The following is a 115,698-nucleotide window of genomic DNA, read 5'->3' on the forward strand; positions in this document are numbered from 1 at the left end:
GAGAATAAAACAACCGTCCCAACTTTACAAATTCAGGTTCTCCCTCCATGGGGATCATCCATTTCGAAAAGTAAAGCAGATACGGGCCCTCGGCCCACCGTCTAAATGTGTCATAGCTGTCTGAATGTGATCCTCCGTGGATGTTGGTAAAAACTAACATTTAGAGTGACAGAAAAAACACCTCACTAGCATTTCACGTGGTAAAAGGGTACTGTAGACTCACACCATCAACTCTTGCTGAAAAATACTTCCTGTGCTCCCACACTTAATCCATTTTGATCGACTCTTCTCATTAGCAAACAGGAAGTTGGATGACAAAATTCAAAAGTGCGGAGCGCTGAAAAGGGGCGGGCTGAATAAGGAGCAAGTGTGAACTTGAGAGGAACTGGCGTCATATTTCCACTTAAAATGGCAACAACAACAACAATAAATGCTAAGTCTATGCAATTAGTTCTGAAAAGGTTTAGCATCATTTGATTGCATAAGTCAAAGTCTGATATTTAGCTTTCTAATGCTATAACATTCATATATATTTTATGTGTTTCAAGAGTCTAAATTCATTTTGGGGATTCATCTTTTAAAACAGTAACTGGATGAAATCGCGGTGAATACGGACCTTTCAGGAAGGCGCGACATGCTACCATGGTAACGCTGTGTAAACAAACATGGCGGTCACACAAAACCGTGTAAAGTGAACTTCTAAGGGAACTTCATTTAATTAATAATGTCCGTATATTCTTATATGCCTTCTAGTTTTTACAGGTTTATTTGTAAATAATAGCCTCTATTGGATAACTCCATACATCATACTTCCTTCACTAAGCACTTCGTGAGCCAGGACATGCTGAAATATTAAACTGAGTTTTGTTTTTTGTCCAAGACCAAATAATGACTGAGGAAACTGAACCAGGAGCACTAAAGAGCTCTGAGCCTTCAATGAATCGACATAAACCGGCATCAGAGACAACTCAGGTAAGAAAATTCGACTGCTAGTTATACTGATAGTGTAAGTACTTGGTACTTATTTTAAATGAACGTAAATAATCAGTTTCTGGATGAAAACTGTACAAGCTAATAATCAAACATGAATGATGGTTAATTTCAGTTAGCTTTTATTCTTTTTTCTTTAACTCTGTCCCATTAATTTTTTGACAATGAAATCTCACAAACAAACAAGTATGGTCCTTATATTGAGTTTTTAGTTTTCTGTGTTCAGGACATATCTCATCTTCTGGCAAGCATATTCAAAGACCTTTACACCATAGAGGTAATTGGGAAAGATATTGTTTCTAATCTCAGTAAATCACGAAGGGGAGGCAACAACTACCATGAAAAATATGTAGAGAAGCTGCAACAGGTACAGTATCTCTTCTTTTACCAGCTTAATGTCTTCTAATACAATTTGGAATTGGCTACTTAATTCTTGCTTCATCATAGAATTCAGATTTTATAATTTCATTCACTGTGTCATCCAGGTAACTTCTGAATACAACAGACAAATTCAAAATGCTGATATGCTGGAGACGCATATAATTCAGGCCCGTCTACAAGCTGCTGCAAAAGAGGAGCATGACCACAATAAAATGATGGAGGAAGTGGGTGAGGCCTACCATCAGCTGGGCCTGCCACCAGGTACAGTTAATGTTACCAGCACTCTAGTTCTGTTTATAAAACAATCTATTTATTTTTACTAATAACAGTCCATCAGTCTAGTAATTAGAAGTACACTACAATAATGCTTTTCTTTATCAGTATTGTTTTATTTTTTTTAGGAGGAAATATTTAAACATCATTCAAATAAGATGTATTTACTTGAGAACTAAAATTGTGTTAGATAATCAGAATTGTTTTCAAAGAGTGTATCTAATATTCATTATATCAGAGGATTTTGTTCTTGTAAAGCTACATTTTCCAGCTTTTGGATGCATCCATTGATTGTCAGTGTGATAATGCACAGTGAATATAGGATATTTTAAGGAAAAATGAGCATACAGTTCACGTATGTAGTCATTGTGTTTAACAGCATGCCGTTTTGACATAAATCAATAAAAATACAAATAAATCTCAAATCGAATGAAACAAGAGACTGTACTCTTTTGACAAGTTTTAATGTAAAAACGTAATGAAGTTTCAATACCAAATGTAGTTTTGTTGTTGTTTCTCCCAAAAGCAGGGACGTGCACAGTCATTTTGGGGGGCAGGAGCTCAAGTGGAAAAAGGGCACTTCTCAAAGTTATTTATGTAAAAAAAAAATGTTTTAAACAAAACGTTAAATATATTAACGCAACTCTGACTTCCTTACCAATTTATTTTAGTTCCCTCACACTAATGCAATTGTTTCATACTCAACAGATTAAAAAAAATATTGAGATTTTGGTCTATTTTGCTTCTATGTCTTCTTTTACTCTAATGGAATGAAAACTTCCAAAATAAACTTTTAGATGGTGTTTGTTTTAAGCCTACTACCCTCTGTCTGTTTGCATCTGTAGATTTCTTCTAAATTAACCAAAACAAGCTAATCTGCATATTTAAACATAACATTTCAGGGGAAAAGATTCTTGATGTAAGTCATTAACTGGGGAAGTTCTGTGGTGATATGCTTTAGTTATTTTGTTTATCCTATTCACCTACAGTGCCTTGTCAAATGTATGCAAATTAGTGCATTTTAATTAGTTAACGCCTAATTTGCATATCATTGTGATGATGTTATTAGACACAAATTTTACTGTATTCACCTGTAGTGCCTCCATTAAGGACAGTACATTAGCCTGTATGGCCATGATATATTGCCTTAGATAAACTTTAGCTAGCTTATTACATTAGCTAGTAGCTCATGAGTCGTGCATGTTAGTAAGACACAAGTTAACAATATTTGTCTTTTGGCTAATTAGCTGTAAAGTCGAGGCTCTGGTAGCTTAGTCTTTTGTTCATCACCACTCACCTCCACACAAGCCAAGAAAAACACAAGTGGGATAGGAGCTGGGAGGGACTGCTGCCTGCCTGTCTGTGTGTCTGATGTGCCTATGTGTGCTGCACTGCTGCATGGAGAAGCGGAGAGAGAGAGAGAGAGAGGGAGAGGGAGGGAGAGAGAGGGTGGGAGGGCATCGGAACTCGACAAAGTCTCATCTCCCGACCTGCTATTTAGATTTTTTATTCAATAAATATATTTGTTTGACAGGGAAGCTGTGCGCAAACAGGAATATATATATATATATATATGTTAATTTATATACAAAATGTAAAAAAAAGCACCCTAGAAAGGGAGGGGGGGGGGGGCAGGTGCTCAAGCCCCCTTTGATGTCTATGTGTGCATGTGCCTGTCCCAAAGGCAAACTCAGCTGAGATTGGCACCATGTTGTTTTTTCACATGACTCAGTGTGTCGAAACTTTAATGACAACCTAAAGTCTCCTGAACTGAGATCAGTTGGTTTAAATGAAATGAAATAATGCAAAACAGTTTGGAAGTAGGGTAAGAAAAGTAAACTTAATTGAAGCTATGTCTCTGAAAACAAGTCTTTATATATTATGCTTATTTTGCTTAAGATATTCAAAGTAGTCACATACATACCGATGGTGTGTGTGAGAACCCAGGGAAAAAAAGAGTAATCTTTTATTGATGTCTACAAAGTTAAATCAGCCTTCAAGTGGTGTGTGGACAGTGAGCTCCTAAAGAGTAACAACTTGATCTGCCCCCTGGACTATACAACAGAGCACATCCCAGCTATTAAAAGACCAAAAGGTACAGTACTGCAATGTCCTACAAAACCAAACATATTGTACCAAATCATAGTATGTTTCATAATACTTTCATTTTAAAAGAGACAATTGGCCCACAATGAAAATTCTGTCATCATTTACTCACTCTCATGTCGTTCCAATCCCATATAACATTCTTTCTTCCATCGAACACTAGACGTTAGGCAGAATGTTAGGAAATGACAATATCAGTCACCATTCACTTTCAGTGTATGAAAAAATATATAATGAAAGTAAATGACTGATGTTGTCAGTCACTAACTTTCTGCTAAAAAAATTCAATTTGTCTTTCCCAGAGAAAGGGTTTGGAACCACACAATGGGGAGTAATGTCAAAATTATTATTATTGTTTTTTGGTGAACTATCCCTTTGAAACTCTTGTTCTTTACAGGCAAGTTCACCCCTGGTTTTGCCCAGCCAACTGTCTCCTATAGCATGCACATCCACACTGAACCACAGGATGACAATTACACACTGATGCCCCCACCTGCACATACAGCCCAAAGCCTGATGGAACAATCGGAGGAGTCACTCACTCTTCCTTCCTCTCCGGAGTCTAGGTCCATCAAGGATGCTTCAGCTGAGGTTTGCTCCTAAACTTCTCATAACAGATGGTTGAATTAAGCGATATTACAGAAGCAAGAGTTTCTTATCACAGCTGTGCTAATATTAAGTACAACAGCATGATTGGAAATACAATTTAGCTTTTATACAACTGTTCCATATATGAGTTCATAATAGTGAATTACATACGTTTCAGACAAAAGTTGGTCATTTAATTTGATTTTTGCTAATGAAAAGTGCTAAAGCATCAAGCTTTGCATGTCACCAAACAACACACAGACTGACAGCCTGTTTGAAGCATTGCAAACAGAGAGTGGATTGATACAAACAGTGAAACTTTCCAGTGATGTCCTATGAAATAGCAGCACTCTTTACTCAGTGCTTGTTCAAAACAAATTAGAGACCCGAAATTGACTGTTGTATTATAATCTTTATACCTTTGATAACAAAGATTTATATCTTTGACATTGTTTTCATTGAAATTAACACTTTAGATCAAGAATGGTCCCCAAATCACAATGGCAAACAATGTCTATGCAAAAATTTGGCATGTTCCCCATGTATTTTATATTATTTTTAGAGCTGTCAGAATTAAAAAAGTTTAAGACATACATTTTTCTTAAACGCATTTAACGCATTTACATTAATACAGCATAAACCAGCATAAACACTTGTTGGAAGGGTGGAACCTTTGCGATGTGTCTTTCCAGAGTCATTACTGTACACTGATGCTAACACCATAACACACACACACAACAGCGCTTCTGTGTCAATGAAAGTGATGGAGAAAGGACCTCTTAATGCTTTTTGATGTACAAAACAAGCCCAGATGGAAATCATGTATTTTTCAGTGTAAGGTGCATTTTAATTACCACAGAAGCATGTCAAGTCTTAACTATCACAAAAATTCAGAATGAGATGTTGTTTGAAAGCGCTTTTCATGTGGAGTTCAAAGCTGGCACTGATGCCCTGACATGAATTGTAAATGCAGCTTCATGATTGATTTAGCAAAGTGGATAGCCACAGTCTGCCAGCTCTTTAATTTTGTGGAGTATAAGAATTTAAGAGGTTTAATGTCCATTGCAATGAAAATGCAACCTATGTGGGGACTATTTCTTTCAAATAGTCAACCTTGCCTTTAGACTTTGCAAAACGTTTAATGTTATTTGAATTGGTGATATTTTAGTGCATTTCTATCTTTAGACTGGAAGGCTTTGTTTGGAAAATGTTAATAAAGCATATATTGTTATATATTGTTACATATTTATTTAAATCTTTCCTAAGATTTTGACAGGAAAAGAAGGATATATATAGTATAAATTTTAGCACTTTCAAAATCTGCAATTAATCGTGATTAACAAAAAACATTACAATTAATCTCGATTTCTTTTTTTTAAAATAACGACTGACAGCACTAATGATTTCATATGATTCGTTTTTCTAAATTTTCATCTTAGAAGTTAGGCCAGGTGCATAAGGTGCTTTGGATGGAGCCCAGTGCTCAGAGTCGGACAGAAGAGTTGGCTGCCCTTCAGAAGCACAAAGAGCGACACAAATTCTTGCGCAACCCTCGCTTCCTGCTCCCAAATGCTCAGCGTGGGGGAAAATCCCTCATCGTGCCAGGGAAGAAGCCGGAAAATGGGGCAAATGGCATGTACACTGGCGCAGAAAGGTGGGACCACTGATTGTTCATTTTAAAGGGATAGTTAACAAAAAATGAAAATTCAGTCATCCTTATCTTACCCATATGTTGTTTCAAAGCTGTATTTTTTACACAAAAATAAATGTTAGGCTGAATGACAGCCTCAGTAGCTATTCACTTTCATTGTATGGAAAAAATATGCATTGAAAGTGAATGTTGACTAAGGCCTAACATCTCCTTTTGTGTTCCTTGAAAGAAAGCAAGTCATATGGGTTTTGAACAACATAAGGGTGAGTAAACAATGACTTTGGGTGAACTATCCCTTTAATTAGTGTTTGCTTTGGGAAAACACTTGATTTAGATAGATTACCTGTAATTGGTTATTTGATTTTTATAAACCCTTATTTAGCCTAATAAGCAGTCTAATGAAGAAACTGCCACATGTTCAATGATTCAGTGTATTCTAATTTATTTGGTACACTACTTTGGAATCATTACTGACATCCTTGACAGCAGGTGAAAGGTGAGTTTCTTTTTTAATCCCTTAATTCATATAAAATGTAAAAAATAAATAGGGTCTTTTTCATGTTGTCCTCAGGCTTCACTTTTAATCCCTAAAAGCCTTGTCCTTGTTAGTACGTTGGTTACATTTTGGGCAGCTGTATTCAGCCAATAATTCCACAATATTTGTGCAGCTTTGGTACGGGAAATATGATACACATGAACACTCAAGATACTGATCACACCCTTTTTTGTGTCATGTATTATAAATGCTATATGTTATGAAATTCCCTCCCCACAATGGCTTGTGTAAAAGTTTGAAAAGGACAACATTGTTGTCATGACATTGCAAACTAGTAAAATGGGGTTTTCTACAATGTGTGCTACCAGCCATGCAGTTTATATAATGTATTGTATTATTGTATCCTAGAACATAACAGCATAAGATTCCAGTATTTTTTATTTATTTATTTGTATAGGGACAGTACAAAAGCATGATTTCAGAAAACAAAAAAAGAGAAATGCATAGAGATTATACCACATGCTATATTGCATCTCAGGTCCCTAGATAGGCTTTTCCCCCTAAAACAACATTTGTAAAACTATACAAATTAAACAAGCATAGCAGTTATGAGAGAGAACACTGAGAACCGGATTTCATGATTGAATAATTTGAATCATACATCCTCTGTTTCACTTTCTGGCAAACTAGATTTTAAGCAAGTGTTTTTCAACTCACAGAGACCAAAAGAGTGATATGACTATAAAATAGATCAGCTGACTTTTTTTTTTTCTCGCATTTTGAGAATATATTAACTCCATGCAGTTCCTGTTTTTAAAAGTGAACAACTGAACAAGAATAAGATCCTTTATAAAGTAAAGCTATATTATGTTCTAATATAACCATAAAAAAGGGACTGATTATTGCTTATATATCCTCAACTGATGGATATTCAGGGGGCAAAACTGATGAATACTGATTTTATTTTTCCAGGATTGATTAAAAATCAGGGCAGATATCACTTTTTTGATACAACAACATGCTTGGATAGAATAAGTATTCACCTTTAAAAGGGTATAAATAGTCCTGACTCCTGATCAGACATGTACTTGGAAGATGATTGACTGGGCATTGTGGTAACAAATATTCATGTACTATCCTTTAACCCCAGTCCTGAGGCTCCTGCTCCCATCTTTCTTGTGAGTCCACCTGTGATCTTCTTCACAGACTACAGAGTAGGACGAGTCTATGAGGTATAGATTTACTGATTGCATCTAACTTTTAATTCATTTTTGTCTATTTAAATGGATAATTCATTTGATATCACTTCTTATGAAGTTTCAAGCATGCTTATAATTTATACTGCATGCTTTTGGTTACTTAATCAATAATTAGAGGTTTTATACTAAATAACTCTTGATGTAAACGTTCCTAAAAAAATGGCCATATCTCTCTGAGTGGTGTCTTTCCAGTTCTGTATGTTTTTTTTAGTTCTGAATGGTGCCTCCTGTTTCCTGTAGACTGCAGTGGAGCTAAAAAACATGACTGCAACCAGCCGTCACGTGCGCCTGATTCCTCCAACCTCTCCACACTTCTCTGTTGGTTTGGGTGAGTCTCAACTAATTAAAGACTGATTTAAAGGATTAGTTCACCCAAAATGAAATTTAAGTCATGGTTTACTCAACCCTGTGTTGTTATAACCCTATATAACTTTCATTCTTTTACTTAACAAAAAGGGTGAAATTGTGAAAAAAAATTGTGCTCAGTGATGTCATACACTGGCTGTTTATGGTGACCAACTCTTCAAGCTTCAAAAGAGTGCAAAAGTATAATTCAGAAGTCTAATAATTATTCCATGTGACTCACGATTGTTATTAATGCATATGATAAGGCTTGGTGAGAAACAAACCGAAATCTAATGTGTTATTTAGTGAAAATGTTCACTGACTGTTGATCTCCCATGCGTGTTCACAATAGGGCATGAAAACAACAGTTTAAGCATCACTCTCTTGGTTTTTAGGCGCTCAAGTGAAAACTCATCTAAAAACAGGTCAGTGATGCATTTCTATGCCCAGCCTTATTTTTTTGAATGTAGTACTCAGAAAACAAACAGAAACATAGAGGAGGCTACAGGCAGCCACAGTCACACCGTGTTCTAACCTGATGGTAAACGGCACATGATAAAACAACTGTACATACTATCTATCACTTGTTTTCTACATTTGGCATTGCACAGGTAACTCTGGCCACTGTGAACTGGCACCGGTCCAAAAAAACATTTTTTTTTTTATGTTGTAGGCATAGCTCTTAGTGACAATATGATAGAATAACAGAGGTACTGTATATGTTCAATAGGCAAGTTTCCTGGTGAGGGGGGAATTGTAGCACCTGGTATGAGCTGCCAGTATATGGTGCGGTTTGCTCCAGACTCTCTGGCTGATTATGAGGACATCCTAATCGTGGAGACACAGTCGCCAGATCCACTCATTATACCAGTGGAGGCTCGCAGGCCACCTCCAATACTGACTTGTGAGTCAACATAAACATAATCTTCCAGCATATATCTCTACATATTGACAAACTTAATATTTCCAAAACATTTTTCCCTGACTCTCATCTTGTTGCATAATTCCAAAAAGGTTTCCTGATATAACTGCCTAAAAACATTTGACAAGCTTAAATCAGTTGGATAATGTTCAGAGGAAGCATTCATACATAACCTAACAATTGTCTGTTTAACTATTGTGTCTTCTCTATTTGTGTTCCAGTGCCTGCTGTCATAGACTGTGGTTACTGTCTGGCAGGAGGGGTGAAGTTTATTGAGGTTTTATGTCGAAATGAAGGGCTAAGTGCTGGAACATTCTGTGTAATGCCTAAAAAACAGTGGCCTGCCTCGAGCCTCAGGGTAGGAAAGCTCAAATGGCAGAAAAGCTCATTGAATTTATTTTTATGATTCCTTACTTTGACGCTTTTGGTATATTTACGGGTTTCAGGAATAATAGGTATCTTATCTGATCTTTATTATTAGCCTGTATCCTACTGTTTTTAAATACTTTTTCCCCAATTATATCCAGCTTTAGCATTCAAATTGTACACGAACAGTAGCTTGATAACATTTGCTTTGATCTATCTTGGCATCTTGTTAATTATTATGAGTGTGAACCATAAATCTGCTCTTAGTCTACAGTGAAGGCCACTTTTGCAGAACAGCCTCCATTTGCCATCAGTCCCTCTCTTTTTGGTCTTCAGCCTGGACAAGCCACTGTCATAGAGGTGAGATCTTACTGACTAAAAAAACACAGACTGGTGTGACTGGCACAAATTAAGCTTAACTACTTTTCCACCATTGGGTCAAATTTTGGTGTTCTGATCCAAGCTCGTTGGAACGGTTACGATTAATTTTCTACTGTGGTGCTGCAAAATCAGGATTAGAATAAACTGACTAGGCAAGTAGCCAATCATAAGTCGCTATATCACTACAGCACAGCTCTCTGAGCATGGCTTCTCCATGCTCAAATGGAAATGCTACTGGAACCATTTGGCCTGATGGTGGAAAAACCTTTTTGACTGGCACAGACTGAAGTGATTTACCACAGTTAACTGTGTAATTAAGGTGAATACTAATCTGGCTTTAAACTGAGGCTGCACATCCTCATTGCTTTATGACAATTTTTTACCTAAAGGATGGAATGTAAATTCAATGATTGACTTATTAGACAATAGAGTGATGTAGCTCAGGTTTAAGTGATATTCAAGCAGGTCTGTTGTGCTGTAGTTGAGAATTTTGGGATTTGTCTCAATGTTTAGGTTTTCTTTTTCCCCACGATGGCTGAGAGCTGTGCACAGGAATTTACCATTGTCTGTGACAACTGCCAAGTAAAAAATGTCACCCTTCAAGGTCAGGAATTAATTTAGCAGAGCTTAAAGGGACAGTTCACCCAAAAATGAAAATTCTCTCATCATTTACTCAACATGAAGCCATCCAAGATGTGTATGACTTTCTTCTGTAGAACACAAACAAATATTTTTAAAAGAATAATAATCCAAGTGAATGGGTAACAACATTTTAAAGCTCCAAAATGCACTTAAATACAGCATAATAGTAATCCATAAGACCCTCGGGGTTAAATCCAAATTTTCAGAAGCAATATGATAGGTGTGGGTGTGAAACAGATAAATATTTAAGTCCTTTTTACTATAAATTCTTCTCCTTGCCCAGTAGGTGGCGATATGCACAAAGAATATGAATTGCCAAAAACAAAAGAATGTACAAGTGAAAGTGTAGATTGATAGTAAAAAATTACTTAAATATTGATCATACCGCTTCTAAAGATATAGATTTAACCACTAAAGTCATATGGATTACTTTTATGCTGCCTTTACGTGGTTTTTGGACCTTCAAAGTTTTAGAACCCATTCACTTGCATTGTATGGACCAACAGAGCTTAGATAATCTCTAATCTTCAGAACAAGAAAGAAGGTCACACACATCTGGGATGGCATGAGGGTGAGTAAATGATGAGAGAATTTTCATTTTGGGGTTTTTCATCTCTTGAAGTACATACTGTAAATATGTAAGTATCTCATATGAAATGTAATTTAACTAAGTAAAGACTCAGAATATACAACAAAACATCATGAATAAAAACATACATATGTTTCAATATTTTCAGGTACAGGTCAGCTGATCACAGTTGAGCTGGTTTCAGTAGCAGTTGGAGAGGATCAGCCTGAATTTGGTGAATTGTTTGATCTCACGGCTGACCATTTTGTACGATTTGACTCAACCAATCCACACTCAACCTTACAGAAGAGTGTGTTCATAAAAAACCATGTGTGAGCTACCATTACACTTTTAAACAAACACAAAACAAGTATATGAAGGTAAATGCTTATATGCTAGTTTTGTATGTTTTTATGTAAATACTTTAAATATTAAATTCCTTTGTAGACACTTGGAGCTGCCATTCCAGTGGCAGATCATGAAACCCGACATCCAATCTCATTTTCCTGGAGAGACTCCAGACCCCTCCAGCATTCAGTATTATGTTGATACAGACTGTGTGTTCAGCATCAGCCCTGCCATGGGCACCCTGGCCCCTGCAGAAGAACATGAGTTCCTGTTCACATACTGTCCCCAGGAGGTATGTGCACTTGCTGACATGTACAGGCTCAGGAGGAAAGTAGTACAATACAGTTCTTTTTGCATTTGTTTTTTGTTTCTCTTAGCTGAAAGAGTACCAAAGTGTCTGCCACTTGGTAATCATGGATGTTCCAGATCCACCCAGAATCACTGAAGATGGGTAAAATGAAAGATTCCTTGATTTTGTGAAATATTATACTGTACAATTAACTAGATAAATTATTGTTTGATATTTGAATTTAAGATTGGTGGTGGTAGATGTTGCAATCAATAAACTCAAACTGGCACAGAGAATGTTGAATATGTATTTACTTGCAGGATGTGTCAGAGTCTTGACACAGCACTCCATGTAAACGATGTGACATGTTTAGTGATTGAGCTGAAAGGTTCCACTGAGCCATATAAGATCCTTCTTGAGCCATATGCTGTTTTAATACCAGGGGAGACCTACATACACACCATAATCCGCAAGAGCTTCAAGGTAAAGCAGTGAACATTTTTTCAAACTGACTCCCTTTCACTCATTCAAACACCTTACTTAATTCTAAATGTACAGTTACATTTTCATCATAAAAGATTTTCAAGCTTTCTTATGTGTCAGTGTTTGTGTGTTGTTAGATGTGGAATCACAGCAGGTCTGTCATTCACTTTAAATGGGAGCAGATTATTGACTGTCACATAATTCAAGTGGAGCCATCTACAGGAGAAATAGGTCAGAGCATTGGCATATATCTATCAATTAACAAATAAGCAAATAAATTAATAAACAAACAAACTAATAAACAAATACATTCCAGCAAAACATATTACAGTATGTAGAACTTAAATAATGGTAATAGAAATCCAATTTTTTTTTTTTGCTAGATGTATCTACCTACTGTACCAATAAAGCAGACACTGTATGTTGAAAATTAGAACCTTAAAGGATTAGTTAACTCAACTGATCATTCTCTCATTATTTACTCACCCGTATGCCATCCCAGATGTGTATGACGTTCTGTCTTCTGCTGAACACAAATTCAAATTTTTAATTATTTTCTTAAATGTTTAAAATTAAATTTTAATTTTAAAGTCAACAGTTTTTTTTGTATTTACTTTGTTTCCTTAGTCCACAAGAGTGTGCAGTGCATACATAAACTATACAGCACTGTGTTATATTATTACAAAGAACATTCCTGGCTGTTAAAAAAAGAACAATCCATTCCATTTTCAACTAATGTACATAAAACTTATTTAAAAAAAAGTTTTAGTCGGTCCATATTCTCAAATGTTATGTCAAAAGTAAAATGAGGTTGGGTAACTCTTCAACCGACAGTTTACATGGTGTTACACTTTCACTGAACAGTGAAATACTATATTGTTTTGATACATTATACAGTAGTTGTATGTAGGGTAGCAATATTCACAGATTGCAGTGATATTGGCTGAAGTCGGTGGTGAAGTGGCTCAGACTATGAGCACAGTCCAGGGGCTGTTCAAACAGATGGAACACAACAAAATGGAACCGAACGCGAAGATCTCAGAGACAAACATTTCCAAGTTGAACTTTTTTCTTGACAAAGTGTTTAAAAAACGAATTGCTTAATCTGAGATATTTTCACAATTCCTTTTAGTGATGCCAAAAAAATGATACACTTCATCTTAAATTAGTGTATTCTTGTACTGTTTAATATCATTCCAGTGTTTGAATTGTGGCTAATTCATCCTCTGCGGTGTACTTGCCTTCAGAAATGAATGAGTGTTTCGACCTGGAGCTGGTTCTGACTGGAGGGAAACCAGGTCATTTTACCTCCACACTGCAGTGTCACATTCAGCACCATCACAAGCCTGTAGGGCTGACCATTGAGGCCACATTTAAGGTCAGATGTGTTTGAATCTCTTTCGCATTTATTTAAACAGCATACTATGTGGAGAACATTGTGAGTTTTCCCTTTGGAAATTAAGTCTTTATTACAGTTTTCAGTCCTATTTTGTAAGTATGATGTGGTGTGTTTCAGGGGCCACACTGTGTAGTGAATATACCCAGTCTAAATTTTGGTTTGCTGCAAATGGGAGATGAGAGCATCTCTACCATTGATATCACCAACAGCAGTCTGCTAGATGCCCACTGGTGCCTAGATGAACTGCCCAACATCCATTCCTCAAATCCCATTGAGGGACTGGTAAAGATGTTGTCTGGGGTTTTACTTAAGCTAGCTAAAAGAAGAGCATATAATTTCTCACTGAATAAGTCATAATAATAATAATAATATTAATGAAGTAATGCTTTTAATTTGGTTTGTGTTGTATACTGTAGAGTATATAAAACACTTAAAAACGTTATTTGTTTTGTAGAAAGCTGATACCTGATATGTATATCTGCATGTGTGTGTTTAGTTGGATATAAAGCCGAGTAAAGGTGTTCTGCCTCCCCTGGCATCCTGTAGTGTGGATGTAGTCTTCAGAGGCCTTTACTGCCAGTGCTTTGAGTCTGTCCTGCAGCTTACGGTGCTGAACGGCACTGGCTGGTGAGGAAATGGGTCACATCAATTTTTCTTTTTTTGCAGTGGTCAGAAAAACCTAGAGGAACAATATATTATGGAAATGTTACAACACATAATGAAAAACAGTCATGAGTGTTCTGTAACATATGCATTTGTACTAAATGTCCTTTTTGTAGGTATCTTGTTCAAATGGATATTAAAGCAATATTACACTCACAAGAGTGTTGAATGGCCCTAAATCAGCACTGCTGTGATTACCTGCGGCACTCGATTTTCGGCCTCGTACCTGCTGCCGAATCACAGCTGTGCTGATATAGGGCCATACAGCACAATTGCAAGTGTGATATTGCTATAGCTATATTTTGGGGAAAAATGCCGCTATATGTTAGCTAAATCTGACAAAACTTACTTTGGGGGACATTCAGTGATGTTTTCAACTGGAAAATCAATTCTTAAATAAAGCATATACTGTTTTTCCCCTACATTCTAAAAATGCAAAAGGTTTTCTTATAGTGGTAGTAATTATAATTAGCTTTATATAAAAACAATAGCAGTTTATGGTATGTCTTTAATTAGAATGCTGCAGCAAGTAAACGTGTGTTTTTGTCTTCAGTCACCTCTCTGTGCGGGCAGATGTTCAGTCCCCTCAGGCATGCTTTCTGAGCTGTGAGCTGGTGTTGGATGATCTGTATTTAGGAGTTCCAGAAAAGGGCTGCGTTACTCTTTTTAACCAAACACTACTGCCAGCTTTCTTCACCTGGAGCAAGGTGAGACCATGGCCATAGACCCATGAGGAGTTCACACTGTCACATTATATTATATATATAAAATCAGAGAATTTTGTTTTTTTACTTTCCAGCATTGCACAGTATACTACAGTGATATTGTGTGCATTGGAGTGAATGATAAAGATATAATAGCTATCCTTAGTGATTCGCAGGTTCTTCTCTCCCTTTCAGCTCCAAGGTGCACAAGCTTATCTCTGCTCTGCTACCTTCAGTCCCTCTACAGGCACTCTGGAGCCTAATGCCAAAGCAGAAGTCTCTGTATCATTCACGGCTCACACTGTTGTACGCATCTCTATTGTAATACTGCAAACAACCCCAGCTTATTTCAGCTATGCCATTTAGTACCATTTAAGCACTTTGTTTTAATACATTATATTATTTTTTTTTTATGTTTTTATGGTTCCAGGATGAGCTGACTGAAGTGGCTGCAGTTTGTGAAGTAAAGGGAATGAAGAGTCCATTAGTGCTGGGCTTTTTCTGTAAAGCCAAACCTCTTAGTGTGTCATACTCACTGCCTCATACTGACTGGTAAAGAAACATTTGCCTTTTAATCATATATACCCAGAATTTCTTTAGTGATTATTATTTACTTTTATTTATTTTTTATCATCATATCACCCTCTTCACTGTATTTAGTGTTAATTCAAGCAATGCAGATGGCCGGCCAATCAAACTGGACTTCACTGAGCATGATCCAGTCCTCATCGGCAAATCAGTGAAACGGCAGCTGTTGATAACTAATCACACTGCTATTACTGCTCCTTTTACTCTGGAGGCAGAGTACTTTACTGGACACTGTCCTTCACAATCAGCTGTAAAATCTCAAAGGTACATCATTTAGCTTGATTCTGCTTAATTTTTATAGTTATAGATTATTATTTAAACATATTTTGAGAGTTATAGTAACATAACGTCTTAAACGTTTTGCTCTCCTGTCCTGCAAAAAGAGAAAAACTGTGTGACAAGGCTTGACCTTTGACCTTTCATGATTTTTAGGAGCTCCGTCCCTCTCCATTCCGTCCAAGGCAAAAATATTGAGCAGAAAGCACATAAGGGTATGCACAACCTATTCTTTTGTCTACTTCATTATCAGTTAACTAAAAACTGCATTTAAAAAATTATGCAATTTCTTTTTTTACAGATTTTGTGAACTGTCTGCTTGCCCATGGAAGAGGTGCAACATTTTTTGCAGAACCAACCAGTGGAATGCTTGGCCCATTTGAGAGTAAAGCCATCAACATCACAGCTTTCACCAATATGTGGGGTGATTACCAGGACAATCTCATATGTAAAGTATGTCATGCATCGATCACAATCTATTTACTTTGATTCTTAATCATTTACATTGCATAAATCTAACAGGTCTACAACCAGATGAGGTAACATGTTTTCTGGGACAGTTGAAAAGAGAAATTTAATTTTGACTTTTCTTTTAGGTTGGAGATCTAAATCCGACTCTCATTCAGATCCAGATGTCTGTGAGGGGCTGCCCCATTTACTTTCAGATGATTGGACCACAGCCTGACAATCAAAACCATGGTCCAATTATACGGTTAGTTTTCATGGAGGATACACCTCCTGTAAATAATCAGATACTTAAGAGCCTATGATTGGATCATTATTGCAGTGATTAATATGTTTCAGCTGGCAAAACAATATATTAACCCTAACTGATGCTGTGTGTGTGTAGCTTCTCATTTCTTAAACAACCATGTCGGAAGATGTATCCCGTGGTCATGGGAAAAGATGTTACTGTGTTACAGAAGGGGCAAATTATTGGCCTGCATCAAGCAAACAAAACAACTAAGCAGATTGCTGAAAGCACTGGAATTGTGTTAAGAACTGTCCAACGCATTATTACAACCATAAGGATAGTGGTGAACCATCAGCTTTGCGGAAGAAATTAGGTCAGAATTTGAATGATCATGAGCAGCGATCACTAAAATGCTTTGTGAAGTCACCTGGTAAAAATCGACAGAACTCACGGCTATGTTTAGGTGAAAGTAAGAGCATTTCCACATGTACAATGCGATGAGCACTTAAAGGATTAGGACTAAACAGCTGTGTGGCCACAAGAAAGCCACTTGTTAATGAGGCTATTTGGAAAAAACTACTTCAATTTGCTAGGGAGCATAATGATTGAAATGTGGAGCAATAGAAAAAGGTCAGGGTAAAAAGAGAAGTGCATGAAGCGATGCACCCATCATGTATTGTGCCCACAGTACAAGCCTCTGGAGGCAGTGTTATGATCTGGAGTTGCTTCAATTGGTCAAGTCTAAGCTCAGCAACATTATACAGCAATAAAATTAAGTCAGTTGACCACCTGAATGTACTGAACGACCAGGTTATCCCAACAATGTATTTTTTCTTACGTGATGCATGGGCATATTCCAGGACAACAATGCCAATATTTATCATGCTCAAATTGTGAAAGAGAGGTTCAGGGAGCTTGAGGAATAATTTTCACTCATGAATAGGCCACCACAGAGTCCTGACCTTAACCCCATTTAAAATCTTTGGGATTTGCTGGAGAAGACTTTACAGAGTGGTTCGACTCTCCCGTCATCAATACAAGATCTTAGCCAAAAGTTAATGCAACTCTGGATGGAAATAAATGTTGTGACATTGCATAAGGTTGTCGAAACAATGCCATGATGAATGCATGCCATAATCAATACTAAAGGCAGTCCAAGGAAATATTACAGTATGCAACTCAGTGTCAAGCCAGGCAGTATTTACTTGCCATAAAGCTTAGACTGGTCCCACTTTATATTAGGTGTCTTTAACTACTATATACTAACATTAAAATACATACAATACAATGTACTTATTCTTTAACTACACAATGTTCTGCAAAATTCTCACAAAATGTCACATTTGCTGCTGTTGAAATTGATGTACGGGTAGGGTTAGGGTAAGGTTTGGGGTAGAGTTAGGTTTAGGATTAAGGGTAAAGTTAACAGTGTAACTACAGATGTAATTAAATGGAGGTACTTTAAATGAAAGTACAATGCAACAACACGTATGTACATAATTAGTACATTGTATCAAATACTTAAGTACATAGTAGTTAAAGACACCTAATATAAAGTGGGTACCTTAGAATCGCCTAGAACTTTTCTGGTCTGGAAGACTAGAAGATCTGCACTCAGTGTGTTATGAGCGCTCTATGGTATTTTATGATTGGCCTTCACAGATTTGGAAGCCATGTTTCTGGAGGAGACACTGTGTCACGCTCTTTACGCCTCATTAACACCAGTCCTTATGGTGAGCATTGCACCACATTTAGCTCAAAATTTACTTTTTAAACCTGTTATGTGCAAAAGTGCATAAGGTATAAGTTGTACTTTACTTTGTAAACCCTTGCAGATATACGTATGGACTGGGTGACCTACAACCTGGAGGTTGGAGACAGTAAGTTAATAGACCTGTTGGTTGCATGTGGTGAACCCTTTCCTCTGAAGGATGCTGATGGCAATGAGGTTGTCGGAGGGATGGACTCATGCGTCATGTTCCCATCCACATGGGACATGAGTCACACCCCCAGCAGAGAAGACACAAGCTCGTCCTTCATGACCAAGTCTGTGAGTCTAAACTAAAATTATACCTCACTGTTTGACTATACGTCAGTTTATTAAAACTGATTAATTTAGATGGGCATTTCAATATAAGCTGCTCTCTTGTTTTGTAGGATGATTTTACAGAGAATGTGGAAGAATGTAATGGAGAGGAGAACAATGGAGATCCGATATCTCTGGCTCCAGTAAAGAAGCTGCTCTCTGTGTTCCTAAATCCTCATGAAGGGAATGTCTCTGACTACCCATACTGCATCACTCCACAGCAAACAGTAGGTTTACATTCAACACTCCTTTTTCAGGATCTGTATTTGTGTGATCCATGTTTTATTTGCATATCTAATCAATGATAAGAATGTCAGGAAAAAACATTTATAATGTGAATTTTGTACATTAATTCAGGTGGTTCCAGCAGGGGGCAGTAGCACCATACATGTGTCTTTTACTCCTCTGATCCTGTCATGCCCAACCAATCAAAGTTGTTTGGGTTATGCTCTGGGTTTCATGTCTCTAGACTCAAAGGTACATTCATTTCCACCACCATATACACCTTATACAGATTATATTTTAAACAAATTCATATTGGTTTAATGGGGTCCCCACAAATATTCCAAATAGTGGTTAATCAATAAGGGTTTTTCCACTTTTCATTTGGTTACCCCATGGTTATATCTTTGACTTGATTATTTACCTTGAATAGGTGGCATCATTGACTCCAGGCAAAGTGGAGAGAGTCCAGGGCTATGAACTAGAGCCTTTGAGACTAGACATGCAGGCTTTTGTTAAACATGCCATGTGAGTTACAGATGTGTTCAAAGCTTATACTCAGCGTTATGACAAGACTTTGTATTAAATGGATTTAATTATAATCATAAAGCATATTATGTGCTTCTACATTTCATGCAGTCAATGTAATAATTCATACAGTCTATTTAATCTACCTTTATTTTGTTACTTAGAGTCTGTGTGTGTGTGTGTGTGTGTGTGAGCATGTTTTTATCACTTTGTGGGGACCAAATGTCCCCATAAGGATAGTAAAACCAGATATTTTTGAACTTGTGGGGACATTTTGTCGGTCCCCATGAGGAAAACAGCTTATAAATCATACTAAATTATGTTTTTTGAAAATGTAAAAATGCAGAAAGTTTTCTGTGAGGGTTAGGTTTAGGGGTAGGGTTAGGTTTAGGGGATAGAATATATAGTTTGTACAGTATACAAATCATTATGTCTATGGAAAGTCCCCATAAAACATGGAAACACAACGGTGTGTGTGTGTGTGTGTGTGTGTGTGTGTGTGTGTGTGTGTGTGTGCGTGTGTGTAGTTTGTCAGTGCAGATGGAAGAGGATATGGAGGTACTGCAATTTTCTGCTGCTGCGAGTGATACACTAGACAGAGAATCACACAAACAGGTGCCAATAAAGCAGGAAGTTATTCTATCAAAATGAAAGAAATTCAAATATATTAAGTATTAAAGTAATATTCCAGGTTCAATACAAGTTATCTCAATCGACTGCATTTGTGGCATAATATTGATTATCACAAAAATAAATTTTGACTTGTCGCTGTTTTTCTTTAAAAAAAAAACTTTGTTGCCATGATGATGTAATGTCAACAAACCCTAAAATGATTGTAAAAATGTCCATTTAAACAACTTTACAGCTCAAATAATACAGAAGTTTTAACAGAAGAATTAATGTAAGTACTTTTATAAGCTTCACATTTCTGCCTTTAAACCCTCCTCGTCGTGGCATGGTTACCTCAATCCAGGTGGCTGAGGACAAGTCTCAGTTGCCGCCGCTTCAATCTGCAGATCTTATCACGTGATTCGTTGTGCATGTCACCGCAGAGACTCAAAGCATGTGTAGGCTCCGCGATCCATGCACAACTTACTATGCGCCCCATTGAGAGCGAGAACCACTAATCACGACCAAGAGCAGGTTACCCCATGTGACTCTACCCTCCCTAGCAACCAGGCCAATTTGGTTGCTTAGGAGACCTGGCTGGAGTCACTCAGCACACCCTGGATTCGATGTCGCGACTCCAGGGGTGGTAGTCAGAGTCAATACTCGTTGATCTACCCAGACCTGTAACCTCCATTTTTGCTTTTTTTTAAGAAAAGGTGGAACGAGCCAAATAATTTTTTTGTGGTCATCAACATCATGCCATCAATGCTGTCGATTGACCTTAACTTGTATTGAACCCGGAATATTCCTTTAAATCCCATCTCTGTCCATTCACTGTAAAAGTGTCTTTCAGTGATGTAAGGGTTGAGGTGGACAGTCTTTGACTTTGCTTTTTTGTGACTGTAGAAGGAATCCAGGATAACTCGGACATTCCAGTTGAAGAACAATACTGATATGCCCTTGAGTTTCAGACTAAGTACAAACCCTCCGTTCTCAGTGCTGCTGCCCCGTCAGATGGTTAAACTTAGTACCAGCTCGCCCTCTCACAGACACACACAAGGATTCTCAGCACCAGGAGATGAACAATCATCACTTCTGCTGCAGCCCAAAAACATCATACTGGTCTACTCACATAATATACACATACAAACATGATAGAATACATATCCACACATGCACATGAATACATTGCATAGATCATGAGCTAATTAATCATATTGTTTCCAATTTCCATGCTCAGTCTTGGACTTCATTCACTTTTTGACTTGGACCATTTATTTCTAAGAGCTAAAACTCTAACTACTGTAGTTGTCAATCAGGCACTTACATTATATTGATTTCAATCAACAGGTTAAAGTGGCTTTCCACAATTCACCTTCACTCCTGACCAGCCCGAGTCAACCATGTGAGGAATCAGATGCCCAGCTCTCTGCTACCCTCTTGTGCAATGATGTTGGAGAAAGGACACTACAATTTCAGCAGAGTCTGACCATTCAATACAGCAATAACAGTGTGCAGGTCTGAATGTCCTCAGTTTTAATTGTAAACAGTTATAATTTACTTTCTATACTTATTTTTCCACTAAGATTGTTGTTATGACAGGGCTGCCATTTGATAACTAATACAGTACTGTTGTCCTGTCAAAGGCTAACACATGAATCCACTATGGTGTGTTATAACACCCCCAGTCTTGTGGAAGTCATTACACCTTTGTCACATGGAAAAGTAGCCTTGTTAAAACATCGTAGTGTAGATAGCCTAACACACCAAGGTAGATTGTAGGTAAAAATGAGTGTCACAGTTTTGTAGTGTCTGAGCATATGTGGCTAACTATCAACTGTAACTCCTCCACACAAATATCCAACAATTGCCTGTTTACTCTGTTTTTTAGACTGTGTCCCTTTGTGCCCACGTGGCATTACCCACTTTGCACCTTTCTAGTAACACTGTGGATTTTGGCACCTGCCATGTTGGACAGACATGTGTTAAAGAAGTCTACCTCTACAATAGAGGTGGCTCAAGTAGCTACTGGACTGCACTCGCAGGTATGACAAAGGCTTTGAAGCAAGCATTCTGCAACTGAAGGTCTCCTTTTCTAAATAATAATAATATATTAAGACTCTTGCTGTCACAGAGACCAGTGAGATATCTCACACAACTTATTTCATTAATATCTTTCAGGGAATAGGAACACTTTTTGCATACCTTTCCATGAAAAAATATATTTTTAATCGCTGTAATCATCGAAAGCGATTATGCAAACAAGGCCCATGTATACTTTGTTTTTGCACGTTCAGACTCGCCTCATGCCCAGTCACGTTGCTTTTGTGAGTATACGTTTCATACGGTCAATGGCCAACGCATGCGCAGATGACGTGCACAGACGAGGACCATATCTCAGTCTCAGTAAAGCTCATTTGGTATCTTTGAACTGTGGGGTTTTGGAAAGAGGGAATCTTAGGATCTAGGTCTGTTTAAAGAAGATATAGGCAGAACCACCATGCAATTGCAGTGGCATTGAAATATTGTTGCAGCAATAGCTTGCATTCTTATCCTGTCTTTAACTATTTGACTAAATTACTATTTGGTTGCAATTACTTTGTATCTAGTGAAATTGTTTGGTTTTGTGTGTTTAGAACCTGAGGGTGGGATTGAAGTGTTCAGACTGTGTCCAGACTCTGGTGTGCTGAAACCTCTTGGGGTTCCACCATACTGTAGACAGCTGTTGCAGATCAATTTCACTGCCAGGTACTGTCAACTTACCTGCTTTGAAATTAAATCTTCTCACGGTCACTTAATTACCTTGTAAAAAGGTTTTACTTCAAGCAATGGGTAATATAATTACCTAACTTTAAACAGATGTAGTAATATGTCAGACAGATGCTGTTTAGATTTAGGTCAATTTCAATGTTCAGTTCCCTATAATGTAACTGTATTTGTCCAACTAGTTCCTTGTACACTCACTGAGCACTTTATTAGAAACCTGTACACCTACTTATTAATGCTATTATCTAATCAGCCAAACGTGTGGCAATTGTACAATTGTAGTGAGAAGAATAGCATCTCAGAATGCAAAACACATCAAACTTTGATGCGGATGGACTACAACAGCAGAAGACCATGTTGGACATGTAGGTCCATAGTGTTCCCAATAAAGTACTCAGTGAGTGTGTATTGTTCAGAAGTGAGTTTACCAACCAATTAGTCTTCTTTATAGTCTGTATTTCCACAATACAGTAAGGCAGACCCATTGTTGTAACATATATACTCTAGACTGAATTGATTAACAGTATTTTACCCATAGTGATCAGAAAGAGTTCCAGACAACCATCACAGTGCATGGGATTCTTGGAGAGACCCCACTTCTTCTTAAGGTCCATGGAAGAGGAGCACTTGATGAGAGTTTTGAATCTCCAATATCCAACACCTGACAAAAAGACTCGAGTGTCCAGTTTTTCTTCTGAAAATACTAGACACACAACTTATAAAAACATAACATTCTTTGGTTTGATGACACACTGATCTTAGTTGTCTTAAAAAGCTCTATTTGTGAAACAGTTTTCTGTTTTTAATTGTAAAGTATTCTAAAGAATCTTTAGGTAAACAAACCGCATGATTTCAGATTACCCAGAGAGTTTTTTGTGAAACAAAGATTAAAGATTGAGTTGTATTTAAACAGGGATTTCACATATACCTAGCCTTTGAAACATATATTCCAAGCATTTTGTTTTATTGTAATGAATAGTTTCCTGAAATACATTACAAATCATAGTAAATTACACTAGTCTTCAATACTAAAAATACCACTATTGTTTTTATAATTCTGAATACTTAGAAATACTTCTGTCAGTATCCATATGGAAAGATCATCAGATTAATGTGTCACAGACAAAGTACGGAGATCAAATATACCTTAGAATACGTTTCAGGTATGATTGCTATCACAGATACAGTAATATCTAATTCCATTATTTTTTATTAGTTGAAGTACAAGGCACTTTAAAGAGAGATCTGAAATGTTATCATTACCATCCTCAAAAGTAAGACAAACATCCAGCAGTAAACTGTATGCTTTTTCTGCTTGTGTTCTACAGTTAGTGTTTTAGCAGCCTGAATAAAAAATTATAATTTGCAATTGTCACTCTGTGTCTCATCAGGAGATTTGCAGATTTGAGAGGGCTTTCACAGCTGTCCAGGGTACTCAAAAACTGCAGCCCCTCCCATTCCATTCCCAATGCACATAGACACCACGCCATACCCTCTGCAACAAAATAAATAAATAAATAAATAAAACCCAATAAAATTGTAAAATGAGATCATATTTTTTTTTGACTGCTACTGTATAAAAGTTTCTATTACTATATAAAGTTAGCGAATAGCTACATGAGTGCACCCCAATATTAGATTTACCCTTGGGAAAAAAGTGTGCTCACCTTTTGCGTCTGTTTTAGCTCATGGAGCCCCATTGCAGCCCAGTGGATGACCAAGAGCAATGGCACCTCTGTTAGGATTTACTTTCTCCATGGGAATGCCCAGCTTTTCCTCACAATACACAGCCTAGGAAAAAACAACATTATTTCAGGAAACCTACACAGAATACTTTGAAAGTGCAGTGAGAGGTGTGTAATGTTATGAGAAACAGGCAAACAGCCTAAAGCTTGATGAAATCACTCACCTGACTGGCAAATGCTTTGTTGATCTCAAACACATCGATATCATCAATAGTCAGCCCTGTAAATGCAAATGCAATAACAAGGTTCATTTACAAGAATTATTTTAGTATAAAACTATTTTGATTTACTGTATCATTATTATTATTATTAGAATATAAAATAGTTGATATTGAAATAGAGGTTAGAGCAGCTGCCTACTTTACTAACCTGCCTGGTTGACAGCTTCTGGGATGGCATAGGCTGGTCCAACGCCCATTATGTCTGGTGGTACGCCCACCACAGCGCTCACCCTCAGCACCCCAAAGATAGGCAGTCCCAGTTTCTCCACTGTAGATCTCCGCCCAATTAGCACTGCTGCAGTACCATCACTTTCCTGACTGGCATTACATACAGAGCGATACAAAAAACTGAGTTATCCAAAAGCACTTCAAGACTCAATAAGTGATAGTCAAATGATGATCAAAAAGTCTCATTTAGACTTTTGTTTCCAACCTATTTATCCATTTCTAAATTCTTATTTCAAAGATTCAGAGTGCACGCCGGCTGTGGTGCTGCAGATTTCCTTGAATGCAGGATGTAATTTGGCAAGGCCCTCTAGTGTAGACCCAGACCAGATCCCATCATCCTTGGTGACAGTAATGGTGCACTTAGTGCCATTTTCATCTACAATTTGTGTAGTGACTGGTGTAATCTCTTGATCAAATAAACCCTGTTTCTAGGCCATGGCTGCCCTAGTGATGTTAACAACAGTCAAACATTAGTATTTGGTTCATTATATGCAATGGAGTTGCTTTGAGTGCATCTTTACAAACTACTAAGAACTTGTAAGTATAAACAACCCATAAATGTCTAGGGAGCATATACTTTTGTTGGGAACTGAGAGCAAAGCGATCCTGTTTTTCCCTGGTGACACCAAATCGCTCTGCAACGTTCTTTGAGGTTATTCTGAAGAACAACAGAACACAAACAGTTTATGTTATAACAAAAGTATAACACAGTATTAGGCATTAAATTATCCATACCCCTTGGGAACTATGCAGTCTCTGGCCTTCTCATTGTACCATCAGTCGGGGGCTGATGTCCCCTGGGTTTCCCACTGAGCGAAGGGACATGCTCTCTGCACTGCCAAAAAGATGTGCAAGGAAAGGTACATAAGCTTCAGAAGAAACTGTACAACACTTCGTCTTATTATTTTAGGGGAGCCTATTAAAATACTTTATTAACTTGCTATAACTAAAATGTTAAAATGATCAGTATAAATGTGCCATACTAACCCACGTGCAAGGCCTATGTCATATGAACCATTTCTGATTCCACCTTAAAAAAACAGAAAACTTTCAGTTCTAATTATAACCTTGTATACTCTAATGCTGCAGCCAAAAAGGGGGCCAGTTTTCTATTTAGAAATAAATTCTTACCCGCAACATTAAAAAGTGCTTGTAGTCCAGAGGAACACTGCCTGTTCACTGTGTAGACCGGTACAGACTCAGAAAAGCTACTTAAAAATGTCTTGTTGATTAAATTACAGCCAATGCATGTGCTTAATAATGTTCTGATTTATAATAAATTTAACCATCTCACCTAAGAAATTGTGCAATATGAGCCATCAAAGCACCTGCCCCAGGCTGTAGCACATTACCTGCAAAACAGCTAAATAAGTTTACTAAATATTATCACTCATCATATGTGATTTTAATTAATATACAGTAGGTGTGCTGTACTATCTATCATACTATCTGTATGTTTTGATTGTTAGACTGTTTAGTGACTCACCAACACACATCCCCTAGGGAAGCAGATGGCAGTCCCACATCCTTAAGAACTGCACTTATCACAGCACTGAGCAGCTCATCTGGGGTGGTATCCTAAAATATACAAGAGATAAAGGATGGTGGGTAAAGTCATTTCGCATTGCAATTTAGAACAATCAGATGTTTGTTTCTTTCTTTCATTTTTTACAACAATCAGATGTTTGTTTCTTTCTTTCATTTTTAACACCATGCCAGCTTCTATGGCTATATTCATGGCGGGAGCAATGTTTAGTTATTTAAAAATAGAGTTAAATAATGTGTTAAAGATTCATTTTTTCCTAAAAACCTTAAAACTAAATTTGGATTCACTTGATTAAAAACCTTTCCAAAAGTATCAACTGAATAATACAGGTTCCTCAGATGTGTAGAGGTATGACAGTCCAGTAAAATATGTTTAATGGATTGTGGGTTCTGACAAGATGAGCACTTTGGTGAATTTTCTCCTGATAGTAAAAATTGGTGTGTGAGTCTTGTATGTCCTATCATTATGTGTAAATGACTTGATCCCAGCGATTAATATCTTGTTCCAACAACAAGATTTATTTCCTGTAATTGTTGTTTCAACACTGATCCCACTCTGACTGCCATTTGTTTTTATAGATACATTCAGAGTTGGTTTCAGATCTGTGGAAGGTATAGGGCATTTTACTGGTTCAGTAGATAGTACTTCTCTGGCAGCTGTCTGCTTGTTCATTACGGAGATTCCTGAGTGTCCAGGCACCCAGCAGAAAATAATATTTAAACCCTTTGCTTCAAGAGATGACAGGTTGGTTAAAGTCTTCACGATAGTTGGGTGATCATTTTTTGGAGCTTCCAATGCTTCAAGACATGATTTTGAATCAGTTGTTTTTTAAAAAGGGTTTTGTGGAGCAGTAAAATAAACTTCAGTGCCAGTAGTAGAGCGTTTGCCTCTGCAGAGAAAACTGAACTTTGGTCAGGGATGCGGATACCCTGACACAGTTGGTTTGTTACAAAAACGGCTGCCACTTTATTTCCAGATTTAGATTAATCTGTGTATATTGGGATATGTTGTGGTATACTGGTGTTATATCCAGAAATTGTTGATGGAAATCTTTTGGATGCATTTTTGGTTCCTTGTTAAATCCAGAAATTTTGCAGAAATGTGTCTGTTCCAAGCTGTTTAGATCCAATTTCAGATTCTCCAGATGGGTTTTTATACGTAGACCAAATGGACGAATGAAACATGTTTTTTGTTTTCATATATTGTTGAATGCTGAAGTAGGAAAACGGCTGAATAGGCTGAGTTTTCGTTATTTGTTTTAAGTTTGGTTGCATATTGTAAGGCCAACTTTAGGCATCTGATTTCCAAGGAAGGTTCATTGGCTTCCGCATAGAGACTTTGGATTGCTGATGTTCAGTAGGCTTCCAAAGCTAATCGTTTACCTTGGTGGTGTACAGTGTCCAAAAGTCGATGTATGACTTCCTAGCTGATCCATAAATTATACTTCCATAGCCCAACTTTGAGCATACCATGGTTCTGTACAAGTTCATGAGAGTTGAGCTGTCTGCTCCCCATTTGGTTTTGGATAAACCCTTTAAAACATTCATAGCTTTAAAACATTTTTTTTTTTTTTTTTTTTTGTGATTTAATGTGAGGAATAAAACAGAGATTGTTGTAAAAAAAGTGATACCAAGAATCCTGTTCTCTTTAACAACTTTAATTGTGACTCCATCCATAAACAGCTCTGGTTCATTGTGTAGTGAGCTGACAGATGGTTTTTGTTTGTGAGAACTTGAAACAGTTCTGTGTTGACTAGGAGTGCATTTTGTTTATCTTCAATTAGATTTTTTGCTCGATAGTATTCATGTACTTGCTCTAGTAGCAAATGCAGATATCATCTACATATAAACTACAGAGGACATCAGAACCAATCACTTTTGCAATGCTATTTATTTTAATACTGAAAAGAGTACTGATACTTCCTTGAGGTAATCCAAGCCCTTGTTTAGGTTAGACAAGGTGTACTTTCAATAAAGATTGGCAGTCGACCTCTAAAATTCATTTGGCAAAGATCCTGCAAAATGCCATGTTTCCATGTCGTGTCATATGCTTTCTCTAAATCAAAGAAGACAGCTATGTGATTCTTTTCTGGTAATGGCGTCACGAATACAGCTTTCAAGACAAATAAGGTGATCTGTAGTGCTTCGACCTTTCCTTAAACCACACTGGGCGTTGTTTATGCGGTCATAAGCAATTGACCATCCTCTACATTGTTTTGCATAAAAAAGTGGTTTAAGCTGTAGGGCGGTAGTTTATGGGGTCGTTATGGTCTTTTCCTGGCTTTGGTTCTGCTTCATGCCAGGCGGACATCGTTTGCTGTGAACGTCTACTTAGGTCCGCATTTGGTCCGGTTCATAACGTTAGCTGGGGGACATTCCGAGGACGTCCGCATTTGGTCCGGTTTATAACGTTCGCTGGGGGACGTTCCGAGGACGTCCGCATTTGGTCCGGTTTATAACGTTCGCTGGGGGACATTCCGAGGACGTCCGCATTTGGTCCGGTTTATAACGTTCGCTGGAGGGCATTCCAAGGACGCCCAATTACGTAGTAATGTTTTTTTTTTTTTTTGCATTTTTACATTACTATGGTTTTAATGCATTAAACCATAGTAATATAAGGAAAAACATGTCTATTTGTGGAAATGGTTTTACCAATAAAAAAAAATAATTTATATGTAACAAATCATGTTTCTTAAGAATGGTTTAGATACTACTCAATATTCTGTAAAACATGGCCTTAATATTGATCCTTTACTGATTGTATTACAATGATCCAACTAAACCTGATTTCACTATTTAAAATGAATAAAAAGATATGATACAATGCAATTGTTTTCATTAAATAATTTCCACCACCATTACTATATGACTTAATTAGGGTCAATTTAATGTGTTGCATAATCTAAATCACAATGCACACAAAATCAGGCAATAGTGGAAGTATCCACCATTGTGCAGTTATAGATTAACTGATTAAAACAATGACAATAAAAATTAAGAACAATGTTAATGTGTTTTTTTTAATTCAGAATCTTTGCAAATTTCCATCAATGAAGTACTATAAAATAATAATTGTTGCATATCCACACAAACACATTCAATCAAGAAAAAACAAACTTGAATGTACAACTATAGCCCAAATAGAAAACGTTTATTATTGCTAAGGGTTCAAAATGTAAGCAAAGCGAATGAAAACAGAAATGCAGAATGACAGGTCCTGAATCAGATGCAAGCAATGACTTCCAAACAGCAAGTGCAGGAGAGGCGACCAAAAAAGATGGGAACAAGTCCAATGCTGAAATTGCTGGAGAAGAAAAATGAAAAAGATACAGGTAAGACATGCATCATCATGTAAACTTCGGCAATTTCACATTCTACACCCATCATTTCAATTGACAAACTGTTGGTCAGGCTGCAAAGTAATAATGGATGGGTGGAAATACATGATTCTCATTTTAAAAAAAAAATCTGAATAATCTGAGAGCCCAAATATATATATAAAAAAAAAAAAACAGGAATACAAGCTTGATAAAAAATAAATAAATGTGACTGTTCATTTGAAACATTTTGTAAAAGGTAGGCCTATAAACTACAAAAAGAATATTGTCACTACAGACAAAAATTGTTCTGCGTACTTCAAAAAATATTTCAACACTTTTCTGTGATGTCCAACACCAAAAATACTGCTGTAAAAGTGTCCTTAAAGAACAGTTGACCAAATAATGAATTATTGCTCATTGTAGGTGAAAAAGACGTACAGTAAAATTTATTAAAAATGCATTAAAGTATATTTGTATTGTACTAAAAACATACTCAAGTACATTTTAATAGTACGTCTTTTTCACCTGGCCACATTGGTCTGACCTGCATTGTGTGAATACAAATAATTTCAGAATAGTATCTCAGATCTGTATAGGTCCAAAGTGAACAGATTTTACAATGGAACAATCTATATTTATGTATGATTTAGCGCCATATCCGCAGCAATGGGTATATATATACCCATTATACTGGGACGGGCTGGGACGATACGCCTATCTCCCTATTTGATACTATTACGATGCCGATACAATATGTATTGCGTTTTTTTTTTTAAGAATTGCGATTCTACAAGACTGTATAAGATAAGTAACATTTACAAAAATAATTCATCACAACTTTCTGACTTATTTCAGAAGCATCATACAGTACTACATTCTCTTGAATAAATATTTCAATAACAAAAACATTTTTTAACAGTCACTTGTCACCACGTAGTAACGAAACAATGTAATTGATAATTGTTATTTTTTTTTACATTATTTTAAGCGCCAAGTTTCTATCAAGAGCTGATTGATGATTTCTATGATAATTTGAACTATTGGATCATCACAGAAATAATGATACTATGAGATTGAAAATACTGAAGCCGTTTCATGACAACTCTCTCCGGGGCAGATTTGAATGTTGCGATATGATTTTGTCAAAGGTTTAATAGACAGACGAAATGGAAAAAGATTGCGTGGGTGTTTGAATCGAGATCACAATACGAGATGAAAAGTGTTCAAAAACAACTTATGCCCACACTGAAAACATTTTTAAAAGTTTTACATTTAATAAATCTACAAACAACAAATAAAACAAGCAGCTCTATGCACTTTTTAAAGCAAGATTCATTTCCTTCCTTATAATGACCGTCGTCAATAGCAACACATTACCAGCACATCCATGTATCACGCACTCTCATTTCATTCAAATACAACTTGCCGTCTTGACTCTTGCGTCTCCGTTTTTGATTGTATTGAAAATGAAATCAAAGATGATTTATTATTTACAGAGTTTGATAATATTGTTGTGATCATCTTGTCTGGATGAGTTTTGTACGCTGAACAAAGTGGATTTAACAGGTAACGTTAAGATTTAAAACATTAATCTCAATTCAATATGTCCCTGTAACTTAATTATGTGGTAAAAAAAAATAGATATAATAAGTGTACAATAAATATATAAAGTTGCATTATTATCTCTTAAATGTCACTCTTAATTGAACGTGTTCGTTCATCTTTGGCTGAAAGTCACTTCATGTTTATTTCAAGTGAGTGAGATAAAATATTTCATAGTAACAATTTGTGCCCAATTTTTTCCCAGATGTAGTTTTGGTATTGGGGTCAAAGTTAACTTGCCTTGTGTTCGCTATAAGTTACAACAGAGGGTGATGGTCACACAAGACGTTCGGCAGATTTGAAGTGTTTCCCCCTATCACAGCGACTTTTTTGTGCATGTTCTGCAGACAGGGTGACCATCCTCGATTAAGTTTCCCTCAGGACTTTTGTAAAAGCCAAAATATGACCACACCTCAAGATTTGGTCCTCTTAAAAGGCTGAAAAATCTCCCGATCACGCTCACTGCCTTCCGCCATTCCTTCTCGAATAAAAAAATAAACAACTGCGTCAGACTGTGGACATGATTTATAGCGAGTTATTATAATCGCGATAATCAAACACGGTTTTAACGATAATTAAATTTTAAACGATAATACTAACCATCAGTACATTTTATCGTGGTTTATAGTGAAACCGGTAATCGTCCCATCCCTAGCCCCATATGTGTTAAACAGGGTTTGACATTAACTTTTTTGCTCACCAGCCACTGTGGCTAGTGGTTTTCCAAAATTACTAGCCACTCAGCATTTTCACTGGCCACAATTTATACCATGGGGGAATAACTACCATATAGATATTTTTAATAGCATCTCATAATTTGTCTGCCGGTATATTAGGCTACTGTCACTTTAAGACCTGATGCACAGATTCATTATACTGTGTTGTATAGCCAATATACTTTGTGCACTTTGGGTGTGAGCACAAAATCTGCAGGAATGAGTAAAATTTTGCTTAATACGCGCAATCCCTCGCCAGAATTCAAGCCCTGTACCACCAACAATATTAATCCGAAGCAAATTAAATGAGTGAGTAAAGGGTTGGGGTGTCAACTCGCAGTCGGAGAGATTAAAGAGCGAGAACACGCAGCTGGTATCGTTTGTATCTATTCTGCGAGAGAGTTTCAGATATTTCAGTATCAATATGTATCGAAAAATCAATATTACTGCCAACACTAGATTGCACTTAGTTTTATTATTACAGATGCCTTTTTAAAACACTACAATTGAAAAATGTAAGGTATATAAAATTCAACCCGCCAAAGCGGGTGTTAATGTCAAGCCCTGGTGTTAAAACAAATGCTAAGATTTTTAATAAATTCATGTTTCGTATTGAACACCCCATTTCCATTTGTTTCACACAGATACATAATACCCTTGCTAGTGTTGGGCGATGTCCCCTAAATTGGCAGTTGACGATGTTGACAGTAAAACATCGCGATGGACGATGATATCGTCGGTGGGGTGGGGCGGGGCGTGGCGGGATTATATAATTTCATATCATTTTCAAAAAACATATTTAAAATTATTATTTCGTTCTTTTACTAACCCAACTAATGACTCGTCGGCGCTTTATCAGTAGGTTGCACGACACGTGAAGCATTTTTTTTTTAGCTTTCACTTAAGAGTTGTGCACTTTTTATTTTAATCTCTTTACATAAATACTATTTTCCACTTAAAAACTATATACTCAATGATGAGCAAAAGGTCGAGGCAGAAATGACCATGTACCTGCAGGAAATGGCCATTGATGGGGAAGAGGACCCGCTGATTTGGTGGAAAACGAACGACAAAAGGTTTCCGCTCATGGCAAGATTAGCACGGAAATATCTGTGCATATGTGCTACCAGTACTCCATCAGAGCTGGTCTTCAGCACAGCGGTAGTGTAGTTACTCTAACCGCAGCTTATTAAAACCAGATAAAGTGAATATGTTGGTATTTCTGGCCAGAAACATCGAAATTTAAACATGGTCTATGGTGAAAGATATTAGACTTCTTTACGCATTTTTCGCCATCCGCTATGGAGCTATTCGATTTTGCATATTATTTTTTAAACGTTCATTTGTGTAGTTCATATGACCACTTTCAGACAAAAGTTATTTGACGTTCGCTGGTCTGGGTTTATCTTAAACTGCCGCTTCAGTGTATAAAAGAGTACATAGCTCTATGTGACAATGAGCAAGATTTTCTGAGACACTACAACTACTAATAATTAATTAATAAAGGCTATTTTCTTGTAGCCTACAACATAAAATATTTTAATCTAAATGTACAGTGTAAGGCATGTAAAAAAAGACAAGAAGCTAACAATGTCAAGATCAATATTTGTGTAGCCTGCCTGACACGGTATTTTCACAGACTACACGCCACGCCTCTGGCATATACTACAGTATTTAAAATAGCATATATGCATTAGTTATATTCTCAATTTAATTTACAGAGCAATCCCTGCAAAGTTTTTAGGTTAACTATAGAAGAGACTAGGATTAGTGAGTCACACTAGCAAGACTCGCAAAAGGGGGCGTGGAATCACGATGGTGGCTCTACATCGTGATGTTGGTCAGCCATCACGATGGACGATGATATCGTCCATCGGCACAACCCTAACCCATGCAGCCCTAATATGTTATTAAAATAGTAAGAAAGCAAACGTTTCAGGTAGTGGTGTCATTTGAATTTGCTTACCTAAAGCATCCTCCTCCAGGAAGTAAACTATGACACCAGGGACTGGAACACAGAAACAAATTAGATTAATAGGCATTAATTGTTAGGTTAAGTGTAAATGCTCTCTTGTACCACAATCCTCCATTATTATTACAATAGTCATCTGTGGGTTTACAAAAAGGTTGAGTCTGGAATAAAAAGCAACAAACTTCCCTTTAATAGGGAAAGAAGAAGAAGAAAAAAAAAAAAAAAACACTAGCACTGATGAATTGTCACAATTAAAATTCAGCCAAACCAAAAGCTATGTCCTGACCTATAGCTTTGACTAAGAGAGGGGATAAAATACATTTGAATACACAAATTTGAATGCACCTCGCGAGAGATACTTATAACTGACATAACGGAATTAACGTTTGTTGGTGAAAGACAGTGGTGGATATAGACGAGCTCCTATTGATTTTCGTATTTTTTTCATAAATTGCGTGTATTTTGTAGTTAATTGTTAGATAAGTTAGTTGATTCATTTAGATTTCATCATAGGTTAAGTTATAGTTATCATATATAGTATTTATATTAGTTATAGTGTACAGTTTGATAATTAGATAGGTAGTTTTCGTAGCTTAATTGACGTTAGTTAAGTTGTGTGTATATATATGCTGTTCATACGTGTTTGTGAATAGGATTAGTTAGTTTATACGAGGTTTATAGCTATAAGTTACTTATTTGTTTGATTTTTCATATCGTATTCGCGTTCATATCATAGGTAACGTTACATTAGTTATCATATTTTAGTGGATTTTAGCTTTCATAGTACGTCGCAGGTCCATTACACCACTTTCTTCGCGAAACCAGTGGAAATAAAGTTAAATTTGAGGTAAGTAACTTACGTGTATTAATATATATTAACCGTACATACATATAAGATACGCTGCGTGAAGTGCGCGAGATACAGTTACAGCTAGCGCGAGCGAAGTGCGCGAGATACAGTTACAGCTAGCGCGAGCGATGTGCACAAGATCATGCATCCTTAGCTAGTGACGAATAACTTTAATCTGTCAAAAGATTAACGTTATTGTATAGAAGAAAAACAAAGTTACTGTAGTCACGATTAAACACATTTTAACGTTCAAATTAGGCAAAATATTTTACCCGCAGTCTTCCAGCGACTCGTCTGCCTGCCGTGATGTGTGCATATCATAGGCGGATATGGCCCTACAACTTCCTGTTCATCACATGGGTTTACTGGCGGGCAGCACACTAAATGCATGCCGCCACCTATTGTACTGGAGTTTAATTAAAATTAGAGTTATTTCTATCTTATAAACTGTTTTACAGTCTATGGTGCAAACACACTGGAAAGTAATGATTCAAGTGGACCTTAAAAACAATAACCACTGCAAGTAGCTTTTGGGCCAAATCAGAATAATAATTCACCTCCCGTGTTTGTAGAAAGACGTGGATTCATGAACTTATTCCTAAGGTCACAGCTGTAGACTGAGCAGACCATTGATTTAGTCTGAATTTATGTATAAATAATGCATATCTTTTTGGAATTATCTTTAAATCTGTATAGCTTACATTATACATTCAAATTAATTAAATTTAAATGTATATTTAAATATAACTTTTAAACATTGAAAAATCAAACTATGAACAATTTACAAATTGTTTACCTGAGAACAAAACCATGTGTTATGTATGACTAAGTTTTTATGCCATACATCACAAAAAATAACAATTAAATTTGATATAAACAATATTAAGTATTATGATGTTAAAAACAGCCAACAGTGTGGCTACATCTTTTAATTGATCTTGTTTGAAATAGTTATGTATGTATATATATATATATATATATATATATATATGTATATATATATATATGTGTGTGTATATGTATTGTGTGTGTGTGTGTGTATTTATTTAATTGTTTATTTCTGTTTTCTCAGCCTTTGTACTTCTGGCCAGTATGTCCTCCAAAAGGTAAGTTCAGTACCAATCAAGTTATATGGCTGATAGTTTAAGGGAAAAACAGATTAAATCTGGAAATGTACTGATAAACGTAATTTATTGAATTATTGGCAGAGACACCAGTACAGTAGATGGATGACATCAATAGAGCGTAAGAGGCAGTACAATAAAATCTGGGCTAGAGTGTCAAGGGCACAAAAGGCAGCAGCCAACAAGGAAACGATCAGTGCAATTGAGACGGCCAGCACTGCTGATAGTGACAGTCACAACCAGCTCTTTGAGGAGGAAAATTTTAGCATGTTTATAGATCCAGCCCTGTCAAGTTCTGATAGCGAACAAGATACAACTACTCTCAAGGAAGAACTTTCAAAATGGGCATGCAAGTTTCAAGTTAAACATAATGCTGTGGATGCTCTCTTAAACATCCTCAAAATACATGGGCATGCAGAACTCCCCTATACTGCAAGGACACTCTTTGCAAATGAGAAGCATTATGAACTTACTACCAAAGATGCTGTTGAGAGTGTACAGTTCAATGTGGCAGATCAGCTCTCAAAGCATCTGAGCAGATATCCTGCAGCTGTGACAGACCATCTGCAGTCACTGGACCTCTCCTTAAATGTTGATGGGCTACCATTATTTAAAAGCTCAGACTTGTCCCTCTGGCCAGTTCTTTGTTCTATTAATTTGTCACCAGCATGTATTTTCCCCCTCTGCCTCACCACTGCTGCATCCAAACCTAAAACACAAGACTTTATTAGTGACACAGTTCAGGAATTGGCAGAACTAATGCAGAATGGTCTGACCTGGGAAGGCAAACATTTAAACATCCAACTGAGATGCATTACCTGCGATGCTCCTGCCAAAGCCATGGTCAAGTGGTCAAGTGTGTCAAGCAGTTCTCGGGCTACACTTGAGTGTAAGTAGAAAATTAATGTCACTTAAAATATATATATATGAAGAGAAGTCAATATTGCCTACATGATTGCTGTCACTGTTTTTTTTTTTCAGCTGTTGAGACTGATGAAGGTAAGACCACTGTTATTTAGTTTTTATAGGTTTAAACAATGTTATGTCTTTTTCACTCAGTTCTTTTTTTTTTTTTTTACCTTAGATGAGGAGCTGCAGCCAAAAAGAAAAAAACAAAAACAATCTCATTTGATGTTGCCCAATGCTCCTTCCTGTGAGTACATTTTGAGTTTTAATTTTTCAGTAACTGAGTAATTATAGAAAGAAGTTTAAGGTTGGGACTTTTTTAAAACTAAATGAAATAAAACAGCAACACAACTCTTTACAACATTCATAATAATAAATGCTTCTTGAGCAGCAAATCAGCATATTAATGATTTCTGAAGGATCATGAAGACTATACTAATTCAGCTTTGCCGTCACATAAATGTATTTAGTAATTAAACTGCATTTAGTAATTTACATTTACAGTACAAAAAATGTAGTAATAATTCACATTATAACGGTTTCGACTTTCACATTGATCAAATAAATGAAGCCTAGGTGAGCAGGATAACAGAAAACTTCTGCATTGTAACATTGAAACTTTTTGATTGACTTTTTGATTGATGTGGTTACAGTTCAATCTGCTTCAACACTCCAACCACAGTCCAGTTCTACAAGCCAGCAGATTCAAGGTACGAAGAAAGACTTTATACACATATATACAGATGACCTGGATAGATATGTACAAGCATTGTGATTCTAACAGTCATACTTTCTTTAATATGAATCAGCTCTGTTTAATCTGTCTTTTTGACATTTGCTATAATATATATATATATATATATAATATATAATATTTTGAAGGGCATAGGCCTTTTTTGTTGCATTGATTACAATAGTGTTATTTGAAGCATTTATTAAATAAATGTTAAAATTGATAGATTTTAATTATACTGTAATGCTGAATGGCTATAATTACTAAAATTGAGATAAAAAATCAGAGAGAGAGAGAGACAATGTTTTCACAATATTTTCACAGATATCTCTCAGCTATTTGATGGCTTGGAGAGGAGAATACTGCTGAAACTTGACCAAATCCATGCCGATATTAAAACAGCTATTGGACTGCAGTCTGTAAACCAGCAGAGGGTAAACCAGCAAAGCACCTCTGCCTTGGACCTATTCGAGGTGCTAGAGGAGCCTTGCAAGTCAGTGGAGGAATTGGAAGAGCTGTGCGAAAAGCTGAAAGCTGTTGAGTTTCGCAAGAAGATTGTATGTGCTGAAACAAATGCTGTTTTATGTTATGCTGCAATTTCTTGGCACTGTTCTTTGATAACTGATTGTTGTTGTTTGTATGTAGATTCGATATCTTTGTCTTCAGAGTGCAGGCAGTTTGGGGGATGGCATTAGAAGAATGCTAAAAAAATCGGAGAGAATTCCCTTTGGGCTGAATACAGCTACAAAGGGAGAAAAGGAAAACGGGCATTTCAGCAACTGCTGATCAATGATGCGATCATACGTAAGTTCAAAACATTACTCAAGAGATCCTGTCTCCAAGATTGCAAAAAGCGCAAGTTGAATGTGATAGATTAATTCTCTTTGATTGAAATATTCATTCAAACTTAGCATATAAATATATAAGTGGAAAATGATCTGTTATGAGAACATGATGGATTTTTAGTACTATCGAGAATAATACTTTCTACATGTGTCTGTGATCTAGTTATACTTACTGTGAACTATAACTTGAAGGTGCCTGCAGTAAGGTGTATCCACACCACAAGATCCAGAGTGTGGAAGACATGATAGCCGTGACCCTTAAGCATGCTCCACATCGTGAGAAAGCAAAGAAAAATGTTCAGGTAAGAGGATTTTGTCCAAAAACTCACAATATAAGTAGGCTTACTTTTAAAAGATTATTAACACTGGAGAGCACGTAGATGTGAATTTGAGAACTTGTACAATAAATATTCATACTTGTACGTGAACATTTACACTCACAGCTCCAATGTGAAAACCTGTCAAATTAAAATCTGAAGTTGAATGTTGAAATTTGCACTCGCAGACAAAAGACAAAAAAAAACAACTATATTCTGAATTTGAAGCTGCAGACTAGTCACAAATGTGAAAAATGCCATTCACAGAAATACAATGACAGTCACAAACTTGTAATATATATATTTGCCTTTAATCGCAGTACAACCTCAATTAGGCACTTCTCAAATCTGTCACTACAATTTCAAGACGCTCTGAGACGCTAACATGGCTTAATGCATTAGACTGATATATAAAGAAATAAATGATATTATCAAACTCAGTAAACACCATACTAATAATGCATTCTACAGAAAAGCAGATGAGCACAGAATATGACGAAAGAAAGCAAATTTGTGTTCAGTGCAAATAAACCTGGTGCCTTTGTTTTATTAATAATGTATAACGAATTGTGTGTTTTTTTTTAATAACTGTTGGTCTATTAAGCGTTTTCAGTGGGAGGGAGATGCTTAACGTACAATTAAACACATTGCTTTGAACACCCTGCCACCCCTTCTCTCTCACCGTCCCTGAGTTGCAAGTGTAAATGTTCACGTAATATGATTATTTCTTGTACAAGTTCTCAAATTCACATCTACGTGCTCTAGGGTGTTGATACTTTTTTACCTTCATAGAGTAGTGAGTAATGAATGCGAGAGTGGTGATTAGGTAAAGTGAAAGGCATCTATATATAATACTTACGAGCCATAATGGCCATGGTTGGTTATGATGTTTTTGGTATCTCTTCAACCAATGGAGGACAGCATTCCCACCTGTGGAAACAAAAGTCTAAATTAGTGAGAAGTAAAAGATTGATAAATGATAGAGAGGTATGGGCAACATATTCATAGACAGTATATTCTGATTTACAGGATAACAAAAGCAGATATCCATAAATCCCTCTGTAATTATTTCTCCATCTAATATGTGAACACAGTGAAAAAACAAGGTTAAACGTCGTCTAATTTTGCAGTGTGAATTATTTAATGTAATGGGTAACAGCCCTCTTATTATTATAACTGAATTTATTGATCAAATGTAACAATTTGACATGAAAGATGATACATACATTTAATAACGTAAAGTTGTCTTAATAAAAATAAATAACACACTGGGGTAAATATCACAAATATGAAGATTTAAGCGTGTCAAATCTGAAAATATTGCTTCAGAATAAATATATTTACACCACCAAATCCCCCCACTCCCGTACATGGTACAGTACAGTAGGCTGCAGTACATACAATTATTTATTTTTATTGGTAGCCTACAATCCGTGCCGCGAGATGTTTTAAAAGGTGGTGGGGACAATATCAACCCTGGCAAAAAGTTTATTTTACTAAAAACATACTAAAGTACATTTTTAATACATTTAGTATATGTCTACGTCTTTTTCACCTGCATGGGTGCTCCAAAAGTGTTTGAGCAAGATGATTCGGTGAATTGCCATGTGTCTAATCAAATATAATGTTTGCATATTTAAGCATGTCTTGCTACTTGGCAAATATAGACCTGTTGTCATTGTTAATATGATATATGAAATAAGTTAAAATTGTATGATCTTTAAGCATTTTTGAAGATGACTTATTTTGCAAACTAAATTATTGAGTGTGTAGCCTATCCTAGCCTAAAAAAGCGCGTAGGCTTTATACTAAAAAAGGTGTGTATCGGCAAGTAAAAGGTCATTTATGTGTATAAAGAGCACGCAGAATGAATGCATGAATTTGTACTCAGTACCAGGAGACTTCCCGAATTCATACATCTCTATGACGCTGTGCTTGTGTCGTGTGTGTATGCAAAAAGACAGTGGGTACGATGCGGTAACACTTTATTTTACAGTGTCCTTGTTACATGTAGCCTACTTACAATAGCATAATTATGCATAATTACATGCAACTAACCCTCAACCAAACCCTAATCCTATCCTAACTCTATAGTAAGTAGCCTACATGTATAATATTACTTAAATATATAATTACACTGTCAATGACACCGTAAAACAAAGTATAACCGCACAATGTGTTCTTGAATAAAATCACTTCTAGCCTAGGGCACAATGATCCTCTGTAGCCCATTTAAAAATATTTAAATTATAGAAAACTAGCTGTATTTAAGATAAAACCTAAAGGTTTAAATTTTGTTACTTTGTTTTAGGTTCCAAGCTTACGGGTGGAATCAGATGTGGAGGAGTAACGCGTTTCAACATGGAAACTTGGCAACTGGACACGCAAACACACACACACACACGCTCTTTTTTATTTATGGAAATAAAAGTATTTTTGTGTCCTGATATTCGGAATTTGTGTGTTTTTCCTTGTTGTGTGTTTGTTCCTTGGTTGTTCAATTTTGTGTTATCAGACTAATGCTACACTATAAAAGGATGTTAAGATGTTAAAAGGACTTCTAGTGAACGTTCCGTAAAGGTCCCCGAAAGTTTTCTAACGTCCCGTGAAGGTCCCCCGCGAAGTCCTGCGAACGTCCCGCGAACGTCCCCCACGACGTCCTGCGAATGTTTAAAGAACCCTACACGAAGACGTTCAGGGAACGTTCTGGGGACGTTTTTTGTTAGCTGGGTGGGATTTTTGAACAGTCAGATGAGATCAGACTTATTATGTAATGCTGTGATTTTCTGCAAGGCAGAAGAAATCAAGCTGAACGACATCCCACTTTAAAAGATCCTCTTTTCGCCCGGCCGATTGCTGTTCGTAATTCATGAACGATATCACTCGGATCAGCAACATGGCAATGTGAGGATAGATGTCCAGACAACACTTGCACTCTGTGCATCGTTAGTGTCAAAATGAGAACACGAAAGAATAAAATGAAAAATGGGAATTGATATAGACATAGACGGATCAGAAGTATGAACTATGCTCTACATTACTGATGATACTTCCTGGTGAACACTGCTACTTCGAAGTTATGACGTCACTTTGTAGGACAATTCTGAAGTTAGCGGCGCATGGGTTCCCTCGATCGAAAAGCTATGCATTTTCCCCATAGACTTTTGGAAAATCGCAAAAAATAAGATCTGTGTTCAACAAAGAGTTGTGACCCTTACACGTTTTGTCTATCAAGATAATATTTACAAGTTAATCCAAAATGTATACATTTTGAAGCCTAAATAAAGCCGTCAGATATAAAATGCTAACGGTAGGCTATAAACGGACTACAGCACACCATGGTCGCGGATCAACGTCATCATCAAGCTTCCTCAAACTTTATTTAAAAAACACGCTCGCTCATTATGATCTGCCATGTGTATGAACACTTATCCACTTTTTCATGAGAAATATTGCCCATTCGTTTTTTCCAAAAATGTTAGAAACTACTTTTGTTTATGCGTGTCTCTCTGAGATTTTTTTTTAAATCTTTTGTTAATGGTTTTATTTATTCGTTTATTATTTTGTTAGTTTATATAAACCTTAATATTATTTTCTTTGTGATTAAGATTATTATGCCTGATCATTGTGCCCCAAATAAACTTTAACGATTATCTTTCACTTATGTTTGATTGTATGTTTGCATACCATTTGCTAATTCGCCAGAAAAAAATCCCCGCGATTTTACCATCTCATAAGCACTAACGTTAGCTATGGCCGTATCAATTTCCAATCTTATGTCCTTTTTCTTAGACGATAGAAAAACCATAGATCGAGGAGAGAACCACTATAAATCTGGACATGTAGAACAGTGCAGATTAGCTGCTGGTTTACTTGCCGGTATTGTAAGGGCCAGCATGAGGGACAAGGTTTATCGAGTCTCGATAATAAAACTAGGGAGAGATGAAAATAGGCTTGTTTGAGATGCGCCTTGCCTCGCCTGAAATGTAGGTGAGAGTAGGCGGCTGCAGTGAGGGGAGGAGTGAAAAAAGTGCAGGCAAGCCGGACACTTCCTGAATCTCGCCGTGTTGTGGACTGCAAACGTCAGCAATGGAAGAGATCGCAGACGAAGTGGATGCAATTGAAATACCACTGTTTTTACACGAAGATGGTTATGATGAGGAGAATCACCGAAAGTGAACAGTGCTCATTACTTAAAATGCCTTACCTTGTTTCTGTTCTGCATTTCTCACTTGTTGCATTATATATGCTGCATATTTTTTTATCTGTAAAAAGGAATTTAAATCAATAAAATTAAATTAATTCCATCATCAAGCATCCAAATTGTTGTTTTTTTTCCTCACCATTCTTTATTGTCTCAGCAATTTCTTTGCTTACTGTTAATGTTATTGCTCCCTGGGAGTCTGATAGTGTTAATAACACATTCTCCATCTTGCTACAATTGTTAACTTTGTGGGTGCCTCTTATAATCAAAGCCATAATGAGAAATGTTGAGCATACAGATGCTGTTTACATTGTTATCCCTAATTATGGGTTAAACATTTCAGAGTGGGATATGGCACAGCTGATTAACCTAATGATGTGTATCCTACTTAAGGGATAGTTTACCCAAAGAAAAAAAAATATTTGGGTGAACTATCCCTTTTTACATGAAAAATATTCTATATAAATATATTACACAATTGTTTGTCACCTTAATGTAAGTTTGAATTTCATGTTTAATGATTAGGAAAAGTGTGTACAGCAAATTATTATTCAAAAATAATATGAAACAAAAACACATTCTAAATTAAGAAATTAGCATGCATGTGTGGGTTTACTGCACTCCAGGAATAAGACATACCCAGATAAAGATATCAGATAAAAACACACAAACATGAGGCCTAATTGTAAAACCGTCACATTAGATGTATGTATGCATGTATTGATGGATTGACTAATTTATTTAATGGAATAATGTGGTACAAAAATGTCAATGTACAAAATTAACACAAGCATACAATACAATAAAGAGAAAATTACAACAAACAGGACTTAAAACCAAGAAAATAAAAATAAAAGGATAAATAAAGCACATGTACTAATTACTAATAAAGTACTATAGAAAAAGTAAATAGTATTAGGCTATAGGTAATGGACTTCTTAGAATTAAGGGAAAAAAATATCAGCTGACAATCGCAGCCAATGAGCATTAAGTTGTGTCGTCAGCAAGTCGTTTCCCATCATGCTTTTGATCAGCGCAGTCGGTGGAGAGCAACTGCGCGCATTGTTGCCAACTTAGCGACTTTGTCGCTATTTTTAGCGACTTTTCAGACCCCTTTAGCGACATTTTTTCAAAAAAGCAACTAGCGACAAATCTAGCAACTTTTTGGACAAACCTTAGCAACTTTCCAAATTCCAAATATCGCCAGTACTGCAAGCGTGAGGTCTTACTTCCCCGCTGCGTCTGCTCTGTTCAGTGAGCGGCTGAGAGGAGCAGCACATTCCGTTGACTGCACGCCAACGGACATAGACATGAATGAGCTGCGCATGTGCACGCTGTGTTAGCAGGACCCAATCAGTGATCACATAGCAGCTGCCTTCTCCTTTGTTTTAATTCAAAACATTTAATTTGACCGTTTTTTCTTGGCATGCGCTTATATTCACTACTAATCAGAGTTTTAGTTCATTCCGGTTCGGTTTCTGAACTCTCCGACTTCAGATCGTATATTTACAGACTCTATACATTTTACTTATCCAAACACAACAATAAACCTTCTTCAAACTCATAAACACGTAACGTTAGCTGTTCCATTCCGTTCCGTTGTCTAACAGAAAATATGTAATTGAGAACCGTTTTACTGGACATTCGGCTATATACTTATATAAAAACAGTATGAGCAGGGTTTAGGGGAGATAACCGTTATTATAAACTGAAGTAGGCTACAGTACCGACAAATTAGGCAGAATGCAAATACGACGCGATGACGTCATTAATATGCTAATGACGTATGACGTCATCTGGCGACATTTAGCTACTTTTCGAGCAGGCTTTAGCTACTTTCCATTGAAAATAGTTGGCAACACTGACTGCGCGCGACTGCAGAATCCGACACGTGCGCCTTGCGCTCGCGAGTGTTTTTTGACATACGTCAGCATGACATCAGAGCAAGGCGGACTGCTCTCGGACACATTTCTAACCGGCATGCATTACGCGCTGATCACCGGTGATCGGTTCTGCGCAGATTTTGCTCATCTCAAACAAGCCTAAGGTAAACTTCTAAGAACGTGAGGCTGAAACGCGGGCTAGTGAGAGATTTCCTATTTGTCATGATGACGTCTAAAGTCCCCGCCAAAGGATGTAGTCCCTTTTAGCAACTTGTTAGCAATCACCGTTTTTAAGACACAATAAAGTTTAAAAAACCACAAGCAGGTTATAACTGGTGTGTTTTATTTCATAGATCAAAACGTGAAAATATTTAGAGGCTTTGTTAACCACAGACCTCATTTCAGGCGATTTAGCAAAAACCCATAGACTTTAGGGCGAGGGAACCGGATGTGCTAAATGCTAACTCACGTCCGCGTTTTGGCCTACAAAGTGACGTCATAACTTCGGCACTCTATACTGGATATTATTGGATGAGGTGTTCTGACGTCATCTCAGGGAATTCTGGGAAATGAAGTACTTATATGAATACCCACCAAAAGTAAACTTAATAAGTTTAAAATTGATACAGAGACACATTTTTGGGACTGTCCTTTTCGTTGTTTTGGGTAGACTTTTGTAATATTATTACAGAACGTTTTTTGATTTTTTTAAGGATGTACTATTTTTATAGCATTAGCAAAACAAGGTTTTTTTCTCCCAAATTTTGGCACGCCCAATTCCCAATGCGCTCTAACGCCCATTTCACACATACTCCGTGTGCAGTGCGTATACGGTACAGGAGCAGCACGCGCTACAGTGCTTTCACATATGTTGCGCTTGCAGTGCGCTACTGATTCGCAGTTTCTGTGTGCCACAAAATCAAAAATGTGTAAGGAACGTTAAATTTGAGATTGTTTAAGGCATTGAAACAGTATAAAAATTCATTTTAATCATTGTGAATCTTTGTTTTACATGTAGTTCGAGTTGAAGAAAAGCTATCGCGCTATATCTGTTGCTAAGAAGGAGAAGAATGAGACGCATTTGGGTTCACTCTGTCTTTTTTTTAGGGTAAGAAATCATATAGGATGGCATTTTGCAACTTTTGGGACTATAATCATTCTTTTTTGTTTTTCTTGACCCTGTAATTTAGTAACTGTAGAACACATTAACTGAAATTATGCGTAGGCCTATATGATGAAATGATGACAGTTTCTTGTCAATCCATGTCTATTTTAATGTGAACAATGCGCTGCCACTTTAATTCAGTGCCGTGCAGCACAGCAAAAATAGACTCGGTGCGGAAACGATCGCTGCACTGCTGTATACGCACCGCAACTGGAACGGATCGACGGACTGCATCCGCGTGCAGTGTAAAAGCTCTAACCTGTTAACATGGGTACGGAAAAAAAATACGCACTGCAAACGGAGTATGTGTGAAACGGGCGTAGTCCTCCTCATGGTGACTCGACTCAATCCGGGTGGCGGAGGACGGATCTTAGTTGCCTCCGCATCTGAGGCAGTCAAACGTGCATTGCATTTGGCTTGTGGTTACTGCAGAGGCCTGTGTATGGAGGCTTCACACTATTCTCCGCGGTAACCATGTACAACTCACCACGTTCCCCACCGAGAGCGAGAACCACATTAAAGCGACCACGACGAGGTTAACCCATCGTTACTCTGCCCTATAGCAACCGGGCCAATTGGTTGCTTAGGAAGCCTGATTGGAGTCACTCAGCACGTCCTGGAAGCTTCATTGCTATTTTCCCAATTTCACATTCATTCACAAAAACACACTAACATTTTTTTTTTTATAAATCAAGCAAAACTACAATCAAACCATATCTTTAAAGAACACAAAATATTAAGAATATTTTTACACCATTTATTAATCTTAGTTAATGTTAATTTCAACATATACAAATATACAAAATGTTTGTTAACAATAGTTAATGCACTATGATTAAATGAACAATTGTATTTTATTAACTGTGAACATTATATTGTTAATTGTTTGTTCATTATAACTAATGTTAAACAATTAACCTTATTGTAAAGAGTTACCAAAATTGTACTTTCCATTTTTTTCTTTCTTTCCTAATACATGTTAATTATTGTAAGTTTGTTTACTTGTATATTTTCTGTTATACTATTTGAACAGATTAAAATGTGATCTTTTAGTTTGAAAAGATTTGAAAATGATTGGCTGATTAGATAATCGTATGGATGATGTTTGGTGCAAGATGGGCTTGTTTGAGATTTCTGTAACTGCTGATCTCCTGTGATTTTTACACACAACAGTCTTTAGAATTTACTCCGAATGGTGCCAAAAACAAGGAAAAAAATATGGAAATGCCTTGTTGATGAGAGAGGTCAACAGAGAATGGCCAGACTGGTTTGAAGAGCTGACAAAGTCTACAGTAACTCAGATAACCGCTCTGTACAAATGTGGTGAGAAGAATATAATCTCTCAATACTATTCTGAGATGCGGGTTGGTGCTGTTTTGGCCGCACGAGGGGGGCCTACACAATATTAGGCCGGTGCCATGTGGTTTTAATGTTGTGGCTGATCGGTGAGTGTGTATGTGTGCGTGCGTGTGTGTCGGTCTATAATATGGCAATTAAAATAATCTATAATATGGTCAATGTACTTTCTGATTTCACTCATTAACACCACAAAGCTGGGGGATTTAGAAGTAAATTTACATTTATGTTCATGAAAGTTAGCAAAAAAGCAAGATACATTGGCTGATGGTCATGATTATTGAAATAAAATCGTTCGTCATGCTATTTAAGATAATTAGGGAAATCAAAAGGACATTTCCCAAAACATTAAATAGGTCTAGTACACTGAATATTTGTCGGGAGATGTGCATCACAGTCAGCCGAGGGCGCCAGACTTCAATGGAGCCCGACAGTCTCCAGCACGCGCGTCATAGCTTCCTGACGCTGAGGCTCCTTAGAAAAACTCAGCGAGCGTCAGTCAATGTTTTAGGAGAGGAAACTTTCTTCTTTAGACGGCGCACAGTCGACGAGAATTTGCAGTTTTCTTAATCACACAACGCTCTATCTGTTTGGATTACTGACATCGGCGACTCCAGAGAATATAAACAAAGCTTTTTCGGAAGGTGGATTTGTGCGATTCCTCCAATTTTGCGCGTGACAACTGTATTGCAAGAGCGCGCGGCTTCCGGATATATTACTGTTTCTCTCGCGCAAGAGCGCACATTGCAAAATTTTCTCTTTCGCGGCTTTCTAACCACATAAACTCGCTTTGAATCTCACATTGGTTTTGTTTTTCTTTTTTAAAGTGAAAGCTCCAGCATGAAGACTCGTACGTAAGGTGGGTTGGAATAGAATAATAATGAGAGCGGTCATATGTTTACCATAATGTGCAGAGATATGCTATAAGATATAATAAACAATTTGCCGTTGTGTTTGCTAACACATAATGCATTAAAGTCTAGTCCAAAGACCACCGATACTCAGTTCATTAGGCATGAGGCAGAACTTGACACTGGAATCAAATTGACTGGTGTAAATATTGAATATTCAAACGCTAGTAAATAATGTCTTTGTGTAGCAGTTAAATCATATGCTAAAATGATCTTTCCGCATGATATTTGCAAAGGTGACACTGCCTGGACGTACAAATGGATATTTCTACTCTATTAAGCTCTGGCTTAATACATATGCTGATATCTATCTACCCTGTAAACTTGCAGTTGTTATCTTAAGGAGCTTTTATATTCTAACCATATAGATATAGGTAAATATAAAGCCAGAGACTGTGTGATACTGACAATGATATACTAATATAGACGTATAGCCATTGTAATATAGCCTAGAAATGCAGTGCCAAGCTTCATTGGTTAAAACTTTATTAAAGTGTCCTAAATTCTCAACACTTTAGCAGTTGAGGATGTTTATAACAAGGGCAGTGATTTATCATCTTTTTCATTTTTGTTTTTATATGGTTTCTTTTCTCGAGTCTCAGCTTTAATAGTTTGAATAGCAAAGTTGTTTTGTTTGTTAAAGTTAAATGTGTCAGCTATTATAATGTTACTAATGTTACCATTAACTCAATGTCATTCACTTTTTTTTGTGTGTTGTAATTTCATCTTCTGCTTTTCTAAATCACTTTTTGTTATGATCAGTAATACTGTCCATGTTTCAAAGTTAATTTAGAGATCTTTATGCCAGACATTTATAATACATCCTTAAGTGTGTGTATGATGCCATTAGTCATTATTTGTTACATGTATTCTTTATGTTTAGCTGCAGAGTGTACAGGTCTGCCTCAGCCAAGCTCAAGTTCCAAGAGTATGTTTTGTCAGGGCCAGAGAAAGGAAAGTTCTAGTTGAACTGTGTACCTCCATTGAGATTATTGCTGGGTTGCAATGAAACTAAAGGCACCAATCATTAAACTCACCTTAGAGACCGGTGATGTGATGTGCACACATTTTACACGCCTTTTGAGGCTATTGATGTTACTCTTTTGGGCAGAAGTATGTTGGCAGCTCACTGGCCAAGCATGTCAAACCATCGAGGAGATCCCAAAATTCTGATAGCAATGCTGGAGATGGCCATAAAATGCTAGCACAAGATGGAAATATTGCAAGGGTCTTCAGGGGTTAGTTAGTCAACTATTGTCACAAGTTGCATCATTACCAACGTAGTTAAACTATTTGGTGTTTTCGGAAACCGTAGTTCCAATGAACATTCGCAAATAGCATTGTAAAGATGTGTTGTTGGTACAACAGCTCTCCACTTGTGGTTAGAGGCATACTGTCTTGTTAGTTTGCTGTGTGGACATCATTTCACTTTGCTGAGGCTTCTGTATCTTTTATTCCATATATATTGTTCATTCTTTCAAACCATGACCAAGTTTACACGCACTTAAGGCTTATTCTGGGGCTTTGCAGGAAGCTGCATTAAGAAACGTATTAAAATTAAAAGACTGTTGACAAAAAGTGCTTTAACGCATGGCTTATGTGTCCATGTTAACGCATTAGTGAAGTTTTTATATATTTCTGAAGAGTGTGCATGTGCGCATTTGCTCAAGTGCATTGGGGAACCCTGAAGTTTGATGTAGAGGGAAACCCCACTATTGCAGCGCAATGCATCTCTCATATCTACACAGTGCAAGCAGCTTTCGTGTCTTCAGCAGCTTTCGCGCCTTAAACAGCTTTCTGGAGTACGTTAAAATGAGCTATTATAGTTTAAAATTCGCAGAAGTTATTACTACACCCCCTGCGTAACTTCATTAACAACAGCTCTATGTTTTTTAACCAATGTGGTTTGAATGATGGATGTTTGCGACATAGATACTATGGTTTTGGGAAACAGTTGTCACTAGGTAATTTCTTCAGTGATGCATCATACGATAGTGGTTAAGCAGTGAGTTACATAGTTTGCATAGGGACAGGCCTCTCAAAACAAACAGAGGGATTGTTATAGCGCCACAGTCACACAATGTTTGCCGTTTTCGATAAAATTAAACTATGAATAGTTTACTTGTAATTGTCTTTGCATATTAGGCTGGGATGGGAGAACATATGAACACAGAAAAAGTTACACACATCAGCTTTAAACCAAAGCTTCAAGCAAATCTAAATTTAAGAAGATAAAGTTCAGCTTAATGTTTCATAGTCCCTCCCACATTAAATTAAGTAAAATAAAAATTAAATGTACAACTGTCAATATCAACATCACATTAATATATCTTTGAAATTATGGATTTTGGATTGGATGGGATCTAGTGAGTCATCTGACCTTAAAGTTTATCATCTTCACACAGGCCTGCTGTACTCTTGTGGAGCCAAAATCACTGTAGGTCAGTGTTTATGTACGCTCTGGTTGGGAGCACAAGGACTTTGAAATCCTTTGGCCTCCCTAGTAATGGAGGGAAAAGATATTAAGGAAGAAAATTATTAGTCTGTCAGTTGGGTCATTAGACCCCTAAAGATCTGCGTATTCACTATATTTGATCACGTGCCATTAGACACAAAGTCCACTGCCCTCTTTATGTTGAATGGAACACCTGTCCGGAACAGACAGGAACATTTTCCGCTTAATTCACTCTGACTGACTCGTATTTTCAAGAATCCCTATAAAGGAACATTTTGGGAGAGTCTGTGATAAATAACCATCTCAGATTTTGGAGAAATGTGGTATTTTATCCTGTTCCCTAAGACAATATGTGTAAGTCAAAGCGTTGTCTGGTCAGTCATTCATTTTAGGCCTAATCCCAGCGCTAGCTGTCTCAGACACAGAGGAAATCACAGTGGTCTTATCACTTGCTTGAGTGATTGGACAATCCTGTTTTAATGAGACAAGAGGAAGCCCTTTAATTGGGTCCTGTGTATCTGACAAACCGAAGGTGTATTTGGACTTATTAGAATACAGTATAGTGCCAACAGCAGTTGAAAATGTCACAGATCTTCTGAATAAAAGAGAAACAAATGACTAAGGATTCATAAAGGGTCATTAAAATGCTTGTGATATTTGATATTGTTGTCAATGTGGTATATAATCATGTGGTACCGTCTTAATTAACTGCTATTATTCAAGAAATAAATACAATTGGGCATGTCTGAATCGACCTAAATACATTTTACACCAACGAAACTCATTTTATGGGTTGAATGAACATAAAATGAATCCTCCTTAAAGGAATAGTTCACCCAAAAATAAAAATTCTCTCATCATTTACTCATCCTTATGCCATCCCAGATTAATCATGTCTTCAGAAGTATATCAATCTCCACTTTCACATTCTTCTGCTTTTGTTTTTTGTGATTCACATTCTTTATGCATATCACCACTACTAGGCAGGGAGGGGAATTTATAGTTAACAAGCACTTTAAGGGATAGTTCACCCCAAAATAAAAATTCTCTGATCATTTACTCACCCTTGTGCCATCTGAGATGTGTATGAATTTGTTCTGCAAAATATTTTTGAAGATTTGTAGAAAAAGATCCAGGCTCAGCAGGTCCTCGCTGGGATGGGATGGTGATTAGATATTTGTAGGTCCAAAAAGCACAGATTGTCAGCATCAAAGTAATCCATTCTATCTCCAGCAGTGACATTAATGTCTTCAAAAGTGAATCTATCACTGTTTGTGAAAAAGAACGATATTTAAGCTCTTTTTAACTTTAAAAAATACTTGTTATTTATTTTAAATAAAAAATCAAATGAAACTGGAAAAAATTTAAGTGAAATTAAAATGTGTGTTGTTCTTTTGAACTATTTGAAAGATGTGTTTAAAACAGTTTATAACAGTCAAAATATTTCTGACAAAGAACCTACTTCATCTGGGATCGGTGAATATTCTTGCTTATATATGTATATATATATATATATATATACATACTGTATATATAGTAACTAACCTTCCATTTCTGTCAGGCAAGTATCCATCTAAACATACAGGTGGAAAATGACTTACACAAATGAAGCCATGAAAACAATTATAAATGTAAACATAATAATTATAATGAGGATAATAATTACTGAAATATAAATTATGGTTTGAGGTGAATGTGTTTTTGTATTAATTTATGATTTAATCACAGATATTTAGGCTGCAGAGTTGTGTTCACAATTAAGTGCTCTGCGAACTGAACTCAAAGCACCTCCTGCGCTGAGATGTCTGAGGTAATTTACAGCACTCACTGACGATACTATTCTTGAAAAAAAAGGACAAAAATATCAGAAGACAGAAACAAAGAAAGAGTGAGAACCTTTTACATACGTGTGTTCCACAATACTGAACGCCTCCATATCAGCGTGTCATACATGCGCATAGACAGCTTTTCTGTCATCTGTTCTTAGAAATATAATAAAGAGTGTTTCTTCAAGTGTGTGTCCGTGTGTCTACATGCAAATTATTATATTAATTTGATAATAATAATAGCCTAATAATAATAATAATAATAATTGCATAATATTCTCTTGACATCGTAAAAAGCATCAGCTATTGGCGATCACTCTGACAATCGTTGATCCCTGAGATCATTGACAACCCTAATGTGCATTTCTCTCTATAAATTACAAAATGTTCAGACAGTCTCTTTGCTGTTTTTTTGACACATTCAGAATCATTACCGCTTTTGTCGGTGTCGCTGGAACTTGCTTCATGTGTGTGCTTGTAAAAATGATATTTTAATGGCTCATTATTTTATTTTATTATTATTACGGTTTAGTTTTTCTCTGTAATGTAGAACAGTGTAAGCTTTGTTAACTTAATATCATAAACATGCTACTAGTCGACTAATGGCTTAAATTAACACTTACTAGTCGACTAGGAAAATCTTTGGCCTGGGGCAGCCCTAATGGACCTATAGATATATACTTTTATAAATCTTTTTGTTCAGCAGAAGAAATAAAGTCATACACCTCTGGGATGGCATGAGTAAATGATGAGAGACTTCTCATATTTGGGGTGAACTATGCTCTTAAGGTAACAATTGCAGGACAACACTTTTTACAGTGTAGTTTGCTGTTGGGTGATTTTTGTTTAAAACTAGATTTTTAGAGTACATTTTTCTAAAGAATGAGTAATAGTAAAAGTTACTTCTATGTCTGGGAGAGGTCTATGTAATCGCTCTGAATGTTGCTGCTTATACGAGTTTATCAGAGGTTTTTATTTACTGAGTGTCAGGTGTTACAAGGGCAGTTTTATTTAATCTAAAAACTGTTACCTGTGTGAAACCTGGACATAATCTGTGGCATGTTGAATTGATATTGACATGCAGTGGTTGCAGCTGAAGCATCAATTGCCTAAAATCAGCAGTGAAATACATCCCCTTTTTAACCTGTCATGAACTGTGATGGAAATCAAAAACCTAGTGGTTTAACTGCAGGCACAGTCAAGGGCAATAATTGAAATTCCAGTGACATTCAAAGCTGATTTTTGCTGTTGTAATGGTTTCAGCTGCCCTGGAGACATCTGCTATCATATATTAAGACAAATAAGCAGAAAAAGACATTGTATGTATGTGTTTGTGGGTGGGTGATGGTATATATATAAAAAAAATGGCATATTATTGTGCAGATGCTGCTTGTTTTCCACATTCAAAATTGACACTCTTCCCATGAAAATAATCAAACCATAAGACATGTGAGAAATAGGTGTAATTTAAAAGCTTGGAATTTGGACTTGCTGCTATTTAAGGTTTGGCTAATGTAACATGAACCAGAAATGTGTCTATATTACAGATGAATGCTGATTTGAATGAGAAATAAATAATAATACACTTCCATAAATTGTGTAGTGCCCATTTATATGAGTGTTTACAGTAATCCTGATGACTTGCTAACAGAGAGAGAATAATGAATTTCAAACAGCTGTGATAATGCATTAAATGACTCCAGGGTTGGAAGTCAATACTCCCAGTCCCCTATCAGTGCAATAATACTATTTTGATTTCCCGGTTATCTGCCAATAATATATTGCCCTGCATTCCTACTCTTCAGTGGTCCCACTGAGGAATTGGCTTTAGCATAGTAGATGTTGTGTCACTTCCCAGAAAAGCTGGTACAACCTGTGAGTCATTGAGTTGCTAACAAAAGAAAAGGGTTGTCCTTATCTTTGAGAGCTGACCTAATGGGTTTATGATCGCAGGGACAAAAGTGCTGAACAAACTCGAAGGGAAAAATGAATAAAGGGAAATTATTTTAGTCAGCTTTTGTCATTTAGATCATGTGCTTGGGTGTTTAGATAGTCAGTTGGGAAAGGGACCCATCTTATAATGTGGTTGCGATCTTAAAGGTTAAATTAAATTTAGAAAAGGTGTTTAATGAACGACATGGTGAGTCACACCAATGTCACAAATTTATTGTTGCTGTTTGGCCCACACAGTTTGCTTTAGACTTACTGTCAGACTGTTTATGGTCAATGACATTTTATATGGTCATTGATTTTTGTTTACTCCGAGCCACCCAGTTAAATTACATAATTCTTTGACATTAAAGAGCTAATGTCAGGAGACCTTAGAGATAACTATCTATGGTTTGCATTGAATAGCATGCAACTATGCTGACTGTAGGCTATGCCATCCCTATTTCTGTGGCATTGCAAATTGATGCAGTTTCATGATGTGTTCAAATACAATGAACACGTTTTTGTAAAGGGAGAAGCTTTTCGTGAGTCATTAGGAAATGCAGCTGGTGAGTTGTCCTCACAATTCATGAAAGTGGGAAAAACCCTCCAATACAGCTCACCTTGATTTCACTTTATTTGGAGGGGTGATGTAATATACTAGAAAGAATGAGCCATGAAGGCTGGCTTATTTCCTGCCAAATGTCCACCCTTGAAGGTGAAGCAGTGAATGTCAGACATCCTGAATATTTCCTCGGGTCTAATACAGCAGTGGTTCTAAACTGGTTTTAATTCAGGACCCTGATTTGATCTTGGACATCAAGGGGTGACCCAACACACCACCACAATGTAACCTGTAATGTTGTCTCATATTATTATTTACAGTGCAAAGATTTGTTTGTGGTTTTCGTTGAGGATAAGGTCATGTCACGCAACCTATCCATGTTGGTATTAGCTTTATGTTGTTACCTTCTTGTAATTCAGTACGCTTACATGCACAGTTATAATTGATCTACAGCAGGGTTTTGCATAGTAGAGTTACAGTCTTAGTCTGTCTTTACAAGTATACATGACACAATATGTAATGGAATATTTGAGGGAAGTGTTAAATAGGGCTGGGTATTGATACAGATTTCCCGATTTGATACAATTCCGGTTCACAAGCTCTTGATTAAATTTGATTAGTTTCCGATATCGATTCGATTCAATATCGATTCATATGGGTATATTACTGTTACAATGTTCATTTTGCTTACGTATAAAATCTCTCTAAGCTAATGCTCTTAATTATAAAGGAACCTTCTAGGCAACCCTTCTAGGTACAAATTGAAAATATAAATGTTTAATTAATTGTAAGTAATACTTTTTAATTAATTTGACATTTTATCATATGTTTTTGATCAAATTGATTATTCAGTATATTCCATCAATTCATATCTTGAAATGCATAGATTATGTTGCATATATTGTATATTTTTGTTTACTTTGTGCTATTTAAAAGTATTTACATTAAAATGTAGAACAAATTCTTAATCTGTACTGTCTCTTTAAGACTTGGGGCTTTAGCCTGTGAGCGCATAAAACGAAGGAAGATGTGTGTAATTTCTTTAGCGCATCCATGTGTGATTAGAATAACATTTTCTTTTTTTGTTGTTGTTTTAATCAAAAACTGACTGTAAAAAAACATGTATTAAGGGTATGTATTAAAAGAGACATTATTCAATGACATATAGATCCATGGATCTCGTCTTTGGACACATGGGACGAGTCAAACCAAACTTTTACTCTCAATACGCTGTGAAAGGACCTCACTGCTAATAATTTATTTTTCACTATACTACTCAATCACTGGTGAGTAAAAACTGAAAATTTACTAGTCAGTGGCTAATCATAGACATTTTTAGTTGCATAGGGTGAGATTTGGTCGCACATGCGAGTGATTTACTTGCATTATATAGGGTTGCCACATAGAGTGAAAGATCGATCTGGGATTTAAGAATCTATAACTCGAGATTGTACAAATGAAGATTGCGATGCATCTGGAAAAACATTATTTTTACCCACCCCTACTGTTAAATTTGCATAATTTCTGTCTTTTTATTGTGTGCACAACATCAAGGCCACTTGCAGTCCGAATAAAATGTATAGCCTATTTGCTGGGCGAAGCCGAAAATGCATTATACTGCATTCATGTCTCATAATGCACCTTATAATAAGTTATAACTTCTCATAAATAAATATAACTACAGTTATAATACATTATAAGACTTCCCCTATTCATAGTTAAACCTTAGAATATAATGCATTATAACACCAAATAAATCCAATTTTAGCACAGCAGAAGTTAATAAAATTAATCGTATGCTGTCACGCAAAAGCAGCATAGTGTAAACAGTCAAAAGGCTTTTTGACGTGATCATAAGTGGACCTAGTTACAAAAGCTTATAAACAGCCATAGCATAAATGTGTAACATACTGTAAATTTACAACACCCAAGAAGATTGGCTACATGTGTGATCATCATTACATATTTAGAGTTTCTGATATATTTTAACCTTGTAGCTTTACATGGGTTTTTCGTAATATCGAATTGATATTACGAAAATGAATTTGACATATTAATATAGTGGTAACATATTATAAGGTGTATTATGAGAAATTACTATAGCATTGTAATGCCTTTACAGTGCATTTTAAATTAGGGCTTCAATGAAAGTGTTATCAAACTTTTAAAGTGTACATAAAAGTGCTGAGTGACCGATGAACGGCCTTTGTTTCTGACTGGATGTATGGCCTTTAATGGCAATAAAATAAGATAAGTATATAGCATACAGTAATTTGCCTGCCAGCTTATCAAAAGAGACCTGGAACCCTTTTTGAGTCGGTACCCTCCATTTAAGAACAACTATATTACTCATGATAGTGTAGCTAAACTGAACAAATTGAACTGTTTTTAATCAAATGTTTGGTTTCCTGCTGTGCTCGTTCAGCCAAATCCCCTATGCTGTTACTTTAAAAGAAATCTTAGATCATTGTCGAATCAAGCCAAGCTGCACTCGCTGCACTCGAAGAGTAAACAGCATTTTGACAGAATGTTAGACACTGTCTCTTTCTGCTGGCATAAAGCATGTGTAGTATTATTGGCAGGTTTTGTGGTGGGCACCTGGGTAAGCAGGCCTCTAGCATGCTGTGTGGAGTGACCGAGCAGATGGGCTGGAGAGCTGGCGGTTGGTGCCAGACGCAGTGAAGGCAAAGGGGTTTAGCGAGTTGCTCTACGCAATGTTGGAGAGCCACCTGTTTTTTGGCAGCAAGTCAGTCCCTCGGCTCTCAAATGTGTTAATGGCAGCCGCAAGGTCAATGTGTACGTGTGCGTTACGTTTAAATAGAGTTTGAGATGGTATGCCTACAATGCAGTGCTCTTACATTGAAAAGAAGTGACAGTAAATGCTTTTAGATGTTGACAGATTGATAACTTATCCTTCTTAATGGACTATTTGGACAACTGCTTCCGCATTCTAGTGCAGCTCAGGCATTTCTGGTTACAGCATTCAGCGCACCTACATGCAGAGATTTATTGATGGGAATACAGATTGTTTCTTTTTATGGCTGTCAGATGATTAAAACAATAAATCATGCTTTTGGCATTAAAATGAATGATCTCAAATTTATAATTTTATAAATAATTTTTTTTTCATTTTTTCAAATGTAGCTTAACTCAGATCTTAATAATACAATCAAACATATATAACCTGCAACAGTCTTGCTATTTTATTAACACATGTTTCCTTCATTGATGATATTTTATACCTGTTGAATTTCAACGATTACAGTCAGGTCCATAAATATTGGGACATTGACACAATTCTAATCTTTTTCTATACACCACCACAATGGATTTGAAATGAAACGAACATGATGTGCTTTAACTGCAGACTTTTGGCTTTAATTTGAGGGTATTTACATCCAAATCAGGTGAACGGTGTAGGAATTACAACAGTTTGAATATGTGCCTCACACTTTTTAAGGGACCAAAAGTAATTGGACAATTGGCTGCTCAGCTGTTCCATGGCCAGGTGTGTGTTATTCCCTCATTATCCCATTTACAAGGAGCAGATAAAAGGTCCAGAGTTTATTTCAAGTGTGCTATTTGCATTTGGAATCTGTTGCTGTCAACTCTCAATATGAGATCCAAAGAGCTGTCACTATCAGTGAAGCAAGCCATCATTAGGCTGAAAAATCAAAACAAACCCATCAGAGAGATAGCAAAAACATTAGGTGTGGCCAAATCAACTGTTTGGAACATTCTTAAAAAGAAAGAACGCACCGGTGAGCTCAGCAACACCAAAAGACCCGGAAGACCACGGAAAACAACTGTGGTGGATGACCGAAGAATTCTTTCCCTGGTGAAGAAAACACCCTTCACAACAGTTGGCCAGATCAAGAACACTCTCCAGGAGGTAGGTATATGTGTGTCAAAGACAACAATCAAGAGAAGACCACCAGAGTGAATACAGAGGGTTCACCACAAGATGTAAACCATTGGTGAGCCTCAAAAACAGGAAGGCCAGATTAGAGTTTGCCAAACAACATCTAAAAAAGCCTTCAAAGTTCTGGAACAACATCCTATGGACAGATGAGCCAAAGATCAACTTGTACCAGAGTGATGGGAAGAGAAGAGTATGCAGAAGGAAAGGAACTGCTCATGATCCAAAGCATACCATCTCATCAGTGAAGCATGGTGGTGGTAGTGTCATGGCGTGGGCATGTATGGCTGCCAATGGAACTGGTTCTCTTGCATTTATTGATGATGTGACTGCTGACAAAAGCAGCAGGATGAATTCTGAAGTATTTCGGGCAATATTATCTGCTCATATTAAGCCAAATGCTTCAGAACTCATTGGACGGCGCTTCACAGTACAGATGGACAATGACCCGAAGCATACTGCGAAAGCTACCAAAGAGTTTTTTAAGGGAAAGAAGTGTAATGTTATGCAATGGCCAAGTCAATCACCTGACTTGAATCCGATTGAGCATGCATTTCACTTGCTGAAGACAAAACTGAAGGGAAAATGCCCCAAGAACAAGCAGGAACTGAAGACAGTTGCAGTAGAGGCCTGGCAGAGCATCACCAGGGATGAAACCCAGCGTCTGGTGATGTCTATGCGTTCCAGACTTCAGGCTGTAATTGACTGCAAAGGATTTGCAAACAAGTATTAAAAAGTGAAAGTTTGATTTATGATTGTTAATCTGTCCCATTACTTTTGGTCCCTTAAAAAGTCGGAGGCACATACACAAACTGTTGTAATTCCTACACCGTTCACCTGATTTGGATGTAAATACCCTCAAATTAAAGCTGAAAGTCTGCAGTTAAAGCACATCTTGTTCATTTCATTTCAAATCCATTGTGGTGGTGTATAGAGCCAAAAAGATTAGAATTGTGTCGATGTCCCAATATTTATGGACCTGACTGTAATTCCACCATACAGCGATTTCAAATGATTTTACTTCAGTTCAAGGACAAAGATGGATTTTTTTATAAACACATTAGTCATTCTCTTACTCTGACCAGGTTTTAAAAATCATTCAGAACACAATTAAGCAGATTTAATGTAAAATTTAGCTAAAATATTTTTACCGACACTACACATATTTTATTAATTTTAATGGATGAGTTTGTCAGGTCTCTCTTTTTCCTCTTTCAGACATGGAACATTACCATGTTTGAAGTGTGTAGTTTCATTCAAAGAGTGCTGGTACCTACTAGTCTCCTTCAACCTTCTGTCATTCGTAGTTCAAGCAGATCTGTGGTTAAATGTCTTCTATAGACCTCGGTTTGAGGAGAAATGGTAAAATGTGGTAGTGTTTACCAGTCATTGCTTTCTCTGATCTTTTTGGGCTGAATCACTGAATTTTGAAGACGCTGTACACAGTAATGTTCTCAATATTTCTTCTTCTGTCTCTGACAATATCAGTACTTATCTTCTTCCAAACATTTATTTTCGGTTGAGTTTCAGGTAGGGATGCACCGATCTGATAACTGGATCGGTATCGGCTCCGATACTGGCATTTTTAGATGGATTGGTTATCGGTCCGATGAGCCCTATCCAATTCCGATACTGTGTTAGTCATGTTCGTTCCTGTCAAGCTTATATTGAGAATTGATATCTCATTCTATAATCAAAAGCCTTGGCGTCACACATCCACAGGGCTCCCCAGTGAACTCATTTGTAACTGGGAGATTTGGTGAGATTTGGTAGTCATAGTCGACTAGCTGGTGCAGAACGATTACTCGATTAGTCGATTACCCGTGCACATGCTTAGTTTTCATGCCCTTATGCTGTCACAGAGCTTTGGGATCTTGTAACCGGATTTGTGTGCCATTAGCTCTGATGGCCTTTAAGCTGTTTGCTGCTCTGCCCTGCTCGTGTGGATTGAGCATATGCCTTGGAAACTTACTGAAAACTTACAGCAAAGCGTTTTTGTGTTTCTGTCAGGAGCCCAGATAATTTTTCTGTGCTGACCTTTTCTGGAGAAACTCAGGGAGCATGCAATCTTTAGAAACAAAGAGGTGAAGATGAAAGCCATTTGAATGAAGTGTAAAAAAGATGCTTTAAGAAATACCAGGGAAAAGGGGTGTGTCTGAGTTTAGATTCCCACTGAGCAGGAATCCAGTAGTAACTGTGTGTATCATCTGAATGTCTGAGAAGCAATTGCTTTACTGAATGTTCTAGAAAGGTCTTTCGCTTCAGTTTTCTATCCATCCATTATCTTTGAATAAAAGGATGTGGCAATCAGATAGTTGAGGTTGTAATTTGAGCAGAAGTTCAGAAATAAACTCTTAGCAAACATTAGATGAAAATCATACAGTTGTACTGCACTTACAGTTGTATTTCAAGCAGATAGTTCCAATCCTGGATGCTGATCGGTCAATACAGTGTTCCAGTCATGCTGAAAAACACAGTATAAACTGTACTAACCGCTATGATGCAAAACACTATCTTTGCAAAACTATGTAGACCATCTATTAACTAGAACATGACCGATAGTGGATTTTGTCATTTCTAAAGTGGTGGAAATGGCTAATAACCTATAAATTGCCAAATAGTTTTTACATCTTAGTCTTTCCTAACTGTGACAGGCACAGACATAGAGGCTACAAGAGTCAGAATTGAGTGAAATCCCAGATGGGTGTTTGTTGTGCAACCAAAATTCTAATAATAACCAGAAAAAATGCAGATTTGGTGCATAACACAGGACTTTTAATTAAATACAAGCCTGAAATACACAGGGGACTCTTATTTTAAAATGTATGTCCATCCAGCTCATACAAATACATAAGGGAAACAAAACATGCACTCTTAAAATAATTGTATTAAAATAGAATCACTATAAAGTAAACATTGTCAGTTGGTCTAATATGGTTTATTTTCTTCTGAAGACTTGAAGACTGGAATTACTGTTAATTTTGCTGCTACATTATCCAGTATACTAGTTAATAATAAAGTGTTTCTTAATAAGCTATACATTTATATTGAAATAGTTTTGTGTTTCTTTACATAATAAAGAGCACACCCAATTAGTTCCACACAATAAAGATATTCTAAACTGATTATGCAAAAAAACAACTTTGGTATCGGCTTGGGATTGGCATTGGCCGATACTGAGATTTCCGATATCGGAATCGGAAGAGAAAAAGTTGTATTGGTGCATCCCTACTTTTAACTGCAGCTGCTTTTAAAATAACTTCCCACTGTTGTTTATCTCAAGAGACTCTAGACTCATCGTTTCCAGTGAGGTTTTGACATAATCACCACAAGAGCCATCAAAAGAGAAACAGCCCCTCTGCATTACTGCTGCTATATTTGGCTCAAATAGAGGCAGCCAAGAAAAAGGAGGGGTGAATGCTATATTGCTATCATTTCCATAGCTATTTTCAAAATTATGTTGTTTTCTGTGTAAATGTTCATAACCTTTTCGCTGGCACTGCTGTCCTTTGACCCATAATATGGTAATAAGGTGACCTCACTCTCAAGTTTGGGGCCCTTTTGCACTTTGGTTGCACAGCTTTTTCCTCACCGTCACCAGGCAACTTGCCGATATTGTTGCGTGAAGTTGACAATTATAAATGGAGAAAAAAATAGATCTCATTGTCTTGCCTTTCTTGTGTCAGAAAATGAAAAACGGATCTCAGATCAGCCTGTGGAAGCTGGTGACAGATTCGCTGCCTGGCATTAAAAGCTTTCTGAAGAATCTTTGAAGCTCTCCATGGTCGCTACCTTTTGCATTCTATTGGCTTTTATCCTGCACATTGTGGCTTAACAATGTCTCAAGGGGGAGAGGTCGCTTTGCTTCTTTAAAGACAACAGCACTAGTGTCTCTCTTCTGAAGAATGACATGACTGACAGCTGATGGGAGATGATGGCTATATTCCCTTTTGGCAGTCAGAATCACACTGTCTGTGGACAGTTGTGAGTGCCATTGTTTTCACTGAAATGATGTTACACTCTGTCTCTTTAAAGAGAATTGCGTTATTGCATAGCACAAATGGCGTGGGACGAGTTCTGCGCCAAAGTTTAATAATGATGTTTAGAGGTTTGTTGAAATCTCTAACCCTAAGTATGAGCAATGGAAATAGAGATGCTTGTCTTAGCAAGCACAACTAAGTATGCTCTTGAATTTATGCAAATTGGTAGTGCAGCTGTAACTTGTTTAACAGTCCTATTGCACTGTGTTGTTATTTTAATATAGCCATGTTATGTGTCTGTCAGTTTTGCAATAGCACTGTTTTTCTGTTACTGTAAGGGTGGAGACAACTGAACCATAAATGTTACATAAATCTCCTCAAATTTTAAGTGCTGTCAGAAACTTGCAGTAAGAGTTGGGTTTTGGACACTTTGATGTTGAAATGTTTGTCTGTTTGTTGGCATTTTAAGTTAATTATGACTCTAATTCAGTCCTCTGTTTATGTTGTGTTTACAGAGTGAAGATTTTCCCTGATGAAAGGAGTCGAGCGTTAAGCTCGAGTTCAATAGGGACACTTCCTGATGATGACAGTAAACATGGGTAAGCTGTCCTATCTCTCTCTCTCGCTCCCTCTCTCTCTCTTCCTTTCTCACACACTCTCTTCCCCTCACAGCATACACACTTCCTGTAAACAGTTCCTCAGAGCAAAGCAAAAAAGAAACACAGCTTCAGAAGCATGTTTAAACATATTTGTAACTTGGCCCATCCTGGGATAATTTGATGTTCAAAACGCCTCCACAGTTATCACTGATTAAACTTTGTTATAGTAAAATCGGATAATTTTATCCTATGTGGAAATTTCTCATCACATCATATAGAAGCTTCTACTGGATACAGTTAAAATGTGCATTGTGTCAGAAATGTACTAAAAACTAGTAATCTAATCATATTATCCTTGCAGAGCTGAAATTTACATCATAAAAGGTTAATTGTGTCACTTAGTTCCACCTAATTGACTATGCAAAATTTTACAGCAGTATGAATGCACACCGTATATGCACATATTGTGGTGTGTTTAGTGTATGAGCCGCAGTGAACACACATGAACTCCTCGGGTGCTGCTCTGAGATCTCAGCTCCTAAGTAGTTCAACGCAGGAGGAACTCAAAGTTCCATCAAATAAATGTTTAACTTAACATTTTAACTCTTTAACTTATTGAGGTTAATATTGCGATATGCGATTGCAATATAATAAACAAATGGTATCATGAGTCAACTTGCTTGGTGATCAAGGAAAATGCACAAATAGATTACTGATAATGCTGAAATGTGTATTTTTCAACTCAAACATTCAAACTAGCAACAACAACAACTATAAATGCACAGTGTTTTAAATATTAAATAATATCTTTGCATTACTGCAAAGATGATGAAATAATTGAAATAATTGATGAAATTACACCTAAATAAAATAGAACAATAAATAAGAACATACAAATTTTCACGAAAATAAGATTGTCCAAACAAACAGGGACATTTAAGAAGGATGTAACATGTACTTTGTATAAACTCTTTTGAAAAGGAAACTGGATATAAAAGTGTAGTTCACTCAAACCACTAAAACTGTTGTTGTGTGTGTGTGTGTGTGTGTGTACATACACACACACACACACACACACATTTTATTGTTGTTGTAATTTTAATGTTATTTTTCACATAAGATTGATCTTATGATGATCTCATCAATGATGCAACACGTTGCAAGCTGCAGACAGTGGGCGGGGGTAAGAGACGAGCGTCTCCGTGTTCAATGCGCATCAGCCGGCGGAACTTTAAATCTCTCCCGGTCTCGTCCGCGACTGGTTGAAGCGGCTCTGACTGCACAGAGGATGACAGTTTTGGAGTTTGTGCTTGTTTACATGCCATGCTCCTGTATTATATTAACTTTAATTATTGATGAAATAAAGACATATCGCCAAGCTGTGAGCTGTGTTTGTGTAATTTATTCTGGCCACCAGTTCAGTGTCGGTCTGCTCTGCATCCATCTTTACCTGATTTCCACGCTGAACACCGGAATCTCACATGACCACACGTGCCACTCCCTAAACTGAGACTGACTGGTCATCTTTTTATTAGCTGTGTATAAAATGGGCAAACAGCTCTCAGAGAGAATGGGCTGTCACGTTATTGCATGCACTTATTTATTTAATAAAATCGCAGCATTTGCCATCATATAATCGCACGGGCTGACATCGCGATTGCGATATGATTAATCGTGCAGCACTAGTTTCCATCCATGTTAATGTTGTGTGGTATACCGGTAATAAAGACATATTGCGATACAAAAAAATATATAAAATGATATGATATCATCTTGTTGCTAATTTACCTCTATAATACCACTACGCTCTCTGTCATTCATACACACACACACACACACACATACACAAACAGTGATGCACATATTGTGGTATGTTTAGTGTATGAGCTGCTGTGAACACACATGAACTCCTCGGGTGCTGCTCTGAGATCTCAGCTTGTCAGCGCATGGGGGAACTCAAATTCCATCAAATAAAAGTTCTCTTTAACTGGATACGTGAAATTTAAGACATTACAACAGAAGAATATTACTATTGTATTGTATTCAAAGTAATAGCAATAATACTACTTATAGCAATAATTTATTTATATTATTTATTATAATAATAATAATATATAATTATTATTAAAACAATTATTAGTACATGTAAGCAATATCACTTAGTGACTATTTTGTTCTTTTGAACTCGTTGTTTTTGCGATATCATGGTTTTTCACATAAAATCGCAACTTGGATGAAACATAGCCAGTGAATGTTAGTGTGGTTGTTAATGTTTTCAATGCACACTTGGAATAATATGACCTGAATGCATGTTTGACATTGAAAGTGTTTTAATCAGACTCTGTCTTAATTCAGATATGACTGCTTTGTGATAAAAGCTGTGCAAGTGATAAAATCTAGTTATATTTCTGTTGTGTTGCATTGGGGTAACTGAGAACATATTTATATTATACATCAAATATATTCTCATTGGCTGTGATTTTGACTTGTTGTACGGCCTTTTCGCTTTCGGTGTGGACAAACTACTTTGATTATTTGTCACTTGAAACTTGTTTCATTGCAGTTGGTTTGCCTGGTTTGTGATATAAATGTAATTTAAATTACGTGTACTGGTACCTGTCATTAGGAACACTTTAAATGTTTATGGTTTGATATGTTTTGACAGATGCCGGTCTCCAAAATGGACCCGTACAACACAAGAACTCACAGGGTTTGACATTTTTTTCCCACTTTCATAGATTGATCTAAATATTATACTATAAGCCAAGGCTTCCTCAAGGGTGTTAACAAAAGGCCACACTAATGAGGTGGTGGCACAGATACCAGAGCACAAAGCAAACACACCTCTGAATCTATTACATCATCAGCATTCTCTTCATTGAACATTAACTCGGCACAGTGGTATGGGTGTTGTAATTGATGGATTAAAGGCAGAAACAGAATGTTTACCGTACAATTTAGTTTGTACACATTTTGTATACTGTTGTTGAAGAACTGCTATAAAGTTTGAGCAGGAAATACTACTCAGCTGGTTTATGAGGCGACAAAACTACTACACAACACTAAGGATGGGTCACAATTAAGGTTGGGAACCAAGAACAGGTTCTTGTTTAAAACCGTTTGTTTTTAATGACTTTCGGCTCTGTTAGCGGTTCATGCATGTTTAATTTTCCACCTATGCTGACCGAACACTGTACTAAAATACTCTGACAGTGTTTCCTGCAGTCCTGCCACCTACTGAATCTACAGTGTGAAACAGTGTTTCCAGTGTTGTTCAGTTCTCAAATGAATGACTCTTATGAGCCAGTTCTTTTGAAACAACAACATGGAAAATCCGGCACTTCTGGTGTAGTCAGATTCCAGAACGAATGACTCTTATGAACCGGTTCCTTTGAATCTGCAACATGAAACACAGCACATCCAGTGAAGTCAGATTCCCGAACAAATGACTCTTATGGGCCGGTTCCTTTGAATCTGCAACATGAAACACAGCACATCCAGTGAAGTCAGATTCCCGAACAAATGACTCTTATGAGCCGGTTCTTTTTAGTTATTAAAAACCACTTATACATAAGTCAGTGTGGTTACTGAATTGATATTATACTGATGCACAATTATGAATGTCCAACTCAAAATTAAGAACTTTTAAGTCTCACAAACCTGAAGTACACATTACGCTACATAACATAGTCTAAACTGTCTATGGAACTGTTACTGTGTTTATTTAATGTTTTACTTTAAATCTGTGAGACTCTAATCAGGCAGTGCATTTACTAATTGGTTGTTCTAATGACAATATGCAGTTAAAGATACAAATGAGTTTTGTTGTAATCAGTAATTGAGAATTTGTATTTACTTTGTATTTAATATATGGATAAGATGATTATTGGATTGCATTTATGCCTCTAAAAAGTATGCAAATATGCCTTTTTCAAGAATGGTATTATATTTATTTCTGATTTGTTACATCTGCTCTATTTCTATCGGGAAGATACGCAGGCTTGAGTGAGGTTTAAGATGCCATTTACTGGATGAATGTAAAACAGAAAAGTTATGTCTCTCTTTGGCGTAGTATTGTCTCTCAAAGTCTGCGGCCCGAGGGAGTTGTACTTGGAACCATCATATCCTGCCGGAGATAGGAGGCAGGGGCGAGTTGCCTACCCCCTGTGCGGGACTGGGCTCAACTGGTGGCGGTGGGGTGGTGGAGGTTGCCGGTTAGCACACTGAAACGCAATGTGATAGATTGTGAGCAGACTTATAAAGCAATGGCTTACATGCGATTGGCTAGGAGTTACCCAGCTAATGATGTGATGATGTACAGCTGCTAGTCTTCCTTCTGATGTGTTTTCATTATTTGTCAACAGGCTGCTGAGGGAAGTAAATGAAATAAGAATTGCATTTGTTATTTTCAAATAACTCTTCCTCTAAGTTACTGGAAGAATCGTTAAGAGGAATAGGCCTTTATCACACTTCCAAGTTTGCACAGTGGAAGCTTCGTTTAGTACCCTAAAACAATATCTGCTGCAGGCTGTTTCAATGACAGTGCCCATAACACGTAATTATTATGGTCTATTTTATGTACAATTCATATACTCAAATACTTAATCTAAACAGATAATTAATCATGGATGGTGAAGCAAAGAAAATGGTGTCATATTATTTTATGATTTTAAACAGGATGTATGTGAGTAGGCAACACTTCACAATGTACAAGTAGGTTTTTTTACTAGCGGAATGCAAGAATATAGTGCAAACAAGAGCACATTTACACATTAAAGAGCTTTAGAACAAGACAGGGCTATACAGGATGGCACAAAGAAACCTGACATTACAAGTAAAGATTGTAGAGTATGAGCAATGATAGTCATCACATTGCTTTCATGTACTTACTTTTATAATCTCCATACTGTATATGTTATAAGATACAATTAAAATTAATGAAGTATTTCCATCCCATAGTCTGATTACAGACAATAACAGTTATAATCGTTGTAAACTTGGAGTAATATCCTCACGGTTTGAGTGCTATGATTGGGGATGCGACCAAATGCAATGTAAATAAATAAATAGAGATGAAAATGTCCGTTTCTACAACTGTATTATATTTAAATTAAACATGAACATGCTGCAATAGTGAAACAATGGCATTGAAGTACTTCAACGCGGTCTCTTGGACTTGAGTTGAGCACATTAATCCTCTGCGGGTAACCTGAACAGTGCGCAGCTCTTCACGAACCAGGATAGCTTTGATTGCCTCGCTCAGATACTATTATAAATTAAGTTGTTAGATAAGGCACATGGTGAAGTGCTGTGTTAAGGCAACAAATCAATTAAACAGATGATGCTTACTACAAGTGCATCCAAGGTGGTTAAAGTTATTTATAAAAACTGGCAATCGTCCATAGGCTTTGTCTCATTTCAAAGGCTGTGTGCTTGGTAGTACCGATTATCGGTATAACAAGTATCGTTTAAACAAGATGGCCTGTGTAGGACAAATGGAAACAGACTGTAACATGGTTGCTATGACAGTACGCCAATCTTTAACAAGCGTGAGCACTTTGAGTGTGAAGGGAACAAAGTCCCTTTGGAAGGGAGTGTTATAATGATGTAGAGAGAAAATAAAATAGATTGTACAGGTGTACTTTTAGTCTATAATACTTAATTTTAATTCTATATTACTATAATTATATGTATTATGTACTCTGCACCCATCTACTGAGGTACTTGAACTAACTAATTAGTTGAATAGTCAATTTTGAAAATACATGGGTATAATTGTATTAGAAACAGGAGTGCAAGAGTTACTGTAATCTTGTTAAATGCTTTAGTGGTGACGTGTGGCACAGCACTGGGTAATCCCCTCTATGTCTTCATTCAGCCCTAATCACATCACATGGATTCCTCCAGCTCACACTATCAGTATGTACACAAACATGCATAAACACACACAATAGCCAGATGATGCTGCACTGAGCCTCTTTCCACATATGGAGCTTTTGATTTATGACCTCAAAGACGGAAATAGTAAAATAACATTTAAGCTTGTTAAGTAAGAAGAAAAAGCAGCTTGCTGAGAGATCGTGAGTTTAGATGAAGTCTGTGTTTTGCTGTTGGACGTTCAATACTTCATGCTGCTGGTCAAGGGAACTTTTTGGTGGTTTGAGAGACCTTGGAGTGGGAGGGTGATTGAAATTACTGGATTTAGCAACTGTGGTCTTTATACAATGTGTGTGTGTATTTATCTGCACTTGTGGGAATTTAATTTGGATTGTGTGATTCATTATTTGTACTTGTTCATGATGTAATGCAGTGAAATGTGGCTCCTAATGCAGGCCCCATGTCAGAACAGAGAGAGAGCAAGAGAGAAAGAGAAGGGTATTGCTGGAGAGAGAGATTAAACTGGAACGTGGACAGTGAAGAGAGAAATGGAGAAAGCAAAGGGCGAGAGAGAGTTAAACACAATTAGAAAGGAGATCAAAGTGGAGAGAGAGATAAGAAAAAGGGAGGACAGAGGTACAAACCAAAGACAGCTGCCTTGCTGCTTTGTTGCGTAGTCAGTCAACGACTTAACATCCCACTTAAAATAACCTGTTTCATACAGATTATCAAGGCACTATAAAGTATAATCTAATGATCTAGAAAAAATTCAAGTGAATTTTAGAGATAATCAAGCAAATATGTAAACACCAAAATGTTTAAAATATAAAAACATTTACGTTTATGAATTTAATTACTTCTTTCGCTCCTTAACCTTCATTTGCAACTCCATTAAGAAATGAACCCTTTAAACTTGGATTGGCCTGCTGAGAAAAAAAATATATAAAAACAATAATTACAGTGTTGACCAATACAAAATAGTTATCGTTATAAAGCTTAGAAGCTGTACTTTACAATGCATGTAGGCATTATGACCAAAACTGAACAAGTGCTTTGAACGTTTTTAGACAGATCAGAAGTGTTCCGTATTGATCATTTATTAATAATTTTGCACTGTACTTAATATTGTAATGAGTAAAAGCATCAAACTGATCACATAGCCATGTGTTGTTGGAAAGCTCTCAAAATTAGAATACAACCAGTCTTTTATTTTTTATTCATAGACAAAAATATAGTGAGTAATAGCTAAGAATATGTCTTTGACATACATCTTTCATGTAAACAGGTGTCACTTGTTTTCACTTTTCACAAAAAATAAACAGAACTTAAAATATCACATACCATTGCGGTGAGGGGATTCCTGTTAAAACGAGCCCACACACAGCATAATCAGATGCATAGATCATTAGATAATCCACACATAGTGCAATGTGCACACAGCACATAATGTGCTATCTGGCCAAAAACACTTTAGCTTACCTGGATCAGATGACTTCATCGGAAATGATGTAGTACGTCGTCCAGCATCATGGAACGCTAAACCAATTGTATTAAGATTCAGATCGCTGCAACCTGAGGTGGAAGCCATCCAAATATGGGCAGAGAGGATAGTTTACTCTAATTACATATGGCCATCAGGAGATGCCACTAAGTACATGACACAGACTCAATGATGGATCAAATGACACATAATGGAACTGAATGAGATCTTATTACTCATGCCTGCATGCTTTGGAGAGACAGCATACCCTTACGCTTAGTTTTAACTGTTCACAATGCTAGGGAACAGCTTGCTCAGCGCCACTGTCTATCCCACAATCCACCATGCGTTCTTTGTTTTTTTTATTTAGTGTTATAAGCCTTTAATTTTGGCCAAGCCACTGAAACAGGAAATCTTTAAAAACATCTTCAGAGCTAAAATGGTTAAACAGGGTCAATTTTGATTTCCTTGAGTCTTTAAACTTTAGTCTTTTTTCCTTCATCTGTATCCTCTGTCCTTGTTTTGTGGCTAAATGGATTGAAGTGGTTGTTTATCTTCAACATTTTACACTTGAATTTCTGCTGTACAAAGGACCCCCCAACGTGTGTTCTTTAATGCGTGCTGTAATTAAAATCAAAATCTTACCTTACACTTGCACAGCAGGTGCACTGAAGGACAGATTATGTCACAGCAGGTGCACTGAAGGACATATTATATATTATCAAACATATAATGTGGTTTTTAGATGTTTATAATGATTAATAAGATGCGATCGCGAATACGCTTGCTGGCTATGCATGCCGCCATATTCTTTACATGGAATGCAACATGGGATCCGGAAGTGGTTAGAATGAGTGGCGGACAGAATGGGAGAAGGCTCGAGTGGATGGATTAGTTTTTATATTCTTTGCTTGATGTCAGAAAAACACATCACTGCATCAAAACAGTGCGCTCCGACGGTAAAAGCTTTAAACTTTTATTTAGTGATCGTTTGAATGTTTATAATATAAAAAATATATATTGTGATGTTGTAAAAAAGCAGCGTCTTTCGGATGAGACGTTAAACTGAGGTCCCGACTCACTGTGGTCATTAAAAATCATCTTAAAGAGCAGGGGTATAACCCTGGTGTCCTGGCCAAATTCCCCCCAATGGCCCTTATCAATCATGGCCTGCTAATAATTCCCATCTACTAATTGGCTCTATAATTCTACTCTCTCCTCTCCACCAATAGCTGGTGTGTGGTGAGTGTACTGGTTCACTATGGCTGCAGTTGCATCATTCAGGTGGATGCTGCACACTGGTGGTGGTTGAGGAAAGTCCCCCTATACTATGTTAACACTTTGAGTGACTAGAAAAGCACTCTATAAATGTAAGGAATTATTATTATTATTAACTACTGTAACTTGTTTAATTTACTCGGCAATGCAAATTTTTACATTACAGACTCGATCTGCTTCCATAGAGTCACCTCTGCCTTGCCCAGCACTTCTCTGCCTGAGAATATCCCCCTGACTCCTCAGGGATGCAAAAAAAACAAAAACTCAAATACATGACTGCTCTTTGACCCACATTTTCTAGTTGAAAATCTGGGTTTAACACCAGCCAGTAATAGCAGTCGTTAGCACATTTAGTGCTTTAAAGGGATAGTTCACACGAAAATGAAAATTTTGTCATTTATTTATCCTCATGTTGTTCCAAATCAGTATTATTTTCTTACTTTCATGGAACACAAAATAATATCCAGAGTGTTATTTTCCACATGACTAAAATATATGGGGACAGGGGATGTCAGGCACCAAAAATCACAAAAAGTATTCCAAATGGCATTTGCACCTTATTCCAAGTCTAGGTTTGTGTGAAGAAATTCTTATTTGCTTCTTATTTGTAGAAAATCATCCACTCTGCCATAGGTCTGAAATGTCATCTCATTTCAGATATGGCACATCAAGATAGGAGTCATGAAATATATCATGGAATATTTGTTTTTTGCGTATCACGTCATTGACATCAAATCTGGCAAGATGCATTGCGCTGTGCCATATTTTAATTGAATGCCATGTGATAGCTATGGTGGAGGGGAGATTTTCAACGTAAGTTTTATCCTTTTCGTAAGATTTCAGAAGGCTTTAAATATAGCCTACAAATCTTATCGAACTTATGTCGTATCGATTCTTGTTTTTATTTTTTAGAGCTTGACAATCCAATTCGAACTCCACTACGGCATATCCCTCCTCCTTCCCGGGTTTTCGACACCAGCGTAAAGCAGTTCAATGGAAAGGAGGAGGCGAGAACTGGCTTGACAATATAAATAATAGTTTAATAAAGAACTGAAACCAAAATACACAACACACACATATACGACGGACAGCTGCCCGTAAATGCTCTCTCTCTCTGTCGCACCTCCATCCGCATTCAGCCTTTATCATTCTCAGAGGCTTGATCAGCCTGATAAGGGGCTGGGTGTGTAAAACCACGACCCGGCCCCGCCCTCTGCCCTGTCACAGTGTCCACTGAGTAAAGATAAATGAAAAGAAATTAGGCTGATATACATGATTTTAGAATTACTAATAATCATCATATTGCTGGATGAATCCAAACAGACTCACCAAATTTAAAATGACTAACAACTGGCTTCATTTCTGAAATAATAAATAGAGCGAATTATTAGCATTAAAGTGCTGTATGAACCTGGGATTAACAGGACACCTCATCTCTTCCTCTGCATCTCCCTTCCCATGATACAGCAGAGGTGAATTACCTTCCACTTAGACTGTAATTACCAGACATGCTTAATTGGCCCCATTGGGGCTCCTTGATGTGTTAACGTTTGTCAAGCCTATTTTCATGATTGCTTCCCATTTCCCTTTTGATGGAAGGTAACAATGATTTTGTGGACTTTTTAAATGTTTCATAGGCTGCTGGTGCTGTTTATATTCTTGTGTGTTTCTTGATAATTAAGTTTGCAGCAGTTATTCTGTAAGTGAAACAGTTATGTATTTGCAACCCGTTCTTACTACCGAGGCGTCAAATACAGCCGCTTTTGCAAGAGCCCAGCATGTAAATCTACGTACGCCAAAATCACCCTCAAGTGTCTGTTTCCCAGTGGCAGGTACCTGCAGTCTCATAAGTGCAACATCACTGTCAATCTTAGGATATTATTGCATGTTTAACAGCTATATGTTTTATATTTGTGCTGTCAGTCGATTAAAATGTTCAATCGTGATTAATGGCATAATTTTTTTGTAGTTAATTGCGATTAATCGCAGATTTTGAAAGTGCTGAAATTTTACACTATATACTTTTTCCCTGTCAAAATGCATTTATTTCCATCTTAGGGAAAAAACATTGATGAGAGAATTTTCATTTTGTGAGAACTATTCCTTCAATGCGAGGTGTAAACATGGTCTCTAAGTCTGTGTGGTCTGTTAGTTTACATCAGTGGGCTGCACCAGAGAGCTCACTTCAAAGAGAAGTACACCAGTGATGTTATGGAAATATGACAGGGGTTTGTCTGTCTGCAGCCATGGAAAATCTCTCAGGGAATCTAAAAAGGAAATAATGGTCTGGTTTGTGTACCACACCACAGTGGAATCCTGTGACACTGTGTGCACAGTTTATCAATTGAAATGACTGTATTTCTGTTGTTTTGAATGACTTCAATTTAAATGACTTGAATTTCATCAGAGCTAGATATAAATGTACAGTTTGCACATTGTGCTATTCTATCACATTGATCGCAAGACACCTAATTTGCACTTTGCTCTAAATATGGCAATGCCTAAAAATAGATGCTGATTTTAGACTTCTCTAGAACCTGTTAACATGAAGTTGAGCAGAATTTATCTGCTCTAATAATAGTCTAATTATATTGAATTTGTATTTGGCAAGGCAAGCATAAGTATTACTATTGCTTACACTTTGAGCAAATGCCTAACTCTAAAAATAACTGTATCCTGCACTGTTTGTGCTATTAAATTCTAGTTTGGGGATGTAGGTGTCAAATCAAGAGAATAGATGAAAAAGTGAGTTTTTTGGTTAAACTTTGTTGTGTCATTACACTCCCATCAGCAAGTATAATTTGGCAGCCATCGAATTGTTTGTGACTCTCTAGTCGTAAACAGCAGCATAAATTGTTCTTTGTGTGTTCCAGATGATGAAGAGGCACTCAACTCCATCATGAAGGACCTGGCAGCTTTACGCTTCTGTTACCAGTTCAAGAGCAACAACACCAACAAGCCCAAGAGCAGGACCCAAGCCTACAGACAGGTAATTAGCCACATAACCCACAATACACCACTTAACAGCAACTAGGGATGTGCTACAAATCTACATATTTTCAAAGGAGTTGCCTGAATAACTTGTTGACTAACTTGTCTGATATAAGTCATGAATAATCAGGCTTGTTTTGGGTTCTGCTGACTACGATTTAACATGCTTCTTAGGAGGTATTCTTGTGTTAAAAACCAACTGGATGGCTAGACAAAATTAAGTGTTTTACAGTTTAACCTACTTTTTTGTAGTATATATCTTTAATATTAAACCAGCCAAAATCTCAAAGAGCTAAGAAAAGCAACAACAAAATATTTACTGCATTGCTCACTAGGCTTAAGGTAACCTTCCACTTGACCTGAAATAATCCAATATTTTCTTTTTAAAATGCAGTCTTAAACAGGATACAGCTGACAGAGCGACCACTAAAACATTTAACATCCGGCCCCTGTGTACAACATGAGCCACAGTACCCCTCTAGTTTTTTTTCAGTGCCTACATTTTCACTACAATGCTGTCACTCCACACAGGATACAAATCTGTTTTCAGGATAAATGGCTGGCACGAACGCTTAGTGCCAGCAAGAACTTTCCCAACTAGAAACACAACAACAACCATCCAAAATAACAGCAACCGCAGGTAGTCTTGACAGGTAAAAGCACATGCATAATGACGACACACGTGAAACACATAAACTTGCAGAATTCTCATTTCTGCATCTCAGACTACATTCATAATGGAGATGACATCACAATGTCAACAGTATCAGTTTAAATTGTATTATTCAGACTGTTCATTATCCTCAGCAGTTGAAGCCACTGTGTTGTCACAAGGGAGAGGCAATGTGTAGAGTAAAACTCACCTACAAGACAGCATGATAACATTAGTTTGTCTGTTAAAGGTCTTATTAAAGGAATTTGTTCACTAATAACTATACTGTAATTGCTTAAATCTATTAATTTAAGAAATTGGTACCTGACATAAAAATGGAAACCCATTAAAGGTGTGGATCTTCACTGGCCTTACGATATATAATTTAAAAGGTAATTCAATTCCGATTACAAAAAACGATTCTCAATACATCACGATATATCTTGTTTTTTTTTATCGATACACACATTATTCATTTAAAATGAATCGATCCCTAGCCTATAACCACAACTATCAGTTGCTGATAGGTGATATTATATAAACAGCGGGTTTGCTGTTTAAGAAATCAATCAAGCATCTGTTATGCACACTGCTCCGACGAGCGAGAGACTGGCAATGAGCTACAGCCAAATAAATAGAGGAGAGAATAGCATTGGAAAGCAGGAGACAAAAAAGTATTAGAAAATAAAAACGTAATTCATTATTATTTTCAGCTGTTATTTTCCTTTTCTGTGCAAATCAGTGCAGTAACGGGTGTAAGCCCGTCTTTCATGTTGTTTGTTTACTTGTTATCATGAATAAACTGTCCTGTTTCTATGTGCTTGACTTTGTGAATGAATTTCAGGATCGTAGTTTTAGTCGGGGACGATGGTCGTATGGTCAATATATCCAGTCTGTATCAGTTTTATTGTGTGCACTTAGCTTTAGTATATTTGTATCTGACCATTTGTTTTTAGCATCTCACTCTGTCTCTGGCATGCACATAAGCACCACTGCACTGCTGTGGTTTGAATTGAACTCAGAATCGATTCTGAAAGAATCATGATCAACTAGAAAGATAATGGGAAAAGTCATGGAAATTCATAGGTCAAAATATTTGAGAACTCTAAGGCTGTTCACACAGGCAGAATTAAATCTGATTTGACTCAAATCTGTTTAGTTTTTTAAATCTGAACTAGGCATAGGAATTTTCTAGTCATTTTGTAGTTGGGTACTCTAACCCACAAAAAAACTAAAACCTGATTACTTGTAAATTAAAATGCACGTTAAAAATATCACGGATGACACGTACGTGAAATGTATAATTTTTTTGTACACAAAAATTAGCAGGGTAATGCACAGATATAAACTCTTGAATCTTCGTAAAGGCTTTCACATTTGTATCATTTGACATGTTATTATTCAGAAAAACAAGTGGTGAAAGTTGGCTTTTTATAAAATGCGCTCTGCTCTATGATTTAACACACATACTGGTCTGATAAGCTCAGAGTTCCTCATATCTTTCCCCCATATAATCAGATTGGTTTGTAAGACTCCAACAAGAACCGAACACACACAGAATAGAATTCAATCACAGAATCAAAATATTACAAGTATTGTCTTTTTACAAGTATTGCCTTGGCTTTGCTTTTGTTGCACAGACAGATGCCATGATATATGCAAACTAACATGGACATGCTAGCAAAAGCAACTGAAGTCTGAAATGATTTTTATTTTTTTTTATCTGTCCACATATAACCTGCAGTCAGTCTAAACAATTGGATTTGAGAAAATATCAGATTTTTCCTGCAGTGTGAACAAAGCATAACAGGTGCTGTATTGCTCTTGTCGTAATCTTTTCTTTTTGTTTGGATAGCGCCTACCTCATTCTTTCTACCTCCTTAGATGTAAGGAATGCTCATAAAAACACTATGGACTGAAACTACACAAACATAAAGAGTTTCACCCAAGCCGCCCACTCGAATGTAGAACCCTCACACCTTTTATCTAATTCATACCAGACACTCTTTTCTATCATCACCTGAACTGTCATGGTATGCATGTAGGACTGGATAAACTGAACAACATGCAAGGTTTTTCAGGTTGAAAAGCATTAAAGACAGACAGGAAGTAAAAGCAACCAGTGTGGGTGTAATTCTAAGACAGCAAGGATTGCCTCAGCATGCAGGAACTTCCTATTTGTAATATATTTGCAATGTCACATCTCGCTCTGCATAGCAAGTACAGACTCTGGCATGCCTTTTTAGTTCACTCCACCAACACTGAAACTCTGAATAAATTTAAGCCTTATTAATAAATGGATAGTTTGTGCAATTTGCTAAAGGGTAGAATGTTCAAAAACATTCAATATATGTAGACTGTTTCAAAAGCTAGTAAGCCTACCTAGGCATTATTTTTTGGGCATGACAGACACATTTTAATGTTCATGAGATAACTACCTAGACAGCATTTTGGCCATCAAAAGCACATTTGAATGTTAGCGAGCTACTTACATAGACAGCATTTTTTGGCCATTATATGCATGTTTGAATATTTATGAGCTGCCAAACTAGACAACATTTTTAGGGATCTGTAAAGGGATTAATGGAAAGGAGGAGGCTAGAACCGGCTTGACAATATAAATAATAGTTTAATGAAGAACTAAATAAAAGACAAACACACACACACACACACACACACACACACACACACACACACACACACACACACACACACACACACACACACAGGTGTTGGACAGCTCTCTCTCTCTGTCACACTGCAGTCTCCAGTCAGCCTTTATCCCTCTCTGAGGCTTGATTAGCCTGATTAGGGGCCGGGTGTGTGGAATCACGACCCGGCCCCTCCCTCCGCCCTGTCACAGGACCATAGGCATGTTTATATGCATAACAAATGCTCAAATGCTCAAAAATGCCATATACAGTAGGTGGGCGGCTCACTAGTTTTTGAAAAGCCATAGTGTTAATACAAATATATTATACACAATGTTCTTGAATGCTCTATTCTTGCTTAATATGTATCTGATAATAGTTGTAGTTGCTGCAGAATAGCAAGTTCATACAAATTGCATTCTGAATGCCCTAATCCAAATAGACTCTTGGGGATTAATAAAGTTTTCTTGTATTGCCGAATTTGGCATTTGTTAATTTGATTCACTTTCTACTGGACTCATTTCATTTTGTTGTTTTCTTTTCCTCTCTCAGGATTTACGGGTGAAGTTGGAGCATGAGCGAGAGAAACGGTGAGTCGGAACATTCTCAGTATTTCTGCAGCGCTTTGTCCTGTCCCTGATCTCATTCCTCTTGTCTTATCCCATCTCTCATTACACCATTTCTGAGATCTCAAGACAAGGCAAAGAATGGAAAATATGCCAAGTTGGAAACCAGAATGTTCCTAAAGACATTCAAGTGTTATAAGTAGTCACACACTCGCTGGTATATCTTGGCAGACAGAGAGAGAGAGAGAAAGAGAAAGGAGACATAAAGCCATGTGTTTGAGCTCAATGGCACACCCAATAATAATTTCCAATGTCCTGTAGGTCATCCATGCACCCACACAAAGAACATGTCATTTTTCCCATATTAAGACTACCAAGTTCCAAGACATGAGGATTTGCAAAATATATCCATATGTGCTTTCAGCAACTCTAAATGTCTTCTTGCTGGTAAGAAACTCATAAAAGGTCTGTATTTTCCCTAATATCAAGCCAATATTTCATGATAGGAAGAATTTAAGACATTGTTGAAGCTGTGAAAGGAAATTGTTTACAGGAAGAAAGTGTATAAGTGCTTTTTTGCAGTGTATGGCTTGTACTGTGCACAGTATGTGCATTTTCTATATGCAAATAATAAATGTATGACCTAAATTTGCCTAAATGTTCAGTATAAAAAAAGCACACTTAGTGAAATACTGTATAAAGATGTGGTAGAAACTGTAAGAGAATTATGGTACTATGCCATTCCAAACTTATTTAAGACTAGTATTCATAGTATACTGTGCAGTATGCAATAAGCATTATGCTAGTGTAATAAACATAGCCATTCTGTACTACAAAGCCCTGGTCCAACCTGGGAGAAGTCACACTTTGGTCCCCAGAGGCCCCTGTCCACTGCCTGTGTGAAAAGGCTCAGTGGGTTATGTCGCTCACTCTATTAGAGGTGACGGGCAGCTGGGTGTGCCACTTTAACAGCTCTAATTGTCTGGTTGTTTTTTAAACCAATGTCTATGCTGCCTTGAATTTAAGGAAGCTTAATATCACGCGACCTCTCTAGAGATGGCACTTCTTTAATGGCCAGGATACTATTCTCCACAAACTCAAAAATTTAAATTCTGTCAACATTTACTCACCTTAATGTTATTCCAAACCTGGAATCAAATCTGCAGATCCGCCTGCGGGTCCAAAAGAGGCGGTATGTCTCGAAAAAAGTTTACGTTTAAAATGTTTAAGTCTCCATATACATAAGTCAGGCATTTGTGGTACCATTTGAAAGCTTAGAATCTGAACTTTATGTAAATAACAATTACTTCTGCATTTATGTTACATAAAATAACAAAATAAAACATTTGCGTCACACATCAGCTGGAGGTAATGTGGTAGAAATATAAATATACATATAAAAAATATTTTAAATAGCATTTAAAATAGACAAATCATTACTCAAAATGTAATGTGACAGCACAGGTTATTTTGTTGCCCTAGTACTATATCTTAGATGTTATGTCTTAGATGTCCAGAACAAAATATGCATTCCTGCAGGAAAAACAGGCTAAACAAATCAATGCAAATATATGTGATCGACTATTGATGATAAAAAGTTATACATCATTGCAAAGGAGAGGATGTCAGCTTTTTAATGACACTAGATTGAGCTTCTAGTCCACTCAGAGGCCGAGATATTCCATGAAACAATCGGGGTTGTGCATGAACTGAAAATTAGACTGAATGTCTATGGAGTAGCACATCCGTGATGCCTAAAATGTATAAAATGCCACCTACATTTCAGATCTGCTTTTTGTGATGGAGGAAAAAAAAAACATTTCTAGTGCTTGCTGTCATCTAGTGGAATAAAATAGTCCACAGTATTTGTAAATTATGTGAAAAATTACAGGCGGCAGCCTAAAAATGCGTTGAGTTGAAGAGGTTAAATGACCCAAAAGGACCCCAGATTATCATAAAAATAGTCCATGGAGTCTAACTAATGAAAATCTTGATGTCTGTTGCATGGTCATGAGTGCTGCGAGTGCTACGAAGTTTGTTCACAGTAGCACGTGTTCATGCGAGAACTTATATTGTTAGCGCTAAAAGCAATGAAAGCTTTTGCATGAACACTCATGCCACTATGAACCAACTTCTGTCATAGCACTTAGAATAAGTAAGATTTTCGTTAAAAAAAAAAAAAGTTTGTTTCTCACCAAACATATTGTAGCTTTAATGACTACTTTTATGATACCTCTGGGTATTTTTTTATGCTTAAAAGTGAAGCACGCATTAAATACAGCAATTGTATTGAAAAGAAGGGCTGTGATTTTCACTAAAACACCTCATTTTGTGTTACACAAAAGTCATACTGGTTTAATAAACTTTATGAAACATACTGGAGTCAATTTTCACATTATTTACATTTTTGAGTGAACTTTTTCTTTAAAATACCACTTTGTTAATAGTAAAAAAAAAAAAAATTATGAGGGGCAAATAAGTTTAAACAAATCTATTATTGTATGCAAGAAGTTTTAGTAAACAGTGCTATCAATAAATCTTAATAAACCACCCAGGCCAGATGGTGGACTTAAATATTCTCACAATGAATATGCATTATAGTTACAGAGAACAACATTTGACAAAATTCAAGTCTAATTGCTCTATGAAGTAGATTATATTCAGTCTACAACACAATGAGGCATTAGGTATAATAAATCTATTTGAGTTGGTACAGTGATATAGTATTTGATAGTACTACCATGGTACTTTGATATATATAATAGTCCTTTCAACATATCAATGTACCATGGCATTTACAAACTCCAAGGTACTTCTAAGAATACTGTACCATGGTATATGTTAAAAACAAACATGATAATATAATCTTTTGTTACTTTTTTAAAAATGCTATTAAAGTAATTTTTATGTAACCATGTCTCGCACTACACATCACAAATCATCACACTACTACAGAGAGATCAGGCATTAGTTAGAGTAACAGACCGGCCATGTTGTACACATTTTAAACTCTTCCACTGGCAGTGACTGAATCTCTGAGACAGGAAGGAGAAGAGTGCGGTGTGCCATGCCAGGCGCGAAGAGATATGGCTAAACTGAGGCGCTTAGTTGTGCATGCTGAGGAAGGAAAATCCTCTCATTCTATACATCCGCCTTTCTCTCCAGTCTTCCACTATTCATTTCTTCCATCCCTAACTCTCTCATCGGCCAATGTAAACAGAGCCATTGCTCAGAAATCAAACTAAAGATAACTCTCTAACACTGATCTAGGATCAGCTTCTACAACAGAAATTTGGACTATTCATAATCATTTTAAAAGATTGATTTGTTGTTTTCTTTAGACAAGTAGACATATACAGGAGATAGATAGGTAGACAAATAGACTGTGTTTTTGGAGTAAAAAGTAGTAGATAAGAAGACAGTGCTGTGTATGTGTGCCAGTATTGGTCTGGGCCTCTTGGTGTGCTGAAGCAGAGCTGAAATTTAAAGAAGGGGGGAGAACATGCCTCCTACTATTTCCAGCACTGTTTCTCTTTTTTATCTTTCCTCTAAGGAAGCGTTCCATCTGCCTTTGTGTGCATTGTGATGTGGGCCACAGTGTTGAAACAGTGGACTGCTCTGGTTGATTGGGCCAAACATACACTCACATATATTTACACTGAAATTCGACATGCTTGCCATCCAAAACAAATAGGCATGCACATAAACCAATTTACTCTCTCTGTTCCTTTTTCTGTTCCCCCCTAAACTTATTGACACACACTATAAACATAGACACACTCATTATATATACAGAGTCTCCTATTATGGCATAGTATACATGCATGCACCATAAATAGTTGTAGAAATTCACACTCACACACATTAGGGACTGCAGGGGTGTCTCCTTTCTGTACACTGATTAATGGTCCAGCAAATTTAGATCACTTTCCACACATGTTCAGCTAACCTGTCCTTCATCACCTCTGTTCCTATAGCAGTGATGCCTATGACAGGGTCAGGATATGCCCTGTGATTGGAAGGGTGCAAGATTGCAGTGCCATGTGTACATACCGCTTATATATGGACCTCAAATTGTGCTTTAATAGTCTAATCAAGCAAAATGAAACTAGTTTATTGCCTTGTGTTGTTGTACTTTAAATCTGTAGATGTCCTATATTTTTGGGTTTAATGCATCGTTTTTGTTTTTCTCATCTTTTAGAATTATCCCGTTCCAGAGACCACTGAAGTTCAAAAATCTGCTTCAGAAGGTGACAGAAGCCTTTGGGCAGCAAATGGACCTGTACTACACAGATAAAGAGGTAGTCCAAGAGATAAGTCTTTTGATATAAAGTAGGGGTGTGCTGAAACACATCATATATTAAGATATAACAATAATCTTCTCACAATATTGCATACATTGTTTTTATATGCTTGTATCAATATTTTGTGCATATTTAGAAGTGCTATCAGTCGATAAGAATTTTTAATCACAATTAATTGCATATTTTTTAATAGTTAAAGGAATAGTTCATTCAAAAATGAAATTGGTCTAATTATTCACTTACCCTAGTGCCATCCCAGATGTGTATGACTGTATTTCTTCAGCAGAACACAAATTAACATTTTTAGAAGAAGATAGAGCTCTGTCATGTCCTTATAATGCAAGTACATGTGTGCTAGTCTTTTGAAGTGAATCGATAGGTTTATGTAAAAAACAAGTCGATAATTCATATGTTTTTAACTTTAAATCAGCGCTTCCATGTTAATTACTTTTCTGCTGCCTAAATATGACTTTAGGACTGTCAAAATGCTGGCAGCCCTTGTACTTCCATAATAAGCAGACGTGGGTAGTAACGCACTACATTTACGCCCTTACATTTACTTGTACTGAAAAATGTACTTTTAGATTAGGTTTAAAAGTGGGTACTTTTTACTCTGACTCAAGTAAATTTCTAATGAAAATGTCTTACTCCGTTACAATGGGCAGCATTCCTGTTGTTACATTACTGGATTTAGTTTTCATTAATGTGTAATTTATTGAGAGATTATTGAATGGGAATTTTACGAAGGCAGAAGTTCACACAGCTGCGCACACCATCACAATCTGTCACTCAAGCGTCCATCACATAAACAATGTGTTAAAACCAAATATTTAAATCGTCCATGGTATTATCATTTTCACTGTGTGTAGCCTCCTGAGTTAAAAATAATATCACCTCAGTGAATTATTTAGTAAATAAAGAATTCTTCATCTTAATGGCAAAATTCTGTATAAATATAAATAAAGAGTACATTTTAAAAAGTATCTGTATGTTTTGTCTCTATGTTATTATGTTATTTTAATCACGTAATGATTTGTCAAAAAGTAATTTTTATATAAAGCATTGCAGGAGTGAAGGAAGCAGTAACCTCTCAGCTTGTACATCTTCCCCGTGGTGGATTATGGGCAATTAACCATTGTCGAGTGTACATCAAACGTACACTTGAAATTAGAGTGCATTGTGCGTAAGAATGAGTGAACAAATGTAGGGAATGAGTGGCTCGATCAGAATTCAGACAATCCTACAAAATGTCGGACACCTGAAATAGTGCACTATATAGTCTATAGGGGGCGGTTTCAGTGTTTCGCGACAGGGATTGGTGCCCTATGCTGGATTCTTACTCTGCGTTTTGAGAGCGGTGGTTCTTCTGTACAGAAATAATGTTCTAAATACTTACAAAACTGAAAACTGTAACTACACTGAAATAAGAACTAAAAGCTATGAAATAGAGAAAGTAGTATTAATAAAGCATGATTTTGCTTTGGTTTATATTTCATCACTATATATAATGTCGTAATAATTACTAGAACATTTTCCAAACCTCTCTTCTTATTGACCTTTAAAGGGTAACTAAACCCTAAACCAACTTTTTTTAGTTAATGATCTGTAAGCATGGGGCTTTATTAGTACTGGTCATTGATTCAAGTAATTTTTTTGACATTTGTGTATAAAGTGTTTTAATTCTACAATATATGGTGTAAAAACGTCTTAGTGCTGCCCTCTTCAGGTTGAACGGTGGCTACTGCAGTTGAATTTTCCTATTGGCTGTTGCGGTACTTCGTGACGTAAGCGGTGACAGCTGACGTAAGCAGGTTCCAGCTCACCACGCCAGATTCATGTACATGTGGTCTTGCGACCGTGTGAGGAATAATAATAACATAGAGTCTGAGAGCAGCTGTCAATTAATCCGTCACTACGAGTCTCAGGTGCCACCCCCCCACCCCCACCGCTCAGCCCCGCACTCGGTTCGTTCCCTCTATCCCCGCCGGGGTCTGCCCACTTTTCCTGCATTTTCAAATATTTCTAGTGGGTGGAGTCAGACTCTGAGCAGGTGTTTAGTTACCCTTTAAGGATAGTTCAACCAAAAATGAAAATTCTCTCATCATTTACTCACCCTCATGCCACCCCAGATGTATATGACTTTCTTTCATCTGCTGAACACAAATGAAGATTTTTAGAAGCATTTCTCAGCTCCTTTGGTCCATAAAATGCAAGTGAATGGGTGCCAATATTTTAAAACTAAAAAAAAAAAAAAAAAAAACACAATCAAGCATAAAAATAAGACTACAGTTGTTAAATCAATATCTTCAGAAGTGATGTGATAGGTGTGGATGCAAAACAGATTACTTTCACATACTTGTGAAAGTCTAGCAAAAAATTACATGTTTCACCCACACCTATCACATAATTTCAGAAGATATGGATTTAACTACTGGAGTCTTGTGGATTACTTTTATGCTGCCTTTATGTGCTTTTTCAAGCATCAACATTTTGGCACCCATTCACTTACATTGTGCTGATCTACAGAGCTGAAATATTCTTCTAAAAATCTTAATTTGTGTTCTGCATAAGAAAGGAAGTCATACGTATCTGGGATGGCATGAGGGTGAGTAAATTGATGATTTTCATTTTTGGGTTAACTATCCCTTTAAAGTGATAGCTCAGCCATAATTTAATATTATGTCATAATTTCCCAACCCTCATGTTGTTCCAAACCTGTGTGAAGGTGTTCACACAGTGGAACACAAAAGATGTTAGAATGTTAGGGACAGACAGTCTCGGTCACCATTCACTTTAAAAATATGAAGAATAAAAAAACACATTCACTGAAAGTAAATAGTGACATTCTGTCTAATATCACACATTTCTGAACTAGACTTACATTTTTGTCTGTTTCTCACCCAAAGAAATCATATTACTTCAGAAGACATGGATTAAATCACTTAAGTCTTGTAAGGGCAGCATAAAATTAATAAAAGTTTTGAGCTTGAAAATTTTGGACCCCAATGACTTGCATTGTATGGACAAAAATGAAAAAACAAAGTAAAACAGAGACGGTGAGTGTGAGTAAATGATAAGAGAATAATCATTTTTGGGTGAACTATCCCTAAGATTTTCATGGCTCCAGACCCAGGTCATCAAAATAAGTGAAAAACTGAATTTCTCAGTGCTGTCAGAGCCAGAAGTTGTTGTACTGGACCAAAGTTATGCAAACGGTGCAAGAGAGTTTAAAACCGAACGTGCAGGTTCACAATGTCTTTTGTGTTTTTGTCGAGTTTCAATGTGATCCAATTATGATATTGTGATGCATTGCTATGTATTAAATCATGACATGTACTGCTGTGGATAGTGGATAAACCAAGCCAATTGTTTAAAGGTAGCATTAAGGCTCTCTAAATGTAGTTTATTCTTATTGTTTTTAAACTGTACTCTACGACATGTTTTGTTGACAATGTGTGTCTGGTCTTAGATGTTGGTGGCTCTGAAGTGTCAGGAGGATTTGGACAGAGCTGTTCAGGCTTTGAGCTCCAGTTCTGGAATGAACAACCTGCTGAGAGTGATTTTGAAAACACCTCTCAATAACCAAGTGAGTTCAAGCCAAAACAAAGCAAAGCGACCCAAACCAAATTTAAACCAAAGCCAAATCTAAAACAATACCAAAACCCACACAGAAACCTTAACCTGTACATGCACTAGTTTTCAACCTACAACTTACCCACAAGTCTGTTCGCTATTTCACCTAAGTAAAATAATTAAAAAAACTTTTAATGGCTCTATCAGAAAGCAGCTGCCAACTCATTGATAACTTTAAGATTTTTGCTAATAAATATATATATATATATATATATATATATATATATATATATATGCCTTTAATCAAATATTTATTTAGTTTAGCAGAACTCCTTCTAAATGGTCCCCTCCCCTCAGTTCCTGCAGGTCAGCGGCCAAGACAAACACAGTGAGATGCGGTCATCCAGGTCTCTGGGAGATCTCAAAGCCTCAGTTCTCAAAGGCTCAGAACGAGTGCGCAAACACTCTACAGGTGCGTCACGTCTGCTCATACACACATACCTCTGACACACACCCTTCCAACACACCACCATCTTAATGACATTACACAAATGGCATTATTTGCACTTTCTCCTGACACTACGTATCAAAGAGGGGCCATATTTTTAATTTTGAGATTAACTTGATTGTCAACTGAGACATCTCATAGCCACCAAACTGATAAACTATGCTGCAATGCTAACATTTGTTCTACAGGTTTACGATAATCAAAAGAAAGTTTAATCTACCGTGTTTTGAACATCTGTCTCTGCACACATTTGCTAAACAGGTTTTATCGTCATTTAATGTAGAAACTTTGACTCGTTAATGTATATTATTTAATACAAGTGAAGGTTTATCATTGACTGTAAATCTCCCTCAGTGCCGATATGTTTAGGTTACACACCTACATCTCAGCGAAATCAGAGCTGAAGAGTTATGCAACATGAAGTCCAACATAAAGTGGCATTCCATTTCAGTTTTCCCAGTATGTTTCCCAGTAAGGCGAAATCTTTCTTTCAAACATCTAGATGGAGCACAGCTGAATGTAATAGAATGCAGGGTCTTCAAAGCTATTTTCAACATAAAACTGTGTTTAAAAAACGTGATGATAATGGCATCACAGAAACCAAGTTTTGCAGATACACAGTTCAGAAACAGTGGTGCGCAATTACTAAGCTTGTTACGGTAACCTGAAGGAAGAATAGAGATGCACGTTCTTAGCATTGTTTCATTGAATTGACCAGTGAGTCTTTACATAATGACAAAATATTATGCATTATTTGCACTTATTGTAACAGATTACATTATAATATACTATGTGAATGAAAAGATGTTGGAACAACGAGACACAATGCAGCAGCCAGAGACATATGACATATATGAACATACTGTATTTGTTCACATGTCATTGTGCCCACCCCTCCCCCAACTGAGTACTCGACGAGTACTTGAGTAATTATGTAGAGTAATAGAGTAGACAAAATGCCCATTCAGAAAGGCTGGAAAAATCATTTAAGATGCTTTGAATGGCAGAGAAATGGATTAAAAGCATCAGTTTGATTATATAGTGTGATTATATAGTATTTACATGCATAGCGTTTAGCCATTTGTAATCAGTACAGTCGGTTTCAAACATGATCGCACATACTAGAATTTCATTGTGGATGCTTGTTTGAATTTCAGTCATGTAGCCTGAATATGCTAATTTGTGAATTGAGCAATTTAGTAATTTTCTCTGGGACTTTGTATTTTGTGTCTCTTCTTTGAATAAGAAATTTTTTTGTGATTACAATGAAAATACAATTTCATTCAGTATGTATCAATTTAGGAACGGAGTATAAGTCTGCATGTAAACGCTTTAACTAAACGTTAATATTTTTCTCATAGAATGCAGGGGGGCAGTGGTGGCTCAGGGTTACTGACCAGAAGGATGCCACTGTTGGGCCCTTGAGCAAGGCCCTTAACCCTATCTGCTCCAGGGGCGCCGTATCATGGCTGACCCTGCACTCTGACCCCAGCTTAGCTGGGATATGTGAAAACTAATAAATGTCACTGTATATTTGCAAAAAACTGTGTGTATAATGTGTGACCAAAATAAAGGATTCTATATTCTAGGATTCTAAATGCATGCAAAGTGACAAAGGCAGAAGTTCTCATTTTTGACTGAGATGTAACGTTTATGACACAGTAAGGACAAGCAATGGTGCCTTTGTTAAATCATGCATTCTTAAACTTGATTTAGGCTCTATTTGGTGTCTTGTTGCCTGTTTTTGTCTTTGAAATGACACAGGCTGAGTCATTGCATTTTCAGTCTCAGATCATAGCGCGTGTCAAAGACTAGTGGAACTAGTTTATAGCTGAATAACACCAGTGTTTGAAAAGGCATGTCCCAAAGCTTTTTGCTCTGCCAGCAGTAGAAGAGTGTGAATTCACATGCATTCTCACACAATTGTCCTTCTCCTTGTCTCTTTTTTAGCATACACTAACTAATTCATTTATGAAAAATCTAAAATAGTGATTTACAGTTCTGGAGAAGTCATGGAAATTGATCAACTGATTATCAATTGAACATCTTCAAATGTAATTGATAAGCAGTTACTTATCTATGTTGGTTTTAAAACTTTCAATTATTCTCACTTTGTGAGTGCAATCTCTATAATATTTACATTTACATTTACATTTATGCATTTGGCAGACGCTTTTATCCAAAGCGACTTACAGTGCAATTATTACAGGGACAATCCCCCTGGAGCAACCTGGAGTTAAGTGCCTTGCTCAAGGACCCAATGGTGGTGGCCGTGGGGTTTAAAAAAAATGATATTCAGTAGTCACAAATGACTGGGAAAGTTATAGCATTTGATTCGTCGGTCAAAAGGTGCTGGAACCCTGTTTGTTATAGACCTTATTCACAAGAGTGCCATCTTTGATTTTTGACAGGAATGACAACAAGGCTGTGAGGTATAGACTTACCCTCTCTTCAATGGTTTGTACTGCTTTTCAAATTGATTTTGATTGTTCCATTGATGAAACAGAAAAAACTAAAACAACTATACAAAACATTCAGTGGACAAAAAATGTCAGTTGTTAAAAATTTGTGAAATGTAACAGACCACTCAAATATGGTGCTATAAGGAGTTATATTTGTGCCACAATTCTGCTCGTGCAAAATTATAATTTTACATTGCAAAATTATATTTTGAGCGCTTAAAAATGTTCTGTGCATTCAAAATGGTATTTTGAGCACACAAAAATATATTTTGTACACACGTGAACTCAGTTATGTAAAGCAATGTATCTTCTTGCAAAGATAAATTTATTTTGAGCAAACGAAAAATAGCAAAATATCATCTTACACGCATATATTTTTGCACTCAAAATTGTATCTTGCACATGCAAAATACATTTTTGTGCACTCAAAATATCATCTTTCACATTTAAAATATAAACTTTTGCAAAATTGTGGCACATATTTACCTCCATAGTGTTACTGTGAATAAGGTCTATGGATCTGGTTTTTCGCACACTATCCAGCAGCCAGTACACGATCAATGATCAGTGAGAGAAGTGTAGTACATAAAGATGTGAATGAATGTGAACAGAAAAACGGATTAAGGGTCATCAACAAATAGAGCACAGATAGAGCAAACAGTTTCTCAGTGATTGAGAGCTCAGTGACGCACTCTTGTTCTCACCATTTCATTTTTATTTTCACATTTGGCACTATCGCGTGTTTTCACACCTGAGAACGAGAGAGAAGACAGCTTGTGGCAAGTTGCATACTTAATGATAGATATAGCAGATTTTTAATGGCTCAGTGTCAAGGATGTGTTTATACAGATATCTGTATGTCAGAGCAGTCAGCGTTTATCATTATAATGGGCTGGAAGTGAAACACTAATTTACTGTTCTGCATAGCATGCTTTTATTTTTAAGGGGCCATATGGAAAAAAAGATTTTCCAGTCTCTTTTAAAATAAATTATTTCATATACAATGTAGACATTTACAATGCAAACTTTCCTCCACAATCCACCCATACCATTTATAGAAACTAAGCTATTAAGAAAGCATTATATTTATTATGTCACAAACATTAGTAGACTAACATATGACTGTCCACATTAACACATGATTTTCTATTAAATATTCAGCACCTTGGCCTTGTCTTAAAGTTACAGTAGCAAAAACTGCCTGTTTCAATCAGAATGTCAGAGAGAGCATAACGGGATAATAATAGAGAGGATAACAGACACGGAAAGCTAAATTATATGTGTTTGGTGCAAGAAACCTTTTAAGCAGTTTCAGAAATTAACCAGGGCTCAGAGCAAAAATGCCTCAAGTATTGTAGTGAATTCCTCTGTTTTTACTCTGTTCTAGTGTAGTTTAGACACCGTAGTGACCATTTCGGTTAACAGATTCAATTAACATTTTTTACATTTGACAAAAATGGACAGCTATCTTGTTATACGTTTAACTTTATGAGACAATATGCCATCATAAAGGTAAAAATTCACCTGAAATTAAATTTCTTGGGGGCAATTATCGCCCCTTAATGCAATTTTCATTTCTGACACTGATTATAATTACTGGGGAATTTATTGGGAAAATACTGTAAATTAAATTTTACCAAAGTGTAGAATATGGCCCCTTTTAATAGAAATACTTCCTACATAAAATACAAACATTTCAGTTTTTCTCCACTTTTTCATTGTCATCATACCTCAACCTCATCCTACCTCATCTTTCTGTCTCATTTTTCTTCAGTTGGGGTCTTCGTTAACTCTCACATCTTCCTTACATTTCTTGTCACGTTCTTAATAACACACACATAATTGTTGTTGCCTTTCATTTTCTTTTAACTTCCCCGGTTTGTATATTCCTCCTCAATTATCTAATCACTGTCAAATTTCTCTCTTTGTTAATCTTTCTCCATCAGCCCTGTTCTTTCTCTCACACTTATCTCCTCTCATATTCTGTTCACAAGCACCTGTCACTCATACCACACTTCAATCTCACTCCTCTTTCACTTCAGCCTGCTCTGTTCTTCGATTCCTGACTGCATGTTTTTCCTGGGATCTTTCTCTGAACCCTGTTATCAGTTGCTCGTGGAAGCATTACTATTCCAGGCTGGTTTTTGGCATCATATTGACTGATGTTTCTTACTAACATCTCTCTGTCTGTCCACAGGCTCTCTGAACACTGGCCGCACCTCTCCTCCTCCAGGCAGCGTACCGGAAGAACAGCAGCAGATCGCTCGGCAGGGGTCCTACACCAGCATCCACAGCGAGGGAGAGTTCATCCCTGAAACCCTCGACTCGAATGTAAGATCCACTGAATGGAGATATATATTACCGGTACAGATGTGCTCTTTAGTAACATTCAGGGTCCGAAATTAACTTTTTACTCATGCATTGTGAAAAAATCCCACACACTGCCTTGGATTGCAAGGAATCCAGAATTTATTGATACAGGAACATTTTGGTCATGCAACCTTCAGGCATTATGAAGCAGTTTCAATGCACTTTCTTTTCTACTCTTCACATTATTATTGTATTTTTTTACAGCGTTTTCATTCCAATGACAATGGTCATATTGTGTCACTCACAGCATCATTAATCAGATTTGTGACTTTGATGAAACTGCACCTATCACAAAAACGTTCAAACACATTGTGATTCTGATCCTTAAATGTTTGTTTCAGTGTTTTAATGTGAGGAATACTTCATATATGAATTGCCACATGGAGTTCTGGAGGAAAAAAATTTAATCTTAGGCATCCTAGGTTCAATTCACTGAAGTAAAAAATTAGAAGACGCATTAATCACGACAGATGCTTTCTTTAGTAGAGGATTTGAACGTATGCCTTTGATTTGAATTGCGCACTTCTCTTACATAAAGTAAATAAAGTAAAGCCAGCAAACTGGTGAATAACTCTGCTTCTTTTCCAATTTTTACTTGCATTTGGTGCTTGGCAAGTGTTCAATTTGGACCCTGGTTACAGATAATGGCCCAAGCTTTTTGTAGTCTTTTCTGCTTTCTGTCACTATCCTGTTTAATTGTGTAGTTTATAACAGTCCTGGGGGAAGAACACTCAAACATACTATGGGCATTGACTCATGGAAAATCTTACGTCAGTCTTGGAGAGGTTTAGATGCACAAACTGTAATGCAAAAAACAAAAAATAAAAAAAATTACAATGAAGTGATGTCATTAATTTTTTTGCCTGTAGATTTTGGAGCCATTTGGGAGTGCTAATGGGTCACTTTCCAGCAGCTGTCAATCACTGGACCAGGCGCTGGACAGGTGGGCAGAACACCCTCTTTATGAACGTGTGTATGTTATTTAGGTTACAAGCTACTCATAATTTGAAGTAGTTAAACTAAAGTCAAGCTTTTGAAAAAGTTAGCTACTGAAAACAAAAAAGTTATGTTATTAAGTAGAATCACTACTTTTAGTTAGTTACACACAAATACTAGTTGCTTGTATATTATTAAGTGCTTAATGAGTGTATTGTAATAATTGTGGTTCGAGGAGATATCTGCTAAAAGTGCCGGAGTGGGAGTGGAATTAGGTTGCCGCAAAGGCCAACCAGGACCCCCCTCGCTTATCTAGACGCCCTGGATTCCAGTGCTATCACTCGTCGCCTCTGCTCTGTTCAGAGAGAGAGAACGAGTGAGAACTAAAGGGAGAAATGTATAGAAAGAGAGTGGATTGATTCAATATATTCTGTTTTATGTGCCTGTGCAGTGTTTTTATATATATATATAAAAAAAAGGTCAGTCAATAATGCAGTGTGAAGAGAATAAGAGGGGAAAAAGAACACAGGGTAAATAAAGAGAGGGAATGAGTGAGTATAAAAGACAGGAAAGTGAGAAACAGAGATGGAGAGAGAGGGAAACAGAAAGAAAAGGCATGCTACCTGCACGAGCCTTATCTGGCTCTTAGCCCTCTGAACAATGGCAGGAAACAAGTGCATGGAAATTTTTACCCTCTCCACGGGTGTGTGAGCTCATTATCCGGGGTCTCGTCGATCCCCCCGCTCAGTGCTGACGTCACCGCCAGAGTGGGATAACAGGGTCGGGACAATAACAATCACTTCTGTACAGTCAAATCTCTTTTCTTCTCTCTGTTGAACATTAACTTATGACATTGCCTTCTAGTGCACAATTCATAAATATAGTTAGATCTTTTAAGGTGAGCAGGAACAGGGTTGTACTCCTCTTAAATGAAAAGAAAAGCTAATATTAGCAGATTCCGATATAGTCAAAATATACTATACATCCCTATTTGAAATCATTTGGAAGACACACTGCACTGACACTTTTGTTTGTTGACTCTTTATTTTTCTGTATTGCAGCTACTTTTCTGTGCATCATCTAATAACTGATGGCAGATTGCATTTAGTCATTTGTTTGCCTGGAAAATATGATTAATGCCTAACATTATCCATCTGTTTCCATAACCAACTGAGACTTCACTATAAATTGTACAGTACAAAAATAATCAAACTTCTAATAAAAAAATTATGATCACGCCAAAATACTGTACAGGAGTATTTCCAAAAAGAATCTAGACTCTTAAAACACACATAAAGTGTATGAATAGCTTCTTTCCAGACCTACAGTCCTGGTACTTTACCCTTAATAACTTTCTAGATGGACACTTTCTGGTTATTAAACCAGAATGTGATGGACTACACATTTGATAGTTATTTGATAGTTTATAAGCTGATCACATTTGATTGATATCCAATGCAATTTTAAGTGTGGCTAAAATGTCCAAATGCCTTTTGGGGCCACTGTACAGTATAATGCATATTTGACTGACACTTAACATATTCATTGCTCTATTCAAAAGGAAACAAAAACCTACTGAATGGTCAGACGTTAGTATCTTGGGTCAGGTATCAGGTTATAGTCTCCATCCTGTCTCCATCTTGTCTCCATCCTCAACATAACGACAGGTGTTAGGTGGCCCTTGCTGTCCATTGGATATGTACACTGGCACATTGGGGACAGTGTGGTGCTGAAATGTAGGCCAAACAGACAGTGCAGCCCAACCTCAGCACTGCACACAAGAGAGTAACTTGCAAAAATAACCACAATATCCCCTTCCTCTCTCTCCTTTGCTTTCCGCAGCCCACCGTTCTCACCGAACAACCGGGACAACAATTACCTGAACCTCAACTATGAATACAAAGGTGAGGGTGACATGATCAAGTGAATATGGTTCTCTTTCAGAGCTGTGGGGATGTTTTAATGGTCTCTGATCCGTTAATAGAGCCGGTTCTCTATGACTGGAGCAAAGGGGCTTCTTTTGTGGTGTGGACTGTGGTCGCTCAAAATCAATCAAATCAGCTCTGTGTAGTTACTTGGGCATCACATTAAAGCAAGGCTATAAAATTGCAAGATTTAGAAGCTGTGATTGTAGCTCTGTACCAAGCTGGTCTCCCAACCTGGCAAAGCTGGTCTTTAGCTGGTCTAACTGGTCTCACAACCTGTCCAAGCTGATCTTCCACTGGTTTAGATGGTGTGCCAAGCTGGTCTCCCAACATGGAAAAGCCAGTCTTCAGCTGGTCTAGCTGGTCTCCCAACCTGGCTAAGCCAGTCTTCAGCTGGTCTAGCTGGTCTCCCAACCTGGCTAAGTCAGTCTTTAGCTGGTCTAACTGGTCTCACATTATGTCTAAGCTGAATTTCAGCTGGCTTAGCTGGTGAAACTAGCTGGTCTCCAAACCTGGCAAAGCTGGTCTTCAGCTGGTCTAGCTGGTCTTTTGACCTGTCAAAGCTGGTGTTCAGCGGGTCCATCTGGCCTTTTCACCTATCAAAGCTTCTTTTCAGCTGGTCTAGCTGGTCTTTCAACCTGTCAAAGCTGTTCTTCAGCTGGTCTAGTTGGTGTACCAAGATGGCTTCCCAACCTTGTCAAGTTGATCTTCAGCTGGTCTAACTGGTGTCACAACCTGTCCAAGCTGATCTTCCACTGGTTTAGCTGGTGTATTAAGATGGTCTCCCAACATGGCAAAGCCAGTCTTTAGCTGGTCTAGCTGGTCTCCCAACCTGGCCAAGCCAGTCTTCAGCTGGTCTAGCTGGTCTTTTGACCTGTCAAAGCTGGTTTTCAGCTAGTCTAGCTGGTCTTTTGACCTGTCAAAGCTGGTATTCAGTGGGTCCATCTGGTCTTTTTGACCTATCAAAGCTGGTTTTCAGCTGGTCTAGCTGGTCTTTCAACCTGTCAAAGCTGTTCTTCAATTGTTCTAGCTGGTCGCCCAAGTTGGACTTCAGCTGGTCTAACTGGTCTCCCGATCTGCCCAAGCCAGTCTTCAGTTGATCTAGCTGGTCTCCAAACCTGGGTAAGCTGGTCTTCAACTGGTTTAGTTGGTGTACCAACCTTTCCAAGCTAATATTCAGCTGATCTAGCTGGTGTACAAAGCTGGTCTCCAAAGCTGGCCAAGCTGGTCTTCTGCTGATTTAGCTGGTGTACCAAGCTGGTCTCCCAATATGGACAAGCCAGTCCTCAGCTGGTCTAGCTGGACTCCCAAACTGGCCAAGCCGGTCTTCAGCTGCCAACTGGTCTATCTGGTGTCCAAACCTTGCCAAGCTGATCTTCAGCTGGTCTAGCTGGTCTTTTGATCTGTCAGAGCTTATCTTCAGCTGGTCTTGCTGGTCTCCCAACCTGTCCTAGCTTATCTTCAGCTGGTCTAGCTGGTGTACCAAGCTGATCTCCCAACCTGGCCAAGCTTGACGAGCTGACAAGTGCCCAAATTACCTCTTAGAACAGCTAAGACCAGCAAACCAATTTAGGCTTGTTTAAGCTGTTTTTTATTTTCAGTAATGTGTCTTTCCATGGGAGAACAAATATGTACACAAACAGATCCCGACACTGTGTGTTGCTCCACAGAGAGGTCATTTTCCCCGGGTTTTTGTGAGTAGATTTTTCCTCTGCACATTCCTTCTAAACGGAGCAAATCACCAGGTCGCCCTGGGAGACGTGCTGCAAACAGCGCGTGGGGAGGCAGTCAGCTCATACAACAGCTGCTTTCAATTGCATGCGTCCTCAAAATGCAGTGCTTGTGCTCAGGCAAGAAGACTTCAGAACTAGACAGGACCCCTGCTTGTGTTTACACACAGCCACTAAATCTGTCCTGATCATTCTTTCCCCATCTTAATCTAACTCTTTTTCTCTTTGCAAAAGTCTTTTTTTCTTTCTTTTTTTTCTTTCTTTGTTTTTTTTTCTCTCTCTCTCTCATGTTCTCATTCTCTTTATTTACAGGACAAATAAGTATGAATTTCAAAGAAATGTCCTGGATGAATGAATTTTTTTAATGGGAGCATTCTAGATTTTAATGAAGAGCATCATATTATCTCATATCAAATGCTCTGATCACTTTGATTATTAATATTTGCTGTTTTATGTGAATAAAATATATTAAAGCTCTTGTATTGAATGTTATTAACTGGATTGTATCTCACTGCACCACCTGCAGGACGACATGGGAAACATGGCACCTTCCCACGTCAGTTCCATGTGTCCAGTCGTTGTAAAGACTATGGGGATGGTAAGATGTCCTTTACGATAACAATGCTTGTGTAATCATGCTATTCATAACAAAGGAAACAGTGACTATGTATGTTTCATTAATTACTCTGAAAGGATTTATTAACTTTATTATTCAGTTGTATTAGAACTGCCTACACTGTGTCAAATTTAAAGATTAAATGTATATCAAACTGAATGAATAGCTGGTGAGAACTGTAATCTAATGAATTGTAATATAATCTGCACTGCTGCCAGTCATTTCACCATTAGTTATTGCCAGACACGCACAGAATTGGTGCCTGTAGAATTCTGCAAAATTACCCCATGCATGTGCATATATTAAATATGTTGTCTAATTTAATTATGCTCTCTGTTTAACACAATCATGTTTAAATCCATTCTGCTGGATTCTGCATATTTTCCCCAAAATCAGCACAGAAAATGTGGAATAAGCCTGCAGATTTGGTCTGGTCTTGGTTATTGCATAAGTGTTTTAAACAATTGGAATTATAGTGAAAATATGTTTTGTTTCTCTTTCATAATGGCACCATTATGTTTTCATAATCCAACAATGAAAACGTCTGCAAGAACATTGGTCCTGAGAGCAAAAAACATCCAGTCTGGTATTTGGAAGCTCTCTTCAACTCCCAAAGCACCTAATTAGCTAATTAATTCTTTGGTTAACATTTAGCTGATGCTTTTTTATCCAAAGCAACATACAATTCACTAATAGCTGGGACAGTCACTCTGGATCATCGTAGCATAGAGGGCATTGCTTAGTGGCACAAAGCAGAGATTTTTTCTCTGTAGTTCTTCTGCTTGGAATCAAATCTGCCTTTACAGCCCAGATTCCTAAATTGTTAAGCTGTCACCACCACAATACCATAGCCATGTCATATTACATACTGGTAGTGCTCAAGAGACTTAGGCCTGCAGGGCTGTAGGCAGTTCTACAAGAATCCATTGGCCATGAGCTTGTCCAGAATGATTTGAGTTTCCTGTGTGCTGAGATCAGAACTGAGTGTATTAAAAATCTGGTGTGTGAGTTATTTGTATTTCCCCTAATGGGGCACACTAACCGTTGCAAAACACTGCACTGAGAGCAGTTTCCTGCCTTGTGGAAAGGTTGATACGGGAAGTGAGAGAGAAGGGAATAGAAAAGAGCGAGAGGGAGGACTGGAGAAAGGGAGAGTGGGAATGTAAAGATGCTTGTTTGAAAATGTGTTGTGACATTTTAATGAATGCACCTTAAAGTGTGAAACGTTAGACATTTCGAATCAGTAATCAGATCATGAGGTCACACAGTCTGCAAATAATTATTTAAATTTATCTCATTTGAGGAGGATTTGAAAAACTAACACTCAAGTTGGTGTCCAAAACTATTAAATGCGCATACTTATGCATAGCTGTAATTATTCTATGTTTTTTATGTCAAATAAATCTAAAATGCATGTTTCTGGTATATGTGCAGGTCGAAGGACTTTCCCTCGAAGTTTTATGCCCCAGGAAAACCTGTTTCAGCTGGTCCCTTCCAGCTGTACACGCAGCTATAATGGAGAAAGCACCATGCTATACAATGGAGATCAGCACTCTATCAGCTGGACTGAGAAAAGCAGCCAGCGCAACTCTCCCAAATGTGAGAGTCTATATACACATTCATACTGTATTCAAAAACTCACACACTCACTTTAAAAAGAAAAAGAAACACATACATTACACTTTTAGCACAACAGATTAACCATGTAACATTTTAATCATTTAGAATATGTATATACTCTATGTGTATATATATATATATATATATACTGTATACACTCACCGGCCACTTTACTAGGTACACCTGTACATATTATTAATGCGAGTATCTAATCAGCCAATCGTGGGGCAGCAGTGTAATGTGTATATAATCAGGCAGATATGGGTCAGGAACTTAAGTTAATGTTCACATAAACAATCAGAATGGGGAAAAAATACGATCTCAGTTATTTAGACCATGGCATGATGGTTGGTGCAAGATGGGGTGGTTTGAGTATAAAGAGAGTTCATCTTAACACACTATTTCAACTAACTTGATGTCAAATATCATTGGACTATATGCTAATTACATAATGGTGGCAGAGAGGTGTTTGTGCGCTGATTAGAAGGGAATAGAAAAGAGCGAGAGGGAGGACTGGAGAAAGGGAGAGTGGGAATGTAAAGATGCTTGTTTGAACATGCATGTTGATAAGACGATCATAAATGCTGACAGTCACCAATGTGTCTGTCATAGAATAAGTAGCAAATGAGTTTGAGAAATGTGTAAATCTTCAAGTGATAAATCACAGTGTGTTTTCTTGACTAGGGTCTAGATTAACTGAATTCAGACCTAAAGTTCATCTCATAATTAGATCCATGCAGCTAAGCATATAGAACAATAGCAGAAATATTGAAATCATAGACAGATTTGGACACAGAGTGAAACTAACCCCCGTATTGCTTGTGTTATAGTGTGCGTGGCATGTTCTATATGTCCAGAGAGCCATAAAAAGGGGTGATATTCAGAGCTTGGTCAAACACTGAGAAATTGTATTGAAACAAAAAAAAACATCCACGATAATTTTCTTCAGTGTGTCTTGGCCGTGATTTAAAGAAGCAATATTCAGGTGTGTAATATTGAGCATTGAGTGAAGAGAGACATTAGGATTTAAGTTTAGTCTCAGCGACTGCCAATAGCTCACTGCCTGCCTGTCCGTTCCTATAAATCTCATATTATTGTTTGAGTGCAGAACATTTGCGATTAAATAAAAAGTGTAAATCAGTATAACATTCAGGATAAATACAGTTGTGGTTTGACTCAGTGTCGTCAGCAAGTCTAAGAGTGTGATTTGGTCTGGTTTGTGTTACAATGTGTGGTGTGCTAGTGAGGTTAACTGATTCTTCTAACACACAGCCCCAAGGGCTCCGGTAAACTGGCGTCAAGGGAAACTCCTTGGTCGAGGAGCCTTCAGCGTGGTCTACCTTTGCTACGACGTTGACACGGGACGTGAGCTTGCAGCCAAGCAGGTGCCCTTTGACCCTGACTGTCAGGAGACAAGCAGAGTAAGCAAGCACAAGACTAAACTGCTTAAAATCGGTGCACAACAGGAGATAGTGACTGTACAAAAAAGTACTGTAGGAGTACCATAGTACAGTGATGGTATCAGATGATGATACCATAGTACTTTGATATACAGTATACCATGACACTGAAATTAATCTGGCAGTATTTATTTATATGGTACTCCAAGGTACTTCCAACAATACCATGGTAGTACCTTGTTTTTTGGGCAGGCCCCAAAAACATGGTACTACCAGGGAGCATGGCCAAAAAAACATGGTACTACCATGGAGCTTTCCTAAAAAAAATCACTATACTACCATGGAACATGTTAGCATGAACAAAGTGTCTTGACACTTACTGGCTCTTTTTTGTAAATGCATTTATGAAGAATTTAGAAAAGGTGTTTTTCTCACTTTCTGCTCATTTTTCTATTCACAGGAAGTGAATGCACTGGAGTGTGAGATTCAGCTCTTGAAGAACCTTCGTCATGAGCGTATCGTTCAGTACTATGGCTGTTTGCGTGATCCGGTACAGAAAAAGCTGTCCATTTTCGTGGAATTCATGCCCGGGGTGTGTACACAATCACACACAGAGTTTGTTGTGCTTGTGTTTTGGTGGGTTTGTTTGTTGGAGGGATTGTGAGATAAAGATGATGTCAGAAGTTTACATACACCTTAGCCAAATACATTTAAACTCAGCAATAACACCATCATCAAATTACATTGTTAAACATAAAAATTATCTGCAAGTAATTACAAACCCATGCCAAAATGTCATTGGCCTACAAACATATCCACAATGTTCTTTGTCAGCACAACCACAGTTTTATGAGTTCATTTTCTTGCCAAATGAGTGTCTTTATAGAGCGTCAGACGTGGTCTGTCCCATCCGTCAGCTGCATTTTAATATGCAGAGACTCTTAATGTCTCAGTCACATATTATCTGGAAAAGGGGAATTTGTATTTCTCACAGAGGTCTCTGGCAGAGAGATGCATCACTGCTCAGAGCCAATGCTACCAGCCCCTTCACACCACTGCAAAGCCCTGATAAGAGTGAGGTGAAGGAAATAGAAGAATTGAAAAGGAGAGAAAGAGTTTGAGAATGAGTAGGAGGTGGAACTGTTGGGGAAATGTATTGGGTAATGATGTACAGACAGGGATCAGAATATTGCATTGATTCACAATAATGCATTGGTTAGATTTAATGAAGGACATTGTGATACTAAAACAAAATCTGTCGTAATTTATTCACCCTCATGTTGTTTCAACCCGTAATACTTATTTTTTGTTTCTTGGAACACAAAAGGAGACATTAAGTAGAATGTTAACCTCTTGTGAGTTTGGAATTATATGAGGGTGAGTAAATAAAAACAGAATTTTATTTTGGGGTGAAATGGTCCTGTCACTGTCAGTCTGGGTTTTTGTCTGACAGGACCGTGGCATTATCGTCCCATGTCTGTCTTGTGTTTCGTTGTCTGTCTTTGTGTGAGCGCACGGTTTTGGTTGCATTCCCTGCCTTGCGCTCTTTTGTCTGTCTTTTTCTGTCTGTTTCATTTCGGGAGCACGGTGTCTGGATCCTGCCTTCCTGTCTGGTTTGGTTTCAGTCTGTGTCGGTATCCGGCCATTGTGCTCCATGTCTGTTTTATCGACATGGGTGCTCGCGTTGCTTGCCCGGGTTGCGGAGGCCGTTCCCCAGTCACTGCCAACACTCTCGACAACGGAGGCTGTTCCCCAGTCACTGCCAACACTCTCGACAACGGAGGCTGTTCCCCAGTCACTACCAGCGCTCCCGGCCACGGAGGCCGTTCCCCAGTCGCTGCCAGCGCTCCCGGCCACAGCAGCCATTCCCCAGCTGCTGCCAGCGCTCCCGGCCACGGAGGCCGTTCCCCTGTCACAGCCTGTGCTCACAGCCATGAAGGCTGTTCCCCATCACTTCCAGTGCCTGTCTGTGCTCACCGCCACTGAGACTGTTCCCCTGTCCCTGCCTGTGCTCACGACCAAGGAGGTCGTTCCCCTGTCACTGCCGGTTTTCACGGCCATGGAGGCCTTTCTCCTGCCATGACCAGTGCCGTACTCTGTCCCCTCTGCCCTGAGGCCTCCTCCCAGGCCTCCAGACCCTACCTCTACCCTGAGGCCTCCTCCCAGGCCGCCAGACCCTGCCTCTGCCCTGAGGCCTCTTCCCAGGCCATTGGACCCTGCCCCTTTTCGTTAAGTTCCCTCCCTGGTTTCCCTTTCCTCCCTTTCTGTTGTGTTTTATGTTTTATGTTAGTTTACGTCATGGGGGGGCTGTCACTCTTTCAGTCTGGCTTTTTGTCTGACAGGACAGTGGCATTATTGTCCCATGTCTGTCTTGTGTTTCGTTGTCTGTCTTTGTGTGAGGGCACGGTTTTGGTTGTATTCCCTGCTGTGTGCTCTTGTCTGCCTTGTTTAATGTCGGGAGCACGGTGTCTGGATCATGACTTCATGTCTGGTTCGGTTTTGGTCTGTGTCAGATCCAGCCATTGTGCTCCATGTCTGTCTGTTATTGACATGGGTGCATCGCGTTTATGTCATATTGGCAGCATGCACTTGCGTAAATAGTTTGTCTGTCTCTAGCAAAAACGGGTGCACCTCGCGTCGTGCTCGCGTTACGTTGCGCGCCCGGGTCGCAACCTGTCTTCATGTTGTGCTGAGGTTCAGTCAGTTAGGGCTGAGGTGTCGGTGTGTGTGTGTGTGTGTGTGTGTGTGGCCGAACTCTCGCAAAGGTGTCCTGTCTTATTTTTGTCACCTGTTGCATGCATCTCATGTTGTTTACCTTGTAATGTACGCTCAGGTTGCGATTAGTGTGAGAATGCGTGGCATCGCTTTGTTTGGCGTTGTTACGCATTCTCTCATCTTGTTTGTTGTTTGGCATGGCCGTATATTGCCTCGTGTCATGGTGTCTTGGTGATGTGCGCTCATGCCATTCGGGTATTTTGTTGTTGTTGCATGTCTCTCTGTCATACATCATACCCCATACTTGTTTGCCAATTAATTGTTTTTTAGTTACACCTGCCCTGTCTTTTTTACCTGTTGATTTATTTTATTTTAATTTTATATTTTATTTATTTGAAAGGTTTCTCTCCCTATTTTAGTCTCCTCATGTTTGCTGTCCATTGACATTTTGTCTTGTTTCCTGTCTTGTTGGTTCTCTCATCGGTCCCGTCAGTCTGTCTCTTTCCTCCTTCCCTGGTTCCTGTAGCCCAGTCAGGTCGGTCCTGTTCCCTGCCTGGATTATTCACTTTGTGTTTTTCCACTCCTTGTGGGAGTTTATGATAGTATTTGTTTTTTTTTTTTTTATAAATAAATCCCCTTTTTGCTCTGCAATTGGGTCTTTGTGACAGGTGGGAGCTGTTCAAATGTATAATTACTATGAAGATATTGTGGTTTCTCTTATTGTAGTTTGTGTTACAGGTGTTTCTCGATGTAGTCCTTGAGGGCATATTGTTTCAAAACCAAGGGATGTAAACAGGAAAGTTGAGAAAATATCAACTTTGTGAGCCAGTTTGAGCCAGTGTTTCAAGGAAACTCAGACATACTGTCAGGAAGTTTGGAACTGTGATCAGTTTTTTTCAAAGATTTTTGACAAACCAAACACTTCCAGCTCTGGTTTTGTAAACAATTCTAAACATACTTCCCTGTGAACAACAAATGGACATCTTTCTGCAAATACAATTTTTTTTATATTTATAAAAAGTATATAGTGCTGTGAAGATGTATGTCCCTCTTTAAGGTTATTATTATTATTAAGACTTTTTTTATTTCATAACATTTGTATTAAGAATATTATTATTTAGATTAATATGATAATTAAAGATTAAAATAAGATTATTAAACCTATTAAATAGATTTTCAAATAAATATATATATATATATATATATATATATATATATATATATATATATATATATATATATAAAATCTATATTTTTAAAATATATATTTTTTATTAAAAATATTTTTATAAAATAATTATTTAAATATTATATAATAATATTTATATACATTATTTGTATACATTTATAAAGATAATATTTAATAAATATGTTTATTATGTTTTACAAATCCATTATTTATTATTAAATAATGTATATATTCTGTATAAATTAAATAATACATGTAATTCTTGAATGCATTTACTCCACACTTATATCTCCTGTTTTAAAAAAAGAGACTTAAATGTACATTTAAAAATTGTATTTGTATACAAAGGGTCTCTTTATTTAATATTACATTTTGGATGGAGATTTAAAAAAAATACACTAAACATTAGCAATGATGAAACCAGACAGAGTTTTCCATTAGGGATTGTATGACAACTGATTTTCAATAGTCAGCTAGTTGAGTCGAATTCGACTAGTCTGTTTAATCTCTATTTTCCATAGCAGTTTATCCTTTTGTGAACAGTTTTTAATCTGTTTTTAATTTACCTATTAAATCTTTATCATTCTCTCTCTGCTTATAGGGAATACAATACATGCATATACTTTTTATTGTATAGCTGAATATATATTACAAAATATTCTATACTGATTAAAGGAATGCTGAATCTTTGCTCTCAGTTAATTGCACTCTTTACAGCATAAGTCTGTGTCCATGTGTATCCAGGGCTCTATAAAAGACCAGCTGAAGGCATATGGAGCACTAACTGAGAAAGTCACCCGCAGATACACCAGACAGATCCTCCAAGGAGTCCACTATTTGCACAGCAACATGATCGTACACAGAGACATCAAAGGTATATTTCATTAAGCATACATCACAAGAGGTTTCCATCAAGCACACTTGCACCAGACTGCTTAAAACACATTTCTTTTTAGATATTAGGTGAAATAACTTTGGTTTGGCTCGGACTTGTGTTAGACAACATATCTTCCTTTCGGTAGTGCCAAAAATAGCAAGGGGGAAAGCAATTCCTCCAGACATTAGGCTAAATGGTCCCCAGGCTTGTGACTTCTACCAATGAGAATTACCAGGCTATCTCTTTGGTATTTTTTTAAGTGAAGGTGCTAAGCACACCCTTTAAATCAAATCTCCTTACCAGACAATCTCTGCATTACTACACACAGAGACTATCTAATCTCTCACTTTATGAAAAATTAGACAGCAAACTATCCAAAATAAACCTGTTTGATTTATGTGTGGACCTGTCCAGGGTGTCCCCCGCCTTTCGCCCAATGTTAGCTGGGATAGGCTCCAGCCCCCCGCGACCCTGTACACAGGATAAGCGGTTGATGATGGATGGATGGATGGATGGATTTATGTGTGACCAATATGGTCTTCCATTCCCATAACAAATTTAAGATCCTATTGGAAATATCCACAAGAAGTGTGAGCCACAAAGGAAGAAATGTCTCTCCTTCCTCTTGTTTCCTACACTTTCTCGTTTTCTGTCTTACTGTTCCATTCACTATATAGTAAGACTTCCAGGGTGTGGAAATCTTGTGGCTGGCTCGATATAGTCACTACTCAAACAACCACAAATCTCACAGGCAACACGTCTGTGTAGGGCCACCGCCAAAGGAAAATAACTCCGACTAGAGGCGTGGGAAGAAAGATCAATGTGTCTCAAACTTCAAACTTAACAACCATAGGCTGCTTTTAATTTTATGTACTTGGGTAGACAAACATAAATGTGCGTCTGGTTGGTGTAACTTGATCTACACGTGTTTCCTCACAGGCGCTAACATTCTGAGGGATTCCTCCGGAAATGTGAAGCTGGGAGATTTTGGAGCTAGCAAGCGCATTCAAACCATATGCATGTCAGGGACGGGAATCAAATCAGTCACTGGCACCCCCTACTGGATGAGCCCGGAAGTTATTAATGGAGAAGGATATGGACGTAAAGCAGACATCTGGTAAGATCACATGTATTTTATCACCACGATTTAAACCTGTAGGTTAATTTTGATGACGGAACATGATTGTTTAGTGTTTACTTCTTGTTTAGATGCTCATTTTATTTACAGATAAAAAAAAATCAATTTTGATTTAATAATTAATGAACATTGGTCGTGGCCCCAGGAGTTAAGTCCAGGTAAGCCTGTGTATTAATGCAGCCCTGGATACAGGTCCAGTACAAAATGTAACAAATGCAGAAAATGGAAATAGATGTCCGCACACTGTTAAAAGTGATGTTTTGACAAAATAGATTTCATTTGACAAAAGGGACATCTTGACTGATTAAGATTCATTTGGAAAAAGCAAAGTTTCGACCAATCATTTTTTTTTTATTATTATAATTTTATGGTGGGAGGAGGGGGCAATTAGGTTTAATTTAGTTTTAAAAAGTGCAATTTTTACCAATTAATGTTTATTTGAAAAAAAAAAAATTCAAATAAAATGTTTTGACCGATTGGCCATTTAGGTTTTTTTTTTTTTACAAAAAACAACAGCATTCTGAACAATTAGGTTTCATTCGGAAAAAAACTAATAATACGTTTTAATTTGAAAACAAAAAAATGGTTTGAATTATTAGGTTTCATTTGAAAAACTAAGTTTCTAACTAATACGTTTTTTGTTTTTTTTTCATGTTTCGACTGATTAGGTTGTATTTGAAAAAAGTGACGTTTCGACTGATTAGGTTGTATTTGAAAAAAGTGACGTTTCGACTGATTAGGTTGTATTTGAAAAAAGTGACGTTTCGACTGATTAGGTTGTATTTGAAAAAAGTGACGTTTCGACTGATTTGGTTGTATTTGAAAAAAGTGACGTTTCGACTGATTAGGTTGTATTTGAAAAAAGTGACGTTTCGACTGATTAGGTTGTATTTGAAAAAAGTGACATTTCGACTGATTAGGTTGTATTTGAAAAAAAGTGATGTTTCGACTGATTAGGTTGTATTTAAAAAAAGTGACGTTTCGACTGATTAGGTTGTATTTGAAAAAAGTGACGTTTCGACTGATTAGGTTGTATTTGAAAAAAGTGACGTTTCGACTGATTAGGTTGTATTTGAAAAAAAGTGACGTTTCGACTGATTAGGTTGTATTTGAAAAAGTGACGTTTCGACTGATTAGGTTGTATTTGAAAAAAGTGGCGTTTCGACTGATTAGGTTGTATTTGAAAAAAGTGACGTTTCGACTGATTAGGTTGTATTTAAAAAAAGTGACGTTTCGACTGATTAGGTTGTATTTGAAAAAAGTGACGTTTCGACTGATTAGGTTGTATTTGAAAAAAAAGTGACGTTTCGACTGATTAGGTTGTATTTGAAAAAAGTGATGTTTCGACTGATTAGGTTGTATTTGAAAAAAGTGACGTTTCGACTGATTAGGTTGTATTTGAAAAAAGTGACGTTTCGACTGATTAGGATGTATTTGAAAAAAGTGACGTTTCGACTGATTAGGTTGTATTTGAAAAAAGTGGCGTTTCGACTGATTAGGTTGTATTTGAAAAAAGTGGCGTTTCGACTGATTAGGTTGTATTTGAAAAAAGTGACGTTTCGACTGATTAGGTTGTATTTGAAAAAAGTGACGTTTCGACTGATTAGGTTGTATTTGAAAAAAGTGACGTTTCGACTGATTAGGTTGTATTTGAAAAAAGTGACGTTTCGACTGATTAGGTTGTATTTGAAAAAAGTGACGTTTCGACTGATTAGGTTGTATTTGAAAAAAGTGGCGTTTCGACTGATTAGGTTGTATTTGAAAAAAGTGACGTTTCAACTGATTAGGTTGTATTTGAAAAAAGTGACGTTTCGACTGATTAGGTTGTATTTGAAAAAAGTGACGTTTCGACTGATTAGGTTGTATTTGAAAAAAAGCACAATGTACATTTCCAACAATTATGTTTTAATTGAAAAAAAAAATGATCAATTCGACTGATTAGGTTGTATTTGAAAAAAGTGACGTTTCGACTGATTAGGTTGTATTTGAAAAAAGTGACGTTTCGACTGATTAGGTTGTATTTGAAAAAAGTGATGTTTCAACTGATTAGGTTGTATTTGAAAAAAAGCACAATGTACATTTCCAACAATTATGTTTTAATTGAAAAAAAAATTTATCAATTCGACCGATTAGGTTTTATTTGGAAAAAGGGCAGTTCAACCGATAATCTGTCGAAATATAATTTTTTTTAGATGACATTTTTCTGAGTTTTAATAATAGTGTGTGGGCATTTGTTTTCTTTCTCTGCATCTGCTACAAATTGCTCTTCGCGAGTACCATATCTGTGAGATATTTGTTAAAAATCCTTATCAAGTAATTGCAAACGACTGGAAAATCATGAACCACTCATGGAAAATCACTATACAAGGGAACCCTCTATATATTTTTATTGTAGGCTAACCCTTCCTTACATCTCTATTGTTCTCTTAGGAGTGTGGCTTGCACAGTTGTAGAGATGCTAACGCAAAAACCCCCATGGGCTGAATATGAAGCAATGGCAGCCATTTTCAAGATCGCAACACAGCCCACTAAGCCAAACCTGCCTGAGGGCGTGTCTGACGCATGCAGGGACTTAATACGGCAAGTCTTTGTTGAGGAGAAATTGCGGCCCACTGCCGAGGGGCTTCTCAGTCACCCTTTTGTCCAGGGTGGCTTCTGAGACTGTTGCCCTCTTACAAATGAAATCTCTCTGGAATCCCTAGGGATTAACATTCACCTTCCCATGGACAATCACCACTCTGCCTTCCAGGGACCGGAGAAACACTCCAACCAGCCAACTGAGAACAAACCAGCCCATAAAGAGACAATGTGTGTCGCAGATCTCCCTGATCGAACACAGGTTGAAAAAAGGTTCTAATATCATGATAAGATGCAGCACTGAGGAAAATTGGGGACAGCAAATACATAAAAACTGATAGCACTTCCTATTATCTTGTTAACCATCTAGTATGGCTAGGGATTGCTGCAGCTGTGCTAATGTATCATAGTATGGCTTAAGTTCCAGCACTTTGTCTGATACTTTTATACAAAGTCCAAAATTAAAAAAGCACAAACTAAACTTACTAAACCCCATCACCCAAATCCAAGTGCATAAGTAGTACAGATGACCAAAATGCTCATCCCTACTTGTACAGAATGGAAAAAGTGTTACCTATTTAGTTCAGTTAACAATGCTTCATAGTGTCATTGTGTAAAGCATACTGCTTCGAATCAGACGGTTTACACACATCACTGCTAGTTGATATTATCTGACATTAAGGTCAAGCCACAAGCACTCTAATGAGATACTGCAGGGGTGGCTCTATAAATCACACAGTCTGAATTTGGCACAAATGTGCTGGATTAGAGTGTCATTTTAAACCCTGTGGAGGAGATTCAAATAAATATGGTCTTTTTAAATTTAACAGAATTTTTTCAGTTGGTCAGAAAAAAAAGAGTTTTATTATGACTCACGTACTTCTGAATCCCTGAGTCCAGTCCATTGAACATAGTGCAATTCAAAGACCTTGTGGAGCAAATAGATAGTGATACATGTACTGTACAATACTTGTTTGAGTAATTTTTTATAAGATTACTGTGTTTGATGGTTAGAATCTAACCAAATAAGAATGACACAGATAAGGCATTTGCAAACACCTAAGTGGTGAGTCTGTAAGACAGAGAAATGTGTTTTATTTTCTTCATGTCGACAAGTCTTTTTAGCTAATGAAGACTGTATAACACATCTTTTTATAAAATGTAAAGTTTATTCAGTTAATGTTGCTCTTGCGACTCTTTACCCAGAGTTAATCGATTTACAAACATTCCCATTGCACTCTTTGATTCATGCATAGAGTAACAGCACATAGAATGATTAGCTGAGATTCAATAAATATTTTTATACATTTCTTTTTTTATTCAAATGTTTGGAATGACAATACCAAACTTTTTGTATTATTGTAAAAAGTACCCTAAAGTGTCAAAGCAATATTTCAGCAAAGAATACAATGGCTGGTGTTAGGGTAACCCTAACCTGTGTTAGCATTCTTGTACTGTTCGGTCAGTCGAATAAAACCAAAGAGCAATGGGATGCTTGAATTATGAATTTGGTAAATTCAGAACTCTTCAGTTATTGACCAGTGTTGTTGAAACAGTCACTTTCTTAATTTTTTTAGACTCCAACATGTTTTTGTAACCTCTGGCTTTTTCTGTAGTTGTTGTATTGTCTCAAATAAATCATTGTTTGCTGATGTGCAAACATTTTCATACTCATTATGCCATGAATTCACAATGTAACAAATGTTAAACATGATTTTAGTTGCCATTTTCACTTTCTATAAGTAAATATATTTAAAATTTGATACAATTTTATGCATTGATATTATTCGTAATAAGAAATTCAACTACACCAGCAGCAAAGAACAAACTTCATCATGTTGCATTTAGTGCCTTCTCTGATTCCTTTTATGTGAAGTCAGTTATTTTTTTAAAACATTTTACAATTGAATGTGTATTCTGATGTCCTTTAGATTGTTTCAGTATCATGCAATGATGCTGAAAATGGTCATACTTGCTGAAGAACTTTTACTGATGATTGCATTGTAAATACATATTGTACTGAGCTGTCATAATGTTTCATTATATTCAAAGTACCTTAGTCACAGTATATTATAATGATTGTGGAGGTCTGGGTTTTAGATTATCTTAGATGACAATGAACATGAATGACCTCACTGGTTTTTGAGGGGCTAAAAAGAAAAATGATGCTCTGCCTTGATGAAAAAGCCTGAAAACATTTATCTTATAAGTGATTTTGTACATTTGAATAAATAAATCTATTGTCTAAAATCAGCCCCTGTTTTGTAGTCATTTGATTATATTTTACTAAATTAGATTCTTATTTTTTGTAAAGTTATATTATTTTTCTCTCTCTGGACAAACAGGTTTTTATCTATTGCGAAACCTATAAGAAAACATTATGCCCATCACATTGTGAAGCATATGGAGAGCCAAAATTACTCAAAATGAAATATACAAATATTTACAGAAACATTTAAATACATAATGAAATTGTTACAAATATAAAACAATTAAATTAATAATTAAATCATTATATAAATCAATAACTGACCAACAAATGTGTTTCATTTGATATATTTATATGATTTATTAAAATTATTATTTTAATTATTGAATTTTCAGGGATTTGTCCATCCATGGAAGCATACAATGGCCACTTGCATATCCAGACATTGTAAATAAACATATTTAACGTATTAACATCATGTACACTGGCAACCAAAAGTCTGGAGTTTACAGATTTTGCTGTTTCGGAAGGAAATTGGTACTTTAATTCACCAAAGTGGGATTCAACTGATGACAAATTATAGTCAGGACATTACTGATTTAAAAAACAGCACCATCACTATTTGAAAAAAGTCATTTTTGATTCAATATTGACAGGCCCCATTCCCAGCAGCCATCACTCCAACACCTTATCCTTGAGTTATAATGCTAAATTGCTAATTTGTTACTAGAAAATCACTAGCCATTTTATTACAAATTTTATAAAAAATTATTACACAGTTGAAAGCTATTTGGTTCGTTAAATGACTTAACATTGTATTTGTGTTTGTTTTTGAGTTGCACAGTATGTAATAGACAGGCATGTCTTAAGGTCAATATTAGGTCAAAAATAGCAGATTTCTCTTCAAACTTGTTAGTCAATCATTGTTTTGAGGAATGAAGGCTATACAATGCTTAAAATTGCCAAAAGACTGAAGTTTACCTACAAAGGTGTAACTACAGTCTTCAAAGACAAAGGACAACTGGTTCTAAAAAGGACAGAAAGAGATGTGGAAGGCCAGATGTACATCTAAACAAGAGAATAAGTACATCAGAGTCTCTAGTTTGAGAAATAGACACTTCACATGTCCTCAGCTGACAGCTTCATTGAATTCTACCCGCTCAACACCAGTTTCATGTACAACAGTAAAGAGAAGACTCGGGTGTAGGCCTTATGGGAAGAATTGCAAAGAAAAAGCCACTTTTGAAACAGAAAAAGAAAAGGTTGTGGGCAAAGAAACACAGACATTGGACAACAGATAATTGGAAAAGAGTATAACGGATCTTAACCCCATTGAGCTTTATATGACCCCATTATGTGATCAGCTAGACTGTAAAGTGCTACAGGAAGCATGGGGTGAAATGTCACCTGAGTATCTGGACAAACCGACAGCTAGAATGGCAAGGATATACAAAGCTGTTATTGCTGCTCATGGAGGATTTTTGATGAGAACTCTTTGAAGTAGTTTACGTTATTTATTTATTTTTTTTCAAATTGTAAAAGTAATTTTTCAAAATTTTTATGTCTTGACTATACATTGTGATCAGTTGAATGCCACTTTAATAAAAGTACCAATTGCTTTTCGTATAAGCAAAATCTGTACATTATTCCAAACTTTTGGCCACCAGTGTATATGCTACTATACAATGAATTTAACATAGTATTCGACGTTTCAGTGACAAGAAATTGTGGTGAGAAGGGCATGCGCGTTCTGATTGATGTTTGGTAACTTCATGCCAAAATGTGCACCTCACACACTTTCATTGATCAGCTCAACATAAACATGGTAGCTTGTATGGTACTTCTAACACCATTTAAGAACAGTTACAAGTAAAAAAAAAACAAATAAATGTCAGCGACCCGGACGTTCTATGTCTGCTGAGGAATGATCTGTGTCTTCATGATAACGAGGTAAATCTCAAATGCTACAATATGTAGACGATGAGGCAAAATATGGATGCTCATTGGGTTGCTTGAAGGTAGACGTAACAGTGGGCGTGGCCAAATGCTTCAATGGAGGACAAAATCTGTCAAAATTAATTAAAATATTTAGAACATAAACATAAATGTAATTCTTCGTAAATCCTTTGTAAAAGTTTCTACGTTTTAGGTCAGAGGACTGCACTGTGCAAATGAACAATAATTATTTAAAAGAGTAGCTTTGTTGGGCCTAAATATTGGAAAACATTCTAAACCAGTTGCACTCCATAATTCCAGATATTCCACTGGGCGCAGAGGAATGCAGAGCACATTGTCCCTCTCCACGTCATTACCAGGGCACATATCACTTTAACTTCCCTAAGACAGGTCCATTCCTTTTACACTTTCTTCTGGACAGCATAAAAGATCTGAGGACAACAATATAGAAGAGGGGCAGGTGGGAATTCTAGAATTATGCTTTTATTTTTATAGGCTTATTGGTATTTGGTGCTAATTTATAGACTAACAGATCCTGGTATTTGTATGCCTGTGTGCAGCATGCTATTGATGAGACATAGAAAGCCAGAGGATGTTATTAGTGATTTGATTAAGCAATTCAGTTCAGTCGCTACAGTGGCATTATGTTTCCAAAGCTGGACCGCAGAGTTATCAGCATATTAACAGCCATCATTGGTCATTTAGATTAAGTGAACACATCTAGTGCTGAACTTGAGATGCTGAATGTAAACGATCAGTATCTGAAAGTCTGATGCTTTCTGTCTGTTCACTGAATGTGGCATCAGAGGAAAAGAGTGTGGAGAAGAAGATAAAAGACATCTGCTCCCAGAACAATGTCAAAGTTCAGACTTTATGGGGGTTTACACTGTACCACAGAGATGATCTTCCATTCAGTCACATCAGAGGATAAGGCAAGTTTTGTGTTTAGTTTTGGAGGGACTCTGCGCACTATACTATTTTTTAATAATTTTTATGTCATAACCGGTGAGATTCGATATACCCTGCTACATAATTGTTCTATGAAGTCAACATGGCAAAGAATTCCAAATCCTCGGGCTCTGGAGACATTAAAAGATACTTATGTGCTAAAGCTGATACCTCAGACAGGCCTGCAGACCAGGGAATCGGTTTGGACGGTGCAGCGGGAGAGATTCAATGGCAAGAGTCCAGCATGTCTGTAATGCTGGTGAAAGTCGTAGCGGACCTGGAAGATCTGGCTGTAATACGTCGATCGATAATGGTGATGGAGGCTAAATTCTCTGAGTTGGTTACAAGAATTGGGTACGTTGAGAGATGGATAGATTATCTGGAGTCATCGGAGACAGAAGAAGCTGCTAATTTGCTAGCGACCAAAGCAGATTTGCAGCCCATTTGGGAAAAACTGGAAGACTTTGAAAATCGGAATCAGCGAAACATCATCCAAATTGTTGGAATTCCTGAGCACGAGGAGGGCCGAGATATGGTCAAATTCCTAGACTAGCTCTTCCTGAGTCTGCTCGACATAACAGGACATAAGCTGGAAATCAAGCAAGCTCACAGCATCCCGGCTCGCAGATATGCTGAAGGAGACAAGCAAGAACAGGGGAGTCATTACATTGATAAGTGTTTAAGACATTTGAATTGTAGAAGTTTACTTATCAATGTTCTTACTTGAGCCAGCTCTGAAGAAAACATGTCCACCTCATATCTTCCCAACTTTTTCAGCTTCCTGTGGGGGAAGATGTCATTTTATGGGATGCCCCAACCCATTCACATTTCATGTGAAGAGAGATAATTGATTGCGATTATAGATTGCGTGTCAAATTTTTTTTATAAAGACCACATTCAAATATTAGTGCAATAGTCATACCCAGAGCTTCCCACAGAACAAAATAAACAGAAAAAAAGACAAATGTGCACATTAACACAACAGTGCCAACCGGCGTCCATCCCTCTAAACTCAAAAAGTCCATGTACTCACACCCACCCACAACAACTTTGCCATTGGATTGCTCAAGTCCGGTGCGTCTATAAAAATTTGTGAAACAGAATTACATAACAGAAAATAATCTATAAAACAAACTCCAGCCAATAGGAGGCAAAAGCACAAAGAATGAGCAGATTCATCCACAACTGTCCCGAAGGAATGTTATTCCACAAAACAATCTGTAGCCACTTGGTGGAACCAGCACAAAAAGAAATAAAACAGGCGCCCGGTTTCCTCAGACAGTCAAGTGTGTGTTCAGCGAGACAAGCTTGACCATGACTTCCTCAGTGCATTGATTTTATGAAAGACTTTCTTGTTGTGGGCATGTAAATATTTTGCAGCCATCCTTAGTATCTATTCTCAATTTGGCCGGAAACATCAGTGCAAAAACGATCCTCCATAAGTGCAGAGTTTCTTGAAGGAGAGTACTACACAAAACAAACTCTAGCCGCTATGCGGAACCAACTCATAAAGAAACAAATGCGCCCAGCTTCCTCAGACAGTCAGTTGTTTGTTTAGTGAAACAGGAAGGGGTTTCTCCCGCTCTGGCATGCAACAATGATATGGTGAAA

The 115,698-nt window shown here is 37.1% G+C and overlaps 2 protein-coding genes, 2 long non-coding RNA genes and 1 pseudogene across 8 annotated transcripts; 3 read left to right on the forward strand and 2 right to left on the reverse strand.

Annotated features, from left to right (window-relative positions):
• The first annotated feature begins 675 nt into the window (after nucleotides 1-675).
• On the forward strand, nucleotides 676-24,110 carry dlec1 (DLEC1 cilia and flagella associated protein). 3 transcript variants are annotated; one of them, XM_052113386.1, is made up of 38 exons: nucleotides 676-972; nucleotides 1,217-1,357; nucleotides 1,476-1,632; nucleotides 3,629-3,739; nucleotides 4,148-4,341; nucleotides 5,781-5,992; nucleotides 7,636-7,717; nucleotides 7,985-8,072; nucleotides 8,820-8,993; nucleotides 9,233-9,369; nucleotides 9,645-9,737; nucleotides 10,272-10,362; nucleotides 11,138-11,300; nucleotides 11,416-11,608; nucleotides 11,694-11,767; nucleotides 11,926-12,088; nucleotides 12,226-12,319; nucleotides 13,336-13,466; nucleotides 13,605-13,769; nucleotides 13,984-14,114; nucleotides 14,704-14,857; nucleotides 15,050-15,160; nucleotides 15,285-15,406; nucleotides 15,515-15,706; nucleotides 15,875-15,933; nucleotides 16,020-16,171; nucleotides 16,315-16,430; nucleotides 18,075-18,145; nucleotides 18,248-18,462; nucleotides 18,570-18,725; nucleotides 18,856-18,975; nucleotides 19,154-19,248; nucleotides 19,776-19,863; nucleotides 20,764-20,979; nucleotides 21,208-21,375; nucleotides 21,749-21,902; nucleotides 22,494-22,605; nucleotides 23,162-24,110. In XM_052113386.1, exons 1-38 carry the CDS (start codon nucleotides 889-891, stop codon nucleotides 23,286-23,288), a joined length of 5,106 nt encoding a protein of 1,701 aa, XP_051969346.1. In that variant the 5' UTR covers nucleotides 676-888; the 3' UTR covers nucleotides 23,289-24,110. The 3 variants fall into 3 exon arrangements, with proteins under 3 accessions (XP_051969346.1, XP_051969345.1, XP_051969347.1); XM_052113385.1 differs by having other exon boundaries at nucleotides 5,778-5,992; nucleotides 23,162-24,109; XM_052113387.1 differs by lacking the exons at nucleotides 19,154-19,248; nucleotides 21,208-21,375; nucleotides 21,749-21,902; nucleotides 22,494-22,605; nucleotides 23,162-24,110 and having other exon boundaries at nucleotides 5,778-5,992; nucleotides 20,764-20,912.
• On the reverse strand, nucleotides 23,994-27,835 carry LOC127634139 (3-ketoacyl-CoA thiolase, peroxisomal-like; annotated as a pseudogene).
• A 1,420-nt stretch (nucleotides 27,836-29,255) lies between these two features.
• On the reverse strand, nucleotides 29,256-35,145 carry LOC127634006 (uncharacterized). The gene is made up of 3 exons (XR_007969299.1): nucleotides 35,095-35,145; nucleotides 33,967-34,008; nucleotides 29,256-29,666 (listed from the first exon to the last, which is right to left on the reverse strand). It is a non-coding gene; the product is annotated as an uncharacterized LOC127634006 (long non-coding RNA).
• Nucleotides 35,146-47,834: 12,689 nt separating this feature from the next.
• Nucleotides 47,835-106,395, forward strand: LOC127634002 (mitogen-activated protein kinase kinase kinase 3-like). The gene is made up of 16 exons (XM_052113390.1): nucleotides 47,835-48,214; nucleotides 63,456-63,539; nucleotides 75,048-75,163; nucleotides 79,021-79,058; nucleotides 83,236-83,335; nucleotides 86,808-86,924; nucleotides 87,269-87,383; nucleotides 92,079-92,212; nucleotides 93,121-93,194; nucleotides 95,030-95,091; nucleotides 97,369-97,440; nucleotides 98,893-99,057; nucleotides 100,351-100,499; nucleotides 100,939-101,070; nucleotides 105,127-105,256; nucleotides 106,199-106,395. The coding sequence occupies exons 2-16, from the start codon at nucleotides 63,521-63,523 to the stop codon at nucleotides 106,378-106,380; spliced, it is 1,605 nt and encodes a 534-aa protein (XP_051969350.1). The 5' UTR covers nucleotides 47,835-48,214; nucleotides 63,456-63,520; the 3' UTR covers nucleotides 106,381-106,395.
• A 657-nt stretch (nucleotides 106,396-107,052) lies between these two features.
• Nucleotides 107,053-108,471, forward strand: LOC127634007 (uncharacterized). 3 transcript variants are annotated; one of them, XR_007969303.1, is made up of 4 exons: nucleotides 107,053-107,137; nucleotides 107,246-107,462; nucleotides 107,933-108,112; nucleotides 108,185-108,471. It is a non-coding gene; the product is annotated as an uncharacterized LOC127634007 (long non-coding RNA). The 3 variants fall into 3 exon arrangements; XR_007969300.1 differs by having other exon boundaries at nucleotides 107,079-107,173; XR_007969302.1 differs by having other exon boundaries at nucleotides 107,079-107,173; nucleotides 107,246-107,426.
• Nucleotides 108,472-115,698: the final 7,227 nt, after the last annotated feature.

This window comes from Xyrauchen texanus, chromosome 41 (assembly GCF_025860055.1).
Source record: "Xyrauchen texanus isolate HMW12.3.18 chromosome 41, RBS_HiC_50CHRs, whole genome shotgun sequence".
NCBI classification, from domain to species: domain Eukaryota; kingdom Metazoa; phylum Chordata; class Actinopteri; order Cypriniformes; family Catostomidae; genus Xyrauchen; species Xyrauchen texanus.

Coding starts and splice junctions, on each gene's coding strand:
- LOC127634002 (XM_052113390.1), top strand. Junction 83,336..86,807: donor TGTACTACACAGATAAAGAG/GTAGTCCAAGAG, acceptor GTCTGGTCTTAG/ATGTTGGTGGCTCTGAAGTG. Junction 99,058..100,350: donor CCAGCGCAACTCTCCCAAAT/GTGAGAGTCTAT, acceptor TCTAACACACAG/CCCCAAGGGCTCCGGTAAAC.
- dlec1 (XM_052113385.1), top strand. CDS start 889: ATGACTGAGGAAACTGAACCAGGAGCACTAAAGAGCTCTGAGCCTTCA. Junction 11,609..11,693: donor TCACATACTGTCCCCAGGAG/GTATGTGCACTT, acceptor TGTTTCTCTTAG/CTGAAAGAGTACCAAAGTGT. Junction 13,467..13,604: donor CCATTGAGGCCACATTTAAG/GTCAGATGTGTT, acceptor GGTGTGTTTCAG/GGGCCACACTGTGTAGTGAA.